This window comes from Spea bombifrons, chromosome 3, assembly GCF_027358695.1.
Source record: "Spea bombifrons isolate aSpeBom1 chromosome 3, aSpeBom1.2.pri, whole genome shotgun sequence".
Classification (NCBI taxonomy): domain Eukaryota; kingdom Metazoa; phylum Chordata; class Amphibia; order Anura; family Pelobatidae; genus Spea; species Spea bombifrons.
In genome coordinates, this window is record NC_071089.1 from 3,553,945 (window position 1) to 3,659,918 (window position 105,974).

The 105,974-nt window shown below is 46.6% G+C and overlaps 3 protein-coding genes across 3 annotated transcripts; 1 reads left to right on the top strand and 2 right to left on the bottom strand.

Moving 5' to 3' along the window:
- Positions 1–2,529: 2,529 nt before the first annotated feature.
- On the bottom strand, positions 2,530–59,758 carry BABAM2 (BRISC and BRCA1 A complex member 2). The gene is made up of 12 exons (XM_053458899.1): positions 59,574–59,758; positions 57,242–57,412; positions 56,413–56,489; positions 55,059–55,153; positions 53,871–54,065; positions 53,058–53,132; positions 37,701–37,810; positions 18,094–18,193; positions 16,945–17,015; positions 13,172–13,254; positions 8,124–8,277; positions 2,530–3,100 (listed from the first exon to the last, which is right to left on the bottom strand). The coding sequence occupies exons 2-12, from the start codon at positions 57,403–57,405 to the stop codon at positions 3,037–3,039; spliced, it is 1,188 nt and encodes a 395-aa protein (XP_053314874.1). The 5' UTR covers positions 57,406–57,412; positions 59,574–59,758; the 3' UTR covers positions 2,530–3,036.
- Positions 59,759–59,892: 134 nt separating this feature from the next.
- On the top strand, positions 59,893–85,156 carry RBKS (ribokinase). Its single transcript, XM_053458900.1, has 9 exons — positions 59,893–59,966; positions 60,900–60,981; positions 62,260–62,392; positions 63,512–63,575; positions 64,658–64,720; positions 65,985–66,149; positions 68,163–68,254; positions 69,324–69,512; positions 84,928–85,156. Exons 2-9 carry the CDS (start codon positions 60,923–60,925, stop codon positions 85,102–85,104), a joined length of 942 nt encoding a protein of 313 aa, XP_053314875.1. The 5' UTR covers positions 59,893–59,966; positions 60,900–60,922; the 3' UTR covers positions 85,105–85,156.
- Positions 85,157–92,140: 6,984 nt separating this feature from the next.
- On the bottom strand, positions 92,141–94,982 carry MRPL33 (mitochondrial ribosomal protein L33). Its single transcript, XM_053458997.1, has 4 exons — positions 94,845–94,982; positions 94,180–94,198; positions 93,793–93,899; positions 92,141–92,478 (listed from the first exon to the last, which is right to left on the bottom strand). Exons 1-4 carry the CDS (start codon positions 94,864–94,866, stop codon positions 92,429–92,431), a joined length of 198 nt encoding a protein of 65 aa, XP_053314972.1. The 5' UTR covers positions 94,867–94,982; the 3' UTR covers positions 92,141–92,428.
- Between the last annotated feature and the right edge of the window lie 10,992 nt (positions 94,983–105,974).

A 105,974-nucleotide genomic window follows, 5' to 3' on the forward strand; every position in this document is an offset into this window, starting at 1 on the left:
GCTGGGGGTTATATTACTGTATACAGCGCTGGGGGGGGTATATTACTGTATACAGCGCTGGGGGTTATATTACTGTATACAGCGCTGGGGGGGGTATATTACTGTATACAGATAGGGTTCTGTTCCTGATTTAGTTCCTCTTTTATATAAATTATTTAATTGATTACAGTCGGTATTTCGAGGGTTAATGAGGTCAGTCGGCGCGCCGGGCGAGGAGAGGAACCCCGAGGGATGAGGGAGGCAGCACCAGCCTCCTGTGTGGGGGGATCAGCAGGAGACAGACCACTAGTCTGGGTATGAATCACATCACCCCCTGCCGAGGCAGCGAGCGGCCAGTAAGCGATATTCGTCACGCTGAGGAAGCAGCCGGTAACGGGTGAACTGCGGGCTGTTTTTTCAAAATCTTGGGGCCTTCAAAAAAAAAAAAAAAAAAAAGACACCAAAAATATTTCAAGTGTTCTAAAAAAAAATATATATATTTCTCTCTCTCTCTTTTTCTCGCTCTCTCTCTTTTTTTTCTACATATTCTACTAATCCAGACAAGTAATTAACCTATTGAATTCCACGATTAAAGCCGGAACCTTTAGATGTTCAGATGTCTGCCCCGGGCACGGGTTTGATGGATGTCAGACATTTCGCCTCAATGTGCGGCTCTCACTTTAGGACGAGACTCATGTGGCCTCTGCGTTCCAAAAAAAGGGCCCCACAAGAACCTCTGCGCGCCTCTTGTCTTTCAAGCCTAATGACTCCGATCAGGGGCCGGCGGCATTAAAGACAAATAATTACCATAATAATACAGATAATTATCCGCTAATGAGATATTCTGGGCGCGCTCAGTCGACCTGTTCTGCTGGATATGTAATGAAACAAACAGATTCCGGGGCCGGAAGTCGCATCCCTTGCATGAGTCTCTGGATTGTGGGAGTTGGAGACCCGCTCCCTACAGGGTACCAGTTTTGGAGTAAAGACCCTCTAGATCGGCCCCCCGTCTGGTCGCCCGTTTCTCCTGCTGTAAAAACCTTAATCAGTCGTTGGTCTCGTCTTAGATTCAGGAGCCGTATGTCTATCCCATGCGTGTTTAATCCCCTCACTGTATTACCCTCTACCACCTCTGCTGGGAGGCTGTTTCACTTATCTACCAGCATCTAAGTCAAGTAAAATGATGTGGTTTTGGTGCACATTGCATATAGTTAAAAAAAAAACCAACCAAAAAAAAAAACAACAACAACAACAACATACTTTTCTCTTATTTTTACACGAAACCTTTAGGCAGAGGAATTATGAGGGAGAAACAAATCCTATTATTTCCAAAAAATACGCTTTCAGACAGAGGAAATAAAAATATGAATCAGCTAAAAGTACGTAAAACACCTCTGTAACCCGACGTAACCAACTTCCTTTTATTCTCTTAAACTAATTTATAGGAAATCAGAATATTTCAGAAAATGGAACGTTTTGTTCATGAATTCGTGAAACGCCGCGTTCATTCATAACTCATTCGTGAGTTATTCAAAGCTGAAAAAACGCTGAACGAGAAAACTCTTTTTATGATTTATTATTCTCTGAAAAGCTTGGTTTGTCGGGCGATCCTCAGATTACTGCGTCTGACATCCCTTTAACAGCCTGCGCAGTAATAACCCCAGCGCTGTATACAGTAATATAACCCCCAGTGCTGTATACAGTAATATAACCCCCAGCACTGTATACAGTAATATAACCCCCCAGCGCTGTATACAGTAATATAACCCCCAGCGCTGTATACAGTAATATAACCCCCAGCGCTGTATACAGTAATATAACCCCCAGCGCTGTATACAGTAATATAACCCCCAGCGCTGTATACAGGAATATAACCCCACAGCTCGGTATATACAATAATATAACCCCCCAGCGCTGTATACAGTAATATAACCCCCCAGCACTGTATACAGTAATATAACCCCCAGCACTGTATACAGTAATATAACCCCCAGCACTGTATACAGTAATATAACCCCCAGGGCTGTATACAGTAATATAACCCCCCAGCACTGTATACAGTAATATAACCCCCCAGCGCTGTATACAGTAATATAACCCCCAGCGCTGTATACAGTAATAACCCCCCAGCGCTGTATACAGTAATATAACCCCCCAGCGCTGTATACAGTAATATACCCCCCAGCGCTGTATACAGTAATATAACCCCCAGCGCTGTATACAGTAATATAACCCCCAGTGCTGTATACGGTAATATAACCCCCAGCGCTGTATACAGTAATATAACCCCCAGCACTGTATACAGTAATATAACCCCCAGCGCTGTATACAGTAATATAACCCCCCAGCGCTGTATACAGTTATGTCGGTGGGTGACAAAACCTGTTTTTAACTAACTTTACCCCAATAAACGCCCTTATCTAGAGCTGCCGTTGCTGTCAGTCATGTGATATTTTGGGTGACTTTCCCGGCTCAAACACCGCACTGAGCTGATGCTTTATGGCGATGCTAATGAAGTCCGTTCCTCCATAGACTTTCATTAGAATGATACAATGTAACAAACATTTATTTGCGTTTGCAGTGAAAACGGTATTTATCGCGTATTTACAGCATTCCTGATCTCTTTCACAGAAACAAGTTTTACACAAATTCTTTAAAGTGATTTAAGACAAAAAACATTCCAAACTTAAATGAAGTTTAATCCAAGTGCAGTTCTCTTCCGAGTTTGCGCGCCGTTTAGCGGTTCTGCCCGCGTAGGAAAGGCTTTGGCGGTTAATATCGATTGCAGAACAAATCCAGAGGACGGTCTTGGGGGGGAAAAAATAAAAATGGGGAAAGGCAGCAGAATGTCCACAAAAACTGTCCGTCCAGAAGCTGAATGACGTTTAACCGTTTGAGTGCCGGAGTGAGAAACAATTCATCTGTCACTCTTCCGGCAACCAATGGTTAATAAACTCGCACTGTGCAGCCCCTCCAGCGCAGGGCACCGTCGCCACGCGCGTTCATCCGTCACGATTGGTTAACCTGGCATTGGTGACCTCATCGATCGCGTCGTCTCTATAACTTGCCGTTGGCGAAAGCGGCTTCCTGGAACTGGGGAACAAAACTTCTGAAATGAGCCCTAAAAAAGGGAAGATAATGAAAAAGAAATGTGATTAACAGGAAAACGGTAAAAATCCGTGAAGAATTCAGTGACCGGATTCAGACGATTATAACTTAGAAACATAGATGGCAGATCGGCCCCATCCGGCCCCCGTCTAGTCGCCCGTTTCTCCTGCTGTAAAGACTCAAACCTTAATCAGTCGTTGGTCTCGTCTTAGATTCAGGAGCCGTATGTCTATCCCATGCATGTTTAATACCCTCACTGTATTACCCTCTACCACCTCTGCTGGGAGGCTGCTCCACTTATCTACCACCCTCTAATAGTAAATGAGTGTTAGTGGAGCTGTTAGGAACAGAATGTATCGGAATCCGTCAGAACCGACCCGGGGTGTATCATACGCAGCGAAATAATAAATAATAATAATAATAATCTATAAATAAATGGAATGTAATATCCCAGCATGCAACTGGCCTCCTCCTGCCCGATTGGCTGCTCAGTTAACAGGGTCACTGGTAGTGGCCGCCCAGCCGGGCCCGGCCCCCGCTATCAGCCTCACAGTGGGCACCAGAACTCCTAGAACCCCCCCTGTGCCGCAGACTCCCGTGTCACAGGCGTGTCCTTTCTGTGCCATGTACCCGAGATACTGAGCCAACACGTATGACAGATTATATCCAAAGGCTGTTTATGGAGCTATCTTTAGAAGAGCAAAGTTTATTAACCCTGTCGGCGCCACGCCGGGTGAGCTGAGCTTCCCGATGGGTCTTTGAGGAGGGCGATCGCGGAATTGGGACCGATCCCAACCAATCAGGACCTTTTTATACTCTCTGTACCCGTTGGCGAGGTTTGGATTTTTAGCCCCAAAAGTAGCGCTGAGTGTCGGAATCCCCGTCCGTTAACAGAACCACCCACAGCTCGGGCTTCGTGTCAATCTGTGCAATTGATCCGGATTGTGGAAGCTGAGATGGGTGGCAGTCTGTGGCAGAGCCAGCATTATCCATCTGATCAATTTATTCTCCTGAAGTTTTCTCTCCCTTCTCCTCCCTAACCTTACAAAGGGCTGCCTGAACCAATCAGCATCAATAACCAACTTAACCTACAGGGGGGTGTCCCCTTTAACATGTCGGACTGCACCTCACATTTCTCTCAGCCAGAGATGAAGGCGCCGGGGTTTTTTGTGCATTAGGCTTCGAGTCGGGGATAAAGGGGTTAACGTGTAACGTGTCATTAAGCAATAAACAGGCCGGCCGCGGTCACGGACCGGCAAGCCCTGCTGTCACCGAGCCAGGAACAGGTTGTTGTGGGTGTAAAACATTTTCATAAACAAGTTTTCCAGGTCGCGGGGCCGGTCGGGGCAGGAACGGGAGAGACGGGGAGAGGAGAAACCTCGGGGATCTCTCCACGTTCGGCCCTCCTTCTCAGCTCATTTAGAATCAGCGGGATCAGAGATTCTGATGTAGAATTTCAGAAGTGATTTTATCACCATAGCAACCAACAGACAGTTCTTGAAATGTTGATGGTTTCTATGGTAATAAGTACCAATCTCACCAAATAACCCCCGATATATTATAGCCTCATACAGTCCGCTGGGTTCTTTCAGCTTCAATTTTGACCCAGAGCTGAAACCGGTCCTCTCGGCTCCTGGGGTACAAAAAGTGGCCCCGCTCACCCGTGATGTCATATCTACATGCTCAGGTGCACTTCTTGCCCCATAAAAGTTACAGGGTCTGCCTCCTGCCAATGCTATTTGCTCCATAGGGTGGCAGGTCCAGTGTGTGTGGAGGGCAGCAGCCCCCCCGCTGCAAAACTGGAGGGGCAGATGGTGTCAGAGCTCTGCAGAGATGACATCATGGAAGCGCTGGCTGGGGTTGGCCGCGCCAGAGGTAAATATCCTTCTGCACTCGATTAATCAGCACCATTATCTTATTGCCCTCCTCTGTTATCGGTTTACCCCAAGCCAATGATAATGGCCGATTACCCCAGTATGATGTCATACGATGTCATATTAAAAAAGCTGCCTTGGGAATCGATCCCTGAACGTCCGGCTGAGGCAGAAAGTAGGGGTCTCTTTATTACCCCAATACCAGCACTTATTTATTTCTGATTTGAGGTGGTATTTATTGTTTTTACGAAAAATCCGCATTTTCGATGCCGGCGCTCGTCTCCTCGCTCTGCTCTTCCGCTTTCTTTAACCAAATCCAGCTCCTATTCCACGGTTTGGCGATGTTTTGTGTACTTTATACAGGTCTGGCTTCAGCAGCCCCGGCCATCAATCTTCTGCGTTATCAACGGGATCTCCCCAAACGTACAAAGTGCTTCTTGTGTGAGGGGCCGATGAAGAATCACCAAAGAAGAAGGCAGATGAAAGCAGCTTGAGAGCTCTTAAATAGTCAGTCTTCTAAAGGTAAAAAACACCCATCTTAGAGGGAAGCTGCAGTGCCAGATGCTCGAAGCAGCCAATCAATAGCAGGACAGCTTCGTTAGACAGATAACTCCATCTGAAGACACCCAGAGATCTTGAAAGTCTACACTACCGTTCAAAAGTTTGGGGTCACTCAGCTGTTTCCATGGAAAACGAGGACATTTCTGGCTGTAATATAATTACAAAAAGGAGTTCATAACCATCAATTATCCTTTTAAACTTAAACTTGGATCAGCGAACACAACGTGCCATTGGAACACAGGAGTGATGGGAGTGATAAAGGGCCATTGGAACACAGGATTGATGGGAGTGATAAAGGGCCATTGGAACACAGGAGTGATGGGAGTGATAAAGGGCCATTGGAACACAGGAGTGATGGGAGTGATAAAGGGCCATTGGAACCCAGGAGTGATGGGAGTGATAAAGGGCCATTGGAACACAGGAGTGATGGGAGTGATAAAGGGCCATTGGAACACAGGAGTGATGGGAGTGATAAAGGGCAATTGGAACACAGGAGTGATGGGAGTGATAAAGGGCCATTGGAACACAGGAGTGAGGGGAGTGATAAAGGGCCATTGGAACCCAGGAGTGATGGGAGTGATAAAGGGCCATTGGAACCCGGGAGTGATGGGAGTGATAAAGGGCCATTGGAACACGGGAGTGAGGGGAGTGATAGAGGGCCATTGGAACACAGGAGTGATGGGAGTGATAAAGGGCCATTGGAACACAGGAGTGATGGGAGTGATAAAGGGCCATTGGAACACAGGAGTGATGGGAGTGATAAAGGGCCATTGGAACACAGGAGTGATGGGAGTGATAAAGGGCCATTGGAACACAGGAGTGATGGGAGTGATAGAGGGCCATTGGAACCCAGGAGTGATGGGAGTGATAAAGGGCCATTGGAACCCAGGAGTGATGGGAGTGATAAAGGGCCATTGGAACCCAGGAGTGATGGGAGTGATAAAGGGCCATTGGAACCCAGGAGTGATGGGAGTGATAAAGGGCCATTGGAACCCGGGAGTGATGGGAGTGATAAAGGGCCATTGGAACACGGGAGTGAGGGGAGTGATAGAGGGCCATTGGAACACAGGAGTGATGGGAGTGATAAAGGGCCATTGGAACACAGGAGTGATGGGAGTGATAAAGGGCCATTGGAACACAGGAGTGATGGGAGTGATAAAGGGCCATTGGAACACAGGAGTGATGGGAGTGATAAAGGGCCATTGGAACACAGGAGTGATGGGAGTGATAGAGGGCCATTGGAACCCAGGAGTGATGGGAGTGATAAAGGGCCATTGGAACCCAGGAGTGATGGGAGTGATAAAGGGCCATTGGAACACAGGAGTGATGGGAGTGATAAAGGTTTCTCTGTACGTCTATGAAGAGACTCCATTAAAAATCAGCCGTTTCCAGCTATAATAGTCATTTACAGCATTAACCTCGTCTGCGCTGGATTTCTGATCCATTTCATGTGATTTTAAAGGACGAAATCTGCTTTTCTTTCAAAAACAAGGACGTTTCTAAGTGACCCCAAACGTTTGACGGTCGTGTAGCTGACGTTACGTTTTCTCGTGGTCCGGCGCGTCTATAACCATCTCAGCGCATTTATCCCAATAACGTCGCTGCTTCTAGAAGCTGAGAGGAATGATTGTGGGTTCTGTCGAGTTGTATCTTTCGCCCTGACTGTCGAAACAGAAGGGTTGGGTATTTTTTTCCGTGTGCCCGGTGACAAAAGCCCCACCAGCTCTCGGGATCTTATCTGAGATTCATGGGAAAGGGTTAAAAACCCCGGCATTAAAATCAGCATTATGGCGTTTTGTTCAAACAATTACTGCAACAGCTTCTTAAATTGGCATTTCTGAGAAACCCGATGCGGCGTCCGCAGGCCTCGACACGCCGGCCCCGCGATTCCTCCGGATTAATATCACGCGAAGCCGCGGCTGCTGTCTGCTCTCAACAGCCGAGCCGTCGGTCGGACTGTCAGGGCGATGATGCCGCCAACCTCTCTCAGAGACGGGGGGCTCTGCCTCGCTGGCGGGTCTCAGGTTGGGTTAAACGCCCGCCAAATGCGGGGTACAAAGGAACCGGCCCAGGGAGAGTTTGGTTAACAGCTCCAGGGCGGCCTATGGGCAGCGCGTGAGACTCTGGGGCGTGACGGGGGTCGCCGTGTAGGGCAAACGCGCCTGGCGGCTCCATTGGGGGGCTCCATTATAAAGTAAAGACGTTAACGGATAATGTAAAGGGACGCTCCGGCCATCGCATCACACAACAGAGAGGGCCCTTTCATTTTTCATGGTGTCTCCAATGCAAACGCATCTGCCCCTGATTTAACCCCTAGGACCACTTTCAGGAACCAGCCCACAGAGATTTGATATGGCATTGAGGGTACAATGTAGGAGAAATGTTAGAACAAGAGGTCGGAATCTAAAACTAGAGGAGCAGAGGCTGAGAAGTAATCTTGACTGAGAGGGTGGTAGATAAGTGGTACAGCCTCCCAGCAGAAATGGTAGAGGGTAATACAGCGAGGGTATTAAACACGCATGGGATAGACATACGGCTCCTGAATCTAAGACGAGGCCCCCGGGATGGAAAGCGTCTGCTATGAAGGACGGCAGGACTTACTTTGCTCGCTTGGCCATCTCGTTGCCGTCCCAGCGTGGGCTGTAAGGGTAGCTCTTCTGGACCTGGGAGTAGAGTTGCCCGCTGTTTGTGAAGTGATAGACGGACTGAAAAGTCAGGGTTGGCTGATCGCGCGGGAAATAAAGGGGAAGATCAACTGCGAAGAAACAAAGAAAAACAAAAGCAACATTTATTGTTCTTCCAGTTGCTATGGATACCGCTGTAACACGTTCCTTCATTAACATACATCACAGCACGTCCAATGGCCAAAGGGGGACACTTCAGGTTTTAAATAAAGTTTAATAAGTGTGTTTTTTTGTACATTTATTGGTAATTTGCATATAGACAGGGATCAGACAATTGTTATTGCGTGCCGGCGAGTCTAACAATCAGCTGACCTTATAAGCGGCCATATCAGCTTTCCGGCCCCGCTACTTCACGGAAATGGAACGATGGCGAACATGGGGTGAGGAACCCACATCGCACCCCATGTGTGTTTGGCACACACTGCTCTATATACTCTGATTAATACAGAGCCGGTGTTAAAACAATAGAGTAACGCGCATGTCGCCGGCGGCCAGGAGCGCGTCGGAATGTTAGGAGCCACATAAAGCCCCGTCTCGCTCCTTAAGTAACTATATGTATATATATAGATATATATACATTGGCCGGGGCGTCTGCGCATTACTCCATGCTGCAGTTATGCTTGGAATTCAGACAAACAGGAAGTCACCTGAAATCACCCAGCGAGCCGCGGCCGCCGGGGATCCGGGCCACGGAACATCTCATACCGAGCAGAGAAAATAAGTTGTGCAACGCGCGGGGCGGGCGTTCCCAGGTCACGAGCCGGGAATGCTGTATGGTAACATGCTTTCATGTCAATACGCCGGGGTTACAGGAGGACATCGGGGAGGGAGGCCCCGGACTATGTATGTTATACAGGGGCGAGCGGAGTTCTGTACGATTATTTTAAGTATTATTATCGACATTTATATCGTATTTTACTGGGGAAAAAGTAAATAACGGATCCGGATGAGAGACCAAAGAAGGGCTGCGAGAATCAGGAGTTATTTGCAAGCAGGGGTGCACTTGCTTCACGGGCCCAAGGGCCAAGGGGGCCCTACCTGCTGTTGTGTAAATTATATAAAAGTTTGGTGCTATTTTAAAGAAAAATGTATTTTTAAAGAAAAAATACACATTAGTGGAACGGTGAAGCAGTATTTTCTCCAATGAACAGGAATACGTGTATCTGTAACGTTTTTGGTATCTGTCAGTTAGTCAGCATGTGTTATATACAGACAGAAAACCAATATATATTTTAAGGTCCCCCCTTAATTCATAATGCACCTTAGTTACAGATATGCCCCTCTGCCCCCGATATGCCCCCCCCAACCTACCAATGCACCCCCAGACTCCCTGGTGTCTAGCGGGGCCGGCCGGTGGACGTCTGCGTGATGCGCGTAGACAATCTCCACCGGGGCTTCTATGGTGGAGCACCGGAAGGTTACGTCAGGCCGGTGCTCAGTCATACAAACCCAATTAGTGAAGGATCCAGCACTGCAGGGGATCTGGATCCTAACCCTGCTGATTACCTGCAGCAGGGCTAAATGGGGGGGGGGGGAACCGCGCCTGGAACCGCATACCCCGGGTGATACGCATTGCACCTCCCTGCACGAAACCCCGATTATAAGTCTTTAAAGTGTGTGTGTGTGGGGGGTGGGGGGGGAGTGTGGCCTATATTGGGGCAAGAAGAAGCTCCTTTTGAAGTCACATGACACTGTAAAAACGTGGCGAGGCTCAGAGTTACTCAGCAAGGACTTCACAGGCAGCAGAGATACTCTGTGCAGAGAGGCGCTTGGATGTATATATACGGCGGGCAGTGTGTGTTTATATATATATATATACTGTATGGGTAGCAGCATTAGGAGAGAAGGAGTACCTGCTTCGATGAACATGTTAATATGAGATGCGACGGCGCATGCGGGGATGATCCAGATCTAGAGTGATGCTGGTAATAATAATAATATTTAATATAATAAAGAATATCGAGGTCGGGGCAGAACTTCTACAGGGGTTCCAGTCCTACGACAAGGAATGGGTTAACCTTGACCAGCCAATCACAAGCGCGCAGTGGTTTACATATACCCTACGTGTGTCGCTGTTTGGCCGCAAAACCAGTCATCATTGTAGCGAAGCATGCGCGTCCTCGTTTGTTTCACCTTCTAGTCAAAAAAATTCAAACCCCCCCCAAAATATTTGGGTTAAAAATTCGTGAAACGCAAAATTATTTTTAGAACAAGGATATGATTTTCGAAGCCCTGGGAGTTAATAGCCGAGGCTTCAGACGTTATCAGATCGGTAGAATCCGAGAGTTCAGACAACATTCTGGGACAAAAAGACCACATTTACAGAAAACACTGGGAAAAAATACCAGAAAACATCGTATCGGACGACATCCTGGAGCTGGTAATTAGTCGGCTTAATTGGGAGACAAAAACCCACATTCATGACTTTTATGCAGCCTTTATTCCCCCCCAGGGCATGGATCAAAAACCCTTGAAGATGTCAGGAGCGGCCGGAACCTTCCAATCCGCTTCGTTATCTTTATTTTAACGTAATTACCCTGGGAATGAAACCGTCTATAAATGCCTGGGATTAATGGGAGCTGGGAATGTGGCGTCAGAGCACGGGATGCCACGTGAAATGAGATTTAATGCATCATATAAGCGAATCGGGACCTATAGCTGCCACGGTACCAGACTATATGACACGGAGGGAGTTCAAAGAGTTAAAAGGGACGGGAAAAAATTAATAGTTGCGATAAAGGGCCAAAAGGTACAGCCAGGGGCAGGTTAGCCCGGGGGGGGGGTGCAGTCGACCTGGGGGGACGCAGCAGGGTCTTCTAACTTGTTCTTGGGGCTGAATATCTCCTATGTGTTGGCATCCAGTCTGCCAGGATTCTGACGGGGCGTGGGGGTAAAAAGAAACTTGGTGCATAAATGCCAAAAAGGGCACTTTTGTTTTAGGGGGTGTGGTTAGAGACGTGGCTGGGGGCGGGGCTATTTGTGTGAATAATGGGGTTTATTTACCCCGTTTAATTTATAAAGCCGGTCCCTGCTGTTTCTATACACATTATCAGGGTTTTTAGAGCCGTAGGACCCAGCCATACCCAGCAAACATTCTGAGCTCAGGGGAGGGAAGCGGGACTCAAACGAGACACTCGGGAGGTATGGTGTATGTAGAAAGGATGCACGCAGCTTCCAAACAATCCCGTGAGTAATTCCCGTCTGTGCTCTTGGCCCAGCGCAGCCGCTGGAAGCCGTCGGGCTGAGTCACCGGTCCGTCGGTGGTTATTACTGACAATGGCTGATGAGTCACGTCTGTGAATGCGGGAGAGAAAGTGCCGGCGGACCCCCGGCTTACTCATCGCGTTTCGCGCGGCTGCTTTTTCTCAGGCTTCTGTAAACAATCACCCGGCTTTTATCAGCGCCGAGTCTTTTTATGGCTCTCCGGGGCCTATAAATAGCGCTGGCTGTAGGGGTGATTCACGCCGGCTCCGCGCTCGCTCTTTGTGCGTCCGTCACATTATTGTGTCGGGGAGCGCATTTCACCGACGTCCCGAAAACACGCGGAATCAAAGCGCGACTGACGTTAACACGGCGAACACAGAGAGAACTCGTCCCAAGGACGGGAATACAATGTGATTCCTGGCTGAGGGTCGTGGGAGTTGTAGCCAAGCAACAGACTGACACCTGGTAACCCCGTTCTATGGGAATACAGGTATACTTTTCCATACCTCAAACTTCTAATACTGCAGATTAAATTTGACAGCCAGCCCCTGGAGAATAGAGAGAGACATGGAAGCGAGCGAGAGAGAGAGAGAGAGAGAACCAGAGAGAGAGATGGAAGCGAAAGAGAGAAATGGAAACGAGAGAGAGAAATGGAAGCGAGAGAGAGAAATGGAAGCGAGAGAGAGAAATGGAAGCGAGAGAGAGAAATGGAAGCGAGAAAGAGAGAGAGAAATGGAAGCGAGAGAGAGAGAAATGGAAGCGAGAGAGAGAGAGAAATGGAAGCGAGAGAGAGAGAGAGAGAGAAATGGAAGCGAGAGAGAGAGAGAAAGAGAGAGAAATGGAAGCAAAGGAAATGGGAGAGAGAGAGAAAAGGGAGGGAGAGAGAGGGATAAATGGGAGAGAGAAAAATGGAAGAGAGGAGGAGTAAGACAAAAGGAAGCAAGAGGGTGCAGAAAAGGAAGAGAGAGAGCGCGCGTGTATGGTGTGTATGGAAGGGACTGTAATGGGGAGTGTATCGTGGGATGTGTATGAGGTTAGTGTGAATGTGTGTGTTGTAGGGCGCTGTATGTTTGTGTTATCAGTCTGTCCATTACTATTTCTGTTTGGGAGACGTCAGGGGATCGTTGGTGTCCTTTAAACATGTCCGTCGTGAGCGTATCGGCGCCTCTCTTCGCTCCTCTCTTTTCAGGCCGTACGCTTCTCAGCAGCCCTCGGTCCGGCCCGGCTGGACGCCCTCCGCCCCGGATATACGGAGCCATACATCGGATGCTCACATCATTTCCATTGAAGCGGCTGTTGGCCGGCAGAGCTCGTTCGTGCGACTGCAGTCGTTAACGTTTTGCCACGATATATATTCCCAGCCGCGCATGAATCCCCGGCTCCGCGTCCCCGGGGCGAAGTCCGCGTTTATATAGGAACCGGCACCTTTTCACAGTCACTTTAGGGTTAAATACATTCAACATGCAATTTCCATCCAATGCCCACAAATCCCCTATAATTATATATGCCTTATGTTTCCATGGTGATCTAAACAAACCGCAAAACAGTTCTGTTGCCACGACAGGGGTTCAAAAGTTTGGGGTCACTCAGCTGCTTTCATGGCAGACGAGGACATTTCTGTTTTCTCTGGGTTATTATGCAGACATTTAGTTATTATTTATGACTCATTATAGCGCCCTCATATTCCGCAGCGTGGTACAATTATTCCGAAAGCTTTACCGATAAGACGTGGAAATCGCCCGCGTCGGGCGTCCTACTCACTGTGAACCAGGAAGCAGAAGTCTTTCCACGTCAGCAGCAGCGTGAGCTTTGTGAAGCCTTCAGCGTCGTACTCCACCACCCCGCTGCGGAGACATAACTGGGGTCAGACACCGAGCCGTGACCAACGCAGACCCCGCGAGACCCCCAAACACACACTTCTAACCTTCAACAATAACATCAATAATATATATAAAAGGAAAGGAAGTCTATTCTGCGTGAACCCCGACGCATTTTACTACATGCAGCGAAATGCACCGGAGTCTCCGGAAACCACGTTAACATTAAACCACGGCAGTCAACGAGTAAATTAAGCCTAATTACATAACAGGTCTGGTTTTGCTTTTTTACCCCAGTTTTCAGGCAGCTGCGCATCAGCCGTTTAATCGCTTCGTTAAAATCTTGATGGTAACGAGTCCGGAAACGATGCGGAGAAACGTCGAAAGACTGCAAGTTCTCAGCGCGTTTCGCCAGTGCTGTCGATCGACAGTCCGTGTAATAAAAGTAAAATAAAGGCCGATCCGTCTGATCTGTTTTTTAGATTTTAAAGAAGCGATTAAAAGGAATTTTATCGGAATTTTTTGATGGGCCTGACTTACCACGGTTGTTTGTGAATAATATTCATAATACACAACATTCCGGATTTATCTATTTTATTACACTGTTATCGTTTAGTTTTTTCCCCATATGTACATGCGCCCCAATTTCTGTTCATTATCAGCCGTTTGTATGAGGTTCTCGCTCTGTTATCTGAGTCCCGATCTACTAAACACCCCGACTCCTTATCATACTGCCTGTGACAAACAATAGAATGGCTCAGTCTTAATCACCCAGTCAGACTAATTAAAGTCTACAGAGAAACAGACTTCAATAGCATCGCCATAAAGCATCAGCTCAGTATGGTGTTTGACCCGGGAAAGTCACCCAAAATATCACATGACCGTGATATATATTACTGTATACAGTGCTGGGGGTTATATTACTGTATACAGCGCTGGGGGTTATATTACTGTATACAGTGCTGGGGGTTATATTACTGTATACAGCGCTGGGGGTTATATTACTGTATACAGCGCTGGGGGTTATATTACTGTATACAGCGCTGGGGGTTATATTACTGTATACAGCGCTGGGGGTTATATTACTGTATACAGCGCTGGGGGTTATATTACTGTATACAGTGCTGGGGGTTATATTACTGTATACAGCGCTGGGGGTTATATTACTGTATACAGCACTAGGGGTTATATTACTGTATACAGCGCTGGGGGTTATATTACTGTATACAGCGCTGGGGGTTATATTACTGTATACAGCGCTGGGGGTTATATTACTGTATACAGTGCTGGGGGGTTATATTACTGTATACAGCGCTGGGGGTTATATTACTGTATACAGCGCTGGGGGTTATTACTGTATACAGCGCTGGGGGGTTATATTACTGTATACAGCGCTGGGGGTATATTACTGTATACAGCGATGGGGGTTATATTACTGTATACAGCGCTGGGGGTTATATTATTGTATACAGCGCTGGGGGTTATATTATTGTATACAGCGCTGGGGGTTATATTACTGTATACAGCGCTGGGGGGTTATATTACTGTATACAGCGCTGGGGGTTATATTACTGTATACATCGCTGGGGGTTATATTACTGTATACAGTGCTGGGGGGTTATATTACTGTATACAGCGCTGGGGGGTTATATTACTGTATACAGCGCTGGGGGTTATATTACTGTATACAGTGCTGGGGGTTATATTACTGTATACAGTGCTGGGGGGGTTATATTACTGTATACAGCGCTGGGGGTTATATTACTGTATACAGCGCTGGGGGTTATATTACTGTATACAGCGCTGGGGGGTTATATTACTGTATACAGCGCTGGGGGGTTATATTACTGTATACAGCGCTGGGGGTTAAATTACTGTATACAGCACTGGGGGTTATATTACTGTATACAGCGCTGGGGGTTATATTACTGTATACAGCGCCGGGGGTTATATTACTGTATACAGCTCTGGGGGTTATATTACTGTATACAGCACTGGGGGTTATATTACTGTATACAGCGCTGGGGGTTATATTACTGTATACAGCGCTGGGGGTTATTACTGTATACAGCGCTGGGGGGTTATATTACTGTATACAGTGCTGGGGGTTATATTACTGTATACAGCGCTGGGGGTTATATTACTGTATACAGCGCTGTGGGTTATATTACTGTATACAGCGCTGGGGGTTATATTACTGCATACAGCGCTGGGGGTTATATTACTGTATACAGCGCTGGGGGTTATATTACTGTATACAGCGCTGGGGGTTATATTACTGTATACAGCGCTGGGGGTTATATTACTGTATACAGCGCTGGGGGGGTTATATTACTGTATACAGCGCTGGGGGGGTTATATTACTGTATACAGTGCTGGGGGTTATATTACTGTATACAGCGCTGGGGGTTATATTACTGTATACAGCGCTGGGGGGGTTATATTACTGTATACAGCGCTGGGGGTTATATTACTGCATACAGCGCTGGGGGTTATATTACTGTATACAGCGCTGGGGGTTATATTACTGTATACAGCGCTGGGGGTTATATTACTGTATACAGCGCTGGGGGGTTATATTACTGTATACAGTGCTGGGGGGTTATATTACTGTATACAGCGCGGGGGTTATATTACTGTATACAGCGCTGGGGGTTATATTATTGTATACAGCGCTGGGGGTTATATTACTGTATACAGTGCTGGGGGTTATATTACTGTATACAGCACTGGGGGTTATATTACTGTATACAGCGCTGGGGGTTATATTACTGTATACAGCGCTGGGGGGGTTATATTACTGTATACAGTGCTGGGGGGTTATATTACTGTATACAGCGCTGGGGGTTATTCTCATGGAAAGAAATATTTTTTGAGATGTGAAATTAAATAAAAACCCAGTGATTCTCGGGACACTTGGCAGGGATGATGTATAAATGCAGCACATATGGCATTTGTGATGAGATTATTGCGCGTTTCTCTCAGCGTCAGGAGGTGTTCTGGACGGGTTTGGTTCCGTGACGCGCAGCCGGTGAAAGACTAATTTTCTCGCAGATGGTTTGCTTGCGCCGGATCCCACCCACAGCGTGTTATTAGAGCTGCGTGTTATTAGAGCTGCGTGTTATGAGAGCTGCGTGTTATGAGAGCTGCGTGTTTCGCGGGGGGGGGTAACCCTCTGCAGCCATCGCCCGGCTGACGTTCGCGCAGCTCGCTGTTTATCGCCCCTCAGCCGGAGACGGAGGTGGGTGACGGGGCCACAATCCCGCGGATCGGCCACTAGTGGCTCGGAGGCTTCTCGTTAATTCAAAACAGGCCGACACGCATAATATAGCAGCTCTCCGGCTGGGGGGCGGATCCGCCTTCGATAATCTTTTAACCAGATACATGCTGAAGATAATTAGACCGGTTCAAAACGATTACGCTTTCTAGTGGAAAAAGAACTGAATATACACCGGAAGAAATAAAAGGCAGCAAATAATTTCATTTCTGATGTTTCAGAATCTGCCACAGATCGGCCCCATCCGGCCCCCGTCGCCCGTTTCTCCTGCTGTAAAGACTCAAACCTTAATCAGTCGTTGGTCTCGTCTTAGATTCAGGAGTCGTATGTCTATTCCGCGCATGTTTAACACCCTCACTGTATTGCCCTGTTCCGCCTCTGCTGGGAGGCTGTTCCACTTATCCATCACCCTCTCATTTATGTGAGTGTACTCGACTTACGTTCCAAAGTGACTCAGGAAGGCAGCGATGTATTCCCGTCTCTTGTGGTACCCCTGGATCACATACTGCACCTGAAATATTGCAGACCCAGAATGAGACCCCCGATAGCCCAGGACCACTCTAATAAAACAGGACAGCGTATCGCTCTTAGTTCTGAATTAGACCCTTTAGTTCCAAACGCGGCTCCAACACTAGAAAGATTAACCGCAAAAGGAACATTTAAAGAGAAGAAAGGAGAATGTATTTAGCAAGCCCCCGGCACACCCTCTCCCCTGATTGGACGGAGAGAGGCTGTCCCCATTGTGGCTCCGCCTTTTTTGCGGAAGGACTTCAAAAAGCCAGAGCTGCTTCTCTTTCCCCGCAATTCCGTCTGCATTATTCTGGCTTCTTGGAGGACTTCCCCAAAAGGGCGGAGCCACGACGCGCACCACTTGGCAGCCTCTCCCTGTTCTTCCAATCAGGGGGAGAGGGTGTGCCTGGAGGCTCCGCCCTTTCGCGGAAGCGCACCGGAAGGCCTGGTCAATGGAGCTGACACCGCGGAGAAGCAGAGGAATGAAAGATTTTTGGGGAAAGAGAGCGGAGCTATCATCCAATCAATGTCCTGCCTTCCTCCTTACAAAGGGCTGCCTGAACCAATCAACAACAATCAGCAACTTAACAATAGGGGAGAAATAACTTAGTGGGGAGGAATAATCATACAGGTCCTGAGAACAGGATGCTAGGATGTCTGCTCCCATTGGATACATGGGGGGTTCTAATACATATATAGTATTCATCTCGGCCTGTAAACAAATTCCACGGGTAAAATGTAGGGTTAAATCGAGAGACCTGCCCCGTCCGAGGCGAGAGTCCCCTAACGAGTAACAGACCAGCAGAGATGAATTCATCTCATTCCCGTCTCTCTCTTTCTGCCAAAGTTTGTTTCAGGTTTTTCCATGAGAACTGATCCCTGCCCCCCCTCCGTTTGGTGTCGGCTGGCAGCAGGGGAGGAAAATCACAGTGATTTATTTATGCTGGCAGCAGGGTGGCTGCAGCTTCTTCGTCTTAGGTCCCGAGATGTATGTTGGAGCTGCCTGGCAGCCGCCTGCTGGATATTAGTAGCCCGTTCAGCATCGTTATATCTGCATTCATTTAAAAAAAATCACTTACCTTATTTGTTAGCAGCTGGCAGACCTGAGGGACGTAGTCTATAAGGCATCCGCCGCCAGGAAATGCTGGTATATGAAGCGCTGAGGATCCTCCGAGTGCACTGAGAATACACAATAAATTCATTAAATTCACGCAGCGGGAGCAGACAGCAGACAATCAATTCCCTGTTAAGCCCCGCCCTCTTTTCTTTCAAAGGCTAATTGAACCAATCAACAACAACCAGCAACTTAACAATAGGAAACAGATAACTTAACGAGGTTGAGATGGACTGTAAGGGAGCTTTAATTTACTGAGAAGATATTAGATAAGTGGAACAGCCTCCCAGCAGAAGTGGTAGAGGGTAATACAGTGGGGGTATTAAACATGCATGGGATAGACAAACGGCTCCTGAATCTAAGACGAGACCAACGACTGATTAAGGTTTCAGTCTTTACAGCAGGAGAAACGGGGGCCGGATGGGGGCCGAATTTCTCTCCTTATCTGACTTCATCCCGCAGACATTAAGAAAAGGAAGCGTTTAAATAAATGAGAACCGTTTGGCAGGACGGATAAATATTTCTCTCCGCGTTCGAAGCGAGTGAATGAAGCAGACTCTTCGGGTCATTAAAGTTCGAACATTTGTTACTCAGCATAACAACAGAATACAAACACGTCGCACTCGCCCCGCTCGCCCCGCTCATCCGCAGACACTTTGCCTCAATGACCTGTTTTTCAGTTAAACAGACATTTATTTTTAAAAGACACCAAGAACCCGCCGGCCCCCATCCGGCCCCCGTCTAGTCGCCCGTTTGTCCTGCTGTAACAACTCAAACCTTAATCAGTCGTTGGTCTCGTCTTAGATTCAGGAGCCGTATGTCTATCCCATGCATGTTTAATACCCTCGCTGTATTACCCTCTACCACCTCTGCTGGGAGACTGTTCCACTTATCTACCAGCCTCTTAGTAAAGTACCCATCCATGTCACTAGCAAAACACGGAGGCATCGCAGTCCCAGGATGCGGGCTTCTAATTATATCACAAATATTATGATTCATTCACAGGCGTTATTGTGATTTATATTTTCGAGCTGTGACATCACGCCGGGCCCCGCAGAGGACATTTCCCGGAGCCTCCCTCCGTGGTTTTAGCCAATTGATAAAGTGTTCAGAAAATTCATTATCTTGCCCCATAACGACGATGATAGTTTTTTTGGGTGAATATACACGATACGGTGTGGGGGGGTGTTCGTTCTGCCCGCTCAGCGCTCGTTTCCGGGAAGATCTCTGCTGTTGTGGTTTGGTTGGGTGAAAGTTTCCTATGTTTGGCTGAGAAGAATAATAGAGAGAAGAAGTCAAATTCTTCAGAAGTGCTTTTTCCTCCCCTTTAAAGATGGGGGGTTTATGCGAATCGTATTCGATGGAAACGCAGAACACGGCGTGGGTGCGATAAAACACTCTGCAGCGCGTGCGACGGAATGCGCGTTAAGGTAAAGTGCCGGTTCGGACGTTCAATACGTTCCGTTCTGTATTCCCTTCGGGCGGGCGGCGTGGGGACTTTCGGCGGTCTCGTTTAGTTGAGTGACCGCACGGCCCGGTCTTTGGAGGCGGCCCCCCAACCGAGGCTTCTGGCCCCCATTTCTCGGTGTCTTCACAAATGCCACCGGAACCAACTTCAAGCAGGGGCCGGCAAAATGTCCGAGACAATGTCTGCAGAACATCATTAAGTGTCCGTCGCAGACCCCGGTGAAAGCCCGCCGCGGACCCCGGTGAGTGTTCTTCCCAGACCCCGGTGAGTGTCCGTCACGGACCCCGCTGAGTGTCCGCCGTGAGGAATGTTAGCGCCTGCCCCTCCTCTAGAGACCGAAGGTAAATCATCTTCATACCTGGGAACTTCTCTGGGATTCCTCTGGAGTCTGCGGGGGAGGGGTGAGGACATTAAATGCCTTATTCATGTATTTTCGATTATATTATTAGAACGCTCCCCACCGGCCAGGTCGTTTCACTGATACGTTGTATACCTCCTGCTCCTTCACCTATAACAAACAGCCCAAATCCTTTCATCATCCGCCGGAATGACCGAATGGCCCCCATCTCCAGCGGAAAGCCCCCGATCGAGGCTTCTGTTCCCACGAACGCCACCGGAAGCTAAATAATATTCCGGGAACTCGTCTGGGTTCGCCTCGGGGTCTCCGGCTCAAGTAGGGCTTCACCCCGAGACTCCCGGTCCGACCCGCGTGAAACGTATTTACGACGCCCCCGCTATTATTATTATTATTCATTTCCTTATAGCGATACGTCGTGTACTTCCCGTGTATTTGATCGGCTGCGATATTTTGGGTATCGTTTTGTTATTTGGTAACGTTGGTTACTCGTACTCCTCGTGTCTGATATCACGCAGCGTTACGACGACTGCCAACGATACTAAAACAAATTAGGTCTGACAGTTTTTGGCCCGGCACCTTCAAATTTGGCAGCCGACAAGCAGGTTCACGTAGAACGTTTCCTGCCAGCGAGCCGAGTCCCTCCCTGCCTTCTCGATACTTTCACCTCGCGTCCCTTACGCCCCAAAGCCAGCCCGCCATAAGCTTCGCCTGGGGGTCCGAACGCAAATCTTTGGGGTTATCGGGTGATACTTAATATCTGCTCTTGAAATCCAGACAGAAGAACTCCCCGGATATTTTCATTCCAGCTCCGTATTTAGAATTTTATTAAAAATGGGGAATAAAAACGTATACCTTTTGGGGGTGAAGGAAGTGGTAAAAAATCTCCTAAATGTAAGAGTAGAGGATCTTTTAAGTGGACTACCGCTACTGCCTATCGGCGGATGTTACGGAATATGTAGGAGGAACTCAACATCCTCTGGATCGCTGGCTGTAGGAAGGTACGAGGAGGTCCTCGTGCCGTTTCCTTCTCGTCCTTATATATAAACCTGGGCACGGATCCTTCCTTGACTCAGAGAGCAAATATGTTACGGCGGGGAGGGGAACAACATATGGACGTGATGTCAAAATAATTAGGGGTTCTGTCCCACGCGAGTCATGAGATGATGCAATCCTGAAGTCAGGGGACCGTGCTGATGTCACATGACAGCCTGGACGTTTTCTGGGTTGCCGCCGAGTCGTGTGTCGGAAGATTAGTCATTATATGACATTTCAGACCTGATAGACTCCTTTTAGGATAATTATGGGTAGTAACGATCGCACACCGCGCATGAGCAAAAACAGAATAATCCCATGCAGTGAGCTTAAAGCCATAAAACAGGAGAAAAGAAAGAGTGGATTCCTGGGGACCCCGCTGGAGAGAGTGTCTAAATCCTTGTATATCCTTTGGTGGGACTCGTGACAGTTGGTCTGTTCACGTGAAGGTTGGATCGAGGTTGAGGTTGGTCTGGTCCGGTCTAAGTCTTTATTTTTAAGTTTGCTATATCTGTGGGCTGCTGATTTCTGGACGGTGGCAACTTTGGAAGATTCTTTCTCCGGGGCAACTGTTTCTTGTGCCGTTTCTAATAATGAGCGGTGGAAGGGCCAGGAGATAAGATTTACAGCCACGATCGCCCAACCAGCTTCTAGACATAAAGCCATGCCTTGCAGTAATGGTGGCACGGCAGCCATCATTCTTAGCCTCATTTGAGGAGATAAAGTAGATCCAATCTAACAGCTAGAATCTTGGACACAAAATGTATCTCTAGCTGCCTTGGCTACCGAATCATCTCCCGGAGCCATAGTCTCAGAGATTGAGCCACGAAGGTAATTGCGATACTTGACTGAAAGCTGGTAGCGGCCACAGCTTTTCTTTCCTGATAGAATTATTCCTCTGGAATTGTGTTGGAATGCACGGAGAATTCATTCCTGAGGAACTTCTTCTTCGCCCCTCTTTCTTCCTTCATTACGGTTCAGGCTGCCAAAGTTGCGTTTATTAATCTCTCCGCAGGGAAGAGGTCGTTTCCCTCTGTATTCCGTCCCTCTTGATCAGAGAATCCTCCTTGTCTGGAGGATCTGGCTCTGATTCGGCCAAGAAGTCCCTCGCCGACTCGGGATTAAATAGAAAACGACTATGACCGGAAATGGCCAGTGGAGGGTGGGGGCGCCGGGCGCGGGTCTGGGACAGGTAGCGGTCAACGGACTATAACAGGCAGAAGAACCTGAACCTCAGCCAGATTAGAAACGTTCTACTGTACAAAGAGTCTGAAGGAAGATGGGTCGGACTTGGTCTTTCAGGTCCCGACGCCAACTCCTTGCTGCCCATGAGCCACAAGGAAACCACAGGCCGTGGAACAAAGAATAGCTGCATGTAGGTTTGTATCCGCAGATAATATACCTACGCGGCCCTTTCTTCTTTTCCCATTGAGGCATTCAAATAAAGCAGGTCAAATAACAGTCACAGCTGTCACAACACAACTTTCTCCGTCGGTCACCCGAGCCGCGGAGCAAACCTTTCTTTTTTGGTTCCACTGAAACGTTGAGAAGATGCTGGCGCGGGACGACTTTCTCTAAACAAACCCAATGAAATGGAACACCAGAAAAAGGGGACCGGAAGGGCGTGAAGAACAGGCTGGCGCTCCCCTCCACCTGCGGCCGAGAGCGCCAGACTTATCTCTGTGTTCCGGAATTATCTGATGGCTGATAAAAGACACAGTATCGATATCTTTGTTTACCCTCATTCCGCGCACGCCCGCAACGAGAGGCGACAACCCACGGCTAGCAGAAATGTGAGGCGTGGACTTTACCCGTGAGAAGGCACGGGAACTGCCAAAGACGCGGCCGGGAAGCTGGTGGAAATTGATTAAAGCGGGCACAGCATGCGCAGGAAGGGACTGGGCTGACAACTTCATTCTAAAAAAAGTAATATTTGAATTTTAATTTAGAAAAGTAAAAAAAAAAAAATCCTGACTATAAGACTGCCCTATAGGATGTTTACTAGTAAACAATAATTCACATGTAGACTATTTTTTTCATATGTAATAAAAACTATGATTGAGAAAAATACATTTTTTGTTTTTATTTCCTTTTATTTGCCAACCTGCCCCCAGTTATGCACATGTGCCCCAGGGCCTGCTATTCTGCCCCTCGATATGCCTTATTCCCCCCTATATGACACTCTGCCTGCCTGATATGCCTTATTCCCCCCAATATGCCCCCCCCGATTTACGAATGCATCCTTAGACTTCTCCCCCCTGTTCCCCAGACTCCCTGGCGTTAGGCGGGTGCAGCCGGTGGACGTCTGCGCGATGCGCGTAGACAACCTCCACTGCTGCCGGGGCTTCTATGACTGAGCACCAAAAGGTGACGTCACGCCAGTGCTCCGTCATAGAAGCCCCGGCGGAAGTCCCGTGCAGCAGCGGAGATTGTCTCATCGCACAGGCGTCTACCGGCTGCCAGAGAGGAGGATCCGGGTCTGATTATAAGACGACCTTGAATATAAGACTAGGGGTATTTTTCAGAGCATTTGCTTTGAAAAAAACTTGTCTTATAATCGAGCAAATACGGTAATAAATAAAATCATTTTTTTAAAAAAAAAAATGGTACAGCGTTTGTCCTTTAAATTCCTTTATTATAGGTTAATATCTACATAGCCTGCATTTGAAATAACCCCCCCCCCCTACATTTCACATGCTGGATATTTCTCTATTGATAGATTTGAATTCTCGCCGGCTTCTCCTGGAATTAAAATTCAAAAGCGAATTGCTGGGTCTTTAAGGAAAATGTTCTGCTTTACCATGACCTGAAATGACTCGCTGCATGTTTGTTGTTGATCACAATGTAAGACAGGGATAGCAGGAACAGCCCGTGATCGGGTAAAACGCTAACGCAAACATACCGAGGATGTGGGTGTTATAATGAACAACAAAATCATAAAATAGAAAAATCCCGGGCTTAAAGGAACGCCGAGGTGGAACGGCTGGCCTTGGGACATGCGCGGCTCCGCTGAAAGCTCACCACGAGCGGCCCGCAGACCCTCCGCCCTGGGTCAAGAGCATCCCACCCCACTATGTCAATAAACCCGGGGCAGAGGACGGCCGGCTCCCGATAACGCGCCGCGCTACGCCTCCACGCTGGTGCAGCGATAGTTAAACACAAAATGCATACATTTTCTTTTTTATTGGTGTAAATAAATGTTTTAACCCCTTAATGACAAAGCCCGTACATGTACAGGCTCAAAATGCATTGTTCTCAATGGGTTTTGGGACCGCCTTTAAGGGGTTAATACAGCATTGAACTGGCTGGCTTTTTATGAATGGACTACAAGGCCGGGCTTAAAGTGGCTGTAATAGCTGTTTTTTGTTGTTTTTTTTTTAAATAAATACGCAAGCGTTCGCCGCTCCCTGCTATATTCACAGCTGGAACCCCTGCTTTGGAACAGGTGACTTTATTTAGAATATCTAGCTCCAGACATAAGGAATGTAATTGGTTGTCACCTTCAGCGATTAAAGGGTTAATAATTGGGGAGTCATGAAGGTTCCCCTGTATAAAGATTATCGGAAAATAATGAAAGAAACAAGCAGAGGAAACCATGAGTCTGCCCTTTGAACGCTGCCGGCCGGGAGAAAGGTCAGATGGGGAGAGCGCGATTTTGGTCCATTTTCAGCCGTTGTGATGACTGACAGTTCTTTTTTTTCATGGCCCGTCGCGTACGAAGGGTTAAAACAGGTCCCGATCAGTCAACGGAAGAGAGTTTCCGGGACTTGGAAGAAAACAGGACTGTTATCTCAGGCCATCTTGGCTGTTGCCAAGAGCAACAACAATAAAAGCGTTTGCCAGCAGTAACCAGCGCTGTAAACGTACGTTATGTCACGCATTTGGCAGACGGGGCAGGCTGTCGAGAGCCCCATCCATCTCGGTTACTGCCCAGAGACAGGAGCAGGGAGGGGAGAAACTTCCTCGCTGTGCTTTCCCCGACATGCCCTTCCTTCTAAAAAATAGACAGCGTGGAATAGAAAGTGCTTTCCAAGTCTGATGCCCAACAGAGACAAAAACAGGGCCGGCCGGCGAGAATCGCACACAGCGCGGCATCCTCGTTCATTATCGCGCACAGCACGGCATCCTCGTTCATTATCGCGCACAGCACGACATCTTCATTCACTATCGCGCACAGCACGACATCCTCATTCACTATCGCGCACAGCACGGCATCCTCATTCATTATCGCGCACGGCGCGGCATCCTCATTCACTATCGCGTACAGCACGGCATCCTCATTCATTATCGCGCACGGCGCGGCATCCTCATTCACTATCGCGCACGGCATGGCATCCTCATTCACTATCGCGCACAGCACGGCATCCTCATTCATTATCGCGCACGGCGCGGCATCCTCATTCACTATCGCGCACGCCGCGGCATCCTCATTCACTATCGCGCACGGCACGGCATCCTCATTCACTATCGCGCACAGCACGGCATCCTCATTCACTATCGCGCACAGCACGGCATCCTCATTCACTATCGCGCACAGCACGGCATCCTCATTTATTATCGCGCACAGAGCGGCATCCTCATTCACTATTGTGCCCGGCGAGGAATTAATGCTTTCTTATTCAGGATTATAAATCAAGAATATTATATTCTCATCTCATATTATCCACGATCATTACTCTTACACCTATTCACAACACAGGTCTAATAGTTATCACTCCCAGACACTTAAAGGGGTTTTCTCTTTCCCTAGTCTTTTGCTCTTCTCCGTGCCTATTTTCTTCATTCCTTTCCCTCCCTTCTTTCACTCGGATTTAAAAACCAAATTCACTCTAAGGCCAAATAAAATGTAAAAAATGCATTGAAATAAAATTGCAAGAAGCTTTTACTCAGTCTCATGGATCATTCCTCCCGTGTGTCCCTCTTTAGTTTGGCCAGTCACTCTTTGTGCCCCAAAAACCTGTTCCCTTCTTTTCCCCCCTGATGCCCCTCTCCTCCCCTGATGCCCCTCTTTTCTAGGAGGTCAGAATGTTTGCGGGGTATGAGGGTATCGCGGGGTTCTACAGCCCTAAAAGCCCCGATAATGTGTATAGAAACAGCAGGGAACGGCTTTATAAATTAAACGGGGTAAATAAACCCCATTATTCTTCTAAATGCCCCCCTCAGTTACACAAATGCCCAGCAATAGCGCACAAAGCCACATAAAAAGTTGAGTAAACTCCGCCCCTGACCACACCCCTTTGGCCCTTGAAATGGCTGGGAGGATTTGGGGTGCTTTAGTTCTGCTGATGAACCCATTTTCAGTCTGCAAAGACTGTGATGTCACAAGCTACCCTAAATGGTGAGTGAAGCCTGTGATGTCATGGCGCCACTAGCAAAATGGGTCGGGACGCGGCGTGATGTCACGTTTGCACCCTGATGCCAAATACACACCTTAACAAAACACATTCATCGTTACTATTATTTGGAACATAATGAGCCTTTAATCTAAAGTACACAACAAAGCAACCAAACATATTAAAAAAAGCTGTGTGTAAATATTTGGAGGGCTGATTGATAAAGTAATCTGCGCGTCTCCAATAACACGGCACGCCTCTACAATCTGCCCCCGGTGACAGCCACGGGTGGGAGAGCCACCTGGAGCGGGTCATACAGGGGTTTACCGTCACCACCGACTCAAAAGAGAGGGGCAACGCCGGCACCAAACCCGATGCTCTGTGTTACCGGATTAAAGGGGCAGTTTAATGCCCCGGGCCCGGGGCAGTCCCAACGCTCAACACACCATCGCTCAGTTCCCAAAAGGTGACCTTTTTCAACAATATCTCGAAAGAGCCACGATTCCAATGACTTTTGCTAAGCGTTGCCATGGATACAGTTGCCCTTTAAAGAAGAATAAGCTCTAGGTAAATGGCGGTTCCAGTTCTAGAGCGCGGCTGGCTTTAGCGTAAGAGAGAACGACGTGGAGGGCAGGCAGGTCGAGGTGGCTCCGCCGAGGCTCTTCGATGAAACGGTTAATCCCGGAGACCGGCGGGGAGGAGGCTCATGAGGGAAAGGTTATTAAGAGCTTTGCGGCAGGGCTGGGCGCCCCGGTCCGTGCCGCTCCCTGCGTGCCGCTGGATCGGGCGGGCTTGCTGCGGACGCGCAAAACTTGGAAACGAGCTTAAATAAGCGCCTTCGCCCCGTGTCTCCAGACACCGAAACCGCCGGATGGCAGACATGCGCCTCCCCGGCGGATAGTTTAGGTGCATGACGTGACACGAAGTGAATTCGTTTCATTGCTGGGTTTTTACATTACTTTAGCGACGCAAAAATCCGCAGAACTTTCCGGAACGCCCCGGAGAACTTTTTGGGACATTAAAGGGACACTCCAGCCATCGTACGCACTGATTGCCGCACGGGGGGGGGGTGCTCTCTTTGATTTTAATGGGAGTGTTTAGCTGTCACCGATTGGTTGCTTCAACCAACAACAACCAGTAACTTACCAATAGGGGCGAGAGATAACAATGGGGTGGAATAATCAGTCTGATTATCGATATTATTCTCCTAGGATTGAATAAAATGTAACACGAATGTAACCATCTATTCAGAAAAGAAAAATAAAGCAAATAAAGATACTTTGAGATCAGTAAAGCGGCTCTGACATCATCGTTCTGTTTTGGGGATAATAAGTTGCTGATTAATGCTTCCAAGATGTTGCATGCAGCCAATTCGTGGGAAATCACAATGGACACTGGTGGATTAAAGGGTTAAAACGGTCATTTCCTTCTACTGAAAGTCGGGGCTGTTAATTAACAGGAAGCACAGCCGAGCGAGCAGACTTTGACTCATCAGACTGAAACATGCTGGGTTTGTTTGAAGGCTACATTGCACGGTAGTGTTTAGGTGGAGCAGCCTGCCGGCAGAAGTGGTAGAGGGTAATACAGCGAGGGCATTAAACATGCATGGGATAGACATACGGCTCCTGAATCTAAGACGAGACTGATTAAAGTTTGAGTCTTTACAGCAGGAGAAACGGGTGACTAGACGGGGGCCGGATGGGGCCGATCTGGTTTCCATATCTGGCTCGTTGAGGTTCCCTCGGGAAGGGGTTCTGTCTGTAATATTCCCACACGATCCTTGCAATAAGTCAAATAATTGTATAAGTAGACAAATATTTGCAGCCTGCGAGGCTTTCTGCCGACTCCCAGGGACCTTTAAATCCGGCCTCAGGGCAGCGAGGCCTCGGCGAGCGAAAAACATCCAATCGCTGACATAAAAAAGCATCATTTAAAGAAAAGCTACTATCATTCATACGGGAAATAACAAGAATTGGTGGGGCCCTGGAAATCTCCTTAGTGAATTTGCTGCAGGTCGAGTTTCCTGCTATATCGCGTGATGTCATAGTGACCTCACAACCAACAGGAACTCCTACGATGCCATCGCCGAGAAGGATCAAATGTTCTCAATGGTGATTTTGTCCCCAGGTGGAGATATAGGGGTTCTGTAGACGGATATGTGCGCTACGGCATATGCTGGTGCTATATAAATAAATGTCGTCGGGCCGCAATTCTGCAGGATTCGGAAAAATAGAAGTTTTTATTAAAACCTCACTACGTGAAAAAAAAACACTTTATCATGCAATCGAACCCAGAGACACGGCCAGCTATTTTTACGGAGAACAGAGGTTTTAAGCGGTTTTTTTTTTATTACATCGTTTCAATTAACTTAGTAAACAAACATGATGATGTCATCTGAGAAAAGCGAATTCATCCGTTTCTGACCTACATAGCTGTGACGGACTCGTCCCTTCAGACACACCGCTGTGGATCGTATACAGCCCAACCACCCGTTCCCCTGGAACCCAGTTTCTATGTTATACCCCTTTTTCCTATTTCCCCGAGCCAGAAGCTGCCCTGTGCCGCCCGCACCGCCAGGCCCAGTACCAGGACATACAGGTTCTACTTTTGGAACCTCTGGGGGCTAAAATATCCTCCTGCCCACTATGTGTACCAGACAGGATTATCTCCACAGGGTGGCCAGGGCTCCTGCCTGACTATCGGTGGAAGATATCAGAGGCTAATCCCGTTATCTCCCCTATTGTTCCTGGGAGACCTGAATCCCCCAGCTAAAGGGGGCGGTTCTGTTACTCAGACGTCTCATTCTGTATGTTGATTATATGGATATATATACCTGTGCCTGTGTACAATAAAGCGTTCTTAATGTTATACCCTACACTGAGCCTCGGCTAGTGACTGGGAAACCGGGGAAAGTGTGTTGTCCCAGGCTAAGAGAGCACAAGACAGCGAAGGCAGTCGGTCGGACTAGCCAGCTCCGTTACATTGGTGGCAAGCGGTGGGATTTTGCTCTTAGCTAAACAGGACATCAAACCACTACCAGGACCAAGAAGCAGAGAGAGCACCCTACGAGTGCATGGACCAACAGTATGCTAAACTTAAGCGGAATACTTTGAAAGACCTCCTGGAGGCTCGTGGAAAGGTTGCCAGCAACAAAACCAGGGATACCCTCATTGCGGAACTGATGGCGGACGAGGAGGCTAGGCCGAAGTCTGCATTCATCACCCCATACGGCTTGTACCAGTTTAAAGTCATGCCGTTTGGGATGAAGAATGCACCGGCTACCTTCCAGCGGATGATAGACCGCCTGCTGGATGGGTTGCAGGAGTATGCCTGCGCCTATCTAGATGACATAGCCATCCATAGTGCCACCTGGGGGGAACATCTCCAACATCTACGGACAGTGCTAGACAGAATCCGCGATGCAGGACTGACAATTAAGCCAGACAAGTGCCACATTGGTCTGTCTGAAGTCCAATATCTAGGACACCGGGTGGGGTGTGGGAGACAGAGACCAGAGCCCGCTAAAGTAGAGGCAGTCGCCAACTGGCCAGTACCCCGTACTAAAACACAGGTCCTAGCGTTCCTAGGGACTGCGGGTTATTATCGTAAGTTTGTGCCCAACTATAGCACTATTGCGAAACCCTTGACTGACCTGACCAAAAAGAGTTTGCCTCGACAAGTCCTGTGGTCTCCGGAGTGCGAGGCGGCGTTCAGACAACTCAAGCAGGCTTTAGTGCAAGCTCCTGTACTAGCTGCACCAGACGCATCCAAACGTTTTGTCGTCCATACAGACGCTTCTACATTCGGGTTGGGAGCAGTACTAAACCAGGTCGGAGACGATGGCGACGAACACCCAGTGGCATACATCAGCCGCAAACTACTTCCCCGGGAGGTGAGCTACGCCGCCATTGAAAAAGAATGCCTGGCTTTGGTTTGGGCTCTCCGCAAGTTTCAACCCTATTTGTACGGACGATCCTTCACCGTCCTTACGGATCATAACCCCTTAGTATGGCTAAACAGGGTCGCCGGGGACAATGGCAGGTTATTACGGTGGAGCCTAGCCCTACAGCCCTTCAACTTCACCATTCAGTACCGTCCAGGAAGGCTCAACGGGAACGCGGATGGGCTGTCCAGACAAACAGAGCTAACGGGATGATTGTGTTTGAGTGGCGATGGGTACCAGGGCTTCGAACCATCCCAAGCGGACCCGATTGGGGTCGCGCTGGGTAGGTCGAGGTGTTCCACAAGGGGGAGCATTGTGACGGACTCGTCCCTTCAGACACACCGCTGTGGATCGTATACAGCCCAACCACCCGTTCCCCTGGAACCCAGTTTCTATGTTATACCCCTTTTTCCTATTTCCCCGAGCCAGAAGCTGCCCTGTGCCGCCCGCACCGCCAGGCCCAGTACCAGGACATACAGGTTCTACTTTTGGAACCTCTGGGGGCTAGAATATCCTCCTGCCCCACTATGTGTACCAGACAGGATTATCTCCACAGGGTGGCCAGGGCTCCTGCCTGACTATCGGTGGAAGATATCAGAGGCTAATCCCGTTATCTCCCCTATTGTTCCTGGGAGACCTGAATCCCCCAGCTAAAGGGGGCGGTTCTGTTACTCAGACGTCTCATTCTGTATGTTGATTATATGGATATATATACCTGTGCCTGTGTACAATAAAGCGTTCTTAATGTTATACCCTACACTGAGCCTCGGCTAGTGACTGGGAAACCGGGGAAAGTGTGTTGTCCCAGGCTAAGAGAGCACAAGACAGCGAAGGCAGTCGGTCGGACTAGCCAGCTCCGTTACAATAGCGTGTAGCGTTTAATCAGATTTCACACGCGAGTTCCTGGAGGTCTCAGTTGGGAGAACGGCTTTTGCGAGCTTCAAAGGGAAAAAAATATTCTATTACATCACAGGCCGGCGGGTTAATTTTGGTATATTAGATAAAAAGGAATCCTGCAGTGGATCCAGTCTCGGACAGAAAGCCAGCTAAATGAGACGTTATTGCCAGGAGGTGAATTAATTAAAAAGTGAAGTTCCCCAAAACTCACATTGCCTACAAAATCGATGACATGGCAATTGCGTGACACGTTTATGTGACGTCACCGTGTAATATTTTATGAATAGCGCGCTCCCCCTAATCATTTATTCCCCAACACCCCCAAATGGATGTTTAAAAACTCCCCACCCTTCATGATACTGAAAGGGTCACTCCAGCCATCACGGCAGCTTTAATGTACCTGACGGACGAGCGCCCCCTTTAAAGTTTCATGATCTGCCCCTTGAGGTCTAACTTTCCCCCCTATGCAGGGAAAATGCCCCCCATTGACGTCAAAGAGAGAACTTTCTTGCCACTCATTGGCTGCTTCAAGCAACCAATCAGTGATGTGAAATGTTGTTGGATGCACTATAATGTATAGCGCTATCATACTCCGGAGCGCTGTACAATGAGTAAATTGCACATTAGTAGCACATTACATAATTTGGATTTACAGAAGGGGGGCCTCCTCAAGGGAGCTTACAATCTAAAAGGTTTTTATCATGAAATAGATCAGAAATCCAGTGCAGTCGGGGTTAATGTTATAAATGAATATTGTAGCTGGAAAAGGCTGATTTTTAATGGAATCTCTTCATAGGTGTACAGAGGCCGTTATCACTCCCATCACTCCTGGGTTCCAATGGCCCTTTATCACTCCCATCACTCCTGGGTTCCAATGGCCCTTTATCACTCCCATCACTCCTGTGTTCCAATGGCCCTTTATCACTCCCATCACTCCTGTGTCCTAATGGCCCTTTATCACTCCCATCACTCCTGTGTTCCAATGGCTCTTTATCACTCCCATCATTCCTGTGTTCCAATGGCCCTTTATCACTCCCATCACTCCTGTGTTCCAATGGCTCTTTATCACTCTCATCACTCCTGTGTTCCAATGGCCCTTTATCACTCCCATCACTCCTGTGTCCCAATGGCCCTTTATCACTCCCATCACTCCTGTGTTCCAATGGCCCTTTATCACTCCCATCATTCCTGTGTTCCAATGGCCCTTTATCACTCCCATCACGCCTGTGTTCCAATGGCTCTTTCTCACTCCCATCCCTCCTGTGTTCCAATGGCCCTTTATCACTCCCATCACTCCTGTGTTCCAATGGCTCTTTATCACTCCCATCACTCCTGGGTTCCAATGGCCCTTTATCACTCCCATCACTCCTGTGTTCCAGTGGCCCTTTATCACTCCCATCACTCCTGTGTTTCAGGATCCAAGTTTAAGTTTAAAAGGATAATTGATGGTTAGAACCCCTTTTTGTTATTACGTTACAGCCAGAAATGTCCTTGTTTTCCATGAAAACAGCCAAGTGACCCCAAACTTTTGAAGTAGGTAGCGTGTGTTGCTGTGTATGAATGTTCTCAGCCTGTTGCACCCGACCAGAAGGTAAAACAAAACTTGTAAATAGTTTTTTTGTGAGGAACAGAACAGGCTGTATTCTCGAAACATAAAATTAATATTGTGCGTTGCTTAGGAACGCTGGTTGCCATGGTAACTTGGTTTAAAAACACCAAAGAAACACTGCTGTAAAAAAAATCTGGCTCCAGTCAGCGATATACAGACTGTTTATAGGAGTCGGCTGCAACAGCAAAGCCATAAAATAAGACACTGATCACATGGTCCATTCAGCCCGCGCGCAGGGGTCTCAGGAGCCCACCCCTCTTACCAGGAGCTGTGTGCGACGGTGTCATGAGGCTAGATTGTAAGCTCACGGGCAAGGTCCCCGTGTTTAAGTTGTACAGCACTACGGAATACGTTGGTGCTTTAAAAAAAAAATTTTAAATATAATAATATAAAATAAAAATGGAATTTGATGATATCGAGCTATGAATTTGACCTTTTTTTAGGTAAGGATTGGATAGTTTTGGGTTTTTTTCCTGGAATTATTACTTTTTTTTTGTGCCCGAAAAAAACATGAAAGAATGTAACTTTCAGAGGGCAGCCTTTTTAACTCTTTAGGAACCGCAGCCTGGGCAAGCATTCCGTGTAACAGCGGAGCCAGATCCTCCCAGGAACCCCCGTCTGCCAAATGATTAACCCATTCCGGGGCGGCGGGTCCCAGAATACACTAAACAAAGGCACTCCGGCTACAAAGGCGGGTCTGCCTGCCGTCCCGGCCAGACGCGGCTTCTTCCAGTAAATGACGGCTGCTGTGCCGGCAGACCCAGCTCCGCACACAGGGGGCTTTGTCTGGGGGTTTGCAGGGATTTCCCGGCAAATAAACGCTGCAAAAACACGCGCGGCCTCCGATCGGAGGTCACTGCGGCCGGGCTGACCGGAAACAAAACCCTGTGCCTGGTGGGACGCCGGGACCCCTAGGGATTATTATATATCATACAGGACGCCATTGGATAAGTATAAGGCCGTCCTCCATATAAGACGAGACCAAAGACTGGTTAGCTTTTAAGAAAAAAGGGATGCAGCGGGGTCGCGGTACGCAGGGTTACGCAACCCCGCGGGTGAACGAGAGGCTGCTCACAGCCGGAGGGAAAGCTGTGGTTGAGGTGGTTCGAGTGAGAGAGTATGAATACATGGACGTGTATCTGTAAGTGTGTGAGCATGGATGTGTATGTGTAAGCGTGCGAGCATGGATGTGCATGTGTAAGCATGGATGTGTAAGCGTGTGAGCATGGATGTGTAAGCATGTGAGCATGGATGTGTAAGCATGTGAGCATGGATGTGAATGTGTAAGTGTGTGAGCATGGATGTGTAAGCGTGTAAGCATGGATGTGTAAGCGTGTAAGCATGGATGTGAATGTGTAAGCATGGATGTGTAAGCGTGTGAGCATGGATGTGCATGTGTAAGCGTGTGAGCATGGATGTGTAAGCGTGTGAGCATGGATGTAAGCGTGTGAGCATGGATGTGCATGCATAAGTGTATGTGAGAAAGTGTACATCTTAACATAGGTGTGTAAGTGCGTGTAGGGTGTATGAAGCTACGAGGTGTGGTTTATTGCTGAACCTATGCGAAAAATAATCAAAACATGAACAAAATGCCAAAAGGCAAGCGCTTGGTGAGCATCCTGTTTGTGTAACAGGCGCTGATCTCTGTTCTGGAATCCTCGGGATAATAGAAGAAATCTTTGTGGAAGCTCGCAGCCGATATAAAAAGGAGGAAGGTTTTAAGGAGTGGCGCTTCGTGCTTCCCTGCATGTAGGACAAAGAATTAAAAAATGCTGAGTGGACTTTTTTTTCTTTCTTTCTTTCAGATTCGGAGACAGAAACCATTTCTGGAACCCGTCCCAGACTGGGAGGATAGCACGTCTCGGACCCCGAAGGCCTCGCTGACAGGGCTGTCTCCATACAGCTCCAACGCCAGCCGTGTTCCTCCAGATGGTCTCATGCGAGCGTCTGTATGTTTATTCCCAGCAAATATCCCCCAAGCACGACAATATTTATCATACAATTACCTCCCCAAATCCCGCAGAAGTAGTCGGGGTCGGCGGAGGCTCCGCCAGGCTCTGCGTTTAGTTATTATCTCCATTTACGCTGCTCGGGGATGAATGGAAAGAATGCATCTCTTGTGGTTTATCTTTGATCTGCGTGTGCAGAGCATGAAAGGCAGAGCCAAGACCGTTCAATGTGCTTAAACTTCAATCGGATGACCTTAAAAGCGCTCGTGTTCCTGGGCCGCGCGGAATCGCGTCTGCGGGGGAGGGGAGCCACGGAGCCAACTAGAAATTGCGGCCCTCCGCGGGGCATTTATTTTAGATACCTGCTGTAACGACTCAAATCTTAATCAGTCGTTGGTCTCGTCTTAGATTCAGGAGCCGTATGTCTTTCCCGCGCATGTTTAATCCCCGCGCTGTATTACCCTCTACCACTTCTGCTGGGAGGCTGTTCCGACTTCAAGACGAAAATCAGCTTTTTTAGATAGGTACTTGACATGAGTAACGTGTGGCAGCAGAAGGGTTAAGGAACCTTTCCCTGCTTTACATTCTGTATGTATCACAGACCAGCGCTGGTACTAGAAATAGCAGAGAATCTCAGGAGATCTTCTGCAAACAAGCGTCGGTGCGCGTTGGGTCGGTTCATCCAAGGACACGTAAATACAGGCTCGCTATGTGAAGGACGCACAGCGCAGCACCAAGCACATTCGCAAGGTCGCCGCATCCCTGAAGCCACGCTCAAGTGTTTTCTTTCTCTTTTTTTTTCCGCTTGCTGAAATAAGAAGCCATTATCAGCAAAATAACCGATAGCGACTTTATTGCTGGGTGTAACTGAGCAAACTCCATGTTTATCCATCGTAGGGCTCTGGGCTGGGGGGGTAAATGGGGCAGATAGACTTCTCTTCTGTCTGAAATGGTTCATTTTGCACATAAACCATTCAATGTAAACTGATAAAAAAAATAAAAAAAACACACAAGAAGGCTGGCAAAGGGATGCCGAGGGCGATGGGTTACCCTGGGGCGCTGGGATGGTTTACACGCCGGTCCGAGAGCGATCCGTTCCGAGCTCCCGTTTATCTCCGTACCTGCGAAGTCTCCGGGTCTGACCCAAAGTCTCCGGGTCAATTGCTTCGGTCACACCCATTCCCCACCCACTTAAGTCTGTCTGGGGCAAGCCCCACCCCTGTGTGCAGTATGCTACTCCCCCCAAAATGTAGAGCTCTGCTTAGGCTACCCAGGGAAGCCGCCAGTTATGGTTCTCTCTCACCTGTTGTAAAGTTGCTGATCGGTTCTATATAAAGGTGGCGGGAGAAGGGAGACCGGACAGGGAATGAACAAGATAATACTCAATTCTCCAAACTTTCAGCCAAAATACTTCCAAAAGAATATTTAACCCCTTCAGTCCCCTACAGACGTACCGGTACGTCCAAAAAACGCATCTCGAGAATCCCCTATAGACATACCGGTACGTCCTGCCCATTATTCTTCTTCTAAATGCCTCACTCAGTTACACAAATACCCCTCAATAGGGCACAAATTTTGGGTAAAGCTCCGCCCCTGTCACTAACCACACCCCTCCGCCCATGTCAGGTGTTGGGGGTTCTGCTGGTTTTGTTTTGGAGGCGGATTGATTGACAGGCACCGGCCTCTCCCTTGGTATCCATCTACACAAACATGACCTCATTCTCTGAACGTATAATCCATCCGATACAAGCAGGAACAGCCCTGAGGGGCCACGAGGGGGCCGTGCGGGGGACACACCTGGAGCTGCCCCGGGGCTCTCCACTCCTGCGTCTGGTTTTCTGATTCTCAGGGTTTCTACCCCAGTCTCAGGGTGAATGGGCAGATTCCCAGGGGTTTTTACCCCAGTCTCAGGCCGAGTGGGCAGATTCTCGGGGCCACACAGTCTGGATCCGGCTGTATTCACATCTAATTTAATTAGATCTGAGAATCCCAAATGGTGATTTTATCAGCACTATATCACAGATCAAATCCCTGCTTGAAGACAGGTGACAGCATCCATACGATATTTTGCTTTTACGCCTCTTTAGGAAGGTCGGGGGAGATCAGAGGATCTCCTCCGCTGGTCCATCCTCCCAACTTTCCGCAAAAGCAGGACAGTAGGGCAGCTATCAAGGACATGGGGACTGTTCTGAGGAAACCATGACTATTGGGAGTTATGGGAGAAGACTCGCTGCTATCCCACTATAACAGATCAGATTCCTCTCCCTGATTAAGTAACCGCTGCGTTTCAAGCAGTTTCCTCTTTTTTTTTTTTTTTTTATTGTTGAAGTTTTTCCAAATAAAAAAAATATCATCTGCCCCACAGACCTCTAAACCCGCGCAGCATTCACACCGCGCAGGCACACCGGGCCATGAAACGTGCGGGGGGCGCAAAGGGGGGGGCGTGAAACGCGCGGGGGCGCACCAGGACGGGAAACGCGTAGGCGCCGGTTTTCAGCCCATTTTCTGAATTGTGTGCAGATACCTCCTAACATATGGCCACAGGGACCACTTTTGTATTACAGGGGGGCTTAGACGCATGGCAGGGGGTGGGGTTTACAAGACATTTTTCTGGATATTTTTGACCAATTAACAGATAGGACTTCAGACCCCTGCGATACCCTCATACCCATCAAACCTTCTGACCTCCTAGAAAAGAGGCATCAGGGGAGGAGAGAGGGGGCATCAGGGGAAGAGAAAGGGGGCATCAGGGGAAGAGAGAGGGGGCATCAGGGGAAGAGAGAGGGGGCATCAGGGGAAGAGAGAGGGGGCATCAGGGGAAGAGAGAGGGGGGTATAGTGGTTTGGTGCCTTGCGCGTATAACCGTTAACGTGGGGCTCTCTTTTGCACAGTCCAGGAATGTATCGGTAAAGTTACGGCTCTGCGGGGGCAGCAGAAACACGGATCATTCACACAGATTTGGTGTAGAAACGAGGGCACTTACTGCTCTATTCGGGGCGACAGGTAGAGTTTGGGGAAAATCTGAGTGGCTTCGGCATCCTCGAAACTGACGGAGAGGAGAGCGACGTCTTCCCCCGGATCCTCGTTGGAGTCCTAGAGAGAGAGAGAACGGCACATCTTCATAAAAGCAGATTCCAGAACTTTTGCTAACAAGAATGTTACAGCGGATCTCTATTCATTTTTTGTCTAGAACAAAAATAAGCTTTTTTACCCCAGTTGTAGTTTTTGCCCCATAATTTAACGTTTTCAGGCAGCTGCATATCAGCCGTTTGTATGATTCTCGCTCTGTTATCTGATCCCCGATCTACTAAACACCCCGACTCCTTATCATACTGCCTGTGGGGAATAGAATGGCTCAGTCTTAATCACCCACTTGGACTTTCTGACTAATGGAAGTCTATGGAGGAACGGACTTCATTAGCATTGCAATAAAGCATCAGCTCAGTGTGGGGGTTATTACTGTATACAGCGCTGGGGGTGTTATATTACTGTATACAGCGCTGGGGGTTATATTACTGTATACAGCGCTGGGGGGGTGTTACTGTATACAGTACTGGGGGGGTTATGTTACTGTATACAGCGCTGGGGTTATATTACTGTATACAGCGCTGGGGGGTTATATTACTGCATACAGCACTGGGGGGGTTATATTACTGTATACAGCGCTGGGGGTGTTATATTACTGTATACAGCGCTGGGGGTTATATTACTGTATACAGCTCTGGGGGTTAAATTACTGTATACAGCGCTGGGGGTTATATTACTGTATACAGCTCTGGGGGTTATATTACTGTATACAGCGCTGGGGGGTTATATTACTGTATACAGCGCTGGGGGGTTATATTACTGTATACAGCGCTGGGGGTTATATTACTGTATACAGCGCTGGGGGTTATATTACTGTATACAGCGCTGGGGGGTTATATTACTGTATACAGCGCTGGGGGGTTATATTACTGTATACAGCGCTGGGGGTTATATTACTGTATACAGCGCTGGGGGTTATATTACTGTATACAGCGCTGGGGGGTTATATTACTGTATACAGCACTGGGGATTATATTACTGTATACAGCGCTGGGGGGTTATATTACTGTATACAGCGCTAGGGGGTTATATTACTGTATACAGCGCTGGGGGGTATATTACTGTATACAGTACTGGGGGTTATTACTGTATACAGCGCTGGGGGTTATATTACTGTATACAGCGCTGGGGGGTATATTACTGTATACAGCGCTGGGGGTTATATTACTGTATACAGCGCTGGGGGGTTATATTACTGTATACAGCGCTGGGGGTTATATTACTGTATACAGCGCTGGGGGTTATATTACTGTATACAGCGCTGGGGGTTATATTACTGTATACAGCGCTGGGGGTTATATTACTGTATACAGCGCTGGGGGTTATATTACTGTATACAGCGCTGGGGGGTTATATTACTGTATACAGCGCTGGGGGTTATATTACTGTATACAGCGCTGGGGGTTATATTACTGTATACAGCGCTAGGGGGGTTATATTACTGTATACAGCGCTAGGGGGTATATTACTGTATACAGTACTGGGGGTTATTACTGTATACAGCGCTGGGGGTTATTACTGTATACAGCGCTGGGGGTTATATTACTGTATACAGCGCTGGGGGTTATATTACTGTATACAGCGCTGGGGGTTATATTACTGTATACAGCGCTGGGGGGTTATATTACTGTATACAGCGCTGGGGGTTATATTACTGTATACAGCGCTGGGGGTTATATTACTGTATACAGCGCTAGGGGGTTATATTACTGTATACAGCGCTGGGGGGTATATTACTGTATACAGTACTGGGGGTTATTACTGTATACAGCGCTGGGGGTTATATTACTGTATACAGCGCTGGGGGGTATATTACTGTATACAGCGCTGGGGGGTATATTACTGTATACAGCGCGGGGGGGTATATTACTGTATACAGTGCTGGGGGTTATATTACTGTATACAGCGCTGGGGGTTATATTACTGTATACAGCGCTGGGGGTTATATTACTGTATACAGCGCTGGGGGTTATATTACTGTATACAGCACTGGGGATTATATTACTGTATACAGCGCTGGGGGGTTATATTAATGTATACAGCGCTAGGGGGTTATATTACTGTATACAGCGCTGGGGGGTATATTACTGTATACAGTACTGGGGGTTATTACTGTATACAGCGCTGGGGGTTATATTACTGTATACAGCGCTGGGGGGTATATTACTGTATACAGCGCTGGGGGTTATATTACTGTATACAGCGCTGGGGGGTTATATTACTGTATACAGCGCTGGGGGTTATATTACTGTATACAGCGCTGGGGGTTATATTACTGTATACAGCGCTGGGGGTTATATTACTGTATACAGCGCTGGGGGGTTATATTACTGTATACAGCGCTGGGGGGTTATATTACTGTATACAGCGCTGGGGGTTATATTACTGTATACAGCGCTAGGGGGTTATATTACTGTATACAGCGCTAGGGGGTATATTACTGTATACAGTACTGGGGGTTATTACTGTATACAGCGCTGGGGGTTATATTACTGTATACAGCGCTGGGGGTTATATTACTGTATACAGCGCTGGGGGTTATATTACTGTATACAGCGCTGGGGGGTTATATTACTGTATACAGCGCTGGGGGGTTATATTACTGTATACAGCGCTGGGGGGTTATATTACTGTATACAGCGCTGGGGGGTTATATTACTGTATACAGCGCTGGGGGTTATATTACTGTATACAGCGCTAGGGGGTTATATTACTGTATACAGCGCTAGGGGGTATATTACTGTATACAGTACTGGGGGTTATTACTGTATACAGCGCTGGGGGTTATATTACTGTATACAGCGCTGGGGGTTATATTACTGTATACAGCGCTGGGGGTTATATTACTGTATACAGCGCTGGGGGGTTATATTACTGTATACAGCGCTGGGGGGTTATATTACTGTATACAGCGCTGGGGGGTTATATTACTGTATACAGCGCTGGGGGTTATATTACTGTATACAGCGCTAGGGGGTTATATTACTGTATACAGCGCTAGGGGGTATATTACTGTATACAGTACTGGGGGTTATTACTGTATACAGCGCTGGGGGTTATATTACTGTATACAGCGCTGGGGGTTATATTACTGTATACAGCGCTGGGGGTTATATTACTGTATACAGCGCTGGGGGGTTATATTACTGTATACAGCGCTGGGGGGGTTATATTACTGTATACAGCACTGGGGGTTATATTACTGTATACAGCGCTGGGGGTTATATTACTGTATACAGCGCTGGGGGTTATATTACTGTATACAGCGCTAGGGGGTTATATTACTGTATACAGCGCTGGGGGGTATATTACTGTATACAGTACTGGGGGTTATTACTGTATACAGCGCTGGGGGGTATATTACTGTATACAGCGCTGGGGGTTATATTACTGTATACAGCGCTGGGGGGTTATATTACTGTATACAGCGCTGGGGGTTATATTACTGTATACAGCGCTGGGGGTTATATTACTGTATACAGCGCTGGGGGTTATATTACTGTATACAGCGCTGGGGGTTATATTACTGTATACAGCGCTGGGGGTTATATTACTGTATACAGCGCTGGGGGGTTATATTACTGTATACAGCGCTGGGGGGTTATATTACTGTATACAGCGCTGGGGGTTATATTACTGTATACAGCGCTAGGGGGGTTATATTACTGTATACAGCGCTAGGGGGTATATTACTGTATACAGTACTGGGGGTTATTACTGTATACAGCGCTGGGGGTTATTACTGTATACAGCGCTGGGGGTTATATTACTGTATACAGCGCTGGGGGTTATATTACTGTATACAGCGCTGGGGGTTATATTACTGTATACAGCGCTGGGGGGTTATATTACTGTATACAGCGCTGGGGGTTATATTACTGTATACAGCGCTGGGGGTTATATTACTGTATACAGCGCTAGGGGGTTATATTACTGTATACAGCGCTGGGGGGTATATTACTGTATACAGTACTGGGGGTTATTACTGTATACAGCGCTGGGGGTTATATTACTGTATACAGCGCTGGGGGGTATATTACTGTATACAGCGCTGGGGGGTATATTACTGTATACAGCGCGGGGGGGTATATTACTGTATACAGTGCTGGGGGTTATATTACTGTATACAGCGCTGGGGGTTATATTACTGTATACAGCGCTGGGGGTTATATTACTGTATACAGCGCTGGGGGTTATATTACTGTATACAGCACTGGGGATTATATTACTGTATACAGCGCTGGGGGGTTATATTACTGTATACAGCGCTAGGGGGTTATATTACTGTATACAGCGCTGGGGGGTATATTACTGTATACAGTACTGGGGGTTATTACTGTATACAGCGCTGGGGGTTATATTACTGTATACAGCGCTGGGGGGTATATTACTGTATACAGCGCTGGGGGTTATATTACTGTATACAGCGCTGGGGGGTTATATTACTGTATACAGCGCTGGGGGTTATATTACTGTATACAGCGCTGGGGGTTATATTACTGTATACAGCGCTGGGGGTTATATTACTGTATACAGCGCTGGGGGGTTATATTACTGTATACAGCGCTGGGGGGTTATATTACTGTATACAGCGCTGGGGGTTATATTACTGTATACAGCGCTAGGGGGTTATATTACTGTATACAGCGCTAGGGGGTATATTACTGTATACAGTACTGGGGGTTATTACTGTATACAGCGCTGGGGGTTATATTACTGTATACAGCGCTGGGGGTTATATTACTGTATACAGCGCTGGGGGTTATATTACTGTATACAGCGCTGGGGGGTTATATTACTGTATACAGCGCTGGGGGGTTATATTACTGTATACAGCGCTGGGGGGTTATATTACTGTATACAGCGCTGGGGGGTTATATTACTGTATACAGCGCTGGGGGTTATATTACTGTATACAGCGCTAGGGGGTTATATTACTGTATACAGCGCTAGGGGGTATATTACTGTATACAGTACTGGGGGTTATTACTGTATACAGCGCTGGGGGTTATATTACTGTATACAGCGCTGGGGGTTATATTACTGTATACAGCGCTGGGGGTTATATTACTGTATACAGCGCTGGGGGGTTATATTACTGTATACAGCGCTGGGGGGTTATATTACTGTATACAGCGCTGGGGGGTTATATTACTGTATACAGCGCTGGGGGTTATATTACTGTATACAGCGCTAGGGGGTTATATTACTGTATACAGCGCTAGGGGGTATATTACTGTATACAGTACTGGGGGTTATTACTGTATACAGCGCTGGGGGTTATATTACTGTATACAGCGCTGGGGGTTATATTACTGTATACAGCGCTGGGGGTTATATTACTGTATACAGCGCTGGGGGGTTATATTACTGTATACAGCGCTGGGGGTTATATTACTGTATACAGCGCTGGGGGTTATATTACTGTATACAGCGCTAGGGGGTTATATTACTGTATACAGCGCTGGGGGGTATATTACTGTATACAGTACTGGGGGTTATTACTGTATACAGCGCTGGGGGTTATATTACTGTATACAGCGCTGGGGGGTATATTACTGTATACAGCGCGGGGGGGTATATTACTGTATACAGCGCTGGGGGTTATATTACTGTATACAGCGCTGGGGGGTTATATTACTGTATACAGCGCTGGGGGTTATATTACTGTATACAGCGCTGGGGGGTTATATTACTGTATACAGCGCTGGGGGTTATATTACTGTATACAGCGCTGGGGGTTATATTACTGTATACAGCGCTGGGGGGTTATATTACTGTATACAGTGCTGGAGGTTATATTACTGTATACAGCGCTGGGGGTTATATTACTGTATACAGTGCTGGGGGGTTATATTACTGTATACAGTGCTGGGGGTTATATTACTGTATACAGCGCTGGGGATTATATTACTGTATACAGTGCTGGGGGGTTATATTACTGTATACAGCGCTGGGGGGTTATATTACTGTATACAGCGCTGGGGGGTTATATTACTGTATACAGCGCTGGGGGTTATATTACTGTATACAGCGCTGGGGGTTATATTACTGTATACAGCGCTGGGGGTTATAATACTGTATACAGCGCTGGGGGGTTATATTACTGTATACAGTGCTGGGGGTTATATTACTGTATACAGCGCTGGGGGGTTATATTACTGTATACAGCGCTGGGGGTTATATGACTGTATACAGTGCTGGGGGGTTATATTACTGTATACAGTACTGGGGGGTTATATTACTGTATACAGTGCTGGGGGGTTATATTACTGTATACAGCGCTGGGGGGTTATATTACTGTATACAGTGCTGGGGGGTTATATTACTGTATACAGCGCTGGGGGTTATATTACTGTATACAGCGCTGGGGGGTTATATTACTGTATACAGCGCTGGGGGTTATATTACTGTATACAGCGCTGGGGGTTATTACTGTATACAGTGCTGGGGGGTTATATTACTGTATACAGCGCTGGGGGGTTATATTACTGTATACAGCGCTGGGGGTTATATTACTGTATACAGTACTGGGGGGTTATATTACTGTATACAGTGCTGGGGGGTTATATTACTGTATACAGCGCTGGGGGGTTATATTACTGTATACAGTGCTGGGGGGTTATATTACTGTATACAGCGCTGGGGGTTATATTACTGTATACAGCGCCGGGGGTTATTACTGTATACAGCGCTGGGGGTTATATTACTGTATACAGCGCTGGGGGTTATATGACTGTATACAGCGCTGGGGGGTTATATTACTGTATACAGCGCCGGGGGTTATTACTGTATAGATGTTAAGTTGTTTGAGGTTGGGATAATGATAAGGGGGAATATTCACTAAAGGGAATCTGCAAAAAAAAAAAAAAAAAAAAGCTGAACATTTGACCTTTGACCCCCACCGCGCATGAAGGGTCGGCCCGGGGAGCGTCTCCGCCGGTAAGAAACGTATTAAAGACGTTAATCCGCACAGACAAAACATCTGCAGATCTGTCATTCTCTAATTTGGAGGTTTAATTACATAAAAGAAACACGTTTCTACGGCAACAACCTATCAGTGCCTGCTTTGGAGTAACAGAGACGTGTTCTCAGCTGTTTGTCCATTCCACACATGTTTAATCCCCTCACTGTATTGCCCTCTACCGCTCCTGCTGAGAAGCTGTTCCACTTATCCACCACCATATATCCAGTGTACCCTTTGAAAGCTACACAAAGGTTACTACAAATGACTCTTAAGAAACATTGCCTCATATCAGCAAGGTCAGGTAAAGTTGACTCGTCTGTCATGTATGACAAATGTATGGATCTATACAGAGTGCAGGCGAAACGTCCAGCGAGGGTATGGATCAAAACCAGATTCTTTACCGATCTATACAGCAGACAGGGCCCGGTATAACGCAGAGCGTGACGTGTATGGAGTTACAGTGCCGGTATAAGATATTATCGGTCGTCTGCCGGGGTCACTGATGTCGCTTTTATAACATTCATGTTCCGGATCAGGAACACGGAGTGCTTAGACGATTATTCATTTTTTTGGCGTTCCGCGCATTCCCAAAGGCTTCAAATCCTCACAGATATGAGATGAGAGAACGGCAGAAAAATGTCTGTCAGCTGCCGGCACGAGCCCCCGAAGGCAGCCGGCCTACCCGTGAACTATAATGTGATGAGCAGACGGCGAAACGCGCTGACGGAACGAGACCCGGCAGCGATAACCCCACCGGGAGGCTTACTGGAAGCCGGGGCGGATTGGGATCGGGGGGGGGGTCGACATCTGCCCGCACGTCATAGCCGCACTAATTCCCTGCCTCGGCTACTTGGACTGGAACCCTGCACGGATCCCGCAGCCGCGCATGCGCCGTCTCACTGCCCCTGCTTTACACGCCATCCAATAGCTAAAGCGTAATAATCTTCAGACTGACCATCTTAATACCTGGGAACGGCCAGTATTTTACCCCAGACTCGGGGTAAAGGGGCAGATTCTCAGGGTGCCCCCCGACCCCTTCATACCCTCCTCTGATTTAACCATTTCATCGTTACACACTCGTAACGCGTATATAGATGTAACCAGAGGCTCATATGAAGCAGAGCTTTCAATGTATTAATCAGGGCCCCGAAAATAACCCGCACAGGTATTTCTCAAAATACAAAGAAACCGTCCTTTTTGGGGTAGTGGACGCGCGGTACATCCGCTACTGGATAAGGTAACAGTCATTTCTGTGCGAAGCTCCATCACTCGCCGGCAACGGAAAGTATTTACTACCGGAAAACCACCATTAGCACTAAAACGCAGCAATTTCTCCAACGTTTGCCCCATGCCTGCGCGCTCTATGTGTAAATGCATTGATAACGTCCCCTTACCGGGGGGGGGGGGGGATATTAACTTCCTGTTTCTCAGGATCTGCAGGATTATTCCTCCCCATTAAGTTATCTTTCTCATGTTGTTGGTTATTGTCGATTGGTCCAGAGGGAGGGGGATTGGGAAATCGATCGCTTCCTTATTATTTTTTACAATTGGCAACAAAATCCCAAACTGTAGATAATTTTAACAAAATAAAATCCCCCCAAACCTCAGAACAGAGACGCATTGAGCTTCCCGGTGACAATCGAGCTACCGGGCCAGACCGGGGTCATACAAGGATAATCGTTTCCTCCTCCGTGTCTCAGAGTTTAGCTGATAACAGAGCCGTCTCTTCTGTCTAACGTCTAACGCTATAAATTCACGGCCAAAGTGCAGTCTAACGCGAGCAATAAAACCTGTCCTTACAGACACAGAACATAAAGAACATACAGAACACACAGAACATGCAGAACACTCAGAACACACAGAACATACAGAACACGCAGAACACACAGACACCGCGGGGTGCGGGGAGCGCGGAGATCCTTCCCCCGGGAGACGTTACACTTTACTCCTCCTAATACAACGATCGAGAAAACCTTCCATTCCAAGCAGGGTCTTCAGAGATCGCCTCCGCCTCTCGGCTTACCTGCCGCCGCTCTCGCGCCGCTCTCACACAGTACGGGGCCCCGCTGCGTCCAGAAACAGTCACGTCGTCTTGACACTTTACAGACACGGCTGGCACCTACCCGTTGCCGGCCACTACCCGGTGCCCCTTTTACCAGCCCGTCCAGGCACCGTCGCCCCCCCAGCCGCATTCCATCAAAACGAGAAGCCCATGCGCCACCCCATGTTACCGATAGAGATGGTCTAACGGACAATGATTTAATGCGGGGTTGGGGGGGTGCAAGGTTAATTCGTAACCCACCGGTAATTCACAGGTTAACGAATCCGTGAGTTGACTTCTTTTTTCAGCCAAACTCTCACCAACTCACAAGCACTCGGAGTTTTAGTTCATAGACCTCCCCCCATCTTCTGGCGATCAAAGGGTTAATCACCCCTGATTTACTGCTTTCATCTGCAACCCCCCCAACCCCATTAACGTTTCAACCGCCGCTAACGGGGCGAGAATTCCAGATAACGAAATCCCCTTCGCTGTCCAGAAACGCCGATCAAAGTCACACTTTGGGGTCACTGCAACCGATTTACCCCCCAAAACGTCAAAAACGGAGACTAATTCACTATTAATGCGCAGAACGGCGCGGATCACACGCCGCGGTGGGCTTACTGCAAACGGGCAAGGAGAGCACACCTGGTGGTCCGAAAACACAATAGCCCCCAAACACTCGGCTAACATCGTTCTTAATGCCCACTAGCCGGGGCAAGAGAGGCAAAGAAAGAATGGCTTCTGGACGTGGCTAAAAAGATCTTTAAATCAAAGCATTCCGGGGGGGGATTTTTTTTCGTACGGCAGGTGCCTTCCTATTACGCTATTTTATAACGATCTCTACGGATATTATATATATATATATAGCGTTTCCCGGGGATACGGCGCATCCCAGAACACGGAATTAACTGCGTCCCAAAATGATATTATTAATCTTATAACCCGACGCAGGCGATCGTTTCTCGCGAGGCCAGAAGGATCCGTCGGCGGCGGTTTAATCATTAATACGTTCCTGTCGGGACGCGCCGGCCGCGAACGCCCAGAGAGGTTGTTTGTTCGGCTGAAAGCGAATACTTTGGGACAAAAGGAGGCTCTCAGAGCGGCGGATTAATGACACTTCTCCATCCCGGCGCGAGAAGAAAGACGATGTTTGCTTTGGAATCAGCCCTTCACTTAACGGCAACGATGCGGATAATAGACTTTCACCCCGCCGCGGAATTCATTAAGGGCTGAACATGTATACGTCATACACCAAAAAATCATCATAATCCGGGGTAAAAGCTTCGGAAACAGAAGAGCAGAAGAGGGGAAAAAAGCGAAATCAGCGTATTTCTTCCAATCTGCGTAAATAGGGATAAAATCGAAAAATAGAAAGGTTTCTGGTTAATCCCCCCCCGACTGATTTAAAAAAGCATCGCAGACACAAAAACAAGAAAAAAAACACACAATAACGCAATCGCAACCGTGTGACAATCAGTTTTGGGGACATAAGGCTCTGGAATAGGTCAGTGACGTGACCGCCCCCCCCCCCCAAAAAGCAGGGCTCGTCACATATCAGCCATTTGTATGATTCTCGCTCTATCTGAGCCCAAATCTACTAACCCCCCCCGACTCCTTATCATACTGCCTGTGGGGAACAATAGAATGGCTCAGTCTTAATCACCCAGCTGGACTCTCTGACTAATGAAAGTCTATGGAGGAGCGGACTTCATTACCATCGCCATAAAGCATCAGCTCAGTGTGGTGTTTGAACTGGGAAAGTCGCCCAAAATACTCAGCGCTTTGCTGCCAGAAAGAGACTCGGATAAGATTTGGAGTGGAAATTTTCCGGGGGGGGTCGGGGTGGTGGTCAGTAAACCATGAAAAGCAAAGCCCCCCCCCCCAGAACCCACTCTATCAGCCAATAAAAAGATCTGATCAAATCTGTCATTTGTTTTCCTCAGAATAATATCCTCCTCTATTGTTTGCCGTGTACACGTCACAGAGGCTGAAGGCAGGTGGGGGTGGTAATTATCCCTAAATAATGTGGCTTATAAATCACTCTAATGCTACTCTGTTGACAGCGACACAGCGACACCCCACTCATCCGCCGACACCCCACTCATCCGCCGACACCCCACTCATCCGCCGACACCCCACTCAACCGCCGGGGCAGCGAGGACACTTACATTCCTCAACAGAACTTTATTCATTTCATCTCTAGAAGTGGTAGAGGGTAATACAGTGAGGGGATTAAACATGCGCAGGATAGACATACGGCTCCTGAATCTAAGACGAGACCAACGACTGATTAAGGTTTGAGTTACAGCAGGAGAAACGGCGACTAGACGGGGGCCGGATGGGGGCCGATCTGCTGGCTGGGGTTTTTGGGATAGCTGCAGCCTTCACAGTGACCTGCTGGGGGCGCTCTGGAGTCGGCCCAGTTTGGATGATGGTATGAACTGGGGCGACTCTAGAGCGTCCCTAGAGGTCGGTCCGGTAAGAGAATTTTCCGAGCTCTCCGGACAGGGAAACGAACTCCACGATTCCCAGAACAGAATATTAAAGCCTCTCCGGGTCCCGTTAGTTTCTGTAACTCTAAACCGTCCGAAACGATGCAACCTCCGCAGAACGCCCCCCCCCCCGGGCGCCGGAGACATCATAAAAAACGTCATTAAAACAGAATTCCACTTTCCGAGCCCTTTTATAGGAGCAAATAAGGCTGGACCACCTAGGTTACTGTAGACTGTAAGCTCTTGAGAACAGTCTGTTCTTTTTATGACTCGAGCTGAGGCTGTCCCTGTAAGGTGGTCCAACACATTTAAAACCCCTCGCTGTATTACCCTCTACCACTTCTGCTGGGAGGCTGTTCCACTTATCTACCACCCTCTCAGTAAAGTAAAACTTCCTTCCATTCCATCTCAGTCTCTGACTCTCTAGTGTTAGATTCCGGTCTCTTGTTGTAATTTTTCTCCTCCTTTGAAATAAATTCCCTCCTGTCCTTTATTAACCCCTTTATGTATTTAAATGTCTCTCTTCTGCCCCCCTCTCCCTGTCCACTCTTCTCCCTCTTTCTCTCTCTCTCTCTTCTGCCCCCCTTTTCTCCCTCTGTCTCTTCCTCTCTCCCATCTCCTCTATTTTCAGCCCCTGTCTTTCTCTCTCTCTCTCTGTCTTCTCCCCATCTCTTTTTCTCTCTCTTCTTTCCCCCCCCCAAGCCGGACATATAGAGAACCCTCAGTTTTTGGGGGGTTTTATTTTATAGTTTTCATCCTGCGAACATTCACCATCAGCGTCACCGAGGCAGAACTCTCATCCGGCCGCCAACAATCCACCCGACATCACAAACAGCCGGGCAAACAGAGGACGGCGACAATCTCGTGCCCCGGCGCCTCTGTTTGTTCCCGCAGAGCGTCGCCGCGTGTTTAATGTTACTTAGTGACACGGTGCAGGCGCAGGCGCCGCTTTATTTGCTGCTTTCCTTGGAATCTCGAGCTTCGGCCAAAAGTTCAACCCACGAACAGGTAAAAAAATCAATGCTTTCGGCTCTGTAAATAAGCCAGAGACAGACTGGTTTTCCAAGGTGATAAACGTTCACACCGGGGTAATTACTACACACCGGGGTAATTACTGCGCCCCGTACGAGGATCAGCCCCAGACATCAGCCGGCTGAGAGTTGTGCCTGACCGTTAGGACCGGCGGCGGCCCCCGCGTCCAGCGCCATACGGCTTTCTGGTGATGAAAAGGTTAAAGGGACTCTCCAGTGTCCGGTGAGCCCCCTAAACGATCAATGTATGGGAACTACTTACCTTGGGGAAAAGCTGCAGCTGCAGATCTGCAGCTTCTCAGCCACTACATATTTTGCACCACTGAGCGGCTGCATTGAAATCAATGAGAGCGCTTTCTGAGCATGCGCACGGGGGTCTGGTTAGACCGGAGCATTGGAGAATGGGGCGAATTAATAAGGGAGGATTCTACAGAAGAGGTGATTTCTTATCCCAGACAGAAAAACCCCAAAAATAAACTGCGTATGGGTAAAAAAAAAAAAAACGGTGTGCAAGCCGACCGCCTAACAAAAAACTTGCATTATTTATTATTATATACACACACACATATATATATACTGATTAAGGGCGTGGTTAAATGTGCGGGGCGGGGCTTTACAAAGATTTAATGTAATGTTATTTAGTTTATAAGCTATTTGCTGCTGTTTCTATACACATTATCGGGGCTTTTAGGACTGTAGAACCCTGCGATCCCCTCATACTCAGCAAACATTCTGACCTCCTAGAAAAGAGGGGCATCAGGGAATTAAATAGGGACTGGCCAAACTAAACAGGGACACTGGGGAGGTGTGAAATGAAAATTTGTGAAATAAGGGTGACTGGATGTGCCGTCGGCAGTCTCTCTGCTCAATAAGAATGAATCCCTCTGCCCTAAACCGGAGCAATCTGTATAAATATAACTAGAAATGGAGCTTTACAGACGGGGAAAAAAGTAGCTCCAGCACAAAACAGCCCAGGTTTAAACAGAAATTAACCAAGGGGGGGGGCGACGATTGGCCCCCACTTCCCTTTAACCCACGTGCGGTGGGAGTAGGGGGTAATTAAATGAACCAGAGAGGGGGATGGTGATATATATAGGGTGATATACGGTGTAAATGCACCCCCATTGTTTTATTTAGTTACTATTTATTCATATTTGAAAGGCCATGAATATTCTGCGCGTTTCAGGGGAGGACATGCGCGCTTCAGACGAGGACATGCGCGCTTCAGACGAGGACATGCGCGCTTCAGGCGAGGACATGCGCGCTTCAGGCGAGGACATGCGCGCTTCAGGCGAGGACATGCGCGCTTCAGGCGAGGACATGCGCGCTTCAGGCGAGGACATGCGCGTTCTATCAATTCATCTGGAACTCGCAAAATGTAACCCACGGCTCGACTTCTTAGTGAAAAGAGGCAATTGCGATCATGGCGTCCACAGCCCAGTCTGTTACCCGTCTCAGGGGCAAAACCGCTGTGTAGTGCAAGTATCATTTCCCTGAGGCCGGTGTAGAATATCACGCGTTGGCACCAAGTTATACCCGGATTGCACGAAAGTCTCTTTGGTGGTTTAAGTTTCTTAAAACTATTTAAAGAATCTGCGTTTGATTCGACTTCACCGAATCCGCTTCCTCCAGCCTCGCCGCATAAACCCCCCTCTAACCACATGAAATAAACCTTCGCATTCACCAAGTGCGACATAATATTACTTCCGTATTTATTGTCACGTTTAGCGCTTTAATATTCACTGTTATATCCCAAGCCAGGATCAGCCTCCCCGGCCATCCTCGCCCCGTCTATTCACCCCGTTATTCCTGCTGTAAAGACTCAAACCTCAATCAGTCGTTGGTCTCGTCTTAGATTCAGGAGCCGTATGTTTATCCCATGCATGTTTAATACCCTCGCTGTATAACCCTCTACCACCTCTGCTGGGAGTATGTTCCATTTATCTATGACTAGCTGGGCTGGTCAGGCATTTACTGCAGGAAGATCACATTCAAGAAATCACTTCTATTTTTTTTATGGCAACCCACAATTGAGTGAATAAACCCCACAGAAGAAAACGTAACAATCCGGTCTCTAACTATTTACCGTGTAACGCAGGAGAGCCAAATATTTAAGACGGGGAGCGTCGCACGAAGCCAGAACTAAACGGCGCTTTTCACTTGTGGAGTTTATTTAATCTTAAATCATTACTTCAGCTCTGACATCCGCTGAAGGCATTTCATGCAAATCTCCCTCCGTTTCCCATAATCCCTCAGCGCAGACGGCATCGGAATCCTCCAGTCAGCCCAAGCAGGAAGTTAGAAGTCACTTCCTGTTCTCTCCCAGATTGTTTTAGCGGACGGCGCATGAGTCTCTAGCGCTAGATTTTGTTTGGGCCACGCAGGTCCCTCCGTAACGCTATTATCACAAATATCTCGGGGCGATTTATACCCTGTGACGGGGCAGCAAGATGGCGGCTCCCGCGTACATAACGGAAAATAACATCTTCACGTCTAAACGTTAAAAAAGGTTAATCTCAAGCGTGGCTAAACCTCACTGCTGAACTCCGAATGGCGGGAATAGGATAGAAACCGCTTCTGCTCCCCAAAAGGGAGAGTTTGTGGAGAGCTGCGCTTCAGCTCCTTTACTCCACTAAACACAAGGGCCAACCCCGCTGGGCTTCTGCTGCAGGAAGAGGACGGCATCAAGAACGGTCTATAAAGAGGTGATTCGGACGTTTACCTTGAGGAGATAGATGGGGATGTTACTGAAATCCACCGGCAGCTTTAAGAGGAAGCGAGCGGAGAATTCCCCCGTCTGTAAAATCAATAAGGAAAAGGTTATTTACCCGCTATAAACACATCATGTGACACAATTACCGGGACGTCTGCTTATTCCGCCCCGTCATGCTGAGTAGCTGATTGATTTTATTGATGTATATCCCGTTAATGACAAAGCCCGTACATGCTCAAAATGCATTGTTTTCAATGGGTTTAGGGACCGCCCATTGTCCTTAAGGGGTTAAAGGCACCACCATATTCCTCATCGCTGTACAAAGGGTGATCTCGTGATGTGGGTATTACAGTCAGGGTCTCGCGTGAAACATGCCACGCGGCTCTAGGAATCCTGTCTGCAGTCGGGGGGGGGTTTAAAGATGGCTGCTCAGTACGGGGGTGGTTGGTAAAAGAATTTCACTGCATTAGCCCTCTACCACTTCCGCCTGGAGGCTGTTCCGCTTATCTGCTACCCTCTCAGTAAAATAAAGCTTTCTTACATTACAGCGGGCTGCGCATGAAATCCAGAAGCTAGTGAAAGGACAGGTCCGCGTGTTTACAGCCCAGCCTTGGGAATACCGTGTGCATACGCGCTTTATTATTTACTGCCGTCAATAAGATCAAATAGGGATCTACACACTGCGCTTAAGGCAGTCGCTTAAAGATGTGTAGGTGAAGTATGGGTGCAATTTACGGCAGGCTGGGTGTTTACCCGGTTCCCGTGCGTCTATGATGTGCGAGATCAGAATCGCCCGCAGAGAGGGTAGGGAGGTACACTTACCCAGCTGTTCTTTTTCCCAGCGTAGATCTCCATGCTCTCGCCGTACTGAGGCTCCTCCAGCAAGGTCTGGTATTCGAACATGAGACGCGAGCTTTCGCTGAGCCGGCTGCACTGGTACTGGTGGTACTGCTGGACCAGCTCCTTCACCGTCAACAGGAGGCATTCGGGGTCTGAGGGGTTCCATGCGGCCAAACTCTGAAAAGGCAAAGAAGGCATGACGGGAAAGCGAACATCACAGCCACGTCGAAAAGAGGAGCGGGGAGACCTTACCCTGTGTGTTAGAAATACATCTACCCGCCGTATGGAGGGGTTATAGTGAGAAGGTGAAACGAGGGCTTCCATAGGGGCAGACAAACTTCTGGACCCTCAAACACTATTTCTTGGTTTTTGAATCATTTATAAGCCTGCGAGCCGGGACCTCTTCACCTAAAGTGTCGCGATGTCTTAGTCGGTCATTTCTAGTTTTGTCTTTAGATCCTTTGAATGTAGGGACTGTAAGAAGCGCTGCGGGAATTGTTTGCTCTATATAAATAAATAATAATAATGCTCATGGAATAGAATGTACCCCCATGATGTGTAGATTCACACAAGTGAAGACAGTGGTAGGAGCCATACTGTATGCTCATAACATTAACACAATGCGTGTATATATATAATAAAAAATAAAAAATAAAAGGGGTTTAACAAAACGAGGAAGTCTGTTTTAGAGCAGGAATGTTACAACAAGAGAGCGTGGTAGATAAACAGAACAGCCTCCCAGCAGAAGTGGTAGAGGGTAATACAGTGGGGGTATTAAACATGCATGTGATAGGGATAGGGGAAGGGGAACCGGCCGAGGCGCGAGCGGCCTGATCATTTCTTTGCTAATGAACTTGTTGACCCTGGTGTGTGATGAACGTGTCACCGTGATGCAATCTTACCATCGTTACATCGAAATAACTGCGATTACAAACACACTTCCAAATTACACAACCCGTGACTCACCGAGACCGAAGCTAGACTGCTGATGTCATCAGCCGGTGACTCATGCCCCGTGAAGTTAACCCCTCGAGTACCTAGGTTTGGGCAAACCTATTGGGGCAAAAAGGTCCCCTAATGCGACCCCCCCCTCTGTACAGCGGACAAAGAAAGCAATACAGAACGATATACTTTGTAACGTGGTTAATCCGGGGGGTTCGGCGTACTCACGGGGAGAGCGGACGGATCCGGCAGGAATTCTGCGTCTTCTCCAAAGATAAAGTCTGGGGGCAGCTCTGGATAATTTGCGTTAAATATAATATCCCCTGGGGAAAAAGCACAGGATTAACCCCCAAATTTACCGACAAACAAGGGCATAGCGTTAGTGCTACCTCGGCTCGAGGTGAGAGGTTTGGCTATTAATCGTTTACTGACAGGGAATGCTAAACTTTGTTCAATTAAAGAGCAAACGGTTTGAAAAATACAAAAACACGAGAAAAGGAAAAAAAAAAAATGTTCAACTTCCTGGAAAACTCCATGTTTAGTAAATGTATTTCCATGTTCTCACGCTAATGACATGAGGTAGGGTGGTCACATAAACCCAACCCATCCGTGCGCTCTAAAGTTCACGGACGTCCTATCCTAATGTACACCACCGCTCAAATGTTTGGGGTCACTTATTTCTGTCCACTAAAATCAACATCAAACGGATCAGAAATCCAGCGCAGACGGGGTTAATGCTGTAAATGACTACTGTAGCTGTAAATGGCTGATTTTTACAGGTCTACAGAGGCCCTTTATCACTCCCATCACTCCTGTGTTCCAATGGCCCTTTATCACTCCCATCACTCCTGTGTTCCAATGGCCCTTTATCACTCCCATCACTCCTGTGTTCCAATGGCCCTTTATCACTCCCATCACTCCTGCGTTCCAATGGCCCTTTATCACTCCCATCACTCCTGTGTTCCAATGGCCCTTTATCACTCCCATCACTCCTGCGTTCCAATGGCCCTTTATCACTCCCATCACTCCTGTGTTCTAATGGCCCTTTATCACTCCCATCACTCCTGTGTTCCAATGGCCCTTTATCACTCCCATCACTCCTGTGTTCCAATGGCCCTTTATCACTCCCATCACTCCTGTGTTCCAATGGCACGTTGTGTTCGCTCATCCACGTCTAAGCTTAAAAGGCTAATTGTTGGTTAGATAATAATGGAGGAAGTTCGGGACAGCAATGAATTTCCAGGAGTGTCTGCCCTACCAAAACCTCTCAAACTTCAGGTATGAAGGCATCCAGGGGGACACAAAGGTCCCTAGAACAACACCCAGGGGGTCAGCTTCAGCTAAGGTCAGTGGTCATAACGCTACCATCATAAAGCTGCTGGGCTACTCATGGCAGGGAAAGGCGGAAACCTCTGCTCTTTAAGAAGGTTATGAATGCTTGTCTGCAGTTCATCAAAAGGCACCTGGATGCCCCTAAGGGGTTTTTGTATAAAACATTCTGGGAACAGAACTGTGTCAAGAAAATAACCCGCAACACACAAGCAACGGAACTTTACACCCCTGTCAGGAAGCTCACACTTACATTTCAGGGTCTCTCCGGCGTAGGGTATGTGAAGTTTAAAGCGGTCGCAGCTCGGCCCTGGGGTCAGCGACGTGCACCTGGGGGGCAAACCAAAAAGGTACAACATTGTCAAGCACTGTGTCAAATAACGAATTTTGGTTAAATGGATATATTTACTTACAAAAAAAAATAGTTTACATTAAAGCAGCAGTTGAAACGTTAAACGCGCTGCATGCCATTGGTTATTGCTGTAGTGCTTTATTTCTTGATGCCTCTTAAAACATTCCCAGGAAAGTTCTGCATCGTGCAGAGGGGAGAGAAAGCTGTGATTTTGTGTTTTCTTTCTAAAAAGAGTTTAAACTTTTATTGAAATACTACCGTTGCCTAGCAACAGAGTCCCGTCATTCCTCCAAAACCCTCCCCTATGTATTATAGGCACCTACAGCCGCTCCCAACTACCACTTCATGCCCTGGCAGGTGGTGCTTTACAGATCCCCCCCATTGAGGCAGTGATGGTCAGCGAGTGTGACTGGGCGAGGTGTCCTGTGTGATAGGTGTGATGGCTGTGTGATAGGTGTGATGGGAGCGATTAGAAGAGCTTAAAGGTAAAATGCCTTCTGTGACGTCAGATGGGCAGGCAATCCTGTGAAAGGAGGCCTCGCTGAAATACAGCAAAATACTACGTAATTTTTAAAAAGGAATAAGCTCGTTTAAGATGCATTCCATATTAGTGCATAATAGCATAAAAAAATCTAGTAATTTCGGGAGGGAAAAGTCTATGTGGAACAGCAGCTTTAATCTGATGAACGGGCGAGGGACCCACAGACGGTCCGTGCGGGTGGCCGCTTACCCCGACTTCAGGTCAGTAATCCTCAAACAGCTCGTGGAGTCCAGACCTATCTTTCCATTCCGGACCACGCTGGAGATGAACGGGGACAGCGCCGGAGAGATCCTGTTCAGGGTGACTTCTGGAGACATCCTGCTGGGTTTTTCCTCCGTTCCGAATTTGTTCATTCACAGCCTGCGTCGGGGGAAAGAAACGTTATTTAAATATAAACCAGGCCCGTTTTACTCATTTCCTGAACTCTCTCCATAATGTGGAGATGAGCTGCCTGACTTCTGGCTCAGTAAAGACCATTCATTAGAGAGGGCCAACGCGGGCCGGTTTCTCCAGCAAGAAGAGCTTAGCCGGCCCTGTGCAATGCATCATTTAATGGTCTACGAGGGCACGGGAATCGCATTGATGTAACTATACATTAGCCAGGCAATGTCTGGAACTTTGTAATGCATAATATAGTCAAGGAGCTGAAGCGCCGCGCTCCGTTTAGTGATTAAACCTCATAATCCTTGGCCTACCCCCTCCTGGATGTGCGGAAGTCATTTAGTTGCCTCTATGACCCCCGCAGGATGCCCTCCTGTTATTCAGTGGCGCTCTACGGTTTGCTTTGCCCCGATATTCTGATTAGCTGCGGCATAAAATAAACAGACCCTTTAATCCTATAAAACGTAAGACCCTGAATAACGTTAATATAACAAAACAAAACACCCCATTTAAGAACCGGCCCACGGTGGGATTTTGGGATCGGGGAAGGTTTTTATGCACACACCACGCAGACAGAGCAAAGTTATTGTGGAGGAGGATCTGTTACGATAACCTTGTTCCAGGGCCCACCACTGCCTTAAAGTGACCGTGCCAACAAGGCTCTGACACCGCCGGGGCCGTCCCTTTTACCGGCTGGCAGCGGGGATCCCGTTCCTAGCGTGGGAAAGAGATGGGAAAAGGACAACAGCTCTTGGTCTGCCTTGAAGTTTCCGCCCGGGAGAGACCTGTCTGAAGCGGTGTTGCTGTGCTCAGTGCCACGGTGTATGACTTTTGACATTAAACTGTCTCCAGCGGCCTCGCAGAGTTTTATTCCTCCTGCACAGCTGTTCTTGCTGCAGTTAATGATTGTTTGATCGTTAGCACCCGTTTAGTATAATTGTGTAATCACCCGCCTCATTTTATGCCTACAAAGCCTTGTGGGAGCGCACCTAGAAGAACCGATGCTTTGAAGACAAAGGGCGGTCCCACCAAATATCAGTTCGACTTTTTTCTTCTGTTTTGCATTTTGATAAATAAAAAAACTATAAACGTCTATTTTTGAAAGCATTCTTACTTTATATAATTTTTTCACACCTGCCTGGTTGCATTATATGCGCAGTCACATCGCAAGCTTTACACAGAACATTCATTCAATACATTTTATAAATTTCCTCTCGCTTTAATCAAAACGGTTATTTATTTAAATGCTCTTCTCGTTCTGTTCCAGGACGCCTAAACGTATGTTAGTTTAATCGCCAGCTTTAACGATGAATGATTAACCCCTTGACGACAATTTACGTGCCAGACACATCACGAAAATGCTTCCTCTTAATGACAATTGATGCGTATGGCACGTCATTGGGTTAAACAAGCGATTAGTTGGTGTTGCGGCAATGCCTCGACATTGTGGCATCCAGCAACACCTGTCCTGTATGATCGCTTCTAGGAGCGGTGGTGTTAATTATAATGAAACATTATATGCCTTTTAAATTATGGCGGCGCCTGATGGCCTAACACTGCGCGCACTCTCCAGCATCACTGCGCGCACTCTCCAGCATCACTGCGCGCACTCTCCAGCATCACTGCGCGCACTCTCCAGCATCACTGGGCACACTCTCCAGCATCACTGCGCGCACTCTCCAGCATCACTGCGCGCACTCTCCAGCATCACTGGGCACACTCTCCAGCATCACTGCGCGCACTCTCCAGCATCACTGGGCACACTCTCCAGCATCACTGCGCGCACTCTCCAGCATCACTGCGCGCACTCTCCAGCATCACTGCGCGCACTCTCCAGCATCACTGCGCGCACTCTCCAGCATCACTGCGCGCACTCTCCAGCATCACTGCGCGCACTCGCCGCACACACTGCACTCTCCAGCATCACTGCGCGCTCCAGCATCACTGCGCGCACTCGCTGCACACTCTTCTACTTCTCCCCCAGTAGCCCGGTGCACACGCTATGCCGTCGCACACTCAGCAGTGAGCGGCTCCCCCAGAGGCTTCTCGACCAGGCCTCGGCCTCCATTCATGCCCTCGCCGGTTCCTAGCTGCTGCCTACATCCAGACACTGTAACCAGGAGTAGCACCAGTAACTCACCCGCGGGGAAGCCGAGTGGGAAACAGGAAGCGCTCACACACAAGGGTCCTTCCCGCAGGACCCCACACAGGGCTGCCCTGCACACTGCCGGCACCTACACTTTTTGCCTGATCCGCACACCCTGCCACACTGCGCCACGGACACGCTCAACGGCAGGAGGGATATTTAAAAAATAAATAAATCACGCGTGTTCCTAAAGCAGGAATGCCTTTCGTGTCCGTAATCCGCGTGACAGGCCTAGTCGGACAGGCCCGACTAGTAACCAAGGCAACAGTCTCCGCTGCAGCACTCGCATTTCCGCGTTTCATGTGTCACGTGATAACCAGCGCGGGACAGGATTGGACGCAGGGCTGATCGGTGACCTTTCTCCTCTGACAATCACCCTGTCTCGGGGTAAGTGGCAGCGGAATCCGGCAATCCGGGGATGCCTTTCCAGACCTGACATTTTAAGGGGAATTATGTCAGAATGTGGCTGAGCATAATGAGAGTTGTTAAAAAAAATGAAAAAGGCGACTGTCGCAATCTGTTCTCAGTTAACCAATAAAAAGACCTTTTAAGGATGACGCCTGAATAACAACATTAATAGTACATATCTGCCAAGAGTCCCGAAACAGAGGGACTCTCTCAATCTACATGAAATCCCCTGTGACCGGCTTTCTAAAGGGGAGACTTCAGCACCTTGGGTTGCCCTTTTACCTTAACCCTAATCACTGAGCTTCTCCTGCAGATATGGCTGAGACAAACCCCGCGTCATGTATAGATAACTTGGGTAGGTTATTTATCTGAGAACTAACTATACATTATACAGGGAATCAAACTGATTTAACTATACATTATACAGGGGCGGCTCACTGATTTATACATTATACAGTGGCGGCTCACTGATTTATCTATACATTATACAGGGGCGGCTCACTGATTTAACTATACATTATACAGTAGTGGCTCACTGATTTAACTATACATTATACAGGGGCGGCTCACTGATTTAACTATACATTATACAGTAGTGGCTCACTGATTTAACTATACATTATAAGGACATCTCACTGATTTGCATATACATCATACAGGGGGCCTGCTTACTGATTTAACTATACATTATACAGGGGCAGGTTCGCTGATGTAACTATACATTATACAGGGGGCTAACGCCTGCTTTAGTGAATAAACCCCTCTGCTTTTTTCCTGTAACACTGACGTGTGGATTGTTTCCGGCGAAAGGTCATCAGCCCTGGAAACTGTAGCAGGTAATCTTTGGACCCGCAGTCACGTCCGGGTTTTACATTTACACCTTAATCCTTATAAAAGATTTTCCTTTTCCAGCCCATCCCCCCCTAAAGAAAACTATGGCTGAAGAGGTTCCCGAGGTGATTGTGGTCGGGTCTTGTATGACAGACCTGGTCAGGTGAGTAAAAGCCTTACAATCCTTTGTGATCCTGCTGATAAACCTACATTCTAAAACCAGGTCCTATGACCACGCTACGGAGTATGATGGCGCTATATAAAACAATACATAACAGTAATAAAACTTTGTGCTGCAGTTCCACTCATTTGCAAATCCCGTTTTCTTTTTAATGAATGGATGAGGTCGATACGGATTAGTAAATACCGTTTACTGAAACTATTTAGGGTAGATAGTAGAAGCTCCCCAGGATCGGAGCGGCGTGACATCGTGGAGATCAGCTGTTGGGATGATCCGCTGCACTGAAGAGGTAGTAATTGCCCCTCGTCACGCTCTCAGACTGTTGCTGCACCTGGGAAGACGTTACCTTCCATTGTTTTGAGTGGGCGATTGTTACTGTGGCCCCCGAGAGTCCGTGATCTCACCGGCCGCACGCACCGGGATCGCTGGAATCAGTGTTTATGACAGTGATTGCCATGGCGACAGACTATGAAGTCATGGGCTCTATAACATTGTCTCATCACCAAGCTGTTTTGCGGGGAAAAAAAGATTCCCTTAACCCTTTGGGTGTTAGAAACTTGTGGAAAGCAACCTGAAAGGGTTAAATGCAGTTTGATATAACAGTCAGGACTGAGCAGCTGACTACAGAGCATGCGCAGATCGCGGCCTCGCATGGACTCCAGTTCACGTTGCTGCATTCTGATGTCTCGGGTCCCCCACCTGTCGTACTTAATCACACTTCCCGCGCATGCGCTGCAGCTCAACTTCTTAGCGCAAAGGAAATAGCAGCAGCCAATCACATCAATGCAAGCAACTCTGATTCTAACATGCCATTGGTTGTCGCCACACCCATTGGCTTCCGTAGGTGTGCAGGAAGCATACTCCAGTACACAGCCAGCTGCTAGCGGAGACGGAAACCTCATTTTCAGAATAAAATGCATGAACCGATTTAAAAAATGGGCTCTAATATTCTGTCCCTTTACCTTTATCACATATAATCCAAACTGTCTGTTAGGAGTGATGGGAGTGATAAAGTGCCATTGGAGCACAGGAGTCATGGGAGTGATAAAGGGCCATTGGAGCACAGGAGTGATGGGAGTGATAAAGGGCTATTGGAACACAGGAGTGATGGGAGTGATAAAGGGCCATTGGAGCACAGGAGTGATGGGAGTGATAAAGGGCTGTTTGCGCTTTGAATTATGTCTGTTAGAATCATTTTACTTTATCGATGATGCTGTTCAGGATACATCAGTCACCTGGATGTTTTTGCCCACTTTACAGCCTGACCCCCCGCCTCCCCAAAGCCGGAGAGACGATCCACGGAAGCAAGTTTTTTATTGGTTTCGGTGGAAAAGGAGCGAATCAATGTATTCAGGCGGCGCGGCTCGGAGCGAAGACCGCAATGGTTTGTAAGGTAATGGCGCCGGAATTTTATTGACCTCTCAGCTAAACACAGGGGGGGCAGCTCGGCCATTTCTTCAGGAGAAAGATGCCAGCGTTAAACCTTCATAATACATGGAGAGATGAACGGGTTCTCCTGCTAATCACTGTTTAGTGAATAAAGCCCAGAGCATTTTAGGAGCAGAGATCGGCTTTTCTAGTGTCTATGCCACAATTTTATTTATCCTTGGAAAAAATGGCCGATGCAGAAATCCTACGGACTCTGCGTAAAAACCCAGAGCCTGCCGGCAGATCGGCCCCATCCGGCCCCTGTCTAGTCTGCCTTTTCCTGCTGTAAAGACTCAAACCTTAATCAGTCGTTGGTCTCGTCTTAGATTCAGGAGCCGTATGTCTATCCCATGCATGTTTAATCCCCTCACTGTATTACCCTCTACCACTTCTGCTGGGAGGCTGTTCTATTGTACATACTTATACGGTTACATGTCACACACTCTGTTATTCCTAGCCAGCGCTGTCATTGACTTGTTATCCAGCCCCCCCGGGTGAGTATCATCAGCCTTTATCACTTGTAGCTGAAGATGGGACATTCCTCGGCCCCCCAGCTCGTGAGACGCTGTGAATGGTATTTGGTATTTAACGCCCGGGCGCTCCGATTGCTGCCTTTTCCCAGAAATGATTGTTCTTGCTGTTTTGGAGACGCTCCAGGATGAGCCCTCGCCGGGGCCGCTCTTACTGGAACCTCTGTGTTTATTCTCGGTGAAATTCCACGGCCGCTCTCTAATACCCCGAGGCTCTCGCGTCCAGAGTCTGTATCTGGCACCTCCGGGGGGGGGGGAGCGGCTTTGTATTATCAGATCGGGGAAAAAATAGCAGCGATGACACACGGCCCCCGTGGAAATCAAGTTTATTTAAAGGAATCTTTTTTTTTTTTTTTTAATGGAATTTAATTACAAAGGAAAAATCTATTATAAGAACACAGAGAATAAATAGAGCGGCCTGTAACAGATCCCGCCCCTATATACAGTCCATACATCTAAATAATTATATAGGAGCCGCAGAGATGCCCAAGCGCTCCGGAATAAATGTTTTTATCATCTGTTTGACTCGCTATTTCTGCTGGTTTCTCGCGCAGGTCGGGGACGATTCATTCGGGAACAATTACATAGAGAACTTCAGACAGAATAATGTTTCCACAGGTAATTGTGTGACGAGTTTTGGAATCGCAGCCATCTTGTTCCTGGTTCGCGCTCCTGCACTCTTCACGAGCCAAGCCAGATGCCACCATTCACTGGCCTCCAAGCCATAGTCACATGGGGCCCTGCGACCACTTGTTTACCCCTTTAATGCCATCAGGTACGGGTAATACCCGCAGCTAGCGGCATGGAGAGTGTGGAGATTATCAGATCGGATGATCTCTCCCACACTCTCCTGGCACGCTGTGTCTGACCGATCCAGCGTGCAGGAAGTGACATCACATCCACTTCCTGCATGCTGGATCAGTCTGCCCACAGAAGGGAGGAAGAGATACGCACCACTACTGCAGGTAGCGTGCGCAGGGGCAAACATGGCACAAGCAGGGTGTTTGGTGTCACAGATGGCACTGGCAAGCTGTTTGAGGCTAAGATGGCACTGATAAGCTTTTTGTTGGCAAACGTGGCACTGATAAGCTTTTTGTTGGCAAACGTGGCACTCACAAGCTGTTTGAGGGCAAAGCTGGCACTGGGGACATGTTGCTTGTTGTAGATTTTTTAGGACTAGAGCTCCCTTGAAGCTTTTACAGCAGCTTGTAGCCCAAATGCTGACAATATCAAGTCTATTATCCCATACAGCCCAACCAATGAAATATGCATGTTAAACGACTAGCCAACGGGGTTTAAATTTGCCCCTTGCACCCAATCCTGCCTATGCTGTACAGTTTTGCCCATGCGCCACATTTCTGCTCACACCTGGTCATGGAGGTCTGTCTGAGCACCATAGATCGGCATTGTTTGGGAAGTTTTGGTGCTGCCAGCTGTCCTCAGCAGATGTTGTTTTTGCCTCTCCATGGCATACGTCATCTAAGTCTCTTTTTCAGCACAGCTGTTCCCTATAAACATATGAAAAGGGAAAGAGAAAACCCATTTCGCCCGGCTCTGTGATGTGGTTGGAGTGGTTTCTAGAGAATCTCTGGAACTCCCTCAAATAAACGCCGATTTATTAACGCGGCCTCTGTATTCTGTACCCGGAGTCTCCGTTAAAATGCTTTACTACATAAGTAATATTTTTATCCGTTCCCCAGATTTTGTGGGTCAGACCGGAGCGGCAGCCACCGGAGCGGCTTCTATCATTGTGAACAGCGAAGGTAAATAAGGAATACAGCGCGGTACCCTAAGGTTCCAGGTACTCCTCACTCATCACTCCTTCAAACAGACAAGTAGTTTGCCCTAAAATGTGTGTATAAATAAATATATATTCACACTACTAAAGGTCTGGGGTCACTCAGCTGCTTTCATGGAAAACAAGGGAATTTCTGGCTGTAACATCATTACAAAAGGGTTTTCTGACGAGCAATTAGCCTTTTAAACTTAAACTTAGATCAGCGAACACAACGTGCCATTGGGACACAGGAGTGATGGGAGTGATAAAGGGCCATTGGAACACAGGTGTGATGGGAGTGATAAAGGGCCATTGGGACACAGGAGTGATGGGAGTGATAAAGGGCCATTGGAACACAGGAGTGATGGGAGTGATAAAGGGCCATTGGGACACAGGAGTGATGGGAGTGATAAAGGGCCATTGGAACACAGGAGTGATGGGAGTGATAAAGGGCCATTGGAACACAGGAGTGATGGGAGTGATTAAGGGCCATTGGAACACAGGAGTGATGGGAGTGATAAAGGGCCACTGGGACACAGGAGTGATGGGAGTGATAAAGGGCCATTGGAACACAGGAGTGATGGGAATGATAAAGGGCCATTGGAACACAGGAGTGATGGGAGTGATAAAGGGCCATTGGAGCACAGGAGTGATGGGAATGATAAAGGGCCATTGGAACACAGGAGTGATGGGAGTGATAAAGGGCCATTGGAGCACAGGAGTGATGGGAGTGATAAAGGGCCATTGGAACACAGGAGTGATGGGAGTGATAAAGGGCCATTGGAACACAGGAGTGATCGGAGTGATAAAGGGCCATTGGGACACAGGAGTGATGGGAGTGATAAAGGGCCATTGGGACACAGGAGTGATGGGAGTGATAAAGGGCCTCTGTACGCCTATGAATCAATTCCATTAAAAATCAGCCGTTTCCAGCTATAATACTCATTTACGGCATTAACCCCGCCTGCGCTGGATTTCCATTTCATGTTATTTTAATGGACACATTTTTTTCTTCTTCCAAAAACAAGAGCACATCAAACTTTTGAATGTGCGTGCGTGTCTGTGTGTCTGTGTGCGTGTCTGTGTGTGTAGATATATATCAATGGTCAAAATGTACTTTTCTTTAAAAAAAAGAAAAAAGGACATTTCTAATTGACCCCCAACCTTTTTTACCTTTATGTACAGCTGGGCAGCTCTGCTCTGGCAACCCAGTCTAAGCCCTCATACTGACCGAGTCTCCCGTCTCGCAGGTCAGAACGCCATAGTGATCGTCGCTGGTGCCAATTTGCTGCTGGACGCAGAGGATTTGGGAAAGGCTTCAGCTGCTATCAGCGGAGCCAAAGTGATGGTCTGTCAGCTGGAGATCTCGCCTGGGGTGTCACTGCAAGCCCTGAAGATGGCCCGGACCTCCGGAGGTGAGATCATCCCAACCCACCTGACATTTCAGAATCTAGAACCTAAATCTAGAAGGAAGTTTTACTCTACTGAGCAGGTGCTAGATAAGTGGAACAGCCTCCCAGCAGAAGTGGTAGAGGCTAATACTGTGAGACGAGACCAACGACTGAATAAGGTTCTTATCTGTCGTCAAATTCTACTTTTCTGCTTCTGTAGTTAGTGTTAATAGGCTGTCTCTTTGGGGATAATTCACACATCGCTGCTCGCAGGCTGTTCTAAAAACCCCTTTAATGAGCCGCTTTTCTCTCCCGCCGTAGCGCGAACACCCAGGTAGCTTTATGCCGGAGCCTGTTTTAACCTCAGGTTCTTGGATAGTAATCTGAGAAGCCTGTATTATAATCTTACCGACAATGCAGCGATATAAAGCCTAGATTTGTCTACCTCGGAGAAAATATTACACGTTACACAGCTTTACTACAGAAGAATGCATATTAAACCAGTATGAGTGACCCGGACCCCCCGGGAGCGCTTTAATATACATTCTTCCAAAATGAAAAGAATGAAGCGCAAAACACACGTCTCCTGCACGCAGAATAGCTGCGGGCCGCGGGACGGGAACGCTGCGAAATCCGCTCATGCGTCTGCAAAAGGGACTATGCAGCTATCAAACGCATTAAAGACGGCTGGAGTGTCCCTTTAAACGAAACAAATTCACAGCAAGTAGTGCTCTACATGAAAAATAATAATAATAAAACAACCAAAATAATAATAACAAAAATTATAATACCGGTAATAAAATAATAATATTAAAAAAATAATAATAATAATAATAAACAATAATGATAAAATAAAAATAATAATAAAATAATAATAAAAATAATAATAATAAAATAAAAATAATAATAAAATAAAATAAAAATAATAATAAAAATAATAATAATAAAATAAAAATAATAAAAATAATAATAATAATAAACAATAATAAAAAAATAAAAATAATAATAAAACAAAAATAATAAAATAATAACAACAATGATAAAATTATTATTTTTCTTATTATTTTTGTTTTTATTATTATTATAAACAACAAAACTTATAATAATGTATAATAATAATAATAATAATAATAAAAATATAGTTTATTAATATAGTGCCAACAATCTAAGCAGAGCTTCATAGGATACATATATTCAAAGGGAATGATGAGGCTGGAAGTGCCAGACTAAGACGACTGATACGTTAGGTAAAGAGGGCAAAAATGTAAATTAAAAGCAGTAAAAGGGGCTCCAAACGCTTGTAAACAGAAATGGGATTCTTGAAGTTGGCTTCAAAGCTGATTCTGCGATAGCGCTGCGTAACGCTACGTCCTGAACGATTACCGGGCAAGCGGCGGGCAGTAAGCGAGCCCGGATACTCTGGAAGGAGTAAGCAGAACCAGATCGTCTCGGAGGCGCTCGCCAATGGAAACAGATGAGATCAGCAAGCGGCCGGTTAACCAGCCTCTGAAACTCGGCGAACGGTTTGATCCCCTGCCCGACTGCGAGCCGAGCCAGACAGACGCATCCGTAACTCATTAAAAATCAAGGACTTGTTTATAGCAAACAAACGCAGGTCACGGAGGAACCTGATTGCAAGCAGCGAGCTGCTGGGCTGGCGGGGCTTACTGAGATAATATTCTTTATTTACTATAAATATTAAGAACTACAGGGAGTTATTAATCCTCTTCACGACCAAAGGGATTTTTATTTTTTACCCTAAAGACTGAAACTTTTTGCCATTCTCACGATATTATCTTACCCGAGTTTTTTCAGGCCAAGCAGGGCTTTTTTAACATTAAAAACAAAAAAAGATTTTTATATATAACACAATATTTATTAATGCCGAAAATTTAAAAATAAAAGATTTGCAGTCATTTTGTTTTTTATTCTTTTAACTTTTGGGTTGTTGGGCAGTAAAAGGGATTTTCTAAGGTTTTCTCTAAGCCGCTGTTAGTGACGGAATGATGGAAAAAAAAACTTTTTTTGTTGCTTCAGTTAAGACGATTTTCAACCCAGCGCCGGCCATTTCTGATCTGGACCCAGAATTCTACAGCTATTCGGACATCTTCTGCTGCAATGAAAGTGAGGTGAGACGTCTGTGACCCCCCCCTGTAACCCCCAGCGCTGTATAAAGTAATAACCCCACCCCCCGGCGCTGTATACAGTAATATAACCCCCCAGCGCTGTATACAGTAATATAACCCCCAGCGCTGTATACAGTAATATAACCCCCAGCGCTGTATACAGTAATATAACCCCCAGCGCTGTATACAGTAATATAACCCCCAGCGCTGTATACAGTAATATAACCCCCAGCGCTGTATACAGTAATATAACCCCGAGCGCTGTATACAGTAATATAACCCCCAGCGCTGTATACAGTAATATAACCCCCAGCGCTGTATACAGTAATATAACCCCCAGCGCTGTATACAGTAATATAACCCCCAGCGCTGTATACAGTAATATAACCCCCAGCGCTGTATACAGTAATATAAACCCCCAGCGCTGTATACAGTAATATAACCCCCAGCGCTGTATACAGTAATATAACCCCCAGCGCTGTATACAGTAATATAACCCCCCAGCGCTGTATACAGTAATATAACCCCCAGCGCTGTATACAGTAATATAACCCCCAGCGCTGTATACAGTAATATAACCCCCAGCGCTGTATACAGTAATATAACCCCCAGCACTGTATACAGTAATATAACCCCCCAGCACTGTATACAGTAATATAACCCCCAGCGCTGTATACAGTAATACCCCCCCTAGCACTGTATACAGTATTCATGAGTCCTGTTGGGTGATTAAAACTGAGTCATTCTATTGTTCCCCACAGGCAGTATGATAAGGAGTCGGGGGGTTTAGTAGATCGGGGCTCAGATAACAGAGCGAGAATCATACAAACGGCTGATATGCAGCTGCCTGAAAACATTAAATTATGGGGCAAAAACTACAAGCAGCAATATTTTTAACCCGATACGAGGAATAAAACAGTTGGAGGAAGTTCACCTTTAAGCCAAATGTGTTTTAACCCTGCGATTGCTGTGAACATTCCAGGGAGGATATGATGGGTATTGCCACTCTATATAAATAGTACAGGGGGGTGCGGGGTGTCACGTTGTAATAACGACTGACTTTATTCTTTAGGCTGAAATTCTAACGGGGGTCCGGGTCGCCGGGGCTGGCGATGCTGGGGCGGCTGGATCGCTGTTACTGGACCGGGGCTGCCGTCTGGTGATTGTCACGTTGGGAGGAGAGGGCTGCGTGGTCCTGTCTCGGGATGATCGCACCCCAAGGCACCTCCCTACTAATAAAGTGACGGCCGTGGACACCACAGTAAGTGTTGTATCCATTACCATAAATCCGGAAGCGGTCAGTTATATCGATAAATAACGTAGCATCTTCTGTGTTAACGTTTGTGTTTCAAATTGATGTTTTTGACTTAAAAAGGGGCCCTCTTGTTTTAGTTAATAAAGCACAAAGGGTTAATTTGCTCTGCTTAACAGCGATATCAACATAGAAACAGAGCACTGTAGATGGATAGATGAGATTTGCTCTGTGATAGGTGGGGTGGCTGGGGGTCTGGGTTTTCGGACCTCTGACTTCTCCCCTGCGTCTCTCGGATCTCGTTGTGAAACGTCTGCTCGTATTCTGTGAGATACGGCTCAGAGATATGGCTGAGTAATAGTGGTTGTAGCCGCCAGGTTTATTTTGCAATGCTGGGTTTTATAAAAGCTCCGGATTGCCGCCCCGGGGTGTGATAATCTCTACTGATTGTGAAACTTTCCAGTTACCCATTTAGCAAACGTTGGTTAAATTTCCACATATATTCTCAGGAACACTCTTAGGGTGTGAGACCGAGGATCACTTCCTTACACGTCGTTCCAGTGCTTGAAGCTCATGGCTTAGCGGTGCCTCCTGTGCCCCCTTCGGGCGTTATGATCTCTTGCACGTCATACCCATAAACATTGACTAGCAAACGAGATCATTTTCTATAGAATCTCCATGTTGCTCTGAATGGTAGAGCTGCCATCTTGCCGCCCCATCACCGTATCTATGGACTCCCCATGTGTGACCTGGAGTCTCCGGGTTCATCTTTTTCCTGGAAGAGGAGTGGAAGATGGACACGCCTACTCCCTGCCTACTTCCTTCCCACTCCCCACCCACAAAAGGCTGTCTAGTGCTAGACCCACCCATCACAAAGCCTCTACCATAGAAGAGGGGGAGCTCCTTGTAGCCTATCCTAGGAAGTTCTCAATTATGTCCGTCACTGCCTCACCATAACATATTCGTGGTAATAGCGTTACGGAGGGACCTGCGCAGCTGGAATCAATCTCTAGCGCTAGAGGCTCACGCGCCGTCCGCTAAAACAACGCGGGGGAAGAGAACAGGAAGCGGCTTACAACTTCCTGCTCGGGCTGACGGAGGGAGAGAACAGGAAGCGGCTTACAACTTGGCAGCCAATAGGATTCTGATGCTGTCTGTACTTAAGGGATTGTGAGAATTTGCATGAAGTATGCTGTCTGGCCGGATACATCTTGGCGGCAAGATATAAATGTGAATATCTTAGTCCTGTATGGAGTCAGCGCCCCTTTAAACATATAGGAGGTATTGTGTAATACCTCAGTGCGATGCTGATCTCTTACATCATCCCCGACAGACCGCCGGCAGCCGTTACCCAGGACCTCTCTCTGCTTTCGTACAATTCCCTTAAATCAGCCGTATGTATGAAGAATTCTTCATGAAGATACAACGTTCCAAGGACAGGTTGTACGCCATCCCACGGACAGACGTCCGGCCCGTCCTGTGACGCAGCCGCCCCATCCCCCCCATAGTCTATTCTTGTGTGAATTCTGCCCCTTTGGGTGGCATGGTAGCCTGTGTGGCAGATCAGCGGGCTCTTGGTGCCAGCAAGTCCCACTCACTGATACGTGGATAAAACACTTAAAGGAACGTCAGTCCATCAGACGGTGGAGTCTTTAGTCAAAGTTGGTGCCGACATAAAAAAAAAAGATGTAAAGGCACATCGGGTCAGCCGTATTGATGCTGGGGAGAAGCAGACGAAGAAAGAAGACAGAAGAAGAGGCAAGAGAAGACGAGGAGCATCGGGAAAGGAGACGGGGCACGGAAGTGGTCAATGGAGTGGGTAGGGAGGCAGTGAGTGAGAGGGAACTTGGGACCTCTTTGCCCCCTGATGATTATTCTGCGGTGCCACCCAATGCTAGTTTACTTCTCGTGCCGAATCTGCCCCCTGCCGAGCCGCGTATGTGCGCTAAAAAGACGTCAGGTTTTTTCGTACCCAATAATTACCCCCCCCGACCTGCCGCAAAAAAAGAGCTAAAAATACGGCCTGTCTTCCTAACTGCTCGTTTTACAGGAATGATCGGTAACGGCAGCTCACCCGCGGCACGCAAGCGACAGCGCCTGGTTAATCAGCCCCCAAAGTGGGTATTTACTGCAGTAATTGCCTGCGTGGGTTGGCGGATTCTTTTAAATTGCAGATCTCCGGGCAAAAGAAAACCTAAAAGCTAAAAGCGTCCTAGCGGCTTCTGTACGGAAAAAGCAGCAAAAAGCCCAAACGCGGACGTTCTTAGAAGCGGATTGTTTGCAGGGCGGTGATTTAAACGGCTGATAGGTTTTAAGGGCTTTTTTTTGTATTTAAATGTGATTTTATAACGCTGTTGTACCTCGGTGCGTGGAACGCATGGTGCTTAGAACATGGAGACTTCCGGTGATTTAGAACACGCGGTGCGGTGCACACGGCGCGGTGCACACGGCAGTAATACCAGCACTGAGACACGCTAGCGTAACCCTGAGCAAATAATCCCTTTTGGTGATTATTATTAATATTATCTATTATTTATGTAGCGCCAACAATATCCGCAGCGCTGCTTACACTCCCTACACTCAAAGGGACTGACAGAACCAGAACCGGCTGACTACGGCGAAAGGCGGCCCGGCTCAGAAGCTTACAATCTAGAGGGATGGGAGTAAATTCTTAGTAAAAAAAAAACATTATTAACCCCTTCATTACCCTCTAGATTGCCCTAAGGACTTACCTGTACGCCGTGGGTTTATCACCCCCCCATCTCTATATCCAGCATTATTCCCCCATCATACCCCCCCCGGGGACTCTGCATCGCCGCGCCGGATATGATGTCATATCCCGTGCATTGCTTTTATGGCTGCGGAAATACTTCTTCAGATGGCCGGCCCCAGGAGAGCCGACCTATCAATGCAAATGAGACTAGGCCATTGGGGGTGTGGCTTTGTATGGGGGCAGGGCATGCCTAGGGCCACACAGAGCCAGTCCTCATGGCCTTTTGGGTCCCAACGATTGAAGAGCATGGGATCCCCCCAACTGACCTACCTTTTTGTCCTGGAGGTCCCTTTATTAGTGTCATAGAGGTACAGGGCCCTGTGGAGCCCCATACCCTGGATATGGAATGTTTAGGTTCCGTTTGACCTGAACAGCGTGCTAGCAAAGCGGAGGTCACACCTCGTCACCTGTGTCACACCTCGTCGCCTGTGTCACGCACCTCGTCGCCTGTGTCACGCACCTCGTCACCCGCGTCACGCACCTCGTCACCCGCGTCACGCATGGGGTCATAGGGGGCTCTTACAGCACTGACCGTGGGACCGATCGCAACTTCAACGACCACTCATTTCAATGCGGTTTGTCATGCATAGCAGCCAGCAGTCTCGAGTTTTCTGGGACAGTCCTGCGACAATCTCATTTATTGGGACTGCTGGCATTGAGGTGTCGATACTGGAAACCTGGCAGACATGATGCTTCTGAATGTCCTGCAGAGAATTAAAAAACACTCAGGGGGAAATGTGCTGGGGGCCGCCAGGGGCCCGTCCGCTGAGCACAGGGTCATCTGCTCAGTGATCTGGCAGATCCCAGGTAGAATAACAGGTAGAATATTTATTAATTTGTAGGGCTTTATGCATAGCTCTCGACAGTCCTGAATAAGCTAGGACAGTCCTGGCTGTTGGTCTGCTTATTGGGAATTACTCTGGGAATTGGGAATTATTATTTATTAATTTATTTCATCTGGATTTTATTTGTTTTTTTTGGGGGGGTCTCTTTCTTGCGGTTTAACCGTCCCGGCTTCGGGGGCCGAGTCACGCGTGTTTCTGTGCATCAGCAAAAAACACGGGATTGCGGTTTTAACACATTTTATCAAATTCCTCCTCCTCCTCCTAATAATGCAATTTCGGCTGATTGCGCAACATGTACATCAGCGGCTTTGTGTGATAGGCGTTTCTCGGCGGCGAGGATGCAGATGGCAGCAAACTGACCAAGTGTTATAACCCCAGTTGCAGTAAATCTTTTGTTTGCGGCTTTAACCCCTTCCCCGCCCCACAACATTTTAGCCCTTAAAACCATTAGCCCTTCTGTGAGAGCACAACTCCTATAATTCTCAGCCTGCCAACCGTTCAAAAATGTCTAGGGTTTCGGCGACCCTGAAAACCCCGTTTGGGTTCATTTTTATATTTATAATAATTCAGATTACAGGATACGCCTGAAAATGGAGACGCTGCATGTCCGCCCCGCGGCGTTCTATTCGCGGAACCTTGAGCTAGAATAACGGAAGCGCATGTGGCAGCGTGTGACTCAGAGTGATAGGAGAGGGGAGTTTGTTTATTGTTAATAAAGTTGTAAGAAATGGAGACTGGGGCACACACCCCTAGGCCTAGGATCAGAGCGACAGAAGATCCATGCCAGTGGAGCTTCATGTGGTTTTAAATATGGTGCCTGTTGGCCTAGGGCTGGCCCTGAAATGCTTATAGGCCAACGGCTCTTTTTTATTTACAGGATAGGATCCATAACGTACAAATATAATTTTCCCGGTTGGGTGGGGTGCGGGGGTGCATAACAGGGGGGTAACTAACCTCCAATCAGATCCTGCCTCCACAAGCAGAGTCACTCGCTGCTAATGGTGCCTCATTCCATGGAAGGTGGGCTGGCGTTCCGTCCGAACATGACCCAGCCATGAAGGTTTTAGGACCCTCAGTCCTCCCCTGCATGTGGAACCTCTGACTTTCCTCCCCCATCACATCCAAACCCCCCGTTTCCATCTTTAGATGTGCTCTCAGGACCTCCGCGGTCACCTTCGATGAAATACCGTCTTCACTTGGACCAATACGGTTATTTCCATTGTGTCTTCATGACGAACAGAGCTTGGGACTTCCTCCCCCTTGATACGCGTCACGCTCTGAGCACATGGACAACGGCCACCCATAAACCCACGTTTAGAAGGCAGTTTCTGTACAGGACCTGGGTTAAGGTCCAACCGCCCCAACCACACATGGAGAAACCAGAAGCCTCAGGTCTAGGTTCGCCCCGTAATTATAAGGGAACCTTCTCATGAATGCTCTGAGCTGCTCTCCCGCAGTGTGGGCCGGTAGAACCTGGAACACTCAGACTTCTGGATGTTCTGACGGTTAGAACTTTGGTTGTCCTGATATTCAACTTCAAGGCTTTGCAGCCGCTCACTACGTTGACTCTTTCTGGAGGAGCTTTGAGATCTTCTGCTCGATCGGCCAACAGGAGACAACCGGCCGCTTATCTGATATCATTAATACTTCCTCTGTGAAAGCCAAACGTTAGGTCTGGCGTTGACTCGGTTACGGTTTCCTCCGAAGGAAGTTGAATAACACCCAAGGTCAACTCAGAAGAAACTCACCAACGGCCGAGGATGAGAGGAACCATGGTGAGTTCGGCCATCATCTGAGTTGAGTTGGGTTTATTTAGTCTATCGAGTATTCTAAAGGGTTTATTCACTAAACACTGAATTGGCAGCTATCACCTTATGGTCTATGCACTGTCCAGAGCCAGCCCCGTCCTTCTTACAGTGGAAACCCACCTGGGCCGGTCCTATAATGCATAGTTCATGAGGTGGCACAAATGTCTCCACTTTACCAAGTGATACTATGCTTGGAAGGTTACTCCGGTTTAAATCCTTGTCCCGAGCATTCCTCTTCCAACCACAGCCATGCTCTTGGCAGGGGAGAGATGATGCGATGGCTCCAGGTGTGGTGGGTCGTGGAGTCCTTCCGCACTTAATTTAACAATTCTCAGCCCCATGAGATCATCTATTTGTTAAGCGTTTAGGGGAATTTCCTGGATATGCCGGTTCGCTGAACAGTGATAAAGAGTAAATGTTCCCGGCGGTACGAGGAGCTCCGTGGGGGTCTTAGTCAGAGGTTGGTCTCCTGTATATCTCCTAAATATTCTGCAAACAAAGCTGCCAGAAGTCCTGAGAATCAGCACTATCTCAAGTGAACATAAGCCCAGTTCCATGGACTACCAGGCAAATTTGTGACTGTTGGCACCTACCAACCTCGTCTTAGTTTTCCACGTCCCTCCTTCAGTTCGGTAAAACGCTCCCCGTGACACACAAAGAGGGGAAGTCTCCATGAATTAAAGTTGGTGGTGGGATGGAGACCCCCCGGGGAGGTCTTACAGACGCGTCGGGATCGGGGCGGAGGAATTAATGGGAATTCCTCTAAAAATAAGAAAAACGACTTGGTCTGGGAAGAGCGATGCGATGCCACGCTGTGCCGTCACTGTGAAGCCCTGGACCACCCAGAGATGACGGGGGTCTCAGCTGAAGCCAGGGCTGCGCTTCCCTGACCCTCACATGGATGTCTCATGCATCTCGTAGTTACGTGCGAGTAACGGGGGTCCCGCTGAATGATGTCACCGCGGTTATATTATCGCCCCGGCGGGGATTGTAGAAGCCGTTGTATCCGCACTGAGCACAAGTTAACCCTTCTCTGGCCATGAAGGCAACTGACACACAGTTGGAAATTTCCCCGTCTGTGATAAGAAAAGAGCATTCATGTCCACCCGTATATATCTATTTTTTGAGAGGGGGATGCTTTTGTTTCAGGGGCGTGGTTAGAGGGGTGTTAAGGGCGTGGCTCTACCCATACTTTTTACGTGCCTTTGTGTCCTATGGGGGGGCATTTGTGCAACTAAGTGGGGCATTTAGAAGAATAATGTGTTTTATTAACATTTTTAAACCCAGTTTCTGCTGCTTCTATGCACATTATCGGGGCTTTTAGGGCTGTAGAACCCTGCGATCCCCATACCCAGCAAACATTCTGACCTCCTAGAAAAGAGGGGCATCAGGGGAGGGGAGAGGGGCATCGGGGGGTGGAGGGGCATCAGAGGAGGAGGAGAGAGGGGCATCAGGGGAGGATAGAGGGGCAGCAGGGGTCATGAGTTTAATTTACCAGCTAGAAATGGTTAATAAGCTTCTGTATCGGCCAACGTAGCTACCTTTGTATTGTCGAGGAACAGAACCCGTCCCAGCGATGAGTAATCTGCAGTGTGTGGGAATTGGGTGAATTTGTGGGTTTCTGGCATTCTTTCTGGATGCCGTGCAAGACAGGCACTCACCTCCGAGACAGGCACTCACTCACCTCCGAGACAGGCACTAACCTCCGAGACAGGCTCTAACCTCCGAGACAGGCTCTAACCTCCGAGACAGGCTCTAACCTCCGAGACAGGCACTCACTCACCTCCGAGACAGGCACTAACCTCCGAGACAGGCACTCACTCACCTCCGAGACAGGCACTAACCTCCGAGACAGGCTCTAACTTCCGAGACAGGCTCTAACCTCCGAGACAGGCACTAACCTCCGAGACAGGCACTCACTCACCTCCGAGACAGGCACTAATCTCCGAGACAGGCTCTAACCTCCGAGACAGGCACTCACCTCCGAGACAGTCTCTAACCTCCGAGACAGGCACTCGCCTCCGAGACAGGCACTAACCTCCAAGACAGGCACTCACTCGCCTCAGGGACAGGCACTCGCCTCCGAGACAGGCTCTAACCTCCAAGACAGGCACTCACCTCGGGGTCTGCAGCTGCCTCGGGGAACGAGACGAGTCTGCCCCACAGTCCCAAGCACTTCGACAATAAATAGACCCGGGGGCTCCGTGATGTCAGAAAACTATAACGGAACAACGCTACGGAATCTGTCAGCGCTATATAAAAAAAATAAGGGATATTCATTCTAAACTTATGAAAAATATACCAGGGGGACAGAAATCACCAGGAAAGACTGAGGGGTCTCAATATGTCCGGCATGGGGGGGGGAGAAGAGAGAGACGGGGGATGGGAGAGACGTTTAAATATATAAAGGGATTTAATAAAGGACAGGAGGGAATTTATTTCAAAGGAGGAGAAAAGAGACCGGAATCCAACACTAGAGGATCAGAGACTGAGATGGAACGGAAGGGAGTTTTACTTTACTGAGAGGGTGGTAGATAAGTGGAAAAGCCTCCCAGCAGAAGTGGTAGAGAGGCAGTGAGGGGATTTAAACATACATGGGATAGACATATTAAGGTTCGAGTCTTTACAGCAGGAGAAACGGGGGACTAGACGGGGGCCGAATGGGGCCGATCTGCCGGCAGATTCTGGGTTTCTCTGTTACTTCTGTACTTTGCGGGGTTTGACGTGTTTTTCGGGGTAGACTGGTCTCTTGGTTACGGTTTTGAAGCGAGGCTTAGAAAGGAGTTTTCTCCTCTGTAAAAACACTTTAACGCTGTGTTAGATGGAGGAACGCGACTGTGCAAGAATTACGACGGTCAGTGACAGTTTCCCAGCCCCCCTCCAAGAAACCCCAAAGCCCCCCCCAAGAAACCTGCTCTTGGATGTATTTACTGCATCTTAAGTCTCCATAGGAAAGATCTAATTATTGTTATTTACCGTTTTATATAGCGCCATCAGATTCTGTAGCGCTGTACAATACCAAGCAAGTAGTATATAACATAACAATCTGACGTATAGAAACAACAGGCGAGGAGGCCCTTGGCCAAAGAGCTTACAATCTCTAAAGTACCAGATGGCATCTCACGGGCCGGGTCTCGTATGTATGAATGTATATTTTATGTATGTGTTAACGGCCCCACTTATATCGCACAGCACTGCGGAATTTGTTGGTGATTAATAATAATAACGATAATAATAATAATAACGATAATAATAATAATAACGATAATAATAATCCTTGAGGGCCGGATAATGTATCGGAGTTACGGATGACAGCGGAATTACAAATCATTCGCGATAAATCTGTGACGATTGGTCAGCTCTTTCCATGTGATGGAGATCACGTTATACTCCGGGGCGGGGGGGCTTTTTTGTTAATGAGTGTCGTTATGTATCTCAGTATTTGGGTGGCATTACCCGATGAGAGCCACCGCTGAGCCGGCTGTCCGTGGCAGAGCTGATGAAGGGATTTGCCCCGTAGGCTTGCATTAGCCGGAGACGCTCAGGGGGCTTGTGACTTGTATACAGTAGTGACCACGGTCTAGCACCGCGCTCGCCGAGTGAACCTGACTGATAAATAGTGGGACCCCCCCTTTAAATATTCCTGGAAAAATGGCCGGTGTGGAATTGTTTAAAATATTTCTGTAGCCTGTTAGTAAATGTGAGGTGGTTATTATTATTATTATTATTATTTTTATTTTTATTAATAAATAACATTATTATTAGTATTATTGTATTATTATTATTGCTGTTATTATGATTATTATTATTTTTATATAACATTATTATTTTTATTTTTTTTAATAAATAACATTATTATTAGTATTATTTTATTATTTTTATTGCTGTTATTATTATTATTATTATTGCTGTTATTATTAGCATTATTGTTATTGTTATTATTTCATGGCCACGCTCATGGAATCTGAATTAATTATCTGAATTTTATCTCTGGCCGGGTTGTATTTATGGGATTTGCTGTCCTCGGCCACCCCCAGAAGCTACCTTGAGAAGGGTCTCTTCCTAGAGACCCCCTAGCTAAGGTCCGTGACATGTCTTATCCTGGCGCTTTGCCTCAGGCGGAGGGGAGAGACGCTGGGGAAGCCATGCCCATTGAGTAGTAGGATAGATCAGTCGCCCAGCAGGGTGATCTCTCTCCGTTAACGCAGCACAGAGGCTGCCGGCCAAAATATACCATTGCTCTGTACCAAGGTCAGAGCCAGCAGACAGACCCCCAGGAAACCCCTTCAGCTGAGCGTCCAGGTACAGTAACCACCAGGACTACGCTCTAGAACCCAAGGGCTTTGGGCAAACCTGCTGGAATCCCAAGACCAGGGTCTGGGCAGGTGAGGCTCAGGTATCAACCCGGGGCAGGTGAAGGTCTAGCCGAGGTCGAGAGCACCAGACAACCCAGTAGCCTTCATGCGAAGGGTCCAATTAACCCTTTCTGTGCCCTTGGACCCCTAGTAAGTTTATCCTGCTCAAGAAAAGAACTGGATCTGTTTCCCGGGTTTAACTCTTTGAATTCCTGAAGGGTGAGTAAGCAGCGTTTCTCACCCCCATACTGATTGCGCATGATTGAGTCAGCATTCAGACAGCGGCCACGGCTCGTGGACATGTGCCAAACGGGCCGATCATCGCTCGTTTCCCCCGTATGTGCGTTTATTTCTTGCATAAGAGCCTCTCGCAGCTGCACAGAACAGATGCCAGCACTTAGTAGACGTGCCCCCTCCGCCTGTTCATTAGAGAGGTAAAGTTCATGGTCTATCAGGCAGGGTTACAAAATATTTTTTGAGGCCAAACGGTGTGAAATTGAACCCAGGAGTGATGGGAGTGATAAAGGGCCATTGGAACACAGGAGTGATGGGAGTGATAAAGGGCCATTGGAACACAGGAGTGATGGGAGTGATAAAGGGCCATTGGAACACAGGAGTGATGGGAGTGATAAAGGGCCATTAGAACCCAGGAGTGATGGGAGTGATAAAGGGCCATTGGAACACAGGAGTGATGGGAGTGATAAAGGGCCAAAGAGGATGTGAACGCGTCACGGCGATCGGCGGGGTTCGAGTTCGGAACGTTCACATAGCGAACACGAAGTGACTGCCGACCAGCATGCGCCGCTGGGATTGCCGTGACGTCTGTGCGAAAGCCCCCCGGGGTTACCGTGGCTGAGTTTGCGATATTCACAAATAACCTGCCGGGGTCGCCGGGCGGGATCCGTCTCGTCTCGCAGCCTAATGGTAAATCCGTGTTCATGATTGAGCTCAAGGACTTTCTTCTCCCTCTCCGACCGCAACTCAAATAACGATTGGGAAAGGAATCTCTCGGCAGATCTGTCCTCTTTGATCTTTCCTTTAAATGCTATTTGGTTATAAAGACACAAAGTATGTACAAAGAGCTCATTGTGTGTGATGTGGTCATGGCGTTGGAATGCAGGGGTTAATAACGGCCGTGACTCCTTCGTGAATCATCCATGAATCAAGTCGGGAAATGGGAACAGATCCCCAGATATTGGCCCAGGGGGAACTCACCACCTGCGGAATTCCGATACCCTCCCTTATCATTGTTAAGCTGACGGAGCCGGGGCGGATTGTGGCACAAGACCTGACCTCTCCGGAGAGCCACATGGGTGGCGTAGACTAGACCGTCTACTAGAGGGTTAACCGAAAGGTACTCGCTGTCCTACCTAATGTTTAAATGTTTGGTGTTAGATTTATGGGGGTATTCATTTCAAAAGGGGAATGGATCGTCCCCCCAGCTGGATACTCTGCCCACCCAGGGATAAAACGATCGGGGTATTAGTGCCTCAGACTACGAAGCGCCTGCTGTTTGAGCTGTGATAGAAAAAATCTAATGTCTGCATTCACTGATATATATATATATATATACCGTCTATATTTTATTTATTTATTTTATTTATTCAGGACAAGTTAAGCAATCATGTTTGCAGGGGACACAACCTGCTACCACTTGTTCGCCCCTTTAAAGCCGCTAGGTGTGGGTAATAGCCACAGTTATTGGTATGGATAGTGCAGGCTGTTTTGGGCAAATACGGCACAGGCAGGCTGTTTTGGGCAAAGCTGGCACCGTGGGACATATTACTTGATGAAATCAGGGCCGGGGGCAATTTTCTCTCTGTGGTTTCTAGTTACGCCCCTAGTGTACAAGGATGTGGCACCTATTTGTGGGCTACAACTCTCATCACCCTCACCATCATTCTGGCTGAGGGTGGTGGGGAATCGTAGAGCACAAAAGGCCCCCTGTCTTTTGTTATATTTAAAAAAATATATATATATATATATATATATGTATATAAAACTTTAAATACTAAAAGGTGTTTTTTTATTATTTAAAGTTCTTTGGGAATCGTGTCTGAATAAAGGTGCTGTTCCACCAATGCTGCATTAGAAACAACCCAAGTAGGGGTCTTCCTCATTCGCATTTTCACTGGGAACACTTAATTGTCACGTGACAACAAAAGCAGACACTGGTTACCATGGAAATTGAAAGATCTTTTTAACCCCTTCGCGACCTTTGCCGGTTCAGGACCGTCATAACAAGAAGGTCACTAAATGACCTTTGACGGTCCTGAACCGTCAAAAAATTAAATAAGCTTAGAAAGTGATCAAGGATCACTTTCTTCGCTTAAACGGCCTTGCTGCAATGCCTCGATGTCGAGGCATTCAGCAAGGCCGAGATCGGCATCGGGGGCCATGTCTGGCCCCTCCCCGGGGCGTCAACAGCCGCCATACATTGTATGGCGGCGGACGCCCGTTTTAAAAGCGTTTAGGAGGCGATCAACGATCGCCTCCTAAACTTAAATGGTGTCGCTGGAATGCCTCGATCAGGAGGCATCCAGCGACACCAAACACTTACCTTTAGGTGGGCTGTGACCGCTCCGGAGAGCGGTCACAGCCGCCGCTGCCGGTGATCTTCGCCATCAAGCAAGATGGCGGCGGCCCGGGAAATAAAACAATAGAGACGAAAAAGTTCGCTAGAGGGTCTCCAGACCCTCTAGAGAACTGGCTCCACTTGCTGGTTGAATACAGGTACTGCATTCAACCATGCAAGTCAATGGAGCCCAGCTTTCTAATCACTATGTGATTAGTAAAATAGTCAAAAAAAAAAAAAAAAATGGAAAAAAAAATTAAAAAAAATTTGCTAACATTTAAAAATAATTATGCAGTGATGTCACTAGATGAACCATCCAGTACCAGCAAAATGTGTAAAAAAAAATATAAAAAAAGTATTAAAAAAATAAAATAAAATTAAAAAATAAAGTTTATTATTTTGAGCAAGTGCTAAAATTTCTCAAAAAATCTCAACAAAGAGTTAAAATAAAAGCACTTCAAATACCCAAGGGGTGTCTAATATATAAAAAAAATGGCTGATGGGGTAAATTGGAGTGGCCTAGCTCAAAGATAGGGCATAGGTACAGACTGACCAAAATGGAGAAAAAAAGCGCACTTCCCAAATGTGGCATTTTAAATCTGAAACAACCCGACAAACCCATGCATGTCGGGTATCACTGCACTCAGGAGATGCTCCTGAACACACATTGGGGGGGTGTTTGACAGTGGCATATACCAGAACCTGTATATCTATAACTAAAGTACAATTTGTGTGAAAAAAAAATAAAAAAAAATTACTATTACAAAGTTTAGTTCTATAATTGGTGCATGGAAAGGGTTAAAATAACAGCATTTGGAATACCCTGGGGTGTCTAGTTTTCAAAAATATATGGTTTGAATGGGTTAAATTGAGTTAACCGGCTTCAAAGATATTCCAAAGAGGAGAGGGAGGCACAATGACCAAATGACCACCTGAATTACGCATGCCCCAAAAGTAGCCTTTTACCAGCCGAACAATCTGACAAACCCATGCATGTGGGGTATCGCTGTACTCAGGAGATGTTCCTGAACACACATTGGGGTGTTGTTTGATAGTGACATATACCAGAACCTGTATATCTATAACTAAAGTACAATTTGTGTGGAAAAAAAAATTAAAAAAATTACTATTACAAAGTTTGACAAAGTGTAGTTGTATAATTGGTGCATGGAAAGGGTTAAAATAACAGCATTTGGAATACCCTGGGGTGTCTAGTTTTCAAAAATATATGGTTTGAATGGGTTAAATTGAGTTAACCGGCTTCAAAGATGTTCCAAAGAGGAGATGGAGGCAGACTGACCAGATTTGTTAAAAAAGATTTGGAAATCATAAAACGCTGCTTGTACTTATTGCCCTATAACGTACAAAAAACAGCAAAAAAACATAAAAACATTGGGTATCTCTAAACTCAGGACAAGTAGTAGAATCTATTTAGCTAGTTTTTTTACTTGCTTTTTTAGGTGAGTAAAAGATTTTTCAAATAAAAGTCATAAAATGTCTTTTTTTTCAATTTTTCACCATGTTTTTTTTATTTTTTTTATAGTAAATAAGATGATACGATCAAAATAATGGTATCTGAAGAAAGCCCATCTTGTCCTGAAAAAAACAATATATAACTTATGTGGGTACACTAAATGGGTGAGGAGAAAATTACACCTGAACACAAGCACCACAAAAGTGTCAAAACAGCCTCGGTCCCACAGGGTAGAAAACGAAAAATGAGCCCGGTCCTTAAGGGGTTAAAACTTTGTGGGTTTTTTGTGATTAAACCTTCAAAAGAAAGAATAAAACCTCAGATCCGCGGAGGTTTATTTGCTTAGCGCTCTAGACGGTGCAATGAATGTTTTGCACCAGTGGGACTGCAGCTTTAACGTATCGTACTAAAATATACAGCAATCAAGATGAACGTTCCATGTTCCGGGGTATAAATAGCAGTAATGTCCCTGTGCGTGTGGCGGGGATCCACTGACCGGTGATGGCCGGTAACGCGGCCAAGAGGAAGCATCTCACAACAAAAAGGAGCAAGGGGCATCTGACTGCGGGGGGGGGGGGGGGACGCGAGGGGTTTCCGTCCGCGGAAAAAATCTGCTTGAAAAGTGGAAAAAAAATCCATGAATAAATAACTTTTAGAGTCTAGACATAAAAAAGGACAATAGGCAGGAGTTTTCACACCCAGCGCCAGGACTGTGTATAAGAGTTTGGTGGCTCTGCTTGGCTCGTTAACCGTCGCAGCCCCGCTGGGTCCCGGGGTTCCGGTTCACATTATTTTTGCCCCAATTTTCCTGCTCAAGGAACAGAGATGCGGAAAAAAAAACAGGACGCGAGGAAAACTTAAAACAGTCCCAACAATGAAACCAAGAGCAGAGATCTGGAACAATAAGAAAAAATAGATAGCTGCGCATGATCGCCGGGGGCTGGGTGCTGCCGGATAATGAGCTGCCGTTTAAACTTTATCTGTTAGCCATAAAACCCATGAACATGCCTGGAAATGTTCCCTTCTTCTGGGGGTGTGGCTTTGTTGAAGGAATAGGGCTGGTCCCAGTTAGACGGAGGCGGCAGTAGGCATGAAGTGGGCGGGACCAAATTGCGGCTCATCTGCCAAGAGATTGACGAATCTGACCCAGAGTCCCTGGGAAGCAGCGATTCCCCCCCGGAGACTCCAGATGTCTCAGAGGTGGGGAGGCGTAGTGTTTAGCTGCACCTACCGCCCGACAGAATATGTTTCCCAGTCCAGTTTGATGTATAACAGGGGCAGATGCATGGCTGGCCCTCCATGAAACAATATGCAAAGCTGTACTTCTGTACTTAATTGTGGCAAACAATAATAATGCCCCTGGCAACGTGCAGCATTAACCCCTTATGGCATTATTCAGCTTTTTATGCAGAGTCTTGGGCAGTTGTTATGCATTGTGGGGGGTACGCTTCATATTTTTAAGCATTTTTTATCATCTTCGGATACTGTCTCTTTTTTAAGTATTTAGCGGGGCGTTTTGCCTCCTTCCAGGTAATAGCCCCCGGCGGACTGTTATCGGCAGAGAAGTTATATTCTGAGTCTCTTTGGTTTTTAGGGTGCCGGGGACAGTTTCGTCGGCTCCCTGGCTTTCTACGTCGCACGTTATCCTCACCTGAGTATAGAAGAAATGGTGAGAAGATCAAACTCCATCGCGTCGGTGAGCGTCCAGGCTGCAGGGACTCAGACATCTTATCCGTGCCGGAGAGACCTTCCCCAGGATCTGTTCCGATGAAGAATCATCTCCCCAATTACTGTACGTTACGCAAATAAACCTTGGCAGATCAGTCCCGTTATTCTCTCATCTAAAGGTTTCATCGCATAAAAACAACACAGGCGCATCGAAGTAACGTTTAATTTTGTTTATAAAACAGCCTATCAGGGCCTGCCTTTGTATCATGTGACAATTTCCTGAAAAATGTTTGGTAACGTATGTACAGGTATAAAGGGGACCAAAGATATCACTAGATTCAGCTAAAATGATTGTTCTGGGTATTAACCATTTGTATGAGTTTCTGCTTTGTTACTTTAGTCCGAATTGATATAAAAACACCTTGACATCATACCATCTGTGGGAACTCAGTCTTAATCACATCTGTATACACTACCTTTCAATTTATAGCCCCCTTCTGGACACCATTAATGAGGCACCTGTGTAGTAGGTGGGGGGGTTAACCCAGATGTCTGGTCAAAATACGCATAAAAATGCCAAGAGAAGCACACCCTATAGAGTATATATGATATGCCGCCCTTAGTCACAATGAGAAGGCTGAGGTTCTTGTCTCACAGATGTTTAATGCACATATCAGGTTCCAACTAAGACATTTACATCAACACCGTAGAACTAAATAAAAATAAATAAGAAAGACAAATCATCAGACATACAATCAATTACATCAAAAAACACATGACTGGAAACTCATAATTAGACAGAAATACACCTACATACCACTTTTGCCTGCTTGTGAACTAAGAGAGGGGTTTGTATCATGAATTTTCTTAATCAGATGGCTTATGATTCTCAGAGATAACTTTATGACTTCTGATGACAAGACCATTCAATCCTTTATGTAAGTGATTTGTAACAATGCATTATGGGAATAAAATACATTGACAATTATGCTCATAAGCGCCATCTAGTGGACACAGAAAACTTTGTGACTGCAAACACACTCCCACCATCACACAACATGTGATTCTTAAAGGAGCTGATATTATAACACATAACTTAACATGAACATTTAGAGGAAACGCATTTTGTACACATTAATCAGATACAATCACGTTACCCTTCCGTTAATCAGCTTCAAGTAATAACACTGTTTTCTGTATGGGTCTTTCTTGATACACTGGATCTTTCTGCCAGAACTTTTACACACTTTGCACAACGTTTGAGTCTCGCTAAGGCTTTCACTACTCTTTTCCAATCTGAAAATCTTTGTAGGCGATTTAACAGAGACCTTTCCTCCTTTGTCTTGGTTGCATGTACCTGTGTCATTTTGAGCTCCAGGTCTCTATCACCAATCTCTCCCACCTTGATGTCTTCTTCTTTAGGGAGTTCTTCTTGCCATAGGAAACTTGGTCCAGTGAACCAGTTTGACAATACAAGTTGTTTTGTGGTTAGTCCGCGAGAAGCATGGTCAGCTAGGTTATGTTCTGCACAAGCCTTGTTGTTTGGCAATTCTGGTGGCTCATCTTTAAAAGGTAATGGCATCTCATGGTGTCCATCTTGATTTTGTTTGATACCGTCTTTTAACGTTGCTAGAAACTGTAGGTCTTGTGACATAGAGACTTCTTCATTATTACTTTCAACAAAGTCTGACTCAAAAACCTTCAGTATATCTGCTGAAGTGATGATTTCCTTTACTTTGTTCCTACACCCAAAGTAGACTTCAGACTTGATTTTGTGAACTGGGTCAACAGCTGGTAGAACTTGCTTTATAATAATCCTATGACTCACACCGATTTCATCTTCATAGCCACTGTCGGGGTTATTATATCCAATAATGCTCCAACCTAACACAGATCTCTGTGCAAATGGCTGGTCTTCGTTACCGCTGAGAACTTCTCTGGGCATTAAAGCTTGAGGACAGTTGTAGCCTATCAACAACCCTACTTCACAATCAAGTTCAGGAGACATTTCATCTGCAAGATGTTCTAGATGTGACCAATTCCTTGCGGTGTCACATGTGGGTATATGTGATCTATTGGCAGGTATGTAGTCCCTGGTATAAGTTGTTGGTAGATTGATTCTTATTTCAGACTTGATGCCTCTTACTTGTAGTCCATTCAATTTGTGGCTAGATACAACCTTTGTTTTAGAAGTTATTGTAGAAATTTTGAGCTTGACTGGTTCTCTCTTAATATCAAGTATTTCAGCTGTGTCTTTTAAGATGAAGGTAGTGTCACTCTGGGTGTCTAGTAAGGCGTACACTAGGATCTCTTTAGTTGGTTTGGCTATTGTTGAGATATATACTGGAATAACTGATGAAGTATGAGTGTTACTTCTTTCTTGAATAACTCTGTTGGATGTTACTTGCTTAGACTCTTGTATCCTCTGTAGTTCAGCTGTTCTTTCTGCAGGTCCTTGATTGATTTTTGACTGCTCTTGATCGGTTTTAACTCGTTGTTCCTGATCTTTATTCTGCCGATCTTGATGTAGGCATGTTGGGTGACGCCGTTCACATTTATCACACACACTTCTGGAGGTGCAGTTTTTGGACTTATGACCGGTTTTAAGGCAGCCAAAGCATAAGTTCTCTGACTTTACAAACTTCACTCTTTCTTCAACTGGTGCTTCCATAATCTTACGGCACTTTTGAAGAGTGTGGCCATGTCGCTTACAAAAGGCACACAGGACGTTAGTATTCTCCCTGGAACTTGTAGTGAATGTTTTGGCACTTGAGTTGCGAATGCGTTGAGAGTTAAAATAATCTTGATCGGTTTGCTTAGATCTTTCTTGTTCTGTTGGCTTTATCGCTTGCAGTGAGGTGATGGGGTTGCATGCAATTCTGGCTTCTTTATTAAGAAATTCAACAAAGTATTTGAAATCGGGGAATGCTTTGTGTTCATCTTGGAACTTTGTGACAGCTCTGTTCCAACGTGAACTCAACCACTCTGGTAGTTTTGCTGTTATCCTTTGATTTTCAACGCAGTCATTTAAAGCTTGTAAACCTTGAACATAAGGCATGGCTGAGTCAACACTGCTCAGGAAATCTACAAATTCACGGAGATCTTTGCTGTCTTTGGTGGCAATCTTATGCCATGCTTGTATTTTGTCACGATATGACTTTCCAACTACAAACGGATTTCCAAATCTGTCATCAAGTATGTCCCAGGCAGCATAATAAGCGGTTTCTGTTCCAACCATGAAGTGTCCTTCAATAGCTCTTTTTGCCGGGCCACTTACATACTTGCGTAAAAAGAAAAGCTTTTCTTGGGTTGGTAAGTTCTTGCGGTCAATTAATGTCTGGAAAGACAACTTCCAGTCATTATACTTCAAAGGATCTCCAAAGAAAATAGCAGGTTCTGGAATTGGAATCCTATTGGCTGTAATTGCTTCAGCGAGTGCTTTCACAAGGTCATTAGAAGCATCATGAGAGGTAGTAAATATAGCTGATTGAGAAATAGGATCTTGGGTGAATTTAACCCTTTGAGGAGCATAAAGGGGTTGGTTCAAAGGAGCCCTTGCTTGGGTGAGCAGGAATGGCTGAGGAAGAGAACTTGGAGCACTTGGTTGAGAAACATAACCTTCCTTTGTTTGCTGAGGAAGAGAAGCCAAAAGCTGTTCTTCATCTTCACTTTTGATACTTTCAGCATACACATGTAGCCTTGCTTGTGCTACATTGTGCCTTTTTAGTTCCTCCAGTCGTTCCACTTCTTTCTTCTTCCTTTCCAACTTAATTTTTATACTGCTGCTTTCTGAAATAAATAGAGCTCTTTTTCTTGCATTTTCAGCTTCTATTTCCTTTTCTTGAGCTTCTCTCTCAGCTGTTAACCTTGCATCCTCTGCCTCAAGTTTTCTAATTTCCTCCTCATATTGATGTTGTGTATTCATTATTTTAATTACCTCTTGCGTGGCTGCTACTTCCGCTGCTGCTTCTTGTTTCTTCTGCAGTGAAGACTGACTGGACATCTTAGAACCAGATCTTAGCTTACTGGAGGTTGTTGAGATCATGCTGGACACAGTGGTTTCAAAAACTGACTCTGAATCAGGCCAGGGTATGTCTTCCAGATCATTATTGAGAAAGCGTTGAGCCTTTTCATTTGCAGTGCTGGTGATTGCGTAGCACGTGTCATTTTTTCTCCGGATTTCAGGTTCAGGGCTTGAGATACTTCTTATGTCATCATAAATATGGTCAACCTCCGACTGAGTGGCATTAATGATGTTCACAACTTCAATAATCAATTCTGCGTCATCACTATTCTTAATGGCTCTTTTCAACCCATTGATGTGATATTTCCATCTTTTATATTTCTGTTCAAAATCCTTTTTTAGATGATTTAATTTGATGTCTTGTAGAGCTTTACCTCTTTCGGTGAGTATGCGTGTACGTTGGCTTCTTCTAATGTCCGGGAGCTGTGTATTACCTGTGCTCACTTGAGGCTGTTGCATTTGTGCAGCCACTTCAGCTTGCTCATCTGTATCAGCCTGCTGTGTATTGACAATGTCTTGTGCAGTGGTATCTGCAGGGTTAACTTCACTTGCGTTTGACATGCTAAATCTGTTCAGTACTATGTAATGCAATTTTCAAAGGTAAAGACGTTCTAGTGCAAGCAATGGTAGCAATGCAACATAACAATAAATGTCAACACACTTGAATGATATATGCACAAATAAAAATACTCAAATTTTAAGCATTTAGTCTGTTCTAAACATACAATATGTACATTTACTTATCAATTTAGTCTTTATAGCGTCTTATAAAGCCATCCAGTGAAAGAAAAATGTCTACTGTTGTCCTTAGAATAAATATGAAATTCCAGCACAATTAAACTTCAGTAGCAGTTAACAAGTTCTTCTGCTAATTGCACTAACTTAAAGGTGCTTCCTTGTTTAGCCTTTACTTGCTCACTGGCTGCTTCAGTCATTTAACTGTGATCATTCCCAATGTTATACTTCCCTTAGCAAACATGTGGCACCTCTTGATGGCTGTCTTCTGCATGCAGCTTTATCATCTCAAGGCCTTCACTGATGCAGTGAAGTGTTCTACTATGCCGCCCTTAGTCACAATGAGAAGGCTGAGGTTCTTGTCTCACAGATGTTTAATGCACATATCAGGTTCCAACTAAGACATTTACATCAACACCGTAGAACTAAATAAAAATAAATAAGAAAGACAAATCATCAGACATACAATCAATTACATCAAAAAACACATGACTGGAAACTCATAATTAGACAGAAATACACCTACATACCACTTTTGCCTGCTTGTGAACTAAGAGAGGGGTTTGTATCTTGAATTTTCTTAATCAGATGGCTTATGATTCTCAGAGATAACTTTATGACTTCTGATGACAAGACCATTCAATCCTTTATGTAAGTGATTTGTAACAATGCATTATGGGAATAAAATACATTGACAATTATGCTCATAAGCGCCATCTAGTGGACACAGAAAACTTTGTGACTGCAAACACATATGATATATGATATATATATATGTAGATTAAGGTAGCTGTTAGTCCAGTGGTATATATATATTGCAATAATAAATAATACCTTTTTATTGGACTAACATTCCACTTTAAGGACGAGTGTTCGAGATTATAAAGCTCCCTTTATAAAGTCAAAAGAAAGGCATGTTAATTGCAAAAGGGTTTTCTAACCATCAATTAGCCTTTTAAACTTAAACTTGGAACACAACGTAACATTGGGCCTCAGGAGTGATGGGAGTGATAAAGGGCCATTGGAACACAGGAGTGATGGGAGTGATAAAGGGCCACTGGAACACAGGAGTGATGGGAGTGATAAAGGGCCATTGGAACACAGGAGTGATGGGAGTGATAAAGGGCCATTGGTACACAGGAGTGATGGGAGTGATAAAGGGCCACTGGAACACAGGAGTGATGGGAGTGATAAAGGGCCATTGGAACACAGGAGTGATGGGAGTGATAAAGGGTCATTGGAACACAGGAGTGATGGGAGTGATAAAGAGCCATTGGAACACAGGAGTGATGGGAGTGATAAAGGGCCATTGGAACACAGGAGTGATGGGAGTGATAAAGGGCCATTGGAACACAGGAGTGATGGGAGTGATAAAGGGCCATTGGAACACAGGAGTGATTAACAACGTCTTCGCTGGATTTCTGACCCATTTCATGTTTCTATCATAACAAGTTAATTTTTCACACTATATGATCTTCATCGACGTAACAGTAATGTACAAACAATCTGTTTTAACTAATAACACACATTATTGTATTGTTCTTGTTCATATTGAATACAACATTCAGCGTGGGTAGGAAAGAGAATGTTAACCCCTAGACTAATCACTTCAACAAAAGCTAACTGGAGTCAGGAGTCAGCAAACCTGGAGTCCAATCAATGAACGGGATTGCAGGTGTTTTAAGAGTTACTTTAACATAAATAAAAAACACAAACATTCAGAGTTTACTTTTCTCAAGAAACCTCTGCTGATGTGAACCGTTCCTCACAAAAACAAAATCTCAGGACACCTACGATCAAGAATTCTTCATCTGCATAAAGCTGGAGTTACATATCCATCAGTGCACAGTCAGACAAATCGTTTAGAAGTGGCTACTCTCCATAGAAGTGAACGCCCAGCCAAGATGACTCCGAGGGCACAACGCAGAATGTTCAATGGGTTAAAAAAGAACCCTCGAGTGACAGCTAAAGGCTTAAGGAGTTTTTGGAAGTGGTTAACATCCCTGAGTACCAGACGGGTGCATTCAATAAAACACATGAAAGATTATCATAGCTTGTGTTATTAGATGAAGTACATTGTGTTATACTTGTGCTTTAGATGTTCATCAGATCACATTTTATTTACAATTAATGCAGAAAACCAGGTAAGTGCGAAGGGTTTTTTTTTTGTGTGTGTGTGTGTGTGTGTGTGTGTGTGTGTGTGTGTGTGTGTGTGTGTGTGTGTGTGTGTGTGTGTGTACGCATGCATGATTCCATCTCATATGGGTTCAAACATTGCACTTAAATCACATTTTATACAGAACCCCCACTTGCTAGAAGCTCATTTATTGAAAAACAAACTCATTTTAGGCCTTAAAAATATAAACAGATCTATTGAGGATTTTAGAGCCAAAATAAATACTTTTATTAACAATTCTGGTGGCTTAAAAAAAAAAAACACAACAGCATTTGTTTAATTAATCAGAGGTTTGAAATCCCGAAGCCGCAGCGCACTGGCACGAGTCGCCCTCGGTGTTACGGGCTCTCTGCCTCGCGCATTGTTTTCTTAAACAACAGGAAGCACATGGCAGCCGTTTCCTCGCCCCGGCGCGTGCCGCGGGATATCCGAGCCCCAGCGATCCCACGGGAGTCCACTCTGCCGTAACCCGATCCTTATAATACCTGCCGCTTAAAGGGAGCGGATTTTCTTCTTTTCAAAGAAGAGGACGTGCTGTCTGACTGAAAGGGGGGAAAAAACAAGCGTTTTTAATAATGCAAAAAATGGTTCAGCCTGAGAGTACCAAATGAGCTTCTGCTGCAGGTAGAGCTTGGCTGGCCCTGTATACTGTATAGCTTAATCAGCAAGAGATCTTTAAAGTCTTCTCATTCATTGCATTATAAAGGGCCAGTTCAGCCCTTCTTGTTGGGAGAGACCTGACCATGCCGGCCCTCTACGAGGAATAGTAAAGTCAAGGTAAAAGTAGAGCATAGGTTCTCTTGTCAGAGGGGATATTATAACGCTGTATGAATATTTGCGGGGCCCGATATAAAGAGCTCTCCAGCGACCCGATCATTAACAGAAACGTACAAAGAACGAGAGGTCGTCCTCTGACACGGGAAGAGCGGACATTTCACCCACAACTAAGGCAGGGATTCGTTACAGTGAGGGCAGTAAAGGTACGGAATCCACCGCTGAGAGAGGAGGTTCTATCAGATACACCGGATGCCTCCAAAAAGGGGTAAAAGCAGAACATACAGGGGTATAAATGACGGAATAAACAGAAATATTTTACAGCTTCTCCATACGAGGAGGAATCTGATCGCCTTTTGGAGTCACAAAATATTTTTTTGTGGCAAAATCCGAAAAATTGCATTTTTTGCCTTCTTTTGGATCAGTAGCAGGAAGGATCGGTAGACGAACTTTTGTCTTTTTAAACCTTAATTACTATGTTACTATTTACAACAATGGGTAAGAGAGAGCTTTATAAAATAACTGACATTTCCTGTGGGGTGGGAGTGGGGGTCTGCAGGCACCGGGGTTAAATACGCTATCTGCATGATTATGAAACAAACGATCCAATTAATTTAAGGATGCATTTCAGAATCCAAAGTATCAGTGAGCAACAGCTTCGTCATTTAAATGAACTTAACCCAAAACCCTCCACTCTGAGGACGTGAAGCGGGTGTCCGGTGGGCTAAAGTGATGATATATATTTTTTTTAAACAAGACAGAGGTGCACAATGGAAGGCAAATAATATCTGTGAACTTCATAGCACGGCTATATGTTACGGTCAGCGGGGAACCGCATGCGCATCTGCCATCACAGCACGTTCACATGGCATTCTGTGCTGCTGACAAGTGAGGCATCGACAGACGCGTCCGAAACCCGCTTACCGGCGTGAGAAGTATATTTCATGTAAATACATGAAATATCCCAGTACTAGAACAGCAAATGCTTTATACAGCAGGGTAATGCCAAAAAAAAAAAGGGGGGCTCGGATCCACGGGGAAAATACTTTGCAGATACAGAGACAAGATGGCCAGGAACTCACCGAAGGGATCGTATTTCCTTAGAATAAGTTTCTCCTTAAGTTTGTTCCTCTTTGTGTTGAAACGGTACCCAGATCCTGCCGCGCTCATCATTTGGACCAGAATAGTTCTAAATAAAAAAACAGAGAGGTCAACATTTTTAACATACTTGGATTTTTATTTTTTATTTTTTTTTTACACAGAGCCAACATATACCAAAGCGCACTATGGGGGGTGTCATAGCAGAAAATGTATTTCATCTACAGACACATAAAGCGCGTGTACTGAAGTGTAACCGCATGGCTGTAATAATAAATAATGGATACCAGCGGAATAAACCCATCGCTCTCCTTTTATTCCATTATCAGTGTCTGTCGTATAAAAGCAAAAACGGGGAACAGTTTACTTACTTTGATTTGCTCTTCGCAACTATTTCAGTGAGATAAAGGAGGAAAGAAAGAGAAAACAATTAGTTAAAGTTGGATTACAGTATTTTACAGCACGCGGCGCTCGCTCCTGAACGGTTCTGTGAATTTGCTTTACGGCGCGGACCACTTCACGCCGAATCCACAGATAAATCCCACGCGTGGCTCCCGGACCCCCACGTCGCACAGAGACGGGAATCAAACTTCGGAGGCCGACAGGGAACCAGAACCAAGCTGGAGCGCCAGAGGTTTTTTTTTTTACCAGCTGGGCTAGAAGAACGGCACCAGGCAGGAAACAAAGAGTTAAATAATAACAGCTGAGTGACGCACGTAACAACACATCATAAACACATTGCCCATCATAAGGCATGGGCACTCAGTAGTGCACGGCGGTGAGCGGGCACTCATTCTCACAGCTAAATCTTATTTCGGTCAATGTTTTACCACAATAAACCAAATAAATCCCCAAATTTAAGTATTAGGGGTTATTAAAAAATGAAGGCAGAATACTTCAATATGTAACCCACAGCAGAAAACAGGCTTCAGTTTAATGGCAGGTCCCCCATAATTCCAAACCCCCCTTTTAAACCATCCTACGTCTCTTCCTGGCAGTTTGTTACACGCACGTTACACAAACACACAATACTGACACGACACGCAGGTCAGGAACATGCTGCCGCCTTTTCACTCCGCAGTTTTTACTCCAAGGACAGCCACCGCAAAGGACCGCTTCCGGGTTCAGCACGCCGCTTCCGGTTTGTTGGCCGCCGAGTCGCGTTCAAACTGCGGGAGGAGTTCCAAGCACACGAGAACGCGCACGAGTTAACGCTGTTATCTTAGATGCAGGCGCCATTTCGATGGAGGCTCGAAGTGCGGGGATTCTAACTCTCCGAGCGATGCGCAGTTAAGTCTCTGGTGTTTTATACTCTGGGGTCCCAGCCGTGTGCGTGAGCCGCTGCGTGCCGTCAGGTGTAATCGCGTGCATGTGATGTAGATGTAATTACTGTGCGCAGACATGAGGTTCATGTGCACAATATGTAACAGAACGCAATATATTGCTTGAACGCAATTCAAGAGGTTGCATCATTTTGCTGGTTGCTATGACGATAAGACCGGTTTTTAAACTTAGCAGCGGACTCACGTTTTGCGTGTAACCGCGCCTCCCAACGTGGCTCTCGCAATTGCACTTTACAATGCACTGCACTCGCTTCGTTTCTGTCAGCACAGTCACGCATATTAAAAATAACCAACACATTGAATTCCCATGACGCTCAGCCAGATATACCACTTCCATGATGCCGGCTGAGCGTCATGGGAAGTGCAGTTATCAGTAGATAACGCTGCAGATGCTAGCTGTGAATTACAATTCCTATGATGCTCAGCCAGCCAGATGTCCACCGTGACGAGGCATCGTGGGGGTTGTGATTCACGAGTAACACCCGTCACATCATCTGCTGTTAACTATAACAGTCCACATGAGGCTCAGCCAGACACACTGCTTCCGTGATGCTGCCTGAGCATCATGGGAAGAGCAATTAACACTAAAGCTGCAGATGTTAGCTGTGAACTACAATTCCCATGATTCTCAGCCAGCCAGGTGTCCACCATAATGCTGACTGAGTATCACTGGGAGAGGAGTCAACAGCAGCAGAGATTCTTTTTTTAATTAAAAAAAGGCTAATGTTATCCTCCCAGGACCCTTACACACTGCCCATAACACACATATACACATACACTGCCCTTACACACACCTGCCCATAACACACACCTGCCCATAACACACATATACACATACACTGCCCTTACACACACCTGCCCATAACACACACCTGCCCATAACACACATATACACATACACTGCCCTTACACACACCTGCCCATAACACACACCTGCCCATAACACACATATACACATACACTGCCCTTACACACACCTGCCCATAACACACACCTGCCCATAACACACATATACACATACACTGCCCTTACACACACCTGCCCATAACACACACCTGCCCATAACACACATATACACATACACTGCCCTTACACACACCTGCCCATAACACACACCTGCCCATAACACACATATACACATACACTGCCCTTACACACACCTGCCCATAACACACACCTGCCCATAACACACATATACACATACACTGCCCTTACACACACCTGCCCATAACACACACCTGCCCATAACACACATATACACATACACTGCCCTTACACACACCTGCCCATAACACACACCTGCCCATAACACACATATACACATACACTGCCCTTACACACATAGACTGCCCTTACACATACACTGCACTTACATGCACCTGCCCATAACTCACATACACACATACACTGCCCTTACACACATATATGTACTGCCCTTACACATACACTGCACTTACATGCGCCTGCCCATAACACACATACACACATACACTGCCCTTACACACAAATGCACTGCCCTTACACATACACTGCCCTTACACACATATATGTACTGCCCTTACACATACACTGCACTTACACGCACCTGCTCATAACACACATAGACTGCCTTTACATACACATACATACACGTACACTGCTCTTACACACACATATGCACTGCCCTTACACATACACACATATACACGTACACTGTCCTTACACACGACTGCCCATACACACTGCCTTAACACACACCTGCCCATAACACACATATATACATACCCTGCCCTTACACACGACTGTCTATACACACACATATATACATACACTGTCCTTACACATGACTGTCCATACACACACCTGCTCATAAACACACATACACTGCCCTTACACACAGCATACAAATACCTATACTGCACTTACATACACCTGCCTGTACACACACACACACACACACACACACACACACACACATACATACATACACACATACACACCGTGCGCTTCCGGCGTAGGCGACTGCCTCGCGTCCGAGCCTCAGAGAAATAATAATAATAATTTGGAAAAAAAAGAAAATAGCCAACAGGCTGCCAGCTGATCTGTAGTCAAGCAGAAAAAACTTTGTGATATATTTTTTATATTTTTGATTTATTTTTTTTGATTTTTTTTGCTGAGGCTTCGGGTTATTCGCCGACCAATCAGCAGCACCCACTTTACATAAATGAAGCATTGAGGCCACCATAAGGCTGGTGGGAAATGTATCTTTTGTATCTAAACTGCATTGTTACCTAATATATTATCATTTAACCCTTTATTTTCTGTGTGCCTAGCTCGCCGTATTCTGAGGGTGTCTAAGTGTATTTTGGCTGGTGGGCTGTCCAAAAACCTCACAAATGAGACACAGGTATGTTGGGTTTTATTTAAATTCAGGACACTTACAATAATATATTTTATTTTGGGTCAACTGAACCGGTTTGCGGACCATTTTCATGGTGATATAGAAAAGAAAATGTGTTTTTTCCCCCCTAAATATTTTCTGTATTTTAATGTATTATTCATACTAAATGCTGGACTATACATCTAAAACAGGTATCAAAAGAAAACTCTGTCTGTCCTTGAAAAAAATAATATATAATTTGTGCGGGCGCAGGGAAAATTAAAAAAGGAGAATGATGGAGAAAAGAGGAATGAGAACAGGACTGCGCAACGGGGTCTGGGGCTGTTGGGCAATAAAGGGAAGTGTCGGTGGATATTGCAGCAGCGTCTACGTGGGGCCTTTTCACTGACGCACCGAGTGGGGGCTTTTTTACTGACGCACCGAGTGGGACCTGTTTACTGACGCACGCAGCGGGAGCCTGACCTTTCCCTTGTGTCCGGCGGCACTTGGCTTCCCCCTCATCTTCTGCTTCTTTGTTCACCACAAAGACGATAAAAAAAAGCAGCGTCACGAGAGTCTCCATCTGCTGCGATAATAACAATAATAATGATGATAATAATAATAATATAATAACAATAATAGAACGCCGGAGATTCCGTGCGCCGGATACAGTAACATACAGACCCAGACAGAGCCGGCCTTAGGTGTTCTGGCGCCCTGTGCGGACTACTCCTCTGGCGCCCCCCCCATCCCCCAAAAAAGAAAGGAATAAAAACTTGTAACAAAACTTGTAACAAAACCCCGATCACTATATACTACGCCAAACATTGATGTGGTGTAGGCCTACCACTTCATTGTCTGTCTTAGTAGTAGGGATGCACCGAAACGAATTCTGGACTGAAACCAAAAGTGCAGCATTTACCTGGCCAAAACCGAATATGACCCCCCCACACCATAAAGAAATCTAACACTTTTATTTAAAGTAAGTAACACACCAAAATAGGACAAAACAATTAAATAACAATATTATATATATATATATATATATAATTAACAGCAATCACATTCCTATCATTCCCAGGCATACCCAGATTCCAGGATGTACTCGCAGACTTGGCATGATAGGAGTATGATTGCCCTATCTACCCCTTCTCACTCTCTTCTGCCCTATCTACCCCTTCTCACTCCCTTCTCCGTATCTACCCCCTTTCCCCTGTCTCACTCCCTTCTACCTATCTACCCCCTCCTAACTATCTACCCTTTCCATCTTTGAAGTTCACTTACCTTTCAGGAGTCCTGCGGTGGGGGTGCAAGGCCTCTGCCTCCCAGCTATGCCACTGTATGGAACAGTATAGAGTGATGGGAGTTATGATGTACTTTTAGAGCATAATTAGATCATGAAAAAGACATTGGAAATGGTACAGCATAACACCCATCACTCTCACACACTTACCAATCCACACATATACTAATCCACACATATACCAATCCACACGCATACCAATCCACACGCATACCAATCCACACGTATACACTAATCCACACATATATACCAATCCACACATATACCAATCCACACACATACCAATCCACACACATACCAATCCACACGTATACCAATCCACACGTATACCAATCCACACACATATACCAATCCACACACATATACCAATCCACACCTATACCAATCCACACATATACACTAATCCACACATATATACCAATCCACATTTACCAATCCACACACATACTAATCCACACATATACTAATCCACACATATACCAATCCACACATACACTAATCCACACATACACTAATCCACACATACACTAATCCACACATATACCAATCCACACATATACACCAATCCACACACATATACCAATCCACTCTCACTGAATGCTTTCCTACCTTTCCTCTTTTCTCCTTACAGCTCCTTTTCCTTCTCTTCGCTCCTCTTCTTCAGTTCTTCTGTCTTCTTCCGGGTCAGAGGGCACGGACAGCGGTGGGCGTGGCTTCAGTGTTGTGCGCCGGGATCTGACAACAAACCCCGGCGCACGGCAGCTGTTGCCGCGCGGATCCCAAGGGAGCGGTATCGGAGGTCTTTAACAGACCTCCGGCTCCCTTGAGTGATCTTAAGCCGGGTTCAAGGGAGATCCTTGAACCGGCTTAAAATCACTCAAGGGAGCCGGAGGTCTGTTAAAGACCTCCGATACCGCTCCCTTGCGAGCCTGCTCCTCCAGCGGCGGACATTACTGTCCGTCTCTGGAGGGGTGCCGGGTGCCCCCCTGATGAGCGGCACCCGGTGCGGATCCCCCCCCCCGCTAGGTACGCTGCTGGCGGCAGCGGTACGCTACGGTGGCGTCGGACCCCGTGGCGGCGGCGGCGGACCCCGCGGCGGCGCCCCCTGGAGTGTGGCGCCCTGTGCGGTCGCACAGGTCGCACACCCCAAAGGCCGGCCCTGGACCCAGAACCCGCCGGCAGATCGGCCCCATCCGGCCCCCGTCTAGTCGCCCATTTATCCTGCTGTAAAGACTCAAACCTTAATCAGGCGTTGGTCTCGTCTTAGATTCAGGAGCCGTATGTCTATCCCATGCATGTTTAATCCCCTCACTGTATTACCCTCTACCACCTCTGCTGGGAGGCTGCTCCACTTATCTACTCAGTAAGGTAAAATGTCCTTGCATTCCATCTCTGACTCTCTAGTGTTGGATTCCGGTCTCTTTTCTCCTCCTTTGAAATAAATTCCCTCCTGTACTTTCTCTCTTTATGTATTTAAATGTCTCCCCCCCCCCCCCCCATATTGGGTCAGTTACTTAGTTATCGTGCCCCAAACTCTGAATAACGTGTGTTTCTGAGCAGGTGAAGCGGGAGCTCACGAGGTCTCAGGATGTGACGGGTTTTTTTCCGTGCCGGGAAGCGGCTGTTCTTTAATAGTTTTACGTACAGAATAAAAGCCACGAGATCCCACTTTGATAGCAGAAACTCCAGCCGGGCGCAGCCAATCAACACACAGCCAATCCGCGCGCAGCGAATCCGCACGCAGTTATCGCGGTCCTCGAGTCGCAGGGTTTTTGTGGTTAAGAAGTTCTTTCTTTCTTCTCGTTTCTTTCTTCGCTATTTTGGTCATTCAGTAAAATAACCATTAACCATTTCCTCTCTTGCACGCCGTATCACAGTTATGATGTTTAGTAAATCGGGTTATTTCGCTCGTAGCCGAAACCAGGTGTTTTGACGTAAAAGCCCAATCCAGTGACGCCGACCTTCATGACATCACTTATCAACATAACTTCAACCAGTCGTTGGTCTCGTCTTAGATTCAGGGACCGTATGTCTATCCCATGCATGTTTAATCCCCTCACTGTATTACCCTCTACCACTTCTGCCAGGAGGCTGTTCCACTTATCTACCACCCTCTCAGTGAAGTAAAAACCCCTTACCATACACCTCAGCCCAGTTTCAGACTTTGACCTCCCACAAGCTTTTGCTTTTTCTATTCTCCGCAGATCAAAATCACCAAAGAAACGAAAGATGGCCTTCTGTGACCTCCGGCGCCTGGCGAGTGGGACGTAGGTAAGTATTGTTCTTGTTTCCATGACATCACCTACCAGACACGAGATGCAGATCTAAAAATAGCTGCTCTGCCCATTCATAAAAACCGAGAGGGCCGGGTTAAAGATGTTCGGTTACATTTACGCTCAGGAAGCTCTGGGGAGGAAAAAGTGAAACCCAAACCGACCGCAATCCGTCATAAATGTGCGTGATGTGACCGCGATACGTATTCGTAGAGGTTTCTCCAGCCGCTGCTTGGGGGTCGTTACTCAAAGGGGTCGTCCAAAAAGAATCGGGAGGAATAACTTTCACCGAGTCACAGAAACCCCAAAAGATTCTATCAGAGAAATAAATTTATTATAATAAAAAAAAGTCCGGCCCCCATCGGCCCGTGTCTAGTTGGCTTGTTATTCCTGCTGTAAAGACTCAAACCTTAATCAGTCGTTGGTCTCGTCTTAGATTCAGGAGCCGTATGTCTATCCCATGCATGTTTAATACCCTCGCTGTATTACTCTCTACCACTTCCGCTGGGAGGCCGTTCCACTTATCTACCACCCTCTCAGTACGGTAAAATTGTAATTCCATCACATGGCAAAGACAGTTCCCTTTTTTAGCTGAAGCTATACATTCATATACTTGTCAATCATCCCTGATGCCCCGGGTATGAGGGTATCACAGCGTTCCTTGCCACGCCTCTAACCACACCCCTTTAACCTAAAGTATCCCTCCCACTTTGAAGAATGACCATGCGCGCATATTTTTCTTTATTATTATTCCACATTATTAGATTTATGGATATATTTCATTATGTTTCCCCCGGGAACTCTGAGCGTTTGCCCCCCCAGTGTCAGGGTTTTTGCCCCAATCTCAGGGTGAAGGGGCAGATTCTCAGGGGTCGCACAGTCTGGAGCGGAATCCTTGCTTAAGACAAGCCAAGGTTTCCACGAGGGACAGAATTCGAGCCATTTTGGCGAGTCGTACATAGAATCTTCGCGGTGGGCTGTTAAAGGGTTAATAACGATGGTCAGGGTCGTGGGTGAAGCTGCAGGACACAGCATCCCAGCGACCTCTCTTTGTGGGTCAGCCAACCGGCTTCAGTCCCAGCGTGACCAGTAAGATCCGGCTCACCCCACTCAGTGATTTCATTGGTTCTGGAAGCTGGGGATTTGGCTCCTCTGGGATTTTCTGCTCCCATTTCCCAGAAGGGGGTTTGGTCGTTTCTGCCGGTAACTGCCTGCGGGTAACGCGATCAGCACACGGTTCACTGACGGCCCTCACTCCTATCACTCCTGTGCCCCAACGGCCCTTTACCACTCCCATCACTCCTGTGTTCCAACAGCCCTTTATCACTCCCATCACTCCTGTGTTCCAATTCCCTTTTATCACTCCCATCACTCTTGTGTTTCAATTCCCTTTTATCACTCCCATCACTCTTGTGTTTCAATTCCCTTTTATCACTCCCATCACTCCTGTGTTCCAATGGCCCTTTATCACTCCCATCACTCCTTGGTTCCAATGGCCCTTTATCACTCCCATCACTCCTGTGTTCCTATTCCCTTTATCACTCCCATCACTCCTGTGTTCCAACGGCCCTTTATCACTCCCATCACTCCTGTGCTCCAATGGCCCTTTATCACTCCCATCACTCCTGTGTCTCAATGGCCCTTTATCACTCCCATCACTCCTGTGCTCCAATGGCCCTTTCTCACTCCCATCACTCCTGTGTTCCAATGGCCCTTTATCACTCCCATCACTCCTGTGTTCCAATGGCCCTTTATCACTCCCATCACTCCTGTGTTCCAATTCCCTTTATCACTCCCATCACTCCTGTGTTCCAACGGCCCTTTATCACTCCCATCACTCCCATCACTCCTGTGTCTCAATGGCCCTTTATCACTCCCATCACTCCCATCACTCCTGTGTTCCAACGACCCTTTATCCACATATTTTGGATTATATCGCATTTCACTTACGTCGATTTCTGTCTCGGATTTCCCCGATTTGTTGAGCGTGAGACCCGGCACAGTATACACAGCACTGAACTCCCTGCCCCCTCTCACAGTGCATGCAGCTCACGCGGGGTTAAATCCCATCAGCGATCATGTGACGCTCGGTTTCCATTGTACTCCGTCACTCGCATTTATTCTATTTCGGGAAGCGCATTTCATCCCGCTGCGATTTCAGTTTTTTCCTCTCTAATTGAAGCTCTGAGGTAAACAGTGACATCGATGCCCCCCGCGGTGCGCATTGACTGCCCCCCCCCATCATCAGCGTCTTGGGGCTGCAGCTTCTTGATTTTTCTTTTCAGAAAGGATTTTCTGATTGAGTCAGAATTCCGCCCTCCTCGTAATAATCCCATTCAGCGGTCTGATGACGTTTGTGCTTTAATTGGGACTAAATTGTGTTTTATTTTTAACTCAAGGATTTACCCCAAAAATTCAGCGAGTTTATACTGAGCTTCTGGAAAAAAAAAGGGACATCAGGGGAGAGACAGAGAATTAACCCAAAATTAGAGGGCCAGAGGCTTGGATGAATGTAAAGAAGGTTTACTTTATTGAGAGGGTGGTATATATGTAGAACTGCCTCCCAGCAGAAGTGGTAGAGGGTAATACAGTGAGGGTATTAAACATGCATGGGATAGACATACGGCTCCTGAATCTAAGACGAGACAAACGACTGATTTACAGCGGTAGAAACAGGCGACAAGACGGGGGCCGGATGGGGCCGATCTGCCAGCAGGTTTTATGATTCTATTAGGTCTCAAAGAAGGACTGATCAATTTAAACAGGAACACTAAAGACAGACAACCAAACCCCCAATGCCCCAATTCTTTCCCCTCCTGTTGCCCTCTTTCCTTTCCTGATACCCCCTCTCTCCCCCCATGCCCCCTTTCCCCCCCTGATGCACCTATCTCCCCCCTGATGCCCCCTCTTTCCCCCTGATGCCCCTCTTTTCTAGGAGGGCAGAATGTTTGCTGGGTATGAGGGGATCGCAGGGTTCTACGGCCCTAAAAGCCCCGATAATGTGTATAGAAACAGCAGGGACCGGCTTTATAAATTAAACGCGGTAAATAAAACCCCATTATTCTTCTTCTAAATGCCCCGCCCAGTTACACAAATTACCCCACCCCAGCCACGCCTCTAACCCCACTTTCTTTCCCCATTGGACGTTCAGTAAGCGCTGCGGTGGTTTTAATCTTCATGTTCTGAATTCCACTCAATCTGAGGCTTCTTCGCTGCTCTTGTTGCAAACTAAACATGAGATGATTGAAAAACCACAATAAATAAAACAAATCTCATTTAATCGGATTTAAACATTTTTACGCCCAACTTTTCCCTACTTAAGGCTCTTAACAAGCGGCTCTTCCCTTTGTAGCTCACAATGGGCTGCCGTTAAAGCAAATCTCGCTCATTTTTTTTCCATTTAAAAATAAGTTTTCAAACATGGAACTGGCCTGTATTTACTGATGCTTGGAAAGTAAGATTTTTAAATTAGAAATGGGCTGTGAATTCCAAGTAAATTGCATAAAAAGTTCCCAGGAACTGGAGGACTTCAGAAAACTTGCAATAAAAAAATTCCCTATAACAAGGTACAAGTAATTTAATTCTATGAGCGGGTGCACAGCGCCACCTAGTGCTGACAGTGTGCAATTGATGAATGCCGTTAAATATGGTGTAATTGCACCCTCTAGTGGTTAAATGGTTTAGTGTGAAATGATCATTTTCTACTTTAAGGTTATATACATCATATTTATTATTATTATTATTATTATTGTGTCCCAATAATTGACACAGAGCTTCTTACAGTAAATAAATTCAAATTGTATGACAAAACTAAAATTCACAGACTTAGACGAACCGATAGTACCATATATATATATATATATATATATATATATATATATATATATATATATATATATATATATATACGGCATATATATATATATATATATATATATATTTAGATATTGTATTTTGTTCCTTAATGTTATCACAAATATAACTGTAGTCCCTCTGTTTATCAACCAATCTGATAATCTGATCCTTAATCCCTTAATACCATATTTCAAAGTGAAGTCCCATTTCATTTTTATATTCTGTAACAACCCTGCTGTAAATTAAATATTTCTACTTTGGACAATTCCCCCAAAATATTCTGAGTTTAGGCTACCATTTCTACTGACGGCAGGATGCCAATAATTATGGACCTGTGCGACCTGAAGTTACCACTAGAGGGAGCTAAAATCCATAATAACCATGTATAGAATAACTATAGACAGCACATGCTTAGCTGCATAAATAATAATAATAATAACAATAAATAATAATAATGATAATAATAATAACTTATTAATATAACAGCAGCGCTTCTTACATTTAAAGGGTCTGACAAAACTAGAAGTAACAGACTAAGAGAAACTGATACATTAGGGTAAAAACGGCACGGCTCGCAAGCTTACAATAAAACAAATAATAATAATAGGCATCAGTATGTACCTTTGCTTGGTAATATCATTATTTGATCAGTGTGATTATGTGGCTGGCCCACCTCATTTATCATATAATAATTTACTATAATAATAATAATTTATAGTTTTGTTTGGTGCCATCATATTCCGCAGAGCTGTACAATGGATGCGTTTGCACTTTTACCTCTTGTGTAATATAGTATACACAATATACTAGATTGTGAGCTTTTTTTTGAGCAGAGCTCTATTCACCTTTTATTCCTGTAAGACAAAATTGTTATGTGATGCGCTGCTTGTTATGTCCTGTACAGCACTGCGGTATATGATGGCGCTATATAAACCAATAACTGATAATACTATCTTCATAAGCATTCGCTGGATCATTTTGGAGAGGGTAATGATGAATGTACCCCAGGCTATGCCCATAGGGTGTAGCTCAC

Excerpts from the sequence above, each read along its gene's own strand:
- MRPL33 (XM_053458997.1), bottom strand. The coding sequence starts at position 94,866 with ATGTTCCTGACCTGCGTGTCGT. Across the intron at positions 92,479-93,792 it reads AAGGAAATACGATCCCTTCG|TCAGACAGCACGTCCTCTTC; the intron begins GTGAGTTCCTGG and ends CCCCCCTTTCAG.
- RBKS (XM_053458900.1), top strand. The coding sequence starts at position 60,923 with ATGGCTGAAGAGGTTCCCGAGGTGATTGTGGTCGGGTCTTGTATGACA. Across the intron at positions 62,393-63,511 it reads AGACCGCAATGGTTTGTAAG|GTCGGGGACGATTCATTCGG; the intron begins GTAATGGCGCCG and ends TTTCTCGCGCAG. Across the intron at positions 63,576-64,657 it reads ACAGAATAATGTTTCCACAG|ATTTTGTGGGTCAGACCGGA; the intron begins GTAATTGTGTGA and ends TCCGTTCCCCAG.
- BABAM2 (XM_053458899.1), bottom strand. The coding sequence starts at position 57,405 with ATGAACAAATTCGGAACGGAGGAAAAACCCAGCAGGATGTCTCCAGAA. Across the intron at positions 54,066-55,058 it reads CGGATCCGTCCGCTCTCCCC|AGTTTGGCCGCATGGAACCC; the intron begins GTGAGTACGCCG and ends TTGCCTTTTCAG. Across the intron at positions 37,811-53,057 it reads TCCCCATCTATCTCCTCAAG|GACTCCAACGAGGATCCGGG; the intron begins GTAAACGTCCGA and ends CTCTCTCTCTAG.